The sequence below is a fragment of the Glandiceps talaboti genome, chromosome 10 (assembly GCF_964340395.1).
Source record: "Glandiceps talaboti chromosome 10, keGlaTala1.1, whole genome shotgun sequence".
Taxonomy (NCBI): domain Eukaryota; kingdom Metazoa; phylum Hemichordata; class Enteropneusta; family Spengelidae; genus Glandiceps; species Glandiceps talaboti.
In genome coordinates, this window is record NC_135558.1 from 4435903 (window position 1) to 4580081 (window position 144179).

The following is a 144179-nucleotide window of genomic DNA, read 5'->3' on the forward strand; positions in this document are numbered from 1 at the left end:
TTCATACATGAATCATGAAACTTATTATTTTTATATAATCAAATACCAGTTCAAATATTAAAGATTATTTGAACGTAAATTCTTTGTGTTGATGTCAGAAGTGAATTCCTGTGCGATTCTGATTCATTTATTCAAATATTGTAAAGTACTTCCTTTAATTAAGGCCGAAACACATATTTTTATAAAACTTAAACCGGTGCATTAAATCTGGGAGTCAGTTCGAGAGTAGTGGAAAATTCATATAAGCATACAAATAACCGCAAATCAAATGTTGAGCACATACAGTCCACTGATGTCGAAACTCTCTATTTGAAATTGCTGGAAGCGGTTTCAATCTCTGAGTTATGAACGGTTCACATTCTAATCGTTGATGATTGATGGGACAGACAATAATTCATGAAAGCATGTTTGGTTCTTGACATTGTACTTCCATGCATATACTTTCAGTAAATGTGAATATGAAATATGTTTGTTGAGGGTGAAACGGTAGTGTACATTTAAGGTAAATTAGTGATTTTTTGACTGGCATGAGTGATTTGTCAGTTTTATAACGGATATGAGGAGTGTTTCAATTTGTCCCAAAAGGGTTACGTCGTGCTACCTGGAAACGATGCCCTCTGGCTTGCAGACCTCTGATGTACCTTTAATTTAAAACAGTCGCATCTCATAATATGAAGTGTGTTTAGCCAACTAAATTTAAATGGATTGGAGAAACCTTATAAAAACGCTGACATAAAATTAAAATAGATGTTCATTGTATCAACCTTCGGCAAAATGTGAAAGTTAGGGGCTAGAATGAATAGTTATAGTTTTGTTGTAATAATGGCGTTGTATATGACTATGAATGCCGACAATCAGATTGAAGTCGCCGAAAAGCTACAATTGCAAAATTTCTTAGATTGTCAAAACAACAACGAATTCAATATGCGATCCGAATAATCAAGTTATTTCCGTTAACGGTTCAAGCCAATCAAACGTGAATCCAATACAATCAACTTAATTACATGAAAATGATACATCGACAGACAGGAAACTAAATATTAGTCTGTCAGCTAATCTGTCTGTCTACATGTCCGTCCGCCTGTGTGTCTGTTTGTTTGTCTCTCTTAAGTTATATTCACGTGTAAGTTGAGACTCTGCCGTCTCAGTGTGCTAACAAAGTTAATAAATATATGAAGGTCGGGTTAATAATGATGTCATTTATTACCAAAGTTGAATCTATAAACGCTATACGACAGCATTCCTTTATCATTTTTACAACAGTCTCGAATTACAACGAGCATCTCTGTGGTGAAATTGTCAAAATCGATCGGAACAATTAGTCAATTTTACATCAAAATATGAATATTTGTTTACTCTCATGCTCACTTACATTGCATCACTAATTAGATCTTATCACAGTGTTACTAGTTGCCAATCACCAGGGTTAACAGTAGCTTTAGCCGCTATCGTAACCATAGCATTTCTGGTTCATATATGCAACGAATGAATGCTGAACGATTGCGTTTATTTAATTTACCATGACTAATCAGAATGATATCGAACATCCTGAGAACAAAATATTAGATTTCTCCAGGTATCCAACCTGCCGTTTTCTACCACATAAATACTTAATGTGTCTGTACATATGTTGTCTTTGTCCCCTGGGTTCTGATTTTTCATCTTTGTATAGTCCTACAAATATATAGATATATGAATATCTCATTTACATACTTAATTACTTAGTGCCGCCTGATAGACTGGCTTTGAGTGACTTTCTAATTAATGGACTTACTCGTTTCCCACGTGGCAAGCGATGTCACACTGACATGCAGCGGTAACACAGGACAATAACCTTTGTGAAATGGACTGTAATACATATTTATCGGGCCTTAAAAGGTTACATGATAATATCTTGTAGATTGAGATTTGTATTTATTTTTAATGATGACCATGCAAACGTTTCTGAAATTAGGCTGTTTGAGCAGTTGCCTTCAAAGCTAGGGTATGTGAGCAGTTGCCTTCAAAACTTAGGGCATGTGAACAGTTGCCTTCAAAGCTTAGGGTATGTGAACAGTTGCCTTCAAAGCCTAGGGTATGTGAGCAGTTGCCTTCAAAACTTAGGGTATGTGAGCAGTTGCCTTCAAAACTTAGGGTATGTGAAGAGTTGCCTTCAAAACTTAGGGTATGTGAGCAGTTGCCTTCAAAACTTGGGGTATGTGAGTAGTTGCCTTCAAAACTTGGGCTTTGTGAGCGGGTACGGGAATATGGGTTGAATGACAAACACCTTACTGAGAACACACACACATACATACACACAGAGTATGTTGTTCGCCTATCTGAATGTGAGTCTGTCTGTCTGTCTGTCTGTCTGTCTGTCTGTCTGTCTGTCTGTCTACATGTACTTCTTTTTGGACAAAATAATTATCTTAATTAAATTTATAAATGCTAAGCTGGAAACCTATTTATTGTACATATTATACTTATTCGCAGTTCTGCAGTTAGATTTTATATCAAGCTTTCATAATTTCCATAACGAGTTCATTTTACTGAATACTTAATCCATTTTATGAGTTGAACTTAGGAAATTAACTCGGCTTAAACTATATATGTGGCAAAATGAACTATGGTAGAAACTGTAGAAACATATTTTAATAATCTTTAAACTACATTATCATGTTGAATTCTATAAAAGTCAGTAACTTACAAAAATGTAATCCTACTGTTACATTAACCTAGTAAATCCTAACACAGCGTTGGTAATTTGCATATACGAAATACTCATGGGACAAACACAGCTGGGCGACAAAATGTATTACTTATTTCTTCACTATGTATTTATTTCTTTTGTCTAACAATTGTTTCAAATGTATATAATTTAGATAGATGTAAGCTTATAGAATTTACAGCCATAATCGTAGTTACACGTCAAATGGGGAATATTAAATATTCAACAATTGTGTGTCATTTCCCACACAAGGAAAACTTATATGAATAATCGGGTAAAACAAATTTTGTCTAAATTAGTATGCACAACTACAGTATATAATATGTGGATTACCGACTATACTGGATGAGTTCAAGAAAAGGATATATTTATTGTCATGGGCATTGTTAGGATGTTAGTTTTCATGTACAAATTTTACATATAATATTTCGTATTTCTTCAAATAGTACACCATATTCAAATGTGAACACAGAACTAGAATAACAAAGAACCCTGTCATTAGAAGAAAAAAAAGCCAAGTGCACGGTGAAAATATCAAAAGACATATAATATTTCGTATTTCTTCAAATAGTACATCATATTCAAACGTGAACACAGAACTAGAATAATAAAGAACCCTGTCATTAGAAGAAAAAAAGCCAAATGTACGGTGAAAATATCAAAAGACTGTCTTGTGTTAACGATTCCACAATATCTCTGAAGAGCAATACGTGGAAAGTCCAAGTCGCAAATCCCAACAGACACACCATTGACTTGTTCAGATTGCCCAATTATTTCTCGACGACGCTCTTTACCAAGCGTCAAATCAAAGCCGGTTGATAGGGGAAAAAATTCCCACAATGATCCGAATTCAGAATATAGGCCCACGTGTCTCTCTAATCGGATCACTCTTCCTACTTCAATATACTAGACTTAAAACTTACCTTATTCATAAAAAGTGATTAGTTGATGTCATGCTGGCCACGTAAATTTCAAAAACACAAAATGCGATTATTTAATGTTTTGACCAAGTAAGTTTGGAAAACACGAAGTGCGTCATGTATTACTTGATCACCAAAATAATTCGAACCTCATCTATGATCAAAGTTGTAATCCTTGCTGTATTTCCGACACACGACGTCAATGGTAATATCAAGTTGAAATTGTGTTTTTAGAGCTCAGTAATATCATTGGGGAGGGTTCAGTGTTAGTGCAGGAGGAAACCTGCGTTGTTCGGTAGAGTCAAACTGAACGACACTCTTCTTACTTACAGCATGGTAAATTTAATCAAACCCTGAATGGGTTCGAACCCCAATCGCACTGGTAAGTTGTACATTAAACTCGGTTAACTAATGTTTCGCAAGTCTTCCACACCTTCCAACTACTAGTATTTCAATCACTCTTAAAGTGACAATTTACAAGACTATATATATGTGTACCCTGGGTATAACCATTCTTGATAAAGGTTTGATATTTTGGAGATTGTTACTTACTCACTGTCTGTATACATACACTTAAATGTTTGCACATTGTTCCCATAGCAACACATGCTTACTTTTTAAACATCACCAATACATTATATAGAAGAGGGGGTGTTTGCATTAGCATATTCTTATCTGGATCAACCAATGGCATCGCCGTACGTATTGGTATGGGACTGCTGGTTCGATTATGATTGACAGCAGAACAAATATAGTGGCAGAGATTGATCCCAAATCACATCTATAATTGGTTCAACATTGACTGCTTCTTTCTTTTCCTGCAAATACGTAAATCACTGATTTGATAGTTTTACCGTGTCTACGCGAGCGACTACTCCTACGCATCCCCCTCTTTCCGTTAGAGCATTCCTCTAAAGCTTAATAAGCGGATACCGCGCTACCAGTCTCACTTTGGAAATCGTCGTCATCGTAGGATTTTTCGAGTCAGTGACGGAATCTATCTTATTGCCGTGTGAACACAATTTCAAACAGGTAAGTGTCAAATTAAGTTTACTCATGCTGCGGTGAAAGTTGGATTTACTGCAGAGATCAGAAAATGTGTCGACTTTCTGAATTCTCTCAACGAAATGCGTACCATGTATTTGAAGCGAGTGTACATTTTGATGTAATCGTTAGTAAATCAACATCTAAGAAAATCCCAAGGAAATGAAAAAAAGAAAGTGTGTTTCCTGATTTTGCATTGAAAAACTTCACATATGCTGTAACATACAGGAGATTCCGGCTTCATTGGAAAACATTTGAATAGATCATAAGGTACATTTCCCACTGGTCTTGGAAATTCTACCAGACTTGTTTGCGGGAAAATGTAAAAGTTGTTCATATAGTAAAATTAATCAGGGTTTTAGTCTCGATGTGAAGGACAGCCACAAATCAAATTTTCTAACTAGCTACTCTTACAAAACAATTACAATTTCTTCATACGGGAGAGCGCCTCTTAACATTCGCAAGTCATTGCCCATAAAATGGAAGTGAAATGCGATGTTGATATTTACATACAAAGTATAGCAGTTATGTCTTGATATGATAGGATTAGGAAATACGATATTTCCATGATAGCTAAAGAAAATTGGAAATAGTAATTGAACTGATTTGGCTATAGCTTAAACAAAGAAAAGGTCGATGAATTTTTAGAGACATTACATATATAACGAATAAAGTGGATCTTGTATACTGTACAAATGTTTAATTTGAATAATTGAGTTCATTTTATAATTATATAAACATTACCGTTGTGAATGTTACCTTTCTTCCTTCCACCCAGAACGGTGATGTGGAAGTAAAATGGGGTATTATTCTATTACCAGCCGATCTTATGTCTTCTTATCCAAATGACATTTTCGAATATTTCAATGAATTTTTACGTGGAATTTCCATATATATTGCGGTAGATTTTTTCTACATTTAAAATTTATCAATACTTCTAGCATTACAGTTAAATATCTCTCCAATGTAAGATAAAATGTTTGCGATTTCAATTGTTTGTGTTTTCTCTTTGTAAACTCTGAAAATGACTGGCTTTTCCTCCAGACATGATTCTCAGTTTTACATTGTCGGTTTTTCAAAGATACAAGTATATGTTCATGAATCGTAAGTTAATGTAAGGTTTGGAAATTATTCAGTTGAACTACTTTGGAATTAAAATCGTGTAAAAAAACCCACCTAAAAACACTCTTTGTATACTCATTGCACATACGAATTCTTGACTACTTCAATGATATACGATGTAAAATCGCTAAATCGAAACGTGTGGAGCCCTTTCTGCGCAGTGCATAGTCGTACACAGAACTTCAACCGACTTGAATCATGATAGCGCCACCCATCTATCGAATGCTTATTTCAACGCTCTTAGACTGCATAGGAGTACACAACATCATTTGATCAACTTTTAAGAAAAGACTGTAGTCAAGGTAACAAGAAGTGCAAAAACACGGAAAGGGAACCTGTGCTGGAAATCTGACTTTTAATATCACATACGAAATGTAAAGAAAGCGCGACTAACCTCATATTAAAATCGTCATTTTGCCTGTTTTCTTTATTAAAGCTATAAAAATAGGAACTGGCTCAATAGTTGTATTTTTACTGTGTATTATTCACAAATTCCAATAGAACGCAACTCGAATCCTTCATCCTAACCACAAATGCACAAATTGATGATATTTTCTCGACTCTCTTTTGGACGCTATTAATCAGTATTATGCAAAGTCATAATTTCTATGGCAAGTGGTGCAATTTACAAATGAATCCATCAGTAATAATCGTTTTACCACTTTGATAAGTCTACTACAACCGTCATGATATATTGCTTTTGTAGATATTCAAAATGTCTTCATCCGTAGGGTCACATTATATTGTTACAACACGTATTCTGTAGTGGGCAATGGACAAAAATGCTTACAAAAACTACTTATGGGTAGCTGTTCATTCTAATATTGATTAGCTAATATATTTATAAGGACATTCTAAACAATTTAAGTGGCTTGGTTGTCTTTATTCTCGCCAATAAACTCCACAATTCATTCCGTTAACACTTCTACTGTTCAATGTTAAGTAATTGTTTGAAGCAAATTCGTGATGTTTTATGTACTTGTAAATGGAAGGATGCTTGTACGCAGACGTGAGAAATTTTTGAACAAGTCAAGATTAAACCAGCTTTCAAATCAGAAACTTGAATGATGCGAACATGTTGAGTTGCTATGTTTTTTAATAGACCTAAACAAAGCACACTTCGTTATGTGATAGTTTTGCGTATTTACAGCCCAAATCACGAAAAGTCAAGCTGTATTCTTTAAAGTTCTGTATAATATGAAAAAGATTATTGTCTGCTTGAAGCGTGACAAACGTTCGTACAATAAACCGGAGTTTAACAGATTAGGGAGAAAAGAAACTGTATACATTATTTCTTCGTATGTTAAATTTAGTGCATTACGTTTGGTGTACTTGCGAATGGACGGATGGTCACTACGTGACACAGTTTTGAACTAGTGAAGAATAAACCAACTTTCAAATCAGAGTCTTAAATGATGTGACATGTTAAATATTATGCTTTTTAATGGACCTAAACAAAGCTTGCTTGGTTTGTTAGTTTTGTGTATTTCCAGTCAAATCACGAAAAAGCAAGTTGTATTCTTTATCAGTACCATGAGATTAACGTCCGTTTCAACCTTGAAGAAAGTTTGTATAAATTTAACCGAGGTTTTAAATATTGACTCGAAAAGAAACCTTATACCTTACTTCGTATGTTGAAAATTAATTTTATTGAAAACATTGCTTACTAAATTATGCAATAACATCAATATAATATTGGCCAGTAAGTCTTGCTAGAGCCCAGTGTAGAATTAGAAGCAACACAATTGAACAATATTTTAGAACCTCAATCTAGAGGGAATTCAAATACTGCTTGCAAAAGTCAGTAAGAAAATCAGTTGCGCTCAGTGATAAAACGATAAAGTCTTCTGAGCTGAATTAGTAAATCGTGAAATGGTCGTACCCAAATATAACATTTTCATCAATCAAGAGCATAATCGGTAATATAACCTGGAATTTGATCACAAAACACAAATATCCGTTGGGGAACTATACTTTTGGGATAGAATCAACACTTCAGTAGATATGAGCCAATTATTTGGAACGATGGTTCAATTTTACTGCCATGACCTAGAATATCTCAGATTTCGTATTTCATGATCGGTCTAACCAAACATTTGCAAATCTCGTTCTGCGTTTCTTTGCCATCGGTCGAGTTGCTCGGTTTATTAGACAGAAAAAATACAGTCCTGGACGCCATTCTTAAACCATGTGGCTTTAGCGATTTTCTATTTGATGAAGTCGTTTCGAACCTTATGCTATATAAATTTATCAGTAACCTTTCCCATGTCACATTTAGGTAAAATACTCCAAGGGGACAAATTTTCCTGAAAATTAAAGTTATTCAATTCTCTCCAAATCCAAATTTTGCCACATGAAAGCTTGTGCCTGGTCCTTTTTGAAGTAATAAAGAAATTTGCGGTTCGTCGTTTTGTTTTCTTAGATAATCGCCATTTTCCCCCATAGAATGAACACGGTATTCAGCGGCCATATTGGATTCAGCAGCCATATTGGTTTCTACAATGACCACATTTGGATATCATTTTGAACTTTATCTGAAAACTTTGTACGGTGACCCCAGATGTTTTTGATTGATTTTAACTGAGAATGGGTTGGAGGTTTCGTGAACTAAAGGAACAGCAAAAGTGTAAAGAGTTTGTATCCGAGGCACAGGCTACTTTAAAATCACTCCATACGTAATTTGTAATGTTCAGAAAGTAATGGTGATCTATCAAACGCGTCATTGCGAAATGTTCACTGAGTTTTTATTAACTTTTAGCGAATTGGAATAAGTTTGGACGAGGTGTATTTGGGAAATATTTCGAATTAACAAATAACGATTTATCACAACCCCTTGAAATCAAATGGAATAATACAATGAATATTTCATTTATAATAATTACACAAATACAGATATATATTGAATTCAGCTTAAATACGTTATTAATAACATGATATTCACATCGTGAACATTTACACATGTTAAATATAAAGACGCCAAATGACACAGGAAAGTTCGTACGCTTACAGCACTCATAGAATACGTTGTTACTTTTCATTATAAAGGACACGTCTGCCGTTTTATCATAGGTCTTTGCATGGGTATGGGACTGTTGTTGGCCCTTCCAAAATCTCTTACAATGTTAAGATCCAAATGAACTCACCGTACTTGTAACGATGCTACTTAGTTTTTCAAAATGAAATGAGTTTGAATATACCATATCCAGATTTTATGGTTGCATGCCTTTGATAATTGTTGGCGCAATGAAGTCGAAAATAGGTATGAGCTGTCGTGCACACTATTACGAATTCCAATCACTGTTGTCTAATCAATCAATCATTTCAATTTGACTTCTATAATCATTTGTTATAGATAATGTCGTCATCATATTTTATATCGTGTGATTTGCTATCAGTGTGGATCGATTGGTGCGTCACGTTCCTTGCAAATTACTTTAATATCAAGTAAATGTGCCAACTGTCACTTGTACTATTTATAGCTCAAGGACAGCTGAGCGGAGCTTAAGAGTTAGATGGATTGTGCGTCGTCGTCCGTGTTCTGTTTTCAGTCAACTTTTTCTATTTCTTCCCGAAACTGGGTACTTTTGGTCAAAAATATCATTGTAGATGATAGGATTGGTTTGATTATTTGGTGTACATGTGCACGGAGACAGTCTATTCTGATTTGTTCATGCCAAGTTGGTATATATTTTTGACTTCTTCTCCGAAGCCAGTGGTTGGATTGCTTTGATGTTTGGTGTGGATGTGCCTTAGGGAAAGGTTATTCGGATTTGATAATGACAAGTCGAGACGAGTCACTTCTATATTTTAACAGATTGTTTGCAGATTTTGGAGATATTATTTTGGTCAGAATGATATTTATACCTATTCTCCGAAATGGATGGTCGGATTGTTTTGATATTTGGATGGGCCTAAGAGGAGGGGGAGGAGATCTGATGTTTACTTTGTCCACCCCTTTACCATTTATGTAACAAAAGTAAAAGAATGGCGAAACAAATAAGACCAATATGTTGTTTGGTTTGAAAATAGAACTGCTGTTTCAGAGACTAGCTCTAATGTCATACTTAATGATGTGTGCAATTTTTAACCATTTCATAGATAGGCATTACTGTAAAGAATAGTGTGTCAAACCGTTAGTCTCTAGAAGTAAATCCGCGAAAGATTCATTGAAGTGCCATTGCACATTTGACCTATCATTTGGTTCGGTTTAGCTTGTTTAATTGTTTCTTTGTCTGTTTTTTTCTTTCCAATATACGTTATGTTAAAGGTTGCCATAACAACAGATTTGGCACTCAATCCAGAGTATTGAAAGTACTAGTAAATCGACAAATTGCTAAGTTATTATTTTTGCATCTATCATGAGTCATAACTTGAAAAAAATTGTTCGGATTTCCTCGATCCCATTAAAGTACATCTCTTCAAATTCTTTCCCGATAAATAGATTTATTCTGATCATTAAGCTTTATTTGAACAACGTAACTCCTTAATTCTTCAGCCAAAATGCTGCATATGAAGAAGGGTTATTGACGAGTCTTTCAGGGAAGGTATGTCTTTGTGAAACGTACGTTTTTAATATTTGATATCGATAAATTAAATGAAACGTTTTGTGTGATCATTGCATTTCATTAATGTGTCATCGACTGTTAATTTCAATTTTGATTACACTCTTTGATATTGCTAGTTTTGAATTAAGTAGTAATTTCAATTTCAATAATTTAAGGAAGTGAATTTTGAAAGTACGTTTATTGATCTGTAAAGGTATTAAGACCCACTTATAGATAAAGGTAGTTTAACGTCTTGCATGACGTCACGATGTGAGTATATTGAATGGGTGCGTAGGAAGTATTCAATAACATTCGTTTATTAAGGACATAATAACTTTAATGACAGCGCTCAATGTCGGTTTTATAGATTGCATATGCTTAAATCGAAGCGTTGAGTACTTTCTTTTGACTTTTATGGCAGTTTATACAAGCTAAAGTGTTCATCATGCTGCATTCGTGTTCACATGCAACGCCGTTTAAAAGAACATTCTGTATCACAAGTATGGAATATGAGGTAACACTTCTTAAATGTCACTCAACTTTACGAAATTTTTCATATTGTTCATATATTTGAATTTTGAATACAGTCTGTAATATATTGCTAGTGTTTAATCACTAAAGTAGTGCATGTTCGTAATTTCATATTTGACTTGTGACGTTTGACACCATTTGTGGATCTCGGTCGTACAGACAACAGTTCTTCTTGAGGTGGGAAATCCCACAGTAAACTCCTGATTCGCAAAATTGATATTCATGTATTCAGCTTGGCAGTAACATTTGATATTCATTCATTCATTCATTCATTCATTCATTCATTCATTCATATTATTTATTTTCACCAGACACAAAGGTAAAATGATACACAACTGAGGAGGAAAAAAAAGAAAAACTGTACCTGGTGAGGGCCATAGAAATAGTTCAAGCAGAACTAATCTAGTCTATGGCCCTGATACTATAAAAATAATAAAATAGGTCAATAAATGAACATAAGACTACATTTCCTTTGGTCCCTTGTTTCGATATACTCAGTCAGTAGAGTCACTTTTGATCGTTCAGGAAATGTACTTTTTTATCTTATTTATACTTTCTATTGCTAAATATGTAGTCGATCTCCAAAGTAAGGAGATGATATTTTTAGCTCCCATAAGGTAGTGTTATGTTATGCTTTTGTCCGCATGTGTGTCCGCGCGCGCGTGTGTATGTGTGTGTGTGTGTGTGTGTGTGTGTGTGTGTGTGTGTGTGTGTGTGTATGTATGTATGTATGTATGTATGTATGTATGTATGTATGTATGTATGTATGTATGTATGTCTTTTTGTCTGTCTGTGGACATATCTCAACAACTAAACTTCGATTGTGATGAAACTTGCTACACATCTGATGGCACGAACTGATTAGACATCCAACAAACAGTAATGAGTCATTTGCAAAATAAATGTGTTTTTTTAGTAATTATGCTTTATCTTTAGAACGTATAGTTCAAATTCAATATAATTTGATATATACGTTAACCATGACAAGGCTCATATGTCCTATAAAGTTTGGTAATTAACATCATGTATAATAGCTGTAGTTTAGACTTTTGCATTCCAGCAAAGTGTGTTGGCCCAACAATCAGTTTAAATCTGGTATAAAATTGCGTTGTCAATATACAATCTCGAGTTGAAATGTTTTCCTGAGTTACACATAATGTTGGCAAAATAGCATAATCTTACGAAATTCATTCTCTGAATAATTAATGATTCGCCTGATGTAAAACAGGATGCCTGAAAACATCATAATGTAAAAATCATATTCTTGGTTTTATTGGTCTCTGTGGATTGGATTATTCCATCCTTTATGTATTACAAGAATTCTTCATAAGCTTATATGTTTATCATTTGTTTTGAAATCAAGAAAGGCGATTTTTCGTCCTCACTTGAAAGTGTTTACTGCTTTACAATCATGCACAATAACTCACACTTTTACTTCCGAACGAGGGTTTTTCGACAATATGTCATGAATTCTATTTGAAAATTAAAGGGCCTATCCCTCTGTACAATGGTGTGCTTTTTACGCCACTTTATTAATTTCTTATATTTTGCAATTGCATGAAAACCCATACAATGGATGCAATGCCGTTTATAAATAAATAAATAAATTTATTTATAAGCTTATATTAAAATATGACAGGTCTCAATTAAGCCAAATTTTTTAAATGTATTTTCTGAGAAGGTTTATGCACTCGAGATTAGAGTAAAGTATCTCTATAAGCCTTATCAACACAAGGGTATGCTTTAATTGTGGGATATGTCTCCTTTGTGACCCAGCATTTTCAGTACGGCTAATGTCACTGTGATGAAGCTAGATATTATGGACTAATTCCTCTCTGAATAATTCACTAGGATATTTATGAACGTCAACATACCGTGATTATCTGTATAACACCTTTCTTAATACTCATTTCACATGTAGCCATTGTTAATATTACTTAATTTGTGTTTATAAGCTGCTTTTTTTACTTGGGTGAAAATACTAACACATACTTTGATTAACCATGGATTAACTAACTAACACTGGGGTTTTATTTTCCTGTCGATGTGATAACGTTTACATCATAATCTTCAAAACTGTTGCATTTTTATCAGCAAATGTTGCATTTTTATCAGCAAAATATAAAATAAAAGTAAGAAAATGTAGGTCAGAATGTGTCAAATTTACAATATCGAAACAGTCCTTCAAAGGCATTAGAAATCCTCCTTTTTGGCGTTGTTAACACGGCCGATGGCATAGTACCGGTACCACTATTTAGCATGCGTACTTAACGAGTATTTGTACATATCTTGCCTAATTTCAATATCGAATATGTTAATATATATATATATATATATATATATATATATATATATATATATATATATATATATATATATATATCACATGATAATTAAATATCACATGAGGGAATGGGGGGGGGGGGGGGGTTAGCCAATAGCCAAGCGTGAAGTGTGTGTCTACCAAAATATCTCTATGTAGGTTAAAATGTAGACAATATAGCCATATCATAGTCAAGTTTTCTATGGTTTTTATAATGTGTGTGGTTTGAAATTTAACGCTCTCACTCGAACGCCTCTAAATGGCCTACATGTTATTATTTTCAAAAATGCGTTCATCGTGGGAGGAGAACACCAACTCCCACACCCTCCCCACCAGTGATCACGATGATGCTGTCCCCCTCCCCGTTATTTTCATGTCGTGTACCATAAAATTGTACATCACCAGAATGTGGTGGGGTGGGGTGAAAGAGGGGGGGATATCGTATAATTGCTCATATAAAAATCTGTGTAGCCTTGGGGGAGGGGCTACGAAAATTGTGATGTTCATTTAGGGTTGGACCAAGAAAGTTTGTGAGGGTGCGAAGGGAGCTGGACAATGTTTGACCAAAATATTTTCTCCTCGCTCCCCCCCCCCCCAGTGAAAATTCTGTTTGTCACTTAAGTTTCACCTATCTGGCATGGTATCATGTATTTTACCCCTACAACTACTTTCACTTCTTGAGTAGCTTCATCAAATATATACCGAAACTAAGTTTCCTTAGATCCATAGCTGTAATTTAATCCCCAGATAAAGACAGAGAAATGACCTTTAACCATCGTTACCATGGTTATCCATACATATCAGTTGTTAATGTTAAAAACGAAACATTTCTTTCATCATACTATGTATATTTCGTCATGTTAAAAGTAGCTGCATGAATTTAGAAGCATTAAAAAGCGTAAATAAGCAAACATATGTGGAAGCACTTAGCTACCTCAAGGCATTCTCGCAAACCAGAGTTATTATTTCTACCACTACATTTCGAAACATTTCCCAGTGGGAGGCTCGCTAAGAACGTTGCCGTAAAACAGGCCGTGGTTTGCTACGATGCCTCAAGGAGAAACATTACGAAATGAAGATGCTTTCCTATATCTTGTCTGGTTGAAACCCTATCTGTACAGACACTATGTTGTTGCTGTTTAGACGTTATCAATGACTTCTCGATACCTAAATGTTTGTAGTTTCCGTGTGTTTTCTACGAAACATGTTCGCTCATTCCTCCGAGTCTCATTTGCATTTCATTGTCGAATCAATTCATCGTGTTGCTTTTTTCTACCTTTTTTTGATTGAAAGTGTTAAAGTAGGAATTTTTTTGACTTTATATTCAATCAGTTTCCTAAATGGTTTAGCCACTTGTTGGTTGACGAATCAAAGAAATTGAAGAGTAACCCTTTGAGATCGTATTTATCTTGTCGATAGTATACATTGCCACGAAAATAGCTCTTGGAAAATTAATTTACTAGTCGTTGAATTGTATGCCTGGATTTATTTGAAAAATCACAAACTAATCATAAGATCGTGTCCTCTGTACTGTTTAATATATCACGATTACATCAAATGACAAGTGGTGCGTGATTCCATTGACTCATAGTGATCCGATCATTGACTTTATATAAATCTACAAGCGCTGTACTTTGTACTTTCTGCAAATCTAGCATTGTCAAAAGTTTCCTGAATAAGCCTATCGACTTTTCAATCTAAAAAAAAAACTTTTAAAAGATTCGAAAAGAACTTAGTGCAGATACTAACAGAGAATAATGTAGATTCTGGTATGCAAAGAATATTGTACATGACTTAGGATTTAAACTCTAGGTTAAAATGAAGTTCGGCTGGGAAATACAGATCATAGATTATATTATGTCTAAGCGGAGTTACAAAATACTATTATAACATCTCGATTGCTTTATCACAATATTCACAATTCTATAAAACATTCTTATTTGCTCAGACTTCAGAAAAAATCAAACATTGGACCTTGAATGAGGCCAAACAAGAAAGAATAGTATTTCCGATAACCCGACTAACCCTAGAGTAAGCCCCCGGCCCTGAACATTTTTTGAAGGTAAAATGGTAACAATTTACTTCTATTTCCGTGCAAACCTCCATGCCTTTGCCTCATCTGTGTCACTTTTTTAGAAATTGTATTCCAGAGAGAAACCAGGTCGTTTTAGACTATAAGAGTACAGTCTGCATAACGTGTTCGTCTACTATTAACTTAAAGTTGTCTTCGATTCATTTACTTCTTTCCCCTCATCAAGGTCTCACGGAAGTATTGAGACCGATGAGTATCTTTTCTTGGGGTCGAAGGAATGTTTCAAAATTTAAAGTAAAATAAAATAAAATAAAATTCCGACCTATCTACCCTGTTTTTTGAAGTCATGTTATCGGAAGCAAACATTTTTGTTATTGGTCTGAGTAATCACAAATCCCGAAATTGAATATTTTTTTAATGCACTTCATTGAAGTTCACAGGAGACCAAATTATGTAAAACTCGCTAAATAAATATATACAGCAATAGACATTATCGTTCGCAATCTGTCAATCTCACAACTCAAAGTGTATATAGTCAAAGAAGTGTAATAATGGAAGAGTGTAATAATGAAAATCACTTTGAAAAGAACATGTGACCCCTGCAAACGCTACATAATGATTTAAACTGCCTGTCACTAAAATCTAGCCAAATTGATTTTTAGTCTCCAATGATGTGGAAAGGGTAAGGATATAAAAATACAAAGACACGTGTCGTTTAGATGTGTGTCCCGTGTAATTTGGCATGCAGTAAGTGTTTTTCAATTACTTAACAATGTATCACCTAGGTGTGATCTCAATTCACGTTTGAAAGCTTTCTCAGTTGCCATGAAAGTTTAATCAGAATCCAATCACAATGTTATCCTCCCCCTCGAAGACTGGAAACGGAGACATACGTAGAAACACGAGTTCTGTAGCAATGATTTTGTTATAACATTATATCAATTGTTCAAAAACGGAGATCGGCATAATGTTCATATCCCGTCGTTTTATAAGTTCGTGTCTAACACTAAGCTTACATATGTTGATTATCTATGTATATGTTCTCAATGCATCCGATAATGCTTTACAAAGTGTATGTATACCCTGTGTTGCGTTTCCAAATATTGAAATCACATCGATGATCAATTCAAACTACTGTAAAAGTACTTCCGAAAAGAAATTCAGCGGTGTTAATATAATACACTACGGGTAAATGGTAGAGATTGTATGTTAGCGTTCAAAATAAATGAACATTACATAAACATGAAAAACGTTCTTTCGAAGGGGTATAAAAAATAAGACTACATCCTTTTCACGGTTGGAAAACTTCCGGGCTTTCACTTGTGTAAGTCCTTTATGTATATGACAAGTTTTCATTCAAATAAATTTAAAACACTATCAATATGATTTCGTCCTGTTTTCATAAAATTGGAAGGATTGACAATGATGGAATTACGTCAGAATCAGAGCTAGAGGCAAGGTTATATTGTGTTCAATCGATAACGTTAGGCTTTCACGGAAGGAAGTGAGAAGGAAGACACACAACCAGCCTTATATGACAATAGTTCATACCTTGGTAACAGGATACATATATAGAAATATATTTATTCCTGTTGAATACTCTGCCAAAGCATTCATTTTGCTTCCATCGATCACCCTCATACAATAGACGTTTATACAATATTCACATCATTTCAGTATATATTTTAGTTATCTTTGGCCTATGTTTTAAATATGTATGTATGTATGTATGTATGTATGTATGTATGTATGTATGTATGTATGTATGTATGTATGTATGTATGTATGTATGTAGGTAGGTAGGTATGTTTCTTCTCTTGCGTCTTACCACAAAAGTGATTTGTAAGTTAATCCTTTGCATCATGCAATCGTGATCCTATTTGCTGTATAAACAATTCCTAGGTTGGCAACCCTTAGGCAGGGACACTGTGAATGAGTGGAACCAATTGATTTGAGAGGGAAAACTGAAACGTTTAGTAGTATTCGGGAAAAGCAGGATGGGAAGGGAAAGACATTAAAACAAGTTGATTATATCGAAGGTGTCTTTAATAGTACATCTTAGTACATCTTACTGATAGAATTGTTTGAATAGGATAATCAAAAATATATACAAAATATATCACATATCTGATCCATCGGATTACGTACCAACTGTCATAAATTAAGTATTTAATGGGTCATATTAAGAGTTGTAACCATAGCAACCACATAGATCTATATAAAAAAGATTATATGACATGGACAACGTAATATTATATGGATTGATAGCGCTGGAACCCCGCCTAAACTTCTCGGCACTTTGTCGGCTACTGCAGACAATGATTTCATCTATAAATGTCGACGTGTTCGAACTCGTAACATTTATACTGTTCTGTACTTCCATTGGATCGTATACATCAACGGACGTCTATTTCTTAAAACTATTTTTTTTCTTCGCGTCAAAAGGAAAAACGAAGAGATTGTTAGCACCATAAAAATGACTAAATGTATTCAGGGCAATTGACGAAAGGTACATTAGCGAAACAAAAGATTCAACCTTGCGTGACTTGCTAATCGGTCTACCAACCCACCACATGGAATGTGTAACCATAATTCGAATTTCAATCATATCAAAAATGACAGACATGGGAATAATGAATGGTGTTAGTCAAAAAGTCAATAGGAGATGTTTTCTTGTGAACTGGAAAAATCAAGTAATATGTTTCGAAATATCGATTATTGCTAACTTTAGCGGCAGGTGTTCATTTCAACCTATTTACTCTCCTGTTAATATATCGAAAAACTTTCCAGTTTCTCTGGGTATTTAAGATTGGAGTTTGCAGAAATGGACAACTTTGCAGTGTAGTGCATTACATTTCATCGCACATTGTCAAGTGTGACAACGTGAATATCTTTCAATTTACTTTTATTGCGCTACATTTCTTTGTTCACTTTTTCACACTCTGCACTTAAAATTTAAAGAGTATATATTCGTCCAAACTGTCATAACATCCGTTAAAGACGTGCAACATTTTTCCAGGTGCTACAGACAAATTGGGCTGTCAACAAATAAGGCTGCAGATATTAAAACAGATTCTATAGTTTATTAGTATATATTGTAATTGGGTGTATATCTAATTAGCTAAAAGAGTGAATGTCAGACTGATTCTTTTACAGTTGTATATTTCAAGTAACACTTCCTAGTCCAATATCAAGTACACTATTCATTGTCAACTTAATGATATGAGTTGTGCACCAGTTATGCTTGGTTAGACTTTTCCTCTGATATATTCACTCACACACGTGTGTTCGGTACAAATCAGTCCATTAAGTTCTTATTTAGTATTTTACAAATTAGGAGATTGGCTTATTGTGACTTTTTTTACTGCAGGTAATAGTCTCTTAGGGGGTCATGAATATCCATTGTTCAACCATTGCATAAACATTTCTGCTGACACTCATGCATGCGGCAATGTGGCCCACATCAAAGATCACCAAATGGGGAACAACTAAAATTGCACATGAAATTACGGGGTGTATCTTAGTATCAAATGAAGTTTATCTACTTCATGATTAGTCCAGACAGATCCATTTAACACTCTCCTAGCATATAATAGCTATCTTAAGCTCTCTAGGAGATTCGTTTCAGTGATCAAGATTGAACAGGTGAAGGTATAGAAATTGAATAGTATGTTGCCCAATAGAGGTTTATATTAGAGTGAATTCCCCTCTTGCATACCTAAATTGTCTTCTCTACACTGTCTGTTTTTTTTATAGCATGTAGTTCTGTCCATAATGTTATGTATCTGGGCATGAATCTACCTGTACGCTAAGTGCATATTATCACGTATGCTACTACTTACATATGTTCACCTCATGATATCCATTTAGTACAATAAAATGCTTTATTGCTAGAAACTTTATCGCAGCGATAGTATCCGAAAATGCTTACGCATGCCTTGGGGAGAGATTAAAGTTGTAGGCGGGACAGGCGAGAATGATACAGAAAAGGCGACAAGGAATCATTCAAAAAAGTGAACCAACTCGCTCATTACATATACAGTATACATTTGGGTTTGTGCATTTGGGTGTATTTTTTTCCTTAAATTGCCCTGTATGTACATTTCCGTTTTGCAGCTCGAATAGAAACTCCAGTGTGACTTCAAGCCTAAGTAATTAATGGAAAAATGAACCTAATTTTCATTATATTTACCTCTTTTGTTACCATTTTTTTTATTACAGACCAAAATTGTATTTCAATATGCATTGGCAAATTTCCAATTAAGAGCTTATAACTAAAGTACATGTGTTATTTCAAAATCTATTTTTTCTATACTTTTTATTCAAATTGAAAAACGTCACTCATTAAAGTGCATGTAAGATTGCAGTGATAGAAATAGCCATAAATGACAACCAGAGACGACATCTGCTTTCTATATTTACGACCTTTACTTATAATATGTACGGATCCTTAACACCCGGAAAGCGGATGTTATTAAATCACACGTTTGTACGCGAGTAATCGGAATTTATAGGAACGTCCTCGGCAATTTCCACTTTCGTTTAAGGGTATTCACTTCCAGTCACTTCGAGCAAATGATTCGACAAATGGCGATGTGAGTTGAATCGTAAATCGACGATGACTTTCCAATCACATAGTAGTGCTACCTTATATTTTATCGTTCCTGACAATATTGGCGCAGAATACGGAACGACTAAACAGCATGCAGCACTCGGTACAGTAAAAGGACTATTTTCATGATACATCAAAAGGACACCTGGTACCGTAAAAGGGTACGTGGTAGAGTACATAGCTCATCCAAAGCTGAGGGTGCTATCAAGGATTAAACTAGATAGATGTTTCTACCAATGCAATGTCTTCACTATTCAGGATCTTCACAAAAATCGTATCAGTTGCTCCTTGTGTTATCGACAACTGTTCGATAAAAGTTTCATCTAAATGCATCCACATTCTTTTTATAGTCAACCAACCAACAATTAAAACAAACAGACAGGGTGGACGGGCGGGCGGACGGAGAGCCAGACAGACAGACGGGGATGAAAAGTATAAACCTCCATCTTTCTCTCGTTGACTGGCCTAACAATCGTTTCCGATGTCAGTTTAACAGAGTAAACTATTTTCAAGGTTTTCGTCGACAGTGAATTGTGTTACCTTATCGGGTGTATATTACTTCCAATACTATTGGCGATAGCAATTCATATGTGACACTTTACAGTACGCCATAAAGATGGTACTTAAAGAAGTGGATACCACGAATTCAAAGTATATGTAATCTTGTGTTGGTAATTGCTAGTATTACTCATGCTAACAAATGACACTTTGTCAAATTGTATGATTATATCAGACTAGAATTTCAAAAGAATAGTTCTCAGACTGTCTAGTTTTTACATCGACATGAAAGTGATAAACTTGGGTGACAACAACATATATCTCAATATCGCGACCATTTGGAGAAACCTGATGCTGAACAAGACGGCATAACTTATAATCTCGTCCTTATCTTGTGTTTCGTAATTGTCATCACACAAATGTGTATCTTTCTTTAGATAGAAATGTATATATCATTTCAAATAACGAATTTGAGAAATGTTCAAAGACTTGAACGTAGATATACCACTCACTTGTACAGCTATCTAGTTGCTTTATAGTGTCATTTCTGAACCATTTTAAGATTCAACTTGAACGTACGGTAATGAAAGTCAAATCCCCCCCCCCCCGCAGCTATACATACGTCACACCATAGTAGAAAATAGTGTTCTGAGTATATACGTATACACCCGCTAAATCAATCTTGAATAACTGAAAACTGTTTCTCTTTTTATTCCAGTTTTCTCTATGGCCGGCCTAGAAATAAGAGTGCTTTTGGTGTTGTCGATAAGTCTATATTTATTAGCATGCACTGTACAACTAGTATCAGCAGCTGATGAAGATTGGACAGAGGATGAAAATGATGACACCATTGATAAGAAGAATGCTCATTTATTTACCAACCGACTTCTTTCGCATTTTCAAAATGCTGGATTTAAGGAGAGACGAAATGCCAACTTATTCACACAACGGTTGTTGAGCAGTATCAGACACGAACTGGGACGTCGTGACAGGAGGAACGCTGCACTTTTTACTCAACGCCTATTGTCAAACTTAAAAGGATATAAACGAATGAGGGATTCCAGGGAATACGAACCTGCTGGAACCGTAGACTTACAATAAGTAAGGGGCCTGGGTTATTTAAAAAATATACCATATATTCATGAACTGTATCTGTTTAGCATGTTTTGGGTAATTTTTACACTTGTTCGATACACAAAATAGTTCGATAACTACCAAACATGCACTGTACAATATATGTATATGTAAATGCCGCACACTTATGTACAGTGTGTCATCGCAATATCTGATTTTTGTGTTAGCAGCACTCTATTAATATTGATAGACGGAGCAAGGGGCACGTCAACAAATGGGGCCGCATAGACAGTTCGAGATATTTACTTCTTAAAATAGTAATTGCTAAAATAGTAATTGCTTTTAAAGCATATGATATTGAACGACTGAGAAAAATAGCAAATTGAAAGCATGAAGAGAAAAAACATGCAGCAAAATCGAAACATGGGGTCACAGGTGTGGTATTTTCACAACAAAGGTTATTACTGACTCCCTATTCTTCTTTTTTTCTATACTTGCAGACACGACAATCCATTATAGACATTGAGAAGTGATATTTCATTGGTATCCGCTGTGAATATAGCCTCGGATAATCGCTACCTGTTACAACTTACGCATCCCACCTTTTTTGCTTAATAGAAGCTTGACTTTTAGTTTGTAGCTATTTGTGACATGTAAGGAGTAACAAGTAAACCTTTCGAGTACAACATGATAACATTTTGAAGACAACCGTGTCTATACGACTGCCCTCTGTCTTTCAGTAGTGTTAGGAATCGCGCCCTCAACATAGCTAGGCGAATTCTTTCTTCTTTAACTTTTCCAAGTAAAATGTTTCACTATACAACAGTCAGCTAATAATGCCGTGCCTACTTTTATCTAAGAAATGTTCAATATAGGTTATTTGTACATAAATTATATCAATACCAACTCGGTGTAATCTTTCATTCAAATTATTTATAGGACATTCTGTAGTGCATTCTGCAGTGTTCCAAATGATGAAATTGTCTGGCATTACTCTGGACAACGCATGTATCACAACGCATGTATCATTATATTCTGAGTAAACTATATACTAAAAATGCCAACTGTGTTTCTTCAGCAACGAGAGGGTGATGTTTAATCATAGTGTATGCCTGATTTGGACTTCAAGCTAACAATTTGAAATAAAATGACGTGATTTACATATCGAGTGTAATTTCATAGAAATATTAGATAGTAATATCATGATAATTATTTTAATCTTAGTACACTTGCCTTGTGTTGTATGTACAGTTTATTTTTCTTTCTGCAATTGAGGAAATAACACCAAAATGTTGACGTTTACCATCAACGAACTTCATTCAAGATGACCAATAAATCGAACTGATCTCCATGTGAATGACAAGACTCCGTATCCCGTCACTTCTGTCTTAGAGAACAAAACAAATCAGATGGCACCAAATAGAAAAGATTCTACAAATGACCTTATGTGTAACCATTTCGAGAAATTAGGAGTTTCAAAATTACCCATTGCACGGATTAAGTAAGGGGTGAATAAAGCAACGTTTGAATATTCTGTTTGTGAAATTGAAGAGACCATGGTACGAATTTCCTAATTTTCACGTAAAATAAATGGATTAGAACATTTATCAGAATCAATCTCAAAAGAATCTGGGTTGTATTTTCAAAATGGTTATATACGAGTATATATTTGACGTCTCTTGGTTCATTAACGCTGGATCCAGACTTTACCTCCTCTAATAGCACATTGTTTACGTGTAGGGAAACGTTGACTTGAATTATTCAATATTTTACAAATCACCCATATCTAGACTTGGCATTTGGTACATCAAATTATAACCAATAGTAATTTTCAAGCTTACGGACCAGAGTAAGACCTTCACGCCTTCGCCAAACTTCATTAACGTTTATCTATTTAGTAATAGATGTAACTGTGCATACTTTCAACTGTAGTGTAAAGACTGTGTGTGACTTTGAAATTTCATTAAAATGCAAAACGGTGTATTTTTAGAACTGAAATCATCTTTTATTGTGTGAGGGGGTGACTGTGTGAGATTGTATGCTTGTTATCAAATGGATGGTAGTAAACATTGATAACAGTTTGTTTGTAGATATAAAATGTAGACATACTAATAGTTATAAATACCTCGAGTTTCTATGAGCTAAAGCATCTGCTAGGAAATCTACGGATATAGCTCTTAGAAGGGGTACTCCGGAAACGTCAGTTATTTATAACTTTATTGTACTGTGTACAATTTAGCTCAACAAGTGTTTTATCTCATTCTGGTCCTAGCAGTGTTTACGTATATTTTCGTAAAAATTGGTTTTATATTTTCGGTTTTGTTTCTCACGTACACACGATACGACGTATGGAAATACCACGACGATGACAAACCATTGATCTTACTCTAACCAATGAGCATATACAATTATGAACTTTACTCAGACTCAGTAACAGCATAGACATGTTTGCCTCGTTTCGTACTAAGGACCAAGTTATTATTATTACCCCTAGGCTGACTCTGACCTAAACTTATACCGAGTTCCCATTAGGGATCCGAGCCTTCAATAATTACAAGGGGAGGAGCGGGGGAAATCAAGCCCGGTCTGTGGCATAAAATGTGACCCACCCCAGTCCGTTGTGTTAAAAAAAATGACCATCACTCAATTTCCTTTCTCTAAAATATGACCCTCCCCATGAAAATTGGAACGAAACATCATTTCAAGAAATTAAAGCCAAGGGTAGTATTACTATACCACATCTAAATCCCCCCCCCCCCCGCCACCCAGAAAATTGGAACGGAAATGCACTGGAGATATGTCTCGATCGAGACATCGACTTATTTGCACTACGGTAACCTTTCGGTTGAACTGTATAAATTGATAAAGTGACAGTCAATGTTCATTTCTGAATGTTCAATGCAGTTTTGATTAAATTGTGGACGTAAAATTGGTTTAGATATTGACAACATTGATAGTCTTTTCTAAAAATAGATTCTCAATTTAACTACTATGTGTAAAAGTGATTTCATCGGTCCACGATATCAATATGAAAGTACAATTCGATGTGTCTACTGTGTAGGCAACACACAATTACAAGAATAAAAATAATTGTAATTAAAATCGTGTTAAAAAATGTTTCGCGGAAAAATCTTGTACCATGATTCAAATTGTATATAAAACCTTTGAAATAAATCACATACTGTGTTACTTCATAGTGTAAATTAAATGCAGTTTGTCTCTTCAATGATGCTAAAGTCCATAATGTAGAACCTGAAACATCATAATATAAAGCAACGATGAGATTCAAGTACACCCCAGTAACTCATCTGTAATCGAACAATACAGCATGTATTACATGTAACAATTATATGGAGGAATTGGTCGTTATATACAAACCAAAACCATGGGAAATTAGTAGTCAGTTTTCAGATTTGTATCATGACTTCAAGGTCTATTTATTGACGCCCCCAACACAATGAAATATATAAACATGTTCATTGTCTCTGTCTCTGCACAACATTAAGGATTTTTGTCAGGCACTGAATAAATGTAGGTCATGTTGTCGATCAGTTCGTATCATTCCTAAGTTAGAGTTTGTCTTTACCTCCTAAGATATCATTTAATTCATATACAGAAGCAACGTATGTATGGCAAAAAAAATCTAAAATTGTTAAAGTTAGGCCAAACAATATATATATATCTGGTTCTGGTCAGCGCGCGCGTGCCCTATACCCTCGCGTCGATCCTTTTTTTTCCGATAATATTTGCTTTCCCGTTCCTTATTTATTCCTGATATCAGGAGAACAAGCTGCTGAAATCTACCCTACATGCCAAAGACTGCTTAAATACAAAACCTAAACTGCTTTGAAGAAAAAGGAAGTTTTTCAAGAGATAAATATGATAGAACAGAGTATGTAAAGTGTCAAAAAAATGTGTATTTACTAATTTGCAAAAAAAAAAAAAAAAAAAAAAAAAAAATTAGGAAAAAAAAATTAGCGTCGTCGCACCACTTTAGAAAGTTTACCCTGACCAGAACCAGATATTTTGTTTGGGGGGGGGGGGGGCCTTATGTACCGTCCACTACGTGCCATTGTAAAGAAAAGATGTTTGCACAGAGCAAATATTGTAAAAATGATGAACTCGATCGGATGATGGAAGCTAATTGTACTTCAGGATATGTCCAATAGTCCAGGGTATGGTTGTGTTTAGAACAGTTGTAAAGTGCAGAGGCCTTTGGTCAGGAGAGTGTCTAGTCAAAGGGTAGACGAACTTCGGTGAAAGTTTATTTTACACACACACACACACACACACACACACACACACACACACACACACACACACACACACACACACACACACACACACACACGCACACACGCACACACACACACACACACATACGCACACACACACACATGCGCAGAGAATAGGGACAGATATATTATACAAACAGGCAGATAAGGACAGAAAGATCGAGAAACAATGAAAAAGAAAGAGAAAGTGGGGGTTATATATCCTATCAGCGAAAATCAAACCAAGAAATTCGATCAAATTCGTTCTAATAATCTAACGGAAATCGAGAAATGTTACACGTGACCGAAACTAAGATATATCCTTGACTCGTATGATACGATGCGTGTAGCCACGGTTACTAGTCACACGAGTGGTGTCCTACTGTTACAACGGTAGTAATGCAACACTGTATAATCATATTAGAGGTTGTAAAACATGTAATGAAATAAAACATGTCAACACGTATCCTAAATGATGAAATTTGATAAATCAGCCCGAGGCAATTTTCAGCACAGCCGATAATATGACACGAAGGAAACGTACGGCTTCCGTACATAGTTAGCAGTAAACAAACTGATTTGACAAACGCTAGCCGACTAGTTACATGTCTGTGCACACATACTCTCTCTCCATAGCCAGATTCGGAAGACTGCTCAGAATGGCGCTTATTCTTGTCTTGTATGTTACAGCTATCTTCATCTCGGAAGCTTATGGTAAATAGCCTTTAGATATGTATACCTCATAGTAATATCACGGAGAATGATATGTATATGGCCATATGGATTTCCGTGTAAACTGGTCATATTTGAGTTCATACTACTTTGTAGATTAATAACCTTCGATTTATTTAAACTTGAGTCTATCTCTTGGTTTTTCAAAAGTTTTAATTTGAAAACCACAGTAACAAAACAGTAAACATCTTTCCATAATTTAAATACCCCAACACTTTAAAATGTTACATGTGTATTATGCCTTTCCTAGTCTGCTAGGTTACATAGCCCAGAGAATTACTACTCCATAGATGTTGAAGTCGATTCTATGTGTGAACAGCCACCAGGCTATGTGTAATTTCACTGTAAATCTATTTCCATTTTATTTCCAAATTATCTCCTTAAAATAGGTCATGGGAATAACGAATGCAGGGACAATTATTGTTCAAATGGCGGAACGTGTATTTCTAGAAGTTCCCGTAGATTATGTCGTTGTCCAACGCAATTTTATGGAGACCGTTGCCAGTTTATGAGTACGTGTCCATAAACTTCCACATTTTTGGATTTTTCTTAGTCAAATATTGCACCCATGTCATCTAACTTTGTTTGGTTATGTTTATATGATATGATCAATGTGATTTTATGCCATACAATTTGTTTGGTTACAATATATTTTTTGATACGATATGATTTGTAGTCTTGTCTTGTCTTCTGTCGTGTCGTGTCGTCTTGTCTTGTCGTGTGCTTGTGTTGTGTTGTGTTGTGTTGTGTTGTGTTGTGTTGTGTTGTGTTGTGTTGTGTTGTGTTGTGTTGTGTTGTGTTATGTTGTGTTGTGTTGTGTTGTGTTGTGTTGTGTTGTGTTGTGTTGTGTTGTGTTGTGTTGTGTTGTGTTGTGCTGTGCTGTGCTGTGCTGTGTTGTGCTGTATTGTGCTGTACTGTGTTGTGTTGTGTTGTGTTGTGTTGTGTTGTGTTGTGTTGTGCTGTGTTGTGTTGTGTTGTGTTGTGTTGTGTTGTGCTGTGTTGTGCTGTGCTGTGCTGTGTTGTGCTGTATTGTGCTGTGCTGTGTTGTGTTGTGTTGTGTTGTGTTGTCTTGTGTTGTGTTGTGTTGTGTTGTGCTGTGCTGTGCTGTGTTGTGCTGTGTTGTGTTGTGTTGTGTTGTGTTGTGTTGTGTTGTGTTGTGCTGTGCTGTGCTGTGCTGTGTTGTGGTGTGTTGTGTTGTGCTGTGCTGTGCTGTCCTATGTTGTGCTGTATTGTTCTGTGTAATTTTGTTGTGTTATGCTGTCCTGTTTGTATTTTCTATGCCGTATAGTAGTGTACGTATGTGTATCACGTAATGAAAACCATGGCTATCGTAAAAACAGAGGCAATGTGTGTGTGTGTGTGTGTGTGTGTGTGTGTGTGTGTGTGTGTGTGTGTGTGTGTGCGTGTGTGTGTGTACGTACGTACTGAGAGTACATATATAATATAGTCGGCAACTATGTGTAGACAGATATTCATACATATAAGTCTCCATCGATAATCTAGCACGTACACCAGGTGATGGCACGTATTCCAATATAATTCCAAATATTCAATCTGATAACAACAAAAATTACCCACTGAACAATATTTTAAATTGAAAAAAAAAACCACCTATATCCAGACTGTGAAACTCTACAGTCAAATGGATTTCCTGAGTAATTTGGATTGTAAAACCACCTTTTAAACAACAACATTTTCGTCCTAAAAATTATTGATGTTAAAACGTAGGTCTCACGTCATCTGTTAGATTTTACTCTGTCATAAGATATGCAGAATTTATGTCTTGTAACCATGGTAACACGGTAATCATTTAGCCTGCTGTGTGCCTACACGGATCGGCCATAGCGGGTGGCCAAATTTCAAGGAAAACCGCTGAAACTAAAGTACATGTATTAAATTAAATATTGTCTTCGCAGCTTACGATGCAAACATATGTGACACCAAGCCTTGCCAGAATCATGGTACATGTATTCCTGGTTTCCATAGTTACGACTGTGTCTGTAAATTCGGCTATTATGGACAGGATTGCGAAATAGGTAATTTTAATGTAACATATTATATAACTAAGGCTGAAATGATAATTTCGTCAGATTGGACCTTGTTTAGTCCTATACGCGCTACGATCATTTCCACTGTATAGTCCATGGATGTCTCGAGAACAGCATTCCGTTCTTAATAGAGAGAGAGAGAGAGAGAGAGAGAGAGAGAGAGAGAGAGAGAGAGAGAGAGAGAGAGAGAGAGAGAGAGAGAGAGAGAGAGAGAGAGAGAGAGAGAGAGAGAGAGAGAGATTTCATCCGCCACTATTAAGAAAACGTTAACTGTTATCTTTGTATCGTCCCCTTAGAACTATACAGAAGCGGCTCCTAACTTTATCTAACTGAGATGTCAGTTGAATTTCCACCTTCACATCACAATAGTTGATAATGGCTGGAACAATTATTTTCTGACGTCCTCTATTTCAGCATGTTGTCATAATTCTATACCAAACAACTTGAAACACTTTCTAATCATAAAGAATTGTGTCTTTAACTTTACCTTATATTTACTTCTATTCTATGGTAAAATGTCAGATTTGAACTGTACTTGTATGATAGAGATATGGAACGATTTACACAATACACAAACATCAAGTTACAGTTCGGTGGCTCTGTTTGATACAACTATACGCAGAGACCATATACATTAAGAAACTGCACATGCCACTACACTTTAAGACAGCAAAATTGACTGAATACATTGTCTTGCGACATTTTGTGTAATGAATTAAGTGCCATCAAGCAGACATCAAATGCAGGCGTCAAAACATTGGCGCCCGCGTGTCTGCTTCCAGTTTCAGTGCGTGTAAATGGTTTATTTTCAGTGTATCAAGAAGTAGCGCTCTTGTTTAGAATAATCATGTAGTTTGTTATTTATTGGTTTCTGCTGAACGGTAACTTGCAACGAGCTGTACATTCATCTTATATATATATATATATATATATATATATATATATATATATATATATATATATATATATGTATATATATATATATATATATATATATATATATATATATATATATTCAAGTTGTATTCTTTTATTATGATGCTACAACATGTTTTATAACACTAATAAAATGGGTTTATTTAACAATAAATCATACTTTTTATTGTCAAAGAAAATACTCCTAGAGTTGACTGTTATTGGTAAAGTTTGGCTTCTCCATGATTTCGGGAACAGACTGGTGAGTAAAATATAATCTTCGCGTTCTCTAAGTGTTTACGTCACCTTCTTAACATTTTGTTTTTGTCGTTCACAAGACTTGAAACCGGCTATGCGTGTCTCAAAATCTTACGTGATTTCACTGACCACTGGGTTATCATTATCGCCCCTCTGTGAGTCTGACTGTTAGCTACAGTCTTTACTAATTAGACATTTTAACCTAACTGTGGTGTTATAGTTCTATTTTCGACCTGTAGAAAGACCTAGAATTTGATCAGCATAAATTCTTTGTGGCTCTGATGTAAACAAGGCGTGGGTATTGGAATATATTTTTGAGGTGACAGTTGTACAGTGTGAGACAGGTTACAATAACTGTTGCACTGGGTTTTGTTTTTGAGCTCGAACTCTTTATTGTACGTTCATGGGTTTTAAAATTGTGCACTAAAGAATCCAGCATTCTGTTAACTAGTGGCATAATATATACATTTATATTTAGTCTAGTAGTCACATTACTATATGCCTATTTCTAATTAATAGTCAATGATTCATGATAAGATTTATACCTAATCGTTGAATTATATACAAATAGAACTGTCAAGTGTCAACACAAAAACTTGGCAATTTTCAATAAAATTACTCAAGGAGGTAATTAATTTTTTGATTAATTTTTTTTAGATTTATACAGAATTTAAAAATTACCTGGATATTTTTAGCCTCCCATCATCAAATTGTCTACAACATGTTAATCGAGAAGAAACACACAGTGACCTTTCCGTATTTTTATGTTTCTGATCGTAATGTGGGTCATAAGTCGCTAGGTTAAAAAAAACAATGAAAAGTGCATGTTTGTGTTTATATTGTTCATGAGGCTTTCAATTCATAATCATGATTTTGACAGTCTTGATGTCTTACAAATAACAAAGTCACAAGGAAACTGTAAAGTATTATTGTATTAACGGATTTCAACGATTAATGATAATTTTTGTCCAACTTTCAACTTGTGGTTTCTACATCATATCATCAGTGACATGATGCTTTTTCTGATTTTAACGTAGAGGGCGTAGTTTAAGGTCACAAAGAAAATGTAAACTATTATTTTATTAACGGATTTCAATGATTAATGATAATTTTTGTCCAACTTTCAACTTGTGGTTTCTCCATCATATCATCAGTGACATAATACTCTTTCTGATGATAAAATTGTTTTATAAATTTAAAATTCAAAATAAATACCCCAATCCTCATCTGTACAGCCACTTCAAAGAATTATAAGTTACAGCTAGAGTCTGTGTGTACAGCTACATAACATACTGTGAACAAATTTGATATCACACCATGAGAACACTTTCACAGTACATAATGCACCTTACCTCTGATCTCACAAGAAAACGTATGTACATACACACACACACACACACACACACACACACATGTGCTTTACAATTCCTATAGCACTACTGAACCTTATACTAGTTTAGTTGTGATGATAAAAATGACAGCAACATATTTCTGAGGATAAAATACTAAATTCTTTATTTTTCCTTCCAATGCTAGAATGGGCTTGGCATTAGTTTCCATACACTAGTATTCTCCATGTACAAGTAACTATTCATATAGAATTATTCATATAGAGCTATTGTGAGTAGGAGTCCTAAAACAAGCACTGTCAGTTGTTTTGTTAGGTTGTAGTTCAATAAAAATCTATTATACCATGCACAAGCCAAACTGAACACAGAAATACAGAATTTATACCCTGGTAATTCTACATCATGACAGCGTGCATGTCTATGTCACAGCAATGCGTGTCTACATCACTGGTTCTGCTCTGTGTTGAAAATATGAGTCAAAATGTTCAAAATTGCCATTAATTTCCACTGATTTTCTTTGATATTACTGGCACTGGAATAGTTATATTATTCCTCATCTAGCGACTCATAGTGACAAAGCCCCCTGAGGTCACTCATATTTTCTTTGGCTGAATGAAGAAAAATATTGGGGAATAACATCTAACTCGACTTCCAACAGCATTACCACCAAATATACAGTACAAGCCATGGAAATATCTGCAAGCTTGAACTGATTGTATTAAATCTCTATGTAGACATTGTTGCCTTCATTAGCAAATGCACTGATTGTAAAAACAACAAACTTCAGAGTGTGAACACAGCCTTCTTTGCTGATGACAAGCGATTGAAGTAGAGTTTTAGTTGTCTTCAAACTGTTTGGTGAACATATCTAGTGAAATCACTCTCAAAACTGTACAAAAAATAACATTTCTGAACTTTTACACAGAATGTGATAAAATTAATATGCCAATTCTTAAATGTTACTTATGTTGGTTCCATTGGAATAAAAGTTCATCAAATGACACAGACATGACAAATTTCTGGATCATTTATCGCTTTTTAAAGTTCTTTTTCTTTTTGGATTGAACTTTGGGTTTTCCTTGGAATTTTCCCGACTTTTTCTTATCTTGGGTGGTTTTCATTTTTCTCTTCTCCACTTTTGCAGCTTTTTCTTGTTTTACTTTCATCTTCTTCTTGGGTACAGTACTTTTATCAAATCGTACTTTTCTCTTCATTGAAGGCTTGCCTGTCTTTGCAGGAAAAAATTCTGAAATCAAAAAGGAGAACATAAAATACATTTAAGAATACTGACATATCTGGGCAGCTCCATTTATATCTATGTTCTTCACTGTAACACCTTTAAGATGTTGGGTCTGTCAGTCGGTCGGTCGGTCGGTCAGTCGGTTAAAAATAAAAAAATGTATATGTTGGTGATACTTTCAACTGATAACGTCTGAATGACTTAGAAATGCCAATTAAAGTCAGAAGTAAGCTATGAATAATTTGTTTCTTAAAATTAACAAATTACAGCAATAATTTCACCCCTGATAGACATTTGTTGGCTCTGCAACATTATCCTTTTTGTTCAATATGACTTCCCCCCCCCCCCCCCAAAAAAAAAAAAAAAAAAATTCTGACCTGGATCGGGCTCAACTCCTACTTCTTTGCGATACCAATCAACATCATCCTCCATGTCATCATCACTACCATCATTATACTTCGTGTCTAAAACAGAAAATAAAACTACATCAAATGATGAAGCTGAACTTACTATCCTGAAAGAATTTCACCTAAATTTAAACTTTGTACTGCACAAAATCCTAGATTTCAACCTGAATCCTCAAAGCTTCTTCAGGGTTATTAAGTCAGGTGTTGTTTAGTCATGTGTGACTTCAACATACTGTCCCCGACAGGTGGTCAAATGCATCAGCCAACATCTTTGTTGCGATGGTTGTACTTGTCTGGGAAAGTATTTTGAAGTCATGTACGCCCAAACAACACATAACTTCATATCCCTGAACAAAACATGAGGACTCAGATTGAAAACTATGAATTATAAACAGTGCAAACAGAGGAACAATAAAGTTGACATGAGAAAAAGAGTCTATATCACTGCCCTTGCCATCATGCATGTATCCAGACCACAATACATTATAAATTATGTATCCAGAGTATGGCAATTTGGCACAGATGTATACAAAGTAAGGTACATTAACATATGCAGGTACCCTGGGTATGTCAATATGACACACATGTATGCAGAATATAGTACATTCATATGCAGGTACCCTGGGTAAGGCACATTGACATTCATCCAACCTTCATGGTTGGCTTTGAATGTGCTAGTTGCAGATTCAAACCTAGCTGCAGACATTTGTCTCAAGTCCTTAGGCAAGATTTGAACCATGACTGTGCCTCAGTCAACCCAGCTGTATATTTGGGGACCTGTTTGGACAGAGATTGCAATGTGAAGGCTTTAATCCTATGTGCTTATAAAGGCTGCAATGGATTGTATGCTCCCCAGGGAGTTGAGGAAGTATAAAAGGGCAGTTGTGTCGCCATAGATCCATGCCAGGGATAATAATTGTAAAGCGCTTTAAGCACAGAGTAGAAAAGCATTACATATAAACCAACATTATAACCAACATGTATTCTTTTACAGTACAATTCATACCTTGTGCAGGCTCCTCTGTTTCATCATCTTGTCCTTCTTCTTTGCTTTTCCTTTTCATACCAGCTAACGATTTTTCCCTGAAATGAAAATATGAATTTAATGGCCAAAATCTATAACATACTTTCATCCAACTAAATTATCAAAAAGAAGCCAAACATACTCTTTGTGTAGGCACGCTGGAACAGTTGTCCATGTTATGTGGGATAGGTGGATTACATAATTATATGAAAAGTGAAAATCACACCATTAATTGTGAGTCTTCACTTACTTATTTTTTTCTTTTGCAGCTATTTTCTTTTGAACATTACTTTCTTGGTCTTTCCTCCTTTTATCTTTAATCTTCCTGTTTTGAAATAATTAATAAAAGGAAAAAGAATTAATGAAATACATAAAAAAAACAATCACAATGTTATAATTCCAATGGACAATCTAGCAAAAATGCAAACTGTATCCTCTTGCATGGATTTGAAGTGTCACTGATGTACAGGCATTTCTTACAAACACACACAAATTTAGTGTTTCCTTATCCTGTATAGTTTGACATCTGATTTTAAAGGTCAAAGTAAACTCAAATAGCACCATTTATTCATATGAAGTTGTGACTCTCTTTTTATATATCATACACCTGGTATTAAAGCTCTTAACCAATCATTTTATTTTGTACACCTGGTATTAAAGCTCTTAACCAATCACTTCTAACCATTTTATTTTGTATACCTGGTATTAAAGCTCATTTCTTACCTCTTTGATTCTTTTCTTTTCTTTATTTCTGCTAGTTCTTGGTCACTTTTCTGGACTAAGAACAGAAGAAGAAAAACAGAAAGTAATACACACACACTTGGAAAATCTGGCAAATACCCCCTTTACAGTTAATGCACGTTTAAGATACCCAGCTAACACATTATACTACTCCCCAACTTGTCCCCATTGTTTCAATCGTGTTCTCAATTTCATTTAATGGACATTTTTCAGTAAACGGGACAATTTTTACACAAAGAAAGTGTCGTCAAATGCTTTAACCATGAATGAAACTGTCCTCATTATCTTTAACCATTTCTTCTGGAAGTCACAACAAACTATTCCTCTGTCTTTTCGTGTTCATTATTTCTCAAGTGTAGGACATAGTTGTGTCTACGGTTGTCATAGAAACACAAATTAGGGATCGTGCATCAAAATTGTATGTTCATATGGTTTCATTTTGACTTTGAATTTGTGTTCAAATGTACAGCATACACACTTACTGAATTCATGGAAGATAACTTCTCCATCCCAAAGACCCTCCTCTATCTTGAGTAACTGTAGTTTCATTCTGGGTCCAATCTAAAAGAATTTACAATGATTTTACAATAAGCTGACTGTACGACAGGATAGGATCAAGACATTCAACCTCCACAACATATTAAGCAATGTGTGAGGAAAAGGGTAAAAATATTCAACCTCTCTGGTGAGCTTTTATATCAATATGTCAACTCCTACCAGGTGTGCAGAAAACATGCAGGTAGTGTTAAGAGAATGTACACTTGTAATCTACACAATCTGAAGTTTTATAAAACTGTAACATTCAAGTAAAGAAACTCTACTTTGTGCCAAACTTATTTATAGTCATGGTGTTCATATCAGTCACAAAAGTATGCTATTTCAAATGCTTTAAAACATAAGCCTAAAGCTTCCAGCTGAGGTACTGATTAAATAGTCTGTGTCTGCATCTATCTCAGTGTCTACCATTGTCAGTCTCCTTCTCTCTACAAGTGTGTCTCCCTGTACGTCTGTCTGCATCTATCTCAGTGTCTACCCTTGTCAGTCTCTTTCTCTCTACAACTTACAAGTGTGCCTCCTTGTACGTCTGTCTGCATCTATCTCAGTGTCAACCCTTGTCAGTCTACTTGTCTACAAGTGTGTCTCCCTGTAAGTCTCTGTCTGTATCTATCTCAGTGTCAACCCTTGTCAGTCTCTTTCTCTCTACAAGTGTGTCTCCCTGTACGTCTGTCTGCATGTATCTCAGTGTCAACCCTTGTCAGTCTCTTTCTGTCTACAAGTGTGTCTCCCTGTACGTCTGTCTGCATTTATCCCAGTGTCAACCCTTGTCAGTCTGCTTCTGTCTACAAGTGTGTCTCCCTGTACGTCTCTGTCTGCATGTATCTCAGTGTCAACACTCGTCCGTCTGTCTTTGACTGTACGTGTGTTTCCCTGTTTGTTTCTTACCTCAACCAATCTGACAGCACTTTGTTGTGATGCTATATTTCCTCTGCTGGTGACTGTCTGTGGTAATGTCACTTCGTTATGTGGCCCATCTTGCTCTGCTTCACTTTCTGATAAATAACCCGGACTGAAACAAAGCAATCAACATGCTGACGTAAAATCTCTTCCAATTGGACAACATTCAAACATTTGAAACATGGCTATATATTCAACAAATCATCTTTGCTGTTCCTGTTCGTATAAATATTTAAATGTGCATGCAAATCCAAATGGGAATGGATTCTTCTGATTGGTCAGCTGCATTATATAACATGCATATCAAAACAATATTTTTTGTTCAGTATTTTCATAAATATGAATCATATTTATATGATTAATTTGAATAAATCATCCATCCCATGATATACTTACTTCATTAAAAATTCACTGACATCATGGTACCTTGCCATATTTGGAATCTTGGCTTGGATCAGTTTCTTGACTCCCCGACTCATGCCAACAGGTACAACTTTGATTGAACTGCAATGGAGAGTCACAAAACAGACATGTAATAGGATACACTGTTGAGCTTAGAAAATACACTGAATGTCATAATTTTGTGCTGCTGGTGGCTTGAAACATTTAAGGAATTTCCAAACAAATGTAGAATTTGAATTCTAATGTTACATTTCAAATTCGAGGACGGACACTCCATGGAATGAATACCTCTGCCAATCCTGTGCAGTTCTCCATATATAAAAGCCTGCTATCCATTCATCATAGGATGCCATCAAAAGTTGGAGCTCAATGGCTGATGCTACCAGTAGTAATGTCATGCAATATTTAACTTAAATTTCCACTAAAATACAGATCTGAAATCAGATCTCTAACCAAATTAAAATGGGCCTTGTCTCTCAGTGATGATCTTTAAACAAAGGTTTGTCTAAATTCATCAATACTGTTTTTCAGATATCCAGCTAACAGATGGACAGACAGACAGCCAGACAGACAGACAGATGGATGGATGGACAGACAGACAGCCAGACAGACAGACAGATGGACAGATGGACAGACAGACGGACGAATGGAGAGTGTTAAACCTTGTTGGCATATATCATGAAGGATAAATTCTGTAGTGTATGTTATTAGGATTCAGTTTAACACTAACTTTCTTTGACTAAGAAATAAATCTTCACACACTTTACAATGAAAGGAACTTTACACCCCTTTCCTTTGATAAGTGGAGTAGTCTTATCCCAGAAACCAATTGGAATATTCTATTATAGCACAACAATGGGGTTGACGGTACTTACTAATGCCTCAATTCTACCAGTTTTGTTTCTGGATCGTAGTTGAAAAGAACACATCTTCTGATATCATTTAGATGAACCTATGAAGAATACAATATACAAGAACTGTTAGTTTATTGTTACAAGCAATGGTTTTGTTAAGGGCAGTAAGCAGGTAAAATCTACCCGAGTTCCATATGCTGGGAATCACCACCAAAGTTATGATACATGGTATGGAAAGCTTTGCAAATTATACCAGATTTTCCCCCTCTCTGTTACCGTGGTACCCAGATCTTAACTAACACGCAAGAATTCATAAAAGATAGAAAATGACAGATCAAACCGGGCATGAACAAACCTGACTAGATTCAACCCTAGATATATACATATGTCAAACATCAAAGCATACTGGTGACGGGTTTCAAAGAATATGCAAATAGACAATATTGATAAAAGGATGACGTTGCAAAATCTCTTATGTTTTGCTGTAATTGACAACGGATCTAAAATTTTTCTTCCTTGGCTGCCTAAGAAATAAAGATCCTTGCTATCTGTATAAGCACATAGGGAATAAATCCCTCATTCACATAATCACAGACTTATCTTAGTTTTAGATAAAAACATTGTATCAATTCTCACCTTATTAACATTAATAGATGGAAACATATTCTGCAACATTGTAGACATTAGTTTAAAATGAAGACCTTCCCGTGCAAAGTTGTTGAGAACTAACAATGGATGATGTTGAAACTGTTCTGCATACATACTATGTCTCTTCAATGATGATATTATGTCTTTACTCAAACAGTACTGGAAAACAACAATATGAGAAAGTAATTTACTCTTTGTTTTTTAACACATATATTTTGATGTACAATGTAGATGTTTTGTTTCTACGGTAACATTTCACTGTCTATTTACATTCATGTGCAAAAATTCATGTGTTAATGATTGTATCTGTGTATTGTAACTTGTAACTACATGTTTTGAAACACTTTGAAATGCCCAGATTTTGTATGTTGTCTACATTTGATGTGTTTACAGGGGTTGGACTCAGTGAGTTGCTAGTCAACTACCTCCCTTTAAAATTACTTTATTTTTAACATTTCGGCTACACATGTACACAGATGGCCTTCTTCAAGGAACAGAACTGGAGCAATGAAAGGATGCTTGTACCTGTGATGACTAGACACTAGTGAAAGCCATCATTCCAGGGTTACAACCTAGCCATCACTCCAGGCACAAACATTCTTTGATAGCCAATTTTGTTGTTGTGGGTCAAAATGATAACTGTCATTTCTTGTTAGTCTCCATGTAGAAAGAGATAGGGGAACATCAAATTTTGGTGTGTCACTAGAAATTGTGTGCATCAGTGGCACATCAAATTGACTTAGAGGGCAAACTGACTACTACAGTATAAGGTAACAACTACAATTGTTGTTTATTACTAAAAGAATCCCGATCATTATGCAAGACAGAAAAACACAAATATACTTACTGAATTTACTCTAAATGTCAATGTTGGTCCTCTTGGCAATCTGCTAATTTTCTAAAAATGAAAAATTTGAAAGTATATGAGACAATTTCTTATTTAAATTCATTTTGAGATATTCATAATGTAATATTTCAGTAGGTGACTGGTTATGTGTATCACAGTCCTCTTTTTTTTTCAAAAGATTGATTCTTGATACACTTCCTGTCATTTTTACAATTCAGTTCTGACAGGCCAAAAAAATAAAGATATTTACTTGCACCATCATGTTCTATGATTTTCATAGAGTGTGAATTCAGTCTTTTTATGATTTTTAGGTCCTAAATATCAACGAGAACAAATATTCTTGGACTCTGGGTTCATAGTATCAAATGAAAATTAAAAAGAAATTTTGTTGAAAATTTGGGATTTATTTTGAAGTATTTTTATAACTCTCAAATTAAAATGTCCAAAACTACCAACATTTTTGGTATGATATGATACATTTTTATAGGGATTAAGTTAGACTGTGTCACAATGGAATGCTTCAACAAACCAAATATTGCCAAATATATGTATACCTGTATCATTTCTATCACACATGTCCAGAGAACAAGAAAATGAAATTGGTAATTTTGCTCATCAACCTTGGTGTTCACGTCAGTGTCTTTGTTTTGGAACAACAAAATAGATGAAAGTTAATTAAGTATTGTTCATTGAAGACGCTTAGATTACAGTGCAAAAAAATAATGATATGACGGCTGCAATATATGTGGAATTAATTTATGAAGGTAAGAGGGCAAGAATGTAGAACAGTGGACTGACTTTACAATAGAATACATATTTGTATTCAAGTTAGGGAGTTCAGCTTAGATTTAGATGAGGGATAGGAACAGGATTAGACTCCCTAGCCTAAACCTGATTTGTACCGACTCAAATGAATGAGACACTGTTGTACATGTGTCCTGGTAACACTATAATGAGATGATAAACTTATCCTGAAAGATATTTTCTGTCAATCTCTTTGTAAATTAATGTTTTGAAGTCCTTATTTACTGTAACTTTTGAACTCACCAAATTAATTCCTACTTCTGTTCTTGTGAATGCTATAATATGACTAACTCCTAAAGGTCCAGCTACACTTACAAAGTCCTTCAATACATTCTTCCTGTGTACCTGAAAGAAACAAAATTACATGTACCTATGGTTAAGTATTTGTCACTGCAGTTGTCATGGTAACACATTCTTAATAATAACAGCACAACTCTACAGATGACATACACATACATGTATGCTCACAGCTAGCTATATCTCCAGTTTAAAATTATGCACATTCCCCTGCCGCCACCACCACCACCACCACCACCACCACCACCACCACCACCACCAAACAACAACATTGAGTGGATCAGCTATTAGCATTACTACCACATCACTATAGTTGTCACCACCACCACCACCACCACCACCACTAGTCATCATCATTACTGCCACCACCACCACCACCATCATTGTCGTCGTTGTCATCATCATCATATGGAAAGCCGGTTGGGACCATCGTCGTCAACACTACATTGCATAGAAAAAGCCTATCAAAGTCGTCGCCGTCATCGGCTGTTGTCGACGATAAAACTAGCTACACACGCCAATGTGGACCTTCATCGTCGTCGTCATCACCATCACCATGCATGCAAATTTGTCGTCATCGTTGGCCAAGTATGTGACATCATCGTTGATGCCTTTTAACAAGTCGTCATCGTCGATGGCCTAATATACTAAAAATAGCCTATATGCGACACCATCGATGTTGAAAAATGCACATGCGCAGAAGATGTCTTTTAACAAGTCGTCTTCGTCGACGGCCTAAATACTAAAAATAGCCTATATGCGACACCATCGATGTCGAAAAACGCACATGTGTAGAAGATGCCTTTTAAAAAAGTTGTTGTCGTTGGCAACTTTGCAACATGCATCGTCGTTGGCCGAGGGCGACGATGACAACAAGAAGTGCATGCACCAATGGCACTCGGACAAAACAGCGTCAACAGCTAGCGCTGAGGACGTAAATGCAACACCGGTATCCAACACCGGTACTCGGTGATACTTACCATGAAAAACAAACCCATAAAAAACGTAACGCCTTACGTGTAAATAAACGTGTAGTAAATAAACGATTTTTTCTTGATCTCTAATTAATGTGTGTCTGATATTACGTTTTATTTGTAGCCCTGTTTGAGAAAAACACAAGTAGGAAAACCAAATCTACACCCAAGGGATCATCAAAATATCATAATGATTATGATGACTACGGCTCAAAATGACATGCTAAATTTATTTCCCTACACACTATGACAACTTGACATGATAAGTACTGAACACTGCCGAGTTCCAGGCATGGGGTTAGAAATGTCAGTCATTAATACAACCCAGATTCTTTGAAAATACAAGCTATGAGTATAAACAGCCGGAAATAAACAAGATAAAAGTGTTGCATTTACGTCCTCAACGCTAGCTGTTGACGCTGTTTTGTCCGAGTGCCATTGGTGCATGCACTTCTTGTTGTCATCGTCGCCCTCGGCCAACGACTTTTTTAAAAGGCATCTTCTACGCATGTGCATTTTTCGACATCGATGGTGTCGCATATAGGCTATTTTTAGTATTTAGGCCGTCGACGAAGACGACTTGTTAAAAGGCATCTTCTGCGCATGTGCGTTTTTCAACATCGATGGTGTCGCATATAGGCTATTTTTAGTATATTAGGCCATCGACGATGACGACTTGTTAAAAGGCATCAACGATGATGTCGCATACTTGGCCAACGATGACGACAAATTTGCATGCATGGTGATGGTGATGACGACGACGATGAAGGTCCACATTGGCGTGTGTAGCTAGTTTTATCGTCGACAACAGCCGATGACGATGACGACTTTGATAGGCTTTTTCTATGCAATGTAGCGTTGACGACGATGGTCCCAACCGGCTTTCCATATCATCACTACCACCACCACCAACAACAACACCATCATCATCATCTATCGTCATTGACACCACACAACTATCCCTGTTGTTGTCATCATCACCACCACCACCACCACCACCACCACTGTGTACCACCATCACCATCAATATTGTGAATTAACATGTGACGAACTGTCTGGAAATTGTAATTGATATGAAATGAACAGAGCAAAAAATACATACCCTAAGATTCGATGCTGTATATGGTTCCATCATTCTCCTTGTGTCTAGTACGAGTTGCCTGATGTTTCTACCAACCAGACCACGGTGAAATACAAATGAATGAGGTGCTTTGTTGATGTCACTAAACTGTAATACTCTACTAGTTGCTGCGCGTATTTTTCGCGTTTCTTTGCTCTGGATATATAAAAAAATATATAGTTATTTCAAAAAGATGTTCCAGTACATCCTGAAGCTTCAGTGTAACATAAGCTTCGTTATGCCGCCTATGCGGGTTGCGAAGTTGCAAGGAATCGGTTACGTTACAGTCACTGCACTGAAGTTTACGGTCAAAATTCACTTACCTTTCCCTTCCGTTTGCGTGCCATGGTCCTATGTACGATCACTTCTTTTCACAGACACCTATCTATCTCCACTGTTTGATTTAAACAGTCCGTAGTGTGTAATTCAGATCGCTTTTGCTCGCAACAATATTTACACACGTGTACTACAACACATGTATCCGGAAGCCATTTTGTATGTTGCAAGAGTATAACGCCCTCAAACCTGTTGATCAACAATCTTTTGTTTTTGGAAAAATCAGCTTGCTCACACATATCATTATTAGGAGTGCAAAAGTAATGAGTAAAACAGTCGTGATAAATAAATTCATACTCGCACATATACGTACGTACGTCTGTAGTTGCTCTGCCACTATTTACCGAAAGAGATTTGTCGATGTTTGTGTCCCTGTAACCACTCACTAAACTCGAGTTTATACAGGACCGCCAACGATACCCCCGGGACGATACCCCAAGTATAAATTGTGGCAGCTATGAATCGAGTTGAAAAATTATGGAGTATGGATTATAATAGTGATACATCTATGCATGAAGTATGAAGTAAAATCATGGGTGTATTATTTTAGTGAGACTCTCGTGGTAAAGTGCAGTGTTGCCACTGCTTCAAGTTGACGTGGGTTTATTTTCAAAAACAGTTTTACTGCCATCGTTGTTAGACTGGGGTCAGAACTTATGACGGGGGGGGGGGGGGCTGGGGAGAAATTATTTTGGTCAAAACAATTCCCCCCCCCCCGCTCTCTAAACATTTCATGCCCCCCCCCCCTGAAATGCTAACTTTTCAACTTGTTTGTGTATATTTCACGTTATCATCAAACAAATGATCAAATGTTACTCTCCAAGAATTATCGTAGCCCCCTCTCCCCCTCCCCGGCTTCACATATTTTAATGTGTAACTATAAAGTCCCCATCCACTTCAGAGTTGTATAGTATATCTGGTACACTACATTAAACTAACTGTGACATCAACTTCAGCGTCCATACATAACAATGAGAGGTTTTTTTTTTTTACAAATACATGTGGGCTTTGTGAAAAAGGTCTCACATTGGGCTATAACTAGTCTAGTTCCAGACAGGGAAAATATTACGTATTAAATACTTCATCTTAAAAGGTGAAATGTCACAGCATGGTACAAATTACTTTTCACTCTTAGATACAGCCACACAGAAACCAGTAAAAAACTACATAAGCTGCACAGGGTGCTGCACTTCAAGATGGAGAGATTGAATGAATTGAAGTTTCTTGCTACAATTTATCAAACTGAAATGTACTAACGTGCTACCATGCAGACATGAAAACACTGTCACCCTTACGTCAGCATCTAGTTAAATTGCAGTACCTTTAAATGGTTTAATTCCATGATTCAGACTAAATGTAGACTGTAGATACGTCATGACGTTCCGCCCTCACCGGCCTCCTGTGAAGGGGTTGGCCGATGTGTGAGGGCGCCCATCACAGCGTACCATACAGACTTAGAATAAATTTAGCAAGAAATTGTGATCTTGCAATCTTAAAGTGGTCTCTTTTGGTTTGTACACAACTGTATCAAACCAAGTAAACAGTAATCTGCAATGCGCTGTATTTCAACATGGTTGTAGTAGTTTTACCGGGTCCAATTGTGGGATAAACACATGCAGAATTGGACATCAATTCAAAGTAAAGTGGCATCAGTTAGTACTAGTGAACTATGTATTCAAAAATGCGTCACACTCTCAACAATCACACATCACTAACGCAGCCATAAAACAAACATCAACACAACAATTATGGATATTTGGAAAATTTATTTCCAAGTTTTTTTGTTTTTTTTTAATTACAAATAGTTTTTTTTCTTTTCTTGGAAAAAAAAAGAAATAAAGGAACAAATTCTGTAGTGTACCTTGAGAACAATGAATGAAATGTAACTAACCAGCATTACCTAATTTCCATAAAGTGTAGATTACAACTCTCTCCAAATTATACATTTACAGTATTTTTTTTTTGGAATCATAGAATAAATAGCCAATTTACATGTACAGTTCTATGTATTCGGAAGTCCAGAAGAGAAACAACAAAATGCTGAATTTCAGGCAGTAAATTCAGACAACAAATAAACATGAAAATCACATTGAAATAGAGGTAAAATACAGACTACAAAACAAAGGCTACATGATGACATGATGAACAGATTGTGCCAACTGAACACAACAAAAATTTTCCATCAAAGAAATTTACAATGACCTGACAAAATTAGACCAGTTGAAGTTTTTTTAAAACTGTTACAAGATAATTTATGCACTCAGCCCCATTTCCTATCTTTTGCATTACTGTAGTACATTTAACAATGTTGCATGCATGTATGTACATTTTTGACAAAATCATACATTTAAGTCAAACATTTTCTTTGACAAAATCACACTTGTGTACAATTTTTAACAATATCGCACTTGTGTGCGTTTTATTCAAAATGTCGGCCAGGAAAGGATTATGGTTTTGACGATGGTACAAGCTTACTCATTTACATTCACACCATTTTTTTTCTTCAAATTTTGGGGTTTAAACATAAATAAGCAGTCCTTCAAAGTTTTTTTAATTTCATAAAAGTTTTTTTTAAATGTTTTGTTTGAAAGGTCTAAAGCTCATCTCTGTCCCAGTCATCTTCATCCTCTCCTTCTTCCCCTGATGGAGGTGGTGGACCACCAGCTCCTTCATACAATTTACTAACAATTGGCTGAACAACATCTTCTAATTCTTTTTTGTGTGCTTTTAAATCTTCTGTATCTGCTTCTGGGTTTTCTTCTAGCCATTCAATTTGTTCATCGCAGGCTTTTGTAATCTCTTCTTTTTGATCTTCTGTGAGTTTACCTCCTAATTTTTCCTCATCACCAACTTGATTTTTAATTGAATAAGCATAGCCTTCAAGTTCATTTTTGGCTTCTACTCTTTCTTTAATTTTTTTGTCCTCATCTGCGAATTTTTCAGCGTCATTTATCATTCTTTCGATATCTTCCGGTGTTAGCCTATTTTGGTCGTTTGTGATTGTGATCTTTTCTTTGTTACCGGTGCCCTTGTCTTCGGCAGATACTCGCAAGATACCATTTACGTCAATTTCGAATGTGACTTCAATCTGTGGGACGCCACGAGGAGCTGGTGGGATGCCATTCAAGTCAAATTTTCCGAGCAAGTGGTTGTCTTTTGTCATAGGACGCTCTCCTTCAAAGACTTGGATAGTGACAGTTGGCTGGTTGTCGGCAGCTGTTGAGAAAATTTGTGCCTTTTTGGTTGGAATGACAGTGTTCCTGGAAATAAGCTTGGTCATGACACCGCCAACAGTTTCAATGCCCATGGTGAGTGGGTTGACATCAAGCAATACCAAGTCACCTGTTTGACAAAGAAAAGGTACAAATTAGTCACAGACAATACAAGTTTCCCTACTTTCATACATTCACAAATGTATTCTATTCAAATTGCAAATAGCTTTTTACATCAGTTGAGTTTAAAACTACATTTTGCACCTTGATTTTCCTTGTACTAAATTCCAATCTGAAATACAACATCACTAATTTTTTTGATGACAACAATAGTTACATCTTTGGAAGCTATGTAAACATCCATTTCTCTATCAGTAGCCTGTAATGTTGCATCTCACAAAGTGGTTGGGAATTGTTGCCTACCTGTTTCTTCCTCTCCACTAAGTACACCGGCCTGTACAGCAGCACCATATGCTACAGCTTCGTCTGGGTTGATACCTCTAGATGGTTCTTTGCCATTGAAGAATTCCTTCACCAACTGTTGAACTTTGGGGATACGAGTTGATCCACCAACAAGTACAATCTCATGAATTTCATTTTTCTTCATGCCAGCATCATCTACAACTTTTTTGACTGGTGACATTGTTGATTTGAATAAATCCTATACAAGGATGAGAAAAGTAAAATGATTTTTAACACTTGAACTTGTCCTATCTTTCAACTCTGTATTTCCAATTCCCTGAATGTGGTCACCATACAAGATCTTTATTGTGAAGTACACCTATGAAGTCTTCAAAGCAAACTTGAAGGGCCATGAGGAATATAAAAAGGCATTTCTGGTGACCACTATCATTAAGTTGCAAAATGTATTCTCCAATGTGTAGAAATAAAAGGTTTTAAATTCAACCTCATTGGGAGCAAGTTTATGTCATTTCATATTAAACTTGTATCTATCTCTTCAAGTTCGAGTCTCCCTACGAAGTGTGTATTCTCTGTAGTTGGACTGATCTGGACTGAAACATGTTTGGCATCAGTTTATTTCTATATCGTAGTCATTGCATGACTGCGACAAACTCTGTATAATTACTTCAATATAAATTCTTTTCAACTGTATATGGTAAATTATTCTATAGACATGCAACGATAATATACACATCTTCACATTGCTATCAAAACCACGTTTTTCTTAGGTAACAAGTTTCACTCCACTTACCATGTTCAGTTCTTCAAATTTGGCTCTGGTCAGAGTTTCTGAGAAGTCTTCTCCATCATAGAAAGATTCAATTTCAACACGGGCTTGATGTTGAGCACTGAGTGCACGCTTGGCTTTCTCTACTTCACGACGGAGTTTCTGTACAGCACGGTTGTCTTTTCTGACATCTTTGCCCTTCTTTTTCTTGTAAAGTTTGATGAAATGTTCCATGACACGCTGATCAAAATCTTCACCACCTGAGAACAGATAAGTAGCAGCAGAAATTTAGAATCATGAACTATCATTCTAAAAATGAAAGTATATAGGCTTTACTATCCTTATTTCAAAAATGTCTAGAGGTACCCTGATTGTAGAGATATGTGTTTAGTTTCATAACAGCAGCCATAATATGCAAGGCCAGCTTTCACTTTGAATTCTAAAAAGTCATGACAACTGAATAACAGAGGACTTCTTGATTAAGTTAAACAAATCAGATTTATGTTCAGGGCTTTAATCTAGTACATAACATAGCTGATTCCCTAGTCTGATAATTAATTTCTGTCTTGAATAACCATTAACTCAGCCACAAGTTCATCTGCCACAATACTTACCTAAGTGAGTATCACCATTGGTAGAAATGACTTCAAATACACCATTATCAATGGTTAATAGAGACACATCGAAGGTACCACCACCGAGATCAAAGACAAGGATATTTTTCTCTCCTTCTCTCTTATCAAGACCATAGGCAATGGCAGCTGCAGTTCTGTAAATGTACAAGAAAATATATTATTTAACCATTAATGGTGTAGTCACAAAAGAAATCATAATTCCCTAGTGATTAATGTTTTCAATTATTTATGCATTCCATTTGTTGTTGAAATAATGTCAATTATATATCTGAATTTGAACTTGTTGACAAACATAGTGTACATGACAAGTACAAATACAAAATGTAAGTTTTACCATCGATATTCAACAAGGTAATATTTATACTTACGGTTCATTGATGATTCTCATGACATTAAGACCAGCAATCACACCAGCATCTTTGGTGGCTTGACGTTGAGCATCGTTGAAATAAGCTGGGACAGTGACCACAGCATTCTGTATACTTTTACCAAGGTATTCTTCAGCTGTTTCCTTCATTTTGCCAAGTACCATGGCACTGATTTCTTCAGCTGCAAACAGTTTTTGGGTACCACCAACCTCAACTTGAATGTGTGGTTTGTTGTTCTTGTTCTTAACCTGTATTATTAGTGAAAAATAAAAAAATAATTTGAAATCTTTTGAAACAAAGAGCTGCATGCTTTTATTCATTTTATAACACAAATCAATAATTATATACATCAATCATCATCATCACCACCACCACCACCACCACCACCACCATCACATCACATCACATCATCATCATAAAATCAAATGAGTATCTTTTTTAATGTACATGTAACTTATGATTTTACTTTGATTTGCAAATTCTTTTTTTGCTGATAGAGAGAAAATCACTTTCTTTGTTACATCATTAGAACAGTGCATAAGCAGAACAAGAAAGCTGGTCAATCATACATTTCACATAAAACTCACCTTGAATGGGAAATATTTGACATCATGTTGTACTGAGGAGTCATCCCAATTACGTCCAATTAATCTTTTGGCATCAAAGACAGTGTTTGTTGGGTTAGATGTCAGCTGATTCTTGGCGGCATCACCAATAAGACGTTCGTTGTCTTCTGTGAAGGCTACATATGATGGAGTGATACGATTACCCTGGTCATTGGCAATGATTTCAACACGACCATTCTTGTATACACCAACACTGCAAAAAAAAAAGACGACAATAAATTTTCACCTGTTCAGATCGACAGACTTCGTCTTCTAGTATGGTTTTATTAACAGACATGTTTCAAACAAATTACTTGTCTTTCTTCAATAGTTTAGTGGACCAATAGCTTGTGTTACCACCTAGCAGTAAAACCAGCAAACGGACAGTTTGACAAAGTCTGTTGACCTGAACAGGTGACAATTTATTCATAAGTAATAATAACCCTTAGTCATGGTACAAGGATTTATTATTGCAATTTACAGTTTTATCTTCATTCACTGACATACTAGAGAACACTTATTTAGCTTACCATGAGTACGTTGTTCCCAAATCAATACCAATTACAGTTCCAATACCATCTTTTTTACTGTCTTCTTCTTCCTCTTCTGCCCTTACTTGTGTGAAGACGGCATTCATAAACAATGCCACTAAAAACACTATCAAATATTTCTTCATCTTTTTTATCTACAACAGAATGAGGGAAGGACATATGTTAGAGCTGATATCTGCTGGATAGATTTGTATCAGCAATATGGAGGAAGCGGTACATATTTGGTAAATTATGAATTACAAGATGTTTAATATTAGGCAGTTCATATTGATACTGTCATATTTGATCTCATGGATTTCCTTTCATTTTCAATACACGTATTAGATAACACATTACACAAGCTGGGAGCGGGCTCAGCATCTGTGTCTTTGTCATCTTTGTGCCAGTAAGCATTCTGTTGACAGTGTATCATTCAATTTTGTAATTGCATACCTCATTTTATGGCCTTTGCCCATTGAAAACAATGACCAATATGTTCTTATAAAACTTCATCATATTTTATCTAAAAATTCTAAGGGGCGAGAAATTGGTATACTTGACACGAGATAATGTCACACCCACTCATCCATATGGCATTGTTAAAGGTAGGCCATTGATTAAAGTTTGCCACGTGTGTACAAAAGCAACCAATCGAATGCCGCTACGACTACCGACAATGGCATAAATGAGGTTACAGTTTACACACACGGTCAGCTTGAATGAAACCTCAATTTCAATTTTCAAGGACACCGTTACTTGAGTCATTTGTACCCTAGCAAGAACGACGCCTAATAAATGTGTCCTAGAAGAATCCAAGGTGATATCATGCAGTGCAGTTGCTTAGAATCTTTGGGGGCTCATCCCTAACTATGCGATCAGTTAGATTCCAATTTGCAAAGAACATAAGTTCACCCGGAAATACGGTAGATTTAATACTGAACTCCCATAGTCGATGACCAACACTTCACTATTCTTGATTCTAACTACTGTGACACAGCAATCAGACTGTCTCTGGGCAATATTTATAAGCATATGCGAGCAGAGGCGAACATAGTATTAAAGTCGACATGGTGATGGCCGATCCTCAGTCACACACCTAGGTATGGAAGTACATTATTGTGTATTACCACAGTAGGTGATACTTCCATAGTATGTGGGACTCGGATACGCCAAGAATTATAATAAATAAACACAACAATTACAAACGTTGACTGTATAACAAATACCATACTATGTGTCTATACGCAAAAGGCAAGAAGTTTGCAGTGCGAAAACTTAAAACCCATCACTTCCGCAGAAAATCAGTCACATAATTATGATGGAGACAAAATCCAGAAGAATTACCTGTTTGTTAATGGATGAGTGCTCTTCTGTCTTCTGATCACAGAATCTGTCCTATTTGACAATGTAACGTTGAAGTTATGTCTACGTAAACTAGACACCTTCGTTTTACTTGTTCAATATGTCAGCTGTGTAGCGTTCACGTTAGTTTTAGCTCAAGCGAGCCCATCGTGGCTCTCTCTGATTGGCCGATAACCGGCTTGCTGGCCGTTGTTGATTGGTTCCATCAAGTCACGTGGTACCAAGGTGGCTCGCCATCGTTTTTACACGTCACTTTAGCGAAATTCCGGAAATACACGACTATTTCACGATAACATGACGAAATAAATAAGGAAATGGTGATATTTTGTTTACGTCGCAGGAAAATATCACAATTTTCCGTAATAAATGACCCTGCAATTTTTACATCATCTTGACCTCAATTGTTGGGAAAAAATTGGCAGGTCTGTAGATTTCGACGATTTATTTATTTGTTCAAATGCGTTCGTCTGTAGCCGATCACCATTCGGTAAACCTCGGTAGGGGGCTTTTCCCTATCTTCCTGAGAAGAATCTATACACGTGCAACCGCTGTCTCAGCCAGGTTGGCCTCTCATTCGATCCAGCGTTTCGGAGAAGGCAAGTGTATGTATACTGCCGTTTTAGTCAGGTTAACCCTCAAAAAGCTCGTCCAGTGTGACTGTAGGTTTTCATAGATCTGTCTCATTGCCAGGTTTGTATGAAAAAAATGATACAGCTCAGACGACTTAAATTTGCGTTTGATTTTCAAGGGAACGTGCAAGTCTGCAACGCCTTTGGTAAGCTGAGCACGTGTTCGCATAGTGAGCTTGCTGGCAGGCCGGACTTTGCCAGGGTATTGAGTATTTAAGTCACAGCAATTCTGTTTGGAATTCCATTTTTCAGTGAACGGGGAGTTTAAACAAATTCAAAATAAGTTTAATTGTCTTAATTTCCGTTCATTCTATTGCGAAAATTGCGTTCTTCCTATGATGGAATGCGATAACTTTCGTCTTGAAAACATGAAATTTAAATCAGTAAACTTGTCAAGTCAATAGTGTACAAAAATGGGGTGAGGACATTTATAGTATCAGCGTCTGATACAATGAACTTGCAATGTAGCTGAAAATAGATTGACAAGGACAGTATACATGTGCTAGAGACTTGGCAAGATTTACTTAAAGTGTAGTGTATGCACGTGGTATCACATTATGAATAACGACTACAGTAGTACCAAAAATGTTCCTACTGTTGGAATGTCCGATCTTGCCATTCAGATAAGAGAACCATTATATCATACTTATACTGTCGTGTAGTTGTATTACTAAATTATATATTTAAATATCTTGGTGAATGAAATGACAGCAAGCATTTGTAAATTGTAATTGGTTCATGACACCATGTGGCAAGATGAATACTTAATGAATGAATAATACTTAGATTGCAAGCTGTCCTGCCAGTGTGAAATACTAGCAAGAGGTAAATTTTGATATCCAAAACTTCTATTCCTCATTGGAAATCTAAAGTTTCACTTTAGTTCCACTGTTGGACTAGTAATCATGTATCTGTGATGAAAACAAGATAGGGACAAATGAGAAAGCCATGATTATTTATCAATGGATCGATAGGACTGAGATACATGATGGAATGACTTCTGTAGAATTTAATCTCGAAATTGAGAATTAGTTTTATCACGACATTTTTTTTATTCATCAGCAGAGAGAAATTGTAATCTGGTGGATGATGGCAAGCCAAGATTTGAATGACAAGCTGTTACCAATGTTGCAGAATACATTCTGTAGGCAAGTATTTATGATTTGTTACACTCTGTCAACTGTTCATTCCATCATCGAGTCACGATATGCACAAATGATGACACCTAGATAGGGACAAATGACAAAACCATGGTTAGTTCCTTAAATGGGGACATAGGACGGTCTGATGTGCATCTTTCATGTGTGTTAACTTACTCTTGGTACCTTTTTCCGATATTTCAATGTACAGGTACACAAACAAACCACTTGGTAAACCATGATTATGAATATGAAAATGCAGCTGGAATGGTGCTGACTTAGCCACAGATTCAAAGCATTATTGTTATTGAAGGAATTCCTTTAACTGTTATTTCTGATTATTGTTTTCAGCATAAAACTACTAGTACAAGTAGTCTTTGGCAGTGTAGACCAATGGGACAAGCTGTGACAAGTGTTGACCAATGGGACAAGCTGTGACAAGTGTTGACCAATGGAACAAGCTGTGACAGAAGTGTAGACCAATGGGGACAAGCCATGACATTACAATGGATGCCAATGTGAAAGGCTGTGACATTATGTACAAAAGGTAATTAGTCATGATGACACTCTTCTATGTTAATTAAGTTGCATCACTCCCACAAATGATATGCACAAATGATGACACCTAGATAGGGACAAATGACAAAACCATGGTTAGTTCCTTAAATGGGGACATAGGACGGTCTGATGTGCAATAATCCATTCCAGCTTCTTTCATTGATTTTGCAAACAGGAGCCTGAACTACAGCAATAAGTTAAGCTTACAATGATTAAAAAGTGGGAAACGGCTTTTAAACTTGCTAGCATAGATATTGAATTGTTCCAATGTTTTGTGGTTATAAAAATTGGCGATAAAAGCACAGTAGCTTTCAGATCAGAATACTGTAAGAGGTGAAGAATTGACAAGCAACTGTTTCTTACTAGGGAATCGGGTAGTCAGAGAGTATGAATTTCTGACATTTCCAGAAAAAAAAATAACTGGAAATGGTAAAAGACCGACGAAGTTATCAGATGCCTGTATATCTCTTGATCTAATTTTTTTGGTTTGGCCCATGTGGAGGGAAAAGTAATTGGAAAAATGATATCTACATGTATATGAAGCTTAGTGCCATATGCCCAGTAATAAAATCTTATTGTGTTGTCATAGTAAACAAGCTTTGTCATTTCAGTATGGTGTGTATTGACTAATATGTATTTCAAAACATTGTTTTTTGGGGACAGTCATGGTTATGATTTTGACTTGACGAGAGCCAATTAGAAAGCGACAAGTCATTACTGTCAGTGATGATGCATCATAAATGGTGGCTATTTATAAATGATGGGTTTGTCACCTATAATTGTATGCTAATCCTCATATACATATAGGTTATTTATAAATGCGTAGCATTTACAAGGGTCAGTTGAATGATATCTATGAGGTGATCTTTTCAGCAGTGTGTTTTTGCTAAAAGTTTAGGGTAAACACCTAATAAAAATTGCATAGATTCCATATCTCCAAACCATACTTTTGATGGGAATTTTAGTAAAAAATCTTGAAGTCTGGTAGATCTTGCTTAACTGCGCCAAAAAAAAACACTTCTGGCAACAACTACCTCTGGAAATAACTTCTTTTATTCCTTTTCAAATTTTGCAAAATTACTATTTTTCATTTTATATTCATCCCATATGTCACCATGTATTCATTCAGGATCCTGAGATGAGTAATATTGTCTCCCTGATAGATGGTGTTCTTTGAAAATATAGAGATTCATTCTTGTGCACTGTCCTGTAAAAATACTGTGTAAAGCTAATGGTTAGAAAGTCTCATCATTCAGTTTACTGCAAATGTAGACTGCAAGATATGTCGTGCGTTGTTCAGCCCTATCAAGATTCTAAACCCAAGTACTGGCTTATAGCATCGCATGAATGGTTGTATCTTATAGACTACTGTGGTGATATACAACATTTTAGGTGGAAGAACTTACCTCTAATGTTCACAGTCCTAGGGTATGAACCCCCACCCCACCCCTGCTCAGTGTATATTAGTCTTGAAAAAAACCCTATGAAATCAACCTACTATTTCATGTACTTTTGAGAATTGTATGTTGTAGATTAGAACAGATTTGAATGACATTGAAAATATGAGAACGGCGGTCATAAACAAATGCCTTTTGCTTTGTTGTGTATTCTCTTTTTGAAATGCGAGTTTTGTCAAACTGATAGTTATCTCTTTTAATCAGGTAAAAAGAAATTAAAGGAATCCAAAGTTATTTGGTTGAAATGTATTGGGAACCACAAGATGTCTGGAATCAGGCTAAAACAGTAAGTGCATGTTTTGAATGTAAGCCATGTCATTGTCTGAAATATTGAATACAAAAAAGTGCCAGTTTACAATGTACATTGAACCTTAATTCCTAACAACGTATGAAGTAAAACTACAAAAAATGAAAAGTCTGTTCCTTGCTGATGATGCTACTTATTTGCTACTCTTGACCGCTTGCATGACGACATTCCACCAAGATCTCTGAAGCAAGGTAGTCCAACAAAATTAATTTGCTTGATTTCTAAGTCCAAGTAACATTATTTATGAAAAATACTGTATACTTTTTCACTTTCAGGTGAAAATGGTGATCTTCAACCAAAGTTTGCAAGGTAAGTACAGAGCAATGCAGGCTTATAATTTATGAATTCACTATAAGAAAATGCTACCTCCCCTCCATGCGGCAGTTGTTTGCCTCCTCCCCACCCCCATCTAGAATGTTTTGACATGGTGGTTATTGTGATGATACAAATCTGAGTGATCCATCTGATTGTTTATTCAAATTGATGACAACTCTTGGTCCTATCTGATATCACCACTAACAACAGATCAATAAGATCATTTATGAATGAAGAATACCTGTATTCTGTTAATCTGACGATTTTGCTGTCTTTATTTTCCTAGGGTTATTGAGGATCACATTGGGAATATTCAGCGACTGTCAGAAGATGGATTAGTGAAGGTAAATAATGAAACTTTTTGTAAAAAGTCTGGACATCATAAACCCTGTAGAGGGGGTTTATGATAAATTACATTACTGCAAACTATTGAAATATGACAATTTATTCTTTCTCTAGTACGAAAATAATAACCTTTTTACTCTTTACATGGTAAGGAGTGGAACAAGTGCGTTTTTTTGAACTTCCTGGAGTTTAAATGAAAATAACGTAAAACAAAGACAAATGTCCATGAGTATTGCGAATCAGTATTTTATATCAGTATTTAGTATTAGAGTATTTACTATAGTTTGGCTGTAAAATAACTTTGTTCTTTAACCCTGTATATACAAGCTAGCAAGACTATAATGCCAATGATGTTTTTACCAGCCTTCAAGGTACTTAGAAAGCCATGCTGAGACATTATTTCAGGTATACTGAGGCATTGTAGTCATATCTATTTATAGTTGGCCATACAATCTATTCCAGAGGCAACTCAGGCTGGATTATTTTTAGCTGTGATATTGACTGGTAGTCATTTCAGAAGTAACATGTTTATAAAATGTTAGAATAATCTTTCACAATCTGTACACATCTATAAACAATACAGTTATGTTTCTGGTTTCCCCATTTATAAAAACACCATTCTGAAAGATTATGTATTACAGCACAAATCTAAGAAAGCTCACAGTGTAAAATGTTTTGTTTTCTTATCTTTGATCAGTGTTAAAAATATCTGACTACATAGCCTAATGATCTATGATGCACACAGAAGACAAATAGTTCCTTGATAATGGAAGGTCAAATCTTGCAAAGGTAAGGATGTGAAAGATTCTTTATCTGCAGTATTCCTAGAACAATGATTTAATCAAATATTCATACTAAAAAATAACTTGCACTGACAAAGAGTTTGTACAGAATGAAAATAATTGCCATAGTTACCATAACCAATGATGTTTACTTCAAGGTTCACTGAAATCAAATGTGTTGAAAAATCACTAGTGAAATCCTGAGGTTTATGGCAACTAGTTTGTAGAATTCATGATTACAATGTATGATACACAATATACTGATTGTCTGTCTCATTTCATTTGTCAATAGGTATGTTTTAGTCCCATAAATGGAGAAAATGACAAATTTTATCTTCAAAAATGTACAGGTAAGTTTCAAATATATTGAATGTGAAGGATTTTCGAATTTTTGTCCTACAGTATGATGAGGTGAAGGTTACAAGTTTGATTATATTTGGTATTTTAGTCATGAGACAAAAAACAACTGTGTACAAATACAGACCATGTCAAGCTTTGCATGATGATCGCATAGTTCAGCCGATGTTACTATGACGAAGAACTAGCAATTTAGTCTTTTGCCCCTATCTGAGTCTAGCTTGACGTGATGACTAACCAGAAAATCCAATATGTGATGTTTTACACAGACATTTGAACCTTGCACTATATTTCATCTTGTAGGCAAAAGAAAACGCGTATTTGAAGAAATATCTTCATGTACTCTGAAGTAAGTTTTCACAGTATTTCTATCTAACGTACCAGTTTATACAAATGTGTTTATTGAGTACCATTGACACATGGGTAGTTTATATTAATGTTGGAGAAGGGACTTGAATTGAGGAGGCAAGGGTACAATATTTTGTTGACCAGACCAGTAAACTTCAAAGACAATTTGAATGTATTTTAGTGTTGGTCGATTCTGATTTGAAATTTGCACTTGTAAATCAAGCTTACTATGATGATCGCATAGTTCAGCCGATGTTACTATGACGAAGAACTAGCAATTTTAGTCTTTTGCCCCTATCTGAGTCTAGCTTGACGTGATGAAACCAATGTGTAGTCTACATATTTGAATTTTATACCTTGTACTGAATTTTATGTTTTTCTTTACAGATGAAATTTCCCTCGGGTCTTTCTGCATATACTGAACCAGGTATGTAAAAAAAAACCAATAAGCCAAGGACCAAAAATTTTCATCAGCTTGCTACTAGATCATATGATTTACTAACGTTATAACACACAAACAGTTACAAGTATTTAGCATAGCTACAATCATACAATATTATCTTTTCATCAAACTTGTTTTTTGATGTATTTCAACACCTGCCAATATTTGTAAGGTAAGGGACGATCGCACAATGTCACACATACTCAATAAACAATATCCATTCATTTAGGGGGAAAGGGGGAGGTCTGGTGTCACTGTCAATGCGATTGCTGAACTTCATTTTCACACTTCTCACCAAATTTTAAAAACTTTCAAGTGTTCAATGATAAAAGGTTCTATACTGAACTACCAAGATGTTATTGTTAAAGTTGATTAAAATATACTACTTGTGTGATATGTATTGCTGGTTATCAGGTTAGCATTAATATGTTTATCATGTGTTGAAATTGCATCGATCATAGTGGTTTGACTGCTACAGTTTTACAGGTTATATACTGTATATAAGCGTGTCATTGTCGCACTTGGGAATATTTGTTTAGGGGGAGGGGATTTTGGCCTAAGCGAACTAAGTTTGTTTATTAAGCATGTGTGACATAGTGCACGATCATCCTTAAGTAGGGCAACCATTTCAAGGGCTTACAACAATGACAATGTCACACATCCAATGCCAAATGAATGATGGTAGCAAACACAACCTTGCCGAGCCATACAGTAGTTGTTCAAATTGTCTTGTGATGATCATGATCTGTACTGATCTAAATGATGGCTGGAAGTCGTATGACTTCAGTAAATCTATTAGCTCTAACTGAAGACAATGATCTGAAAGTAAGAGTTTGTAAGAATGTGTAGAGATACATTTATCATATCACACTTATCTTCCTTCAGCAGAGGTAGATGTAAAGCTTAGTGGGACAGATTTATATGGAAGAATGAAGATGAAGAACCTACCTCTACAGATTACTCTAACAGGTATGTGTACACATTTGTTGAAATATTATAAATGAAATACTGTCAAATTCTATTCTTTTAAAGGATTTAAATTTCTCTATAAAGAGAATTTGGTTGTTTTTCCAAGATCACTGATGTAGGAAGGTATGCATGGTATATATGAAAAATATTTTTAAAACAGTGAAAATCAAGTATTTCGCAGTAAAAGTAAACTTTCAAGTCATATCTGTATTGTGCTAGGAGTAAATCTGTACAACTATGATGAGTATTATAGGATGCCCCCATATGACACCAAAGTGATTATTATCCTCAGTCATATATACATCTGATGTTGTACAGACTAGAAGGAAATAATTCCTGAACTTCAAGATACAATGAAAGAATAGATTGCTGTAAAAATGACAATCATTAGCTTGACTAATTAACATGATTGCTTTGTTTGTAGGTCTTATAAAAGTTCAATGGTGATAGTGGTACCTGCTTTGGCATGGTAAGTTGACCCATAGCTGTATTGTCATGTGAGTGTGTGGGACGAGAATTTGTCAATTGCCGGTGTCGTTATCGCCTGAATATTCAGACGTACAACGTTGGTGTCAGATACAGAATCAGATTAACAGTGAAACTAGTTTCTTATTGAGACTCAGATTCAGCCTGTAGAAGTGAAATTTTATGGTGGGTGGAATGTGGGATCATATAGATGTGGGGGGGGGGGGGGGGGGGACTACATGAGGCTGAATTTGAGGCTCAAAGTGAGACCATTTTAAGTATGATTTTAATACCTGTATAAAGCAAGGTTTGTAAAAACACATCATATTATCAATACTAAAATGCAACACAAAGTCGTCAAATTTCCAGTGATTTTGATTTTGAGCATTTGTCTGCTGTTGCAGCCAACAATAGTGTGTGTGTGTGTGTGTGTAGCAAAATTATGCTGAAATGTTACAGAAACATCAGATAAATTATCGTGTCAACCTGTGGACACCAATGATGAAAATTCTTGATTCTGCCATATGATAACATATGAAATAAAAACACCGTTCACTCCTGAGGTGTCCACCTAAGTTAGATGCATTGCATAGAAGGTTGTAAAATAATAAAACTCTGCATCATTTTAATTAATCACCCATTTCTCTATAGGTGTGCTGCAGGATCTGATGCATTGATAGATACTGGTAACGAGACCACTGTAGTACACTAACATATCAGGTAATTTAACCATCGTTTTCATGGATTTCACCAGAGTATGATTTGCCACCATATTGCCGTATGTCAAGTGCTCAAGTGAGTAGATCTGTTTAGTCACGCTACAAAAAAATTCACAACCAAAATGAGTCTTTGCTTTGATGTATAATTATGGTGAATGATGTTACCTTTTTTGTGGGAATCTCTCTGAAAAATACTGAAGAGAAATTAATACAAAATCTCTGACACCATACCAAATAAATGCTTGTGAAGTAAATGCTCTTTATTTCGTTACTTATGTTGTATCATCATTTCAGGTATCTATGCATCGTATCTATGGTGATTATCAAAAAAAAGCAGGTTGGTAAATTTTTCTACAAATATATACATATATATAGTATTTATGAATACATTCTTGTTTAAATACATTGATTTTAGACAAATCTTACAAAGCTTTCATTGAGTGTGAAGGAGCAGAACTTATTTTGAAAAACTATTCTGATTTGTTTCTTGAAACTAAAACATTCACAGTCCAGTGAAATTTGTAGTTACAGTGATGTGTCTGACATTATTTTCACTAGGAAACCCTTACTATTCAGTTTCCTAAAATTCCAAAGCCTCAAGTATGGCAACATTATTTGAAAAATGCATCCTGGTAACTATGTTCAACTTGATACTGTTTGTCTAATAAGTCAAATGTAACAGTATTTTCCAAATATGGTCAAATGTGGTCATATGTAATGATTACCTAATATGGTCATGTGTGACCATGATGTTTACCAAATATGGTCATGTATGCATATTACATTACTTCTAATGTAACAGTACTTGCTAAATATGGTTATATAGGAGAACAACTCTGCAGACATGTGATGAAAACCTTGAACTCTCTCTCTGAAAATAATGAAGCCAAATATATCAAACTCTGATGTCTGATGCTCTACATATTCATAGTACTTGTATTCATGATTTGCCAGCAGTGTCCTCTTAACACGATTCTATTTTCTTCTCCCAGATCTGTGTTTCTGCTGCATTGTGAAATTGTTCATCTTCCATTTTGCCAAACACTTGTATCAAGAAACTTTGGTGTATAATTTTGGACTGGATTGTGTTTGACAATCCAACATTATCATATCTTTGATATTTACTGTATTGTACCATTTTTATTGTTCTCCAGTTGTGTAAGTTTTTAGCCAATAAACTTATGTTAAATTTTAAAATGTTGTTTATTGAATTATTGAATGGGTAGAAGTGTTGGTAATGGTAAATGAATCATCTATTTTGGGAACTGCATATTACTATAAAATCTATTAAAATACAGAATTTTAAAATTTTGTTTTAAAAAATTTGTACATTTAACAAAGTACAGCTCAAAATATATGAAAATTGGATTTTCTAAAATGTTATTTGTACCAGGAAGCAAGATTATGGGTTGTCGGCATTCAAAGCCGTGAATTCAAATTGAACACCTTGGTTTCAAGTTCTACCTGTATAAGCCCCAAAGTAACTCCACTGTGGCACACACATTAGTGCAAGTGTCAAGTGAGATACAACTGGTAACACTGAAGTAAAATATTTGTAAGATTTGCCAGTCATTTATAGCATATCATAAATGTATAGTTTCAACTGCTTTGGTCATCTATCTGCCCAGTATATGGTGTCTCTTGAAATGTAATCGATCTGTAAACACTGTTTTTGAGTATTCTTTGCTCCAATGTAAGCAGATGCCATAAAACATTGTCAAGATCTCATTGAGAGCCATTTGTGACAAATGAATGTTATAAATGAGTGACATGTAAAAAGTGCTTTACTTCAGCGTTACCTGTTGTAAGGTTGTATATCCCCTGTAATGTAATCAATTTGTAAACAATCTTGCTGGCTAATGACTGACCAGTGTCACAACTGTGATTATATGCTACTCAATATTACATTTCCATATAACACATCTATAAAGCACCTTCAACAAATGTTGTAATCATTGCACTGTACAATTATTACTCTGGCAGAGACTTGCAATTTGAGTTGCAGAGGCCCTAACCTCTGGGCAGGCACTGACAGCACACGGACATGAAATGTTGCATTTTATCTCACTGTGAACACAAATAAACTTGTGTTTGAATCTTCCTTGCCTCATCCAACAGTGATGTTGATTTGTCTTCACAGTTAGATAACATGCATCATTTTACATGGTTGTGCACTACCACTATTTTGTTATTTGTAATTTAAAACACGTGAGATGTAAAACTCTATAGTCACTCTGGTTGATAGTAATTTCTCATAGATCCTCAAATCATTTACCTGGTAAAACAATCGAGTTCTTGAAAATAAAGCAATGCACTCATTAAATTGTATTTAAAAGCATCCTAGCTTACCAAGTTTACATCAAATGCTATATAAAAAAAACACTGAAAACTTAACTATGGCAAGAGAGGACTGCAACCTTGTCTTCTCAGAGAATAACTTCTGGGAAATTATAAATCTTAATATGGCATTAGATAAATAGCAGCTCGAGTTGGGAGTCACTTAAAGTGTAACCTCAAATGAAGAAGAGTACAATGTATTTCCATGGTATAAGGTAATTGGTATCATTTGATGAAAATATTTACACCAGGGATTAGTTGCAAGTCAAATTTGCAAATTGAAGCAATGTTTAGAATAATATAGCAATTTAGATCATGGTTTCCAAGGAATATACGGATTTCACAGGTCTTACTATATGGTGGTAGCATGTGAATATTAAATGAGCCAGTAATATTTGTTTCTTGTGTCATGACTAAGGATTCTATTTATGTATGAGTAAATGCTTCACCTGTTTGACAGGTTTTGTCAAACAGTCTGCTTGCTAGCTTTGCTGCTAGGCTAAACAGTTTGACAAATCTTGTCAACCTGAACTGTGAAATTTTACACGCAAGTAATAAGAACTCTTAGTTGTGTGATACAAGAACTAATTGTTGCTATGTTTTACTGACCTGATGAATGTATTTAAAGGGATAGGAAACGAACTCTGACAAATATGACTGGTCCCCACATAAATCTGGGAATGCTGGCAAGCCATTAGTCTATAACATACAATGTTACAAACTATGCCATCAGCAGTTCACAGTCTACCAGGCCACCTCTCATTCTGCTTGATAAGTATGATCAAAACTGAATAAAAAAGCTGTCAAAAACTTCAGCAGCAGTGGTAAGAAGTACAGTGGAAAATTATTTGTCTAAAAATCCCTGTCCTTTTCCTTCTCCAGCTGCATATTCCTTGTTCAATTCCTCTATTTCCTGCATCATATTCCGAACTGCCTGCACCCTCAATTCCTCTTGGCACTGAGTTAACAAGCCTTCTAAATCCTTTGTTAGTGGATGGGATGGTCCATGGGTAATATTGAGGGTTTCAAAAGCCTGAAATACATAAAAAGGCAGTATTGGTTGTTTTCTGTGAACTTGAGTGATATTTTTTTGATGATTTTATTTCATGTGTTTACTGTATTGTCAAAAGCCTAATAGTTTGTGATTACGTGATGTAGCAAGGCTAAAATGTCTGAATTGTATACTGTGATCTTAAAGTACTTCTTGTCTATCAAGTTTTTGAAGAATAAAACCCTCCTATTATTGCACATCAAATGTATCATGTAACCATACTAAAAACTACAAAAAAAAATTCTTAATTAAAGTTGGCTTTAAATAAATTTTGGAAGCAGTTACATCTGGCATTTCAATCCCAGGTTCTCAAATTAGCGTTGTATTATCAGTGTTGCCATGACAATTACATTGGATTATTGTTTTGTTCTGGGCCAAATCTTTAATCCTAATCCTAATCCTAATCCAAACTTGGCCTTTAATAGCTCAGATGTTTTACCAAGATAACTACTCAAGAAAAGTATAAATTTACATGTATTTGTTCTTTTGTCATGTTACCAATGATGATCGGTGCTATCAGAATGACATTAAGAATCATACTTGTGATTCCCAATGTGTACACTATAAATATCTATACCTTTCATTTTACAATGACCATCAATGATCTTTCTTATGTAAATCTTTCTGTAAGAGACTTCACTCATTGTTTTAGTACAATGTAGGAATATACCTGTTGCAATGACTTCTCTCCAAGTTTGACGTCGGTTAAAAACACTTGTAGTTTACCAATCTTCATCAAAATAATCCCAAGATGAGGATGATGTGTTGGATGATGTAATCTGCAAACAAACAAACAAAGTGGAGCTGTGTTTATTTCAATGTCATGTGATACTGGTCTCCCAAAGAAAGCAGGGCTGAGTTTATTTCAATGTGATACTGGTCACCCAAAGAAAGCAGGGCTGTGTTTATTTCAATGCGATATTGGTCTCCCAAAGAAAGCAGGGCTGTGTTTATTTCAATGTCATGTGATACCGGTCACCCAAAGAAAGCAGGGCTGTGTTTATTTCAATGCGATATTGGTCTCCCAAAGAAAGCAGGGCTGTGTTTATTTCAATGTGATACTGGTCTCCCAAAGAAAGCAGGGCTGTGTTTATTTCAATGTGATACTGGTCTCCCAAAGAAAGCAGGGCTGTGTTTATTTCAATGTCATGTGATACCGGTCACCCAAAGAAAGCAGGGCTGAGTTTATTTCAATGTCATGTGATACCGGTCTCCCAAAGAAAGCAGGGCTGTGTTTATTTCAATGTGATACTGGTCTCCCAAAGAAAGCAGGGCTGTGTTTATTTCAATGTGATACTGGTCTCCCAAAGAAAGCAGGGCTGTGTTTATTTCAATGTGATACTGGTCTCCCAAAGAAAGCAGGGCTGTGTTTATTTCAATGCGATATTGGTCTCCCAAAGAAAGCAGGGCTGTGTTTATTTCAATGCGATATTGGTCTCCCAAAGAAAGCAGGGCTGTGTTTATTTCAATGCGATATTGGTCACCCAAAGAAAGCAGGGCTGTGTTTATTTCAATGTCATGTGATACTGGTCTCCCAAAGAAAGCAGGGCTGTGTTTATTTCAATGTGATACTGGTCTCCCAAAGAAAGCAGGGCTGTGTTTATTTCAATGTGATACTGGTCTCCCAAAAAAAGCAGGGCTGTGTTTATTCCAATGTCATGTGATACCGGTCACCCAAAGAAAGCAGGGCTGTGTTTATTTCAATGTGATACCGGTCTCCCAAAGAAAGCAGGGCTGTGTTTATTTCAATGTGATACCTGTCTCCCAAAGAAAGCAGGGCTGGGTTTATTTCAATGTGATACCGGTCTCCCAAAGAAAGCAGGGCTGTGTTTATTTCAATGTGATACCTGTCTCCCAAAGAAAGCAGGGCTGTGTTTATTTCAACATGATACCAGTAAGTGTGCAATATACAGGGAAAGTATACCATTGTCTTCATAGGCTTGTATGGAATTCAAACTAAATTAACACCTTGTGATAGTCCATGGTACTATTAATCAACAATTTTGATCATCTCAAATAATTAAGAAATACCCAACTATGATATCGCACCATGTCTTCCCTTACAAAGCCTTATTGGAATGGTTGTGAATGTTAGTATGTCCATAAACGGTTAACCTGATTGGCAGCCATTGACTAACACAATAACCAATGGGTGCCATTGTAATTGCTAATTATAAAGGTACACATCAGTTCTAATGGTGTAGGCTTATTTTTGTGAATACCTTTCCGGAAAGCAGTGTAAACTTTATGGTTATTTTGTTGGTGAAAAGTCAAAGCATCTTTAACTTTTTCATTCAGAGTTAATTTTGGTGTCAGAAGCAGCCATATTGGGGAAAAAAACATTACATAGGTAGTAGAAAAGAACTCTTATGATTGGTCAATTTGTTGTTGGATAATTACAATATGCAACTGTTCGGGGTGTCCTAACATAACTGTCCAAGTGTATTTTTATATGATACAAACTTTATCACTAACATTTTGACTTTATGATACTACATGCATGATTACCTGCAAGGTTCAATTGCCATCAATCCAAACTTCAAGGCACCTTCCCATTTCTTCATAGCAACACATGCATCCATAGCTCTGTCCATCATCTGAACCATGTGGATATTGTAGTTGTGTAAAAACTCTCCTTCTACTTTCAAACACTTCTCACACAATTCTAGGATCCATTTATCATGTACCAAATAGTCAAGGATTCAATTTGTCTGCAAATTACAGACTAACACTACTGAAAACTAATTAATTGAGCTATCGTAACTATTACAGCTGCTTGTTACATATAATGACTTACTTGTAACATTGTACACCCTGAACAGTATTTAACCACCTGTAGCAATCTGATTAAAATCCGATGTAGATGTCAGCTAACTGTTCATTGTTATTTTACCTCGGTATTTTTGCTACAATTGACCTTCGTGATGCATGTTAACGTTTTCGTCTTGATGGCCGCCTACTGGAAATTAATTGTAATATATTATAATGTAGTCATTTGCATATCACATGTTTACATGTTAGTACTGAACACCTGCTTTTTTTTCATGTAATCAAAAGGATATTGACTGGAATTTGTTTCTTGGCATCTTGTATTTTTGTCATATTTTCCAGGATGCTTTTCATGGCCTCACAGTATTTCGTAGCATGTGTTTTGCTTGACTGTTTTTCACAGCTTTTACATGGTAAAAGTCCACCTGAAATACAAAAATATATAGTATTGGAAATTAACATTATAATCTTGAATTCTTGCTTGGCAAGATGACTTTCGACAATCTAACAGAAAGAACCCCAAACTATCTCTATTATTGTGACATGCTGACATTAAGTTAATCAATAAATCAATCAATTAATTAATTTGAGTTATTTAATTAGTTTGAATGCCCTACCCTATGACTGATACCGTCTGATAATAGGTTTTATAGTGATTGACTAATCAAATGAATACATTAACTTACCAAAAAAATGGATATTGATATGATCACACTCACAGTAGACTGGTTCAGTCTTTGGGAAAACCCTTTCAGTGTTTTAATTTGAATCAGATTCTGATACTTTATTGCCATACATATAAAAACACTAGAATTTGTGTAGACTTTGAGAGTACATTTTTAGGGACTTCAAGTGTTTACACTAGTGTAATTACAGGCCACATCACCAACACAAAGCTATCATCCATTTTTGTAACCTACTGTGTGCCACATTTATTGTTTTCATATATGTTTATCTCTGGTTGTTGAAACTTAATGGTACCACAATTATATTGTACTAAGCATTTTTATTTCTAACTTCTATGATTTTCATGTATGTAGCACCCACCCCCCACCACCACCTCGACCATAAGTTGCAATTTAATATCTTGCACCTAGTACTCGGAAAGCAAGTTTTACATAAGATATCGTAACATCATTTTTGTTGTGTTTTCTTTATAGAAAAATCAAAGAATCTACATTTAAAAGTCACATTGATATTTCAGTTCTTTTATTATTTTTAACAAAGTATCAAAACTGTTTCTGTTATAAGCATACCTTCATCATCTGGTAAAACTGGTTCACTACAATTTGGTGTACTACACCTAGCACTACGTTTTAACCTGTCCTGTAAAGTTAAAATGAAATAGAACATGTCACTAATTACCACTGTGAAAAATTGTTAAACTTTGCATTAGATTAGTCATGGCAGCAAATATCATGTGACTACCAAACAAAATGTGGCTACCCTACAAAATACCATGGGATTCCCAAACACATACCATGTGACCGCCATACAAATAACATGTGATTCCCTAACACATATCATGTGACAACCCTAGTAATACCATGTGATTCCCAAACACATATCATGTGACTGTCATACAAATACCATGTGACCACATAAAGTGAAATCATGAGATTGACAAGATAATGTACATTTTAACTGACTGTATTAGTAAGTCTCAAACCTTCTGATCAAAAATAGTTTCCTTGTATATCTAAATCTTACTCACCTTTTCCAGATTTTCACAAACTTCACATGTACAATCAAAATAGTACATCTCTTTCAGTTCCCTTCTCCTCCTTGCAGTTGTAGTGAAAACTTCAATATAGCAGATAGTGATCTGAAGATCAAAACCAGAATGTTAATATAAAATGGTCGAATTGTGGATATCAAGAAGCAAAATTCAGGTGTCAAAAACAATTGTTAGCTGGTACAGCTATAGAAAAAGATGGTCCTGGCAAAAGAATTCCTATGTAATACTATTAGTCTCCACTAACAAGATAATACTAAATGCAATGACTCAAGATTGAAACACAGCCCTTTAATCCATCTTGCTAAATTGTCCTTTCTCCTCACCCTAATAGCTTGATACCCCAAATTGCAGTGGATAACCACACCATTTTAGTGTCACTCAGCTTAGAAACACAACTTATATCTTGACCAATTTGGCAAAATCGATGCTATATGGAGAACCAATCAGCAAATGGACCCTTCGTCAGTTTTAATATACACAGTTTTAATATACACTGTTGTCTCCCCAAAACAAGTATGGCGTGTTTTGTATGCCTATTGGGCAGTTCACATACTATCTAGATCAGAATGACATTTGGCTGCATTTTGGGGATTCACATATTTTTTATTTATTAATTTTAAATGTGCTGATTCATCTATAACAACTTGCACAGATAGCACTGTTTCAATATTTTACAACTAAATTCTATTAATTTCATATTTCTTAAAATTAAGCTCTATAAGTTATAGTGTACCTCTTCTCCAGGGTTGATTTTCTTGATAGATCTGATGTAGATATCTGTACCTCTGAAGACTGCCACACAGTTAGGATCACAACTATGATTAAGGAGTGCTACACTGCAATTAAGAAAGAATTATTGGATTTTTATAAGATTGACCACTTTTGTTAGCATGTTAAAATTAAAGGGCATGAGATGAGTTGAGAGGGTTTTGGGGTGATGACTTTTGCTGCATTTGGAAAGGTCCCAGGTCCTGCAGTAATCTACATATTGAAGCATACGTTGCCATCACTTGCTATTAGCAGAACTCACACCCATTATTCAGGTGTAATAAATAAACAATTTGATGAAAAATTCTTTTTAGGTTTCCAAAATGTCAGAAATCATATTATGCCATAAACTTTCCAAACAATATAAGAAGATGAATTTGATTGCCATTGATAGCCAGCTTATGTCAAATTAGTATGTAGAGTAGTATGTAGAGATGTTATGTGCATGCTCTGCATATTAGTAAAATCTACCTGAGTTCCACAGAGATTTTATCAAGGTTCCCAACCAAAACTGTTGGACAAGGTATGAAAATCACTAAATTTTTTTACAAGATTTCATTCGTCCCACCCCAACCCCTGATGTTACTTAGGTTCCAAAACCTTAGCAAATACATGGTTATTTAACATAGATTAATTTATTTGGCCTGAAAAAATATAGAGATTTCTTATTGGACTATCTTACCCATTATAGATGCCAACACCACTACCCCTCATATCACCATCACAAATGGAAAAACAGTTGGACACCATTCGTCCAAAGATGGCAAATAATTCTGGTGTTATTTCTGCAAGAACATCCTCGTCCATGCATTTCTTTAAAATAAACATCATTTGTGTAAATTGTTGTTTTCTATCATCCCTTTTCTCCATTTCTTCAAGATCTACAAAACAAAAGCAGAAAAAAGTGTAAAATGTGTGATTTTTAATGTTTGTTCTTAGACTATAAATTACAGCGTGACTGTAGATTATCAACCAACATTATAGTCTAAATTTTCTAAGTGAAACCATGATCGTTTTTTTTTTTTTTTTTTAAGAAAACAATTCTTGGACAGAGGCTGATGATGAAACCAGACTTAGTGACTATAGCTGATGTCATAAAATCAATGTGGTGGACATCTTGTTTTTTAAATGCTAATCTGTGAATTCATCTATAATACTCTACATTATGATTCATGATTGAGTCAGTATTGCGCCCTCTATGGCAAAGTATGTAAGGAATGATATGGGTAGATTACATGTTAGAATATGTATGTGTGTACTAGTTCTTGGCCTCATCAAAGTGACATACCAAGATATTTTCTGTTCTTGCTGACATATTTCCAAGTTTCTTAGTTCTTCATAAGTACATATTAAAACTTTATCATATTTTGTCATTTTATTTATATTCAAAGTATATATCTTACGTGACTGAAGAGACAGGAAGTCTTCCACTTCCTTCTTTGTGTCTTCATCTCTTGTTCGATCTCTAAGCTGAAATTCATAAAAAGAAATATGAACATGTAGTAACATTTTCATTTATTGGGGTATTTTTTATAAAAATGGTGTCTCAATTCGGACAAAGGTGAAAGGTCCCTTGAAGTGGAACAAACTGTATCTGAGCGCCATTTTCAATTTATCCAAGTCAGTGTACAAAATGTTAAATATACAATAGTGAATACTCATCAAAACTTATTTAGAAGTAAATCTGATTTAACATACTAAGTACATGTACCAAATAATCCAAGTGTTAGAGGTTTACTAGTACAGTACTCTGAGATCCCAGCTATATTTCTAAATTGTTTTCTGTGTTTGTTTCCAGTGAGACATGTGACATCAATGTCTGCCAAAATTTAAAGTTTACTTTTTGTTGTTTTTAAGTGTTTTGGTAGAAACTACACTTAATGTCCAATTTTATGTGAGGAGCACTTATTTCTTGTACTGAAATTTGCTGACAGGAAAAAAGCAGCTATTACATCTACTCAAGTTTTAAAAAGTTGATTTTTCCTTTAGATATTAGTTACCTTGTATATAATCCTGGCTACCAGTCTAGTACTGTCAGTAGGAACTTTAGGAGCTGTGATTTTTAATGATGCACACTCTGCTTTGTGGTCAAGCCATGCTGACCTCTGAAAGAACAACAGTCTTACATTTAAACCTTAATGCAGGTTGAGTTTTTCATCTTTTTAACTTAAAGTTGTTATACATGTGAAAGTACAGCCATACAGAACAATGCATATAGTAGTGTAAATACCCAGAGTGTGTTGCACTTGCAATTATGTGTCATGGCATTCTGTCATGGTATGCTTAGCAAGTAGAATATACAAGTACGTTTATATAAATTAAGTGCAGCAAAAATAATAGATAAAACCATCTTAAAATGTAACTTTAACAAATAAAACATGCATCCCTCTAAAAACCAACAAAGACCTACCCATAGTATGGTTAACTTGAGAATAATATAGTTTCACATATTCCAAAGTAATGTATCAGTTTTTTCAGTAACAGACTAAGTGTATGACTGTATATGGAAAATTTGAATGGTTTCCCTACCTGACATTTTACATTGCAGTATCTTGCAAATTTACAACCAGAACATCTGAGGAGAGTAGTTCGACTATATGAAAAAAAAGAGGAAAAGAAAAAGTGTCAAACTCAAAATATCTAAATGTTATGTTCTCTTATGGAAATGAAAAGTGTCATTGGTTGTTGTTGTTGTTACATCATTATATCATCATCTCTCATAACAATGAACAATTTCAATTACATATACTACATTTTGTACAAGCATTGATTTTTCTCAAATAATATCTGAGGGACTCATTTTACATTTATTTATGAACTCAAACACAACACACACACATACCCACATGGGGTAGTCATACACAGTATATGGTTTATATATGCATTTATCTGTGAGTGTGTTTGCTTGTTTGTACGTTTGGGATGGGGTGTGTGAGGCAAATTATGTACAATCCCAGAAACGAAGATTAGTGCAGAAAGATTTGTATGCTAACTTTTGTGTGAAACTTATCACCAGAATCCTGCTACACATTTACTACAAATGCATCAATATATTTCTATACTAGAAGATGTGTTCTTTTCATAAAGGTCGGGGAAATGTATTCAAGTAAAAACGTTGCCATATGTAGCCTGTGTAGACAAGGAAAACAACATTGTAAGAAATATTACGCGCACCGATGTTACAGACAGCTGTAATGGTGTAGGGGAATCCCCAATCCCAGATGCATTTGAAGTTTGATTGTTGTCATTATATAATACCTGTATTCACCAAAACAAAGTTTAACACAACTTACTAAGGCGTGCGTACATACACAAGATACATACACTGAGTATTAAAATCAATAAAATGCACTTTAAATTTCTCGTTTGTAGCTAGAAGTCTGAGTCATGACTCATACATGACTAGTCCAAACATGCTATACCGTCACAGGTATTTGATCAAGGGCTGATCACGGGGTACATTATGTATTGTTTACCTGTGAAAGCAGAAGTCACACCTCTCCCCTCGCTCAGTATTACACAGAACATATGCAAAGGGTTTTTCCTTCAGTACCAGCTCCCCCGTTCCAATCTGCACAACGGCCCTATAGCCACGACCTCGTTCCTCCGCGGTAAATAGCTCAACTTTCGTCGCCATGTTTCTGTGGAAAGGTATCCCTAACTTACCGGAAATGTGAAAGATTAGTTCATTATTTACTATTTCCTGTAGACTGGGTATCACGTGGTTACTTCACAAACGTGAGTTGTATGATTGATGCGATCTTAGAATAGTTTTTGAACAGAACACTTTTGGTGATGACAGTGTAATATTGACTAGTTGACTGCAATTTTCAAGTAATTAATTTTTAAATATAATTTAATTTTTAACTAATTAATTTTTTTTATTTTTAACGAAATTTACTGCAGACTTTTGCCAGGCTTGTCATTTCCAAAGTTCAATCCTATTTGAATATAAAATTTGCTAAGCAGACGTTTCTCTTACTAGTAAATACATGTCTATAACAGGTTTAGTTCTTCCACGGTCTGGTGTCTGCAGTTATACAAGTACATTGAATGTACTTGTATAACTGCAGACACCAGACCGTGGAAGAACTTGTATTGATATACATTATGTAGATAGTTTATGTATTTGTGTAAATTTCATTACTCATGCATGTTTGGTGTTTGTTTTTGTTTATTTATTTTCCTTGGTTATTTGTTTATTTGGAACACAGTTCCTGGGTTCCATGAGGTTTAATTTTAGTAAAATTTGAATCAAAGACATGAAATCAGTGCCAGACAGATTCAGCTTTAGTGTAATTGCAATAACAGCAACTGTAACTGTACTTTAATACCAGCATTCAGTGTATCTGCCAAATGAGAATTATTTATTGCCAGACAGTATCTTGTAATTGTATGTAGTTTCAAAGTCTAAACTTCATAATACAGATAAAACTGCTAGTGGTCATATGAAGTTTGGCCTCAACTGACCTAGTGGGGTCAAAGGTTATAGTTGTATACACGTAGCATTACTGTGTCAGCTTGTAAACAGATTTGAGGTTTGTTCAATTTCATCCTGAGTGTACCTGTTTAAAGATCTTACCCCGAAATTTGAAAACATGTTTATGGTATATTTGTTGGAAATATGGTAGCAATCACATATTGAGATCACTGTTATATCCATCATGTCCATGCCGAGTTCATGCTACTTGCCATCATTAGAAATCTCCATTACAGATTTCATATACTTCCAGGCAAATAAAATTCCAGAACTTTCTAGGAGTTTTTCATCACTTTTCAGGGAGTATTGAGATCAACTTTTATCACTTTCCTGGAGTATTGACAAGTGAATTAGTTATTTGTAACCACACATGCTTTGTAATACATATTTCTCACCTTTCCAATCATTGCTTTATCAAAGTAACATTGATTGTTCAGTCAAAACATTTTCTGGGAGTTTTCAGGAGTCAATTACATTTTTCTGGGCATTTTCAGGAGTCCATTCTTGGACTTTCCAGGAGTGTATGAACCATGTATTATCCAATGTCATTTACATAATATGCATACATGTAGGGTCAGACCTCTGTCAGTATCCAATGACCATTGAGTATATTTCAACAAATATCATGACTTACAAAGCTTTTCATTCTGATAGAAAGTAACAAAGAAAGACAAAAAATCTGGACTATTTTTTCTTAGTTTTATTATAATCAGACATAACAAAACACTACAAGATTTTACAAAAAAGTCTGTAAAATGAAGATTTTCTCTTTCTTATTGATGTCCTGGGGGAAAATACAAGTGACCTAGGGGGCCTTGTCACTTCAAGTCCCTAGATGAATAGTGATTAACCCTTTGGTCATGAGTATTTTCTGACTGAATGAGGAAATATTGAAATATTGGGGAATAATATACATGTAATTACATCCCCTTACAGTCAGAATTTAAGAAAAATCGGAGCATTGGAGCGTTTTGACTCATATCTCAAATAATGCAGAACCAGTTATGTAGACATGGGCTGTTGTGACATATAAGGACCAGGGTATAAATCCATACTTTCTGCTCAAAGGAAATAACTTGGAGTGTACATAGTATGATATAGTATATTCCACTCTTGGTATCCTTGGAACCTTAGTACCAGTCACCATATAAGGATGTAACACAGTTTGTGGGCAGTGTAGGGACAGTACAGAGACATACATGTCATTTGTTTTCATTTTATGAATCATCATCCTCCTAATTATAAAAACATTCAGTTGATGTTATTTGCAGTTGTATAACCCCTTCCTTGAATTTTCAGCACACAAGTAGTATTTTCCAGTATGGCAGTGCTCATGAGTATACATTGACTGTACAGTTCTATTGTATCACATATGATCAGAACATTTAAAGAAAGGCAATGTGTGGTGGGGGTTTATACACAGAAATCATTCCCTGATTTTGACATTCAGCTGATGTTGTTTATCCAAAAAACTCCTGTCTTGAGTTTTCAACACATTTTCCAGACAATTAGTTTTCAGTATGGCTGTGGTGGAAACACGATGTCTAACATCATGTATGGTCCATCTATGACATCATATATCATGCATCGACATCATGTATGTATGTGACATCCATTGAAATCATGTATCAGGTATCAACGTTAGGCATGTATGATCAATCCATCGACATACATTATCATTTCATTTCACCCTCAAACCTGACAGTCATTCCTGTAGTCTAGTCTCTTCTGTACTGTCCTACTTCATCATTTGTATCGTGATGTATAGTATTCCTCTTCTACATCATACAAGTCTACAGCTACCTCGTCTCTTAAACGCATTAATTTATGATCATATTCTGTCTGGGCTTTCTTTAAGAACTGAGTTCTCTGAGCAATAGATTCATTCACAGATGGAAAGTCATTGAGAATAAGAAATTGTTTCAAATCAGCTGTCAGTTTCATTAATGATTCACCAGCTCTAACCTGTAAAAAGAAAAGAAAGAATTGTGGTTCATGTATTGACATAATATTTTCTTCCAGGGTTTGTATTATAAACAGCTCTATATATAACTATGAAGTATAGTCAACATACTGGTAAATTCAAAGAAAACTTATGTATTGAGTGATACTAGTAAATGTAATATAACCTGAACCTGTTATAAATTTACAAAAAAGGATTTTTACTCTTACAATTGACTGATTACACCTTATATTAGTTGTAAGTGTTGTAGGAAGACCCAGAGCTAGGCCTGAAAACTTGCCACACAATAGCCTTTGTGCTATGTGACCTGTGGTCACTTGTTCTAGAGTTAGCTGAATTGCCTGAGTGTCTAGTAGCTAGACTAACCTTACACAAGTTAAAAGTCTGAATACAATGATTATCATCTTACTTTTTGAATGAATAGTTAATTATGATTCAAATTTTTGACTCCTTGGGTAATTGTTTAACTAATAAAACCCAGTTAATACTGATAAAGGAATAGAGTTCTTACAATATTAGCAGCTCTGACATGTATTTCATTCTGGTCTTGTTCAGCCTGTGTGTACCTGGATACCTGGGTCTCTTCTTCCACCTACATGGCCAAAATACAATCAGAAAGTGTTTAACTTATGTGTACACAGAAAGAACTGAAATAGGGTGAAATAGCTATTAGAGCATACAAAGGCCATCTGAAGTATATGTAACACACAGGTTTATAATTCAAGATTGGAAGTCTACCATAGAAAAGGCTTTATGGTATGACTATGCATGCATGTGTGTGTGTGTGTGTGTGTGTGTGCATGTGTGGTGTGTCTGTCTGTCTGTCTGACAAATAAAATAGTTATCCTCTAACCAATGTATTTAGGAATTTACTAGTATTCAGTACTTAAATACTGTTCATACATATTTATCATTTTTTTAATGAAATTACTTCTCTACCTTGAATATTACATTACCTTAGAAAGTTTGACAATTTCTGTAAAGTTGTCCAACATTGACTTTACATCATCTTTCAGCCTCTTGTTATAGGACTTAAGCAATGTATCTTTGCTTTGAGGGATGCTTCGCTGTGGTCCCGCCATCGATCTTCCAGGTTCAAGATACACTGCTTTACTCAAAGCCTGAGTTCACAACTGGGATGACTGTCAATATGCATGTGCCAATCCTTCGACTGGAATGGGAAAAAACAATAACACAGTTCACAAAGACTCCATGGAGTTTGATATTTGATTAATTCGATAGCTTCACTTACTTTCTATGCACAGTGCTAACTGATACGACATTAATTGTAACAATGACTTACCTAGCACTTTACAGTTACAACCGTTATTATCTTCACACCTGCTTGAAGTTTTCAAAACATTAACCCAGCCCAGACAACCTGCCTTCACGGATCAACTTGAATCATAAAAACCGGAAGAGCCACCATGATGTTACCCACAATGCACCGTGCACTCAAATCTCGCGATACTTTATGTGGACGGCCTTTTTCCGGCTGCCTCCAAGATGGTGCGTAAATATTGAACCAGTCAATGAAATTACATCCAGTAAAATCGACTACATCTATCTGTTTTCTAGTCTCAGACTTCTGATTACAATAAAGTATTATATACTTGTTCATTTGATGTACCTATTTGTTCATTTTGAAATTTGTAAAGATGAAAATTCGCTCTATTTACGTGATGTCATTGAGGTCGTTTTGCACATGATTCGCTTCGTGCAACGTGAACGTACTGGGATCTACGTACGGTACATGTGTATTCATAAGTTTAGACGATGCATGTGTAAATGTCGGTGCGCAGACCAATATCGTTTATCCCTGAATGTATGATATCTTTAGATTTATTTTGTGTCTCTTTTCAATCTCACAGCCTAAAGCAAAGAAACCCGCCAGGGGGAAGAAGGTGGCCCCAGCCCCCTATGCTGCTAAAACAACAGCACCAAAAAAGGTGGTCAATCCTCTTTTTGAGAAGAGGCCAAAAAATTTTGGAATTGGTAAGTGTAGAATTTATACATTGTGTTCAAATGTTTAAATATATAAGATACAGTATCCAGTGCAGCAAACTAATGTACAACTGTTGGCAGTGATAACATTGATCTAAACTTCTAATAATGCAAGATTTCCCAAATCCCATGTTATATTTTGTTGTGTCTTTCATTCAGCTTTTAATGTTTTGTAGTTTTCTGTATGTGCTGCTAACACGTGAAGATTTTGACAAGTAGAGGAAAGAAGCAAAGCATCATTACTAATGACATGATGTGTTCACTGTAATAATTGTTGTACTGACATGATCAACAAAACTACAAGTCAATTGCATGTGTGCCAAACCAGACTGCATGCTTACTGAGTTTTAATTAATGTCTGATGAATGGAAGGCTAGAATCACAACTGTATCACAACTCTAGATCTTCCATTTGTTGGGAAGGCTAAATTGTGCCAAGTCTGTTGATCACATATATAGTACACACATTTAATATTAAGGGATGTCATAAACAAATGTGGCAGCCACTGAGTTGCAAACCTGGCAAGTTGTACTCTTAAGCCATGGAAAGTCATTTTATTCGTTGTACCCCCATGGCTTGCTACAGAGAAAGGCTTCTCCCAGTTTTATCAGATGTAGGGGTAAATTACTATCAAACAGTGGATGAAGCAGATCTGCTTTGCTGGTCTGATCTGAAATCAGCATTGGACTTGTAGCATTGGTTTGGTCATATGTCACTGTACAAAATAGACAAACAAATTTTGAGCTACACATGTGTACGAGTAATCACTTGTCAAAAATGTATTTTACAAAAAGCAAGCTAATGCTTGGAATTTTTGCTCTGTATACCCATAGGTCAAGACATCCAACCCAAGAGAGATCTAACAAGATTTATCAAGTGGCCAAAATATGTACGTCTTCAACGTCAAAGGGCTGTTCTTTATCAGAGATTGAAAGTACCACCAGCAATCAACCAGTTTACCCAGACTTTAGACAGACAAACAGGTAAGAGCAACAACAAATTACTCAGATTTTAGACAGGGAAGAACAAACAACAATATACCTCTGTCCAACCTCATTAGCAGCAATGGTTATTCATATTCTTTGTTTACATATACTGTCATTCTGATAAAGTGGACAAGTATGCAAGTCTTGATCATCAATATGTGTATTGGTCTTGTCACTGCCTTCAAACAAAAGATGTAAGCCGTCTTGTAAAAAGATTTGTATTGTTAGTGCTTCATCTATGTCATGCATTTGTTGTAGAGTCGTGAATTATCTCTTGGAATGAATAAAAACATCAGGGTATTATACTGTACTATTTTATTCATTCTGTTAAGAAAAATGCAAGGTACAGAAAGAGCCTTGTCAGTATCATGAGTCGAAAACAAAATGAAATCCTTTTCACAAATGTTTTCCTGCTCAATGAAGGAAAACATTTGGGAATAAAAAAAATCTGCCTGTGCAACCTTAATTTAAGGAAAATTAGAAAAATAGTGGTGATATTTAATGAATTGTCTCATATTTTGAGCATCACAGAACCAATGATATAGACCTATATTAATGTGATGTAGGAGTAGTAAAGACATCCCATATTTTCTGTTCAAACGTGTTGATTTGGTTTGTTCTTGGATGACACTCACCAAAGTAAAAAAAAATTATGTCTGTGATTTTATATGAAAGAATTCTCCCAATATTTAGGATGTATATATCTTTTAATCCCCAGCTACTCAACTTTTGAAGTTAATGAACAAATACAGGCCAGAAACCAAACAAGAGAAAAATGCTCGTCTGAAAGCTAGAGCTGAAGAGAGGACTAAGGGTAAAGATGATGTCCCTACAAAGAGACCACCAGTCATCAGATCTGGTATCAACACAGTAACTTGTCTGGTAGAATCCAAAAAAGCACAACTGGTTGTTATTGCACATGATGTTGATCCTCTTGAGGTGTGTAACTCAGTCTTTTCTTTTCTAAGACTTTACATTTGCCCATTTCTAGGCCAATAGCAATGATTTGAAAATTGAAAGACAACCTTTGCAACAATAGCCTAGAAATGCTGCTGTTCAGAACTTGTTTACTCAGTTGTAGACAATTAAAAACTGGCTTTGCAGGTGCCGAAATCTTCTCCTTATCAAACTGACCATGTTGATACAAAATAACATCAAGTGCCTCTGATGCAGGTTCATGCCATGTTCTTATCAGTTTGTTTATGTCTGTGAAAGTTAGTCATTTTGCCATATACAATATGTTTGACTTTCACAGACATAAACAAACTGATAAAACATCACCTGAATCTATATCTGAGGCATTGTATGCTATTTTGTATCAGTGTCTGTTAGTTTGATGAGGAGACTTCAGCACCTTCAAAGCTTGTTTTAATTGACCACTACTGATAAAGCAACATTCGGATCAGAAGCATGTCTAGACATCTATTGCAAGGGTTGTAATATGTTGCTAAAGATGTAGGCACTCTTGGTGTATTCATGGTTCTCTGCCATGCTAGTTTGCTAATAAGGTAGCAAGCATACATTAAATTGAAAAGATACCTTGATAAATAATAATTATGTCACCTCCCTGTGTACATACTTCTAGTTCTACATAAACTTTACGTAAATTATTTTTTCAACTTGTTGGACATCTTTTGGTGTGTGTAGTATATTTATTGTTAGCAGAAAGATTGCTTGTACAATATAGGACATAAATATTTATGTTGTGTAGATGTCACATGACATGAGCACTTCAATATTACATGCCCTGCTGCAATGATGCTTGAATTTCTTCACCTGAAGACACTGTGTTGATCAAATAACGAGCTTTTTAATACTGAGCAGTAACAAGGGTAATCACAAAGATGAGTTTAAATATTTGGTTATTGAGCTAGTTTGGTTTGAATCTAACTCTTAACATCGCCATTTTCAGATTGTCATCTGGTTGCCTGCTCTTTGTCGTAAAATGGGTGTACCATACTGCATTGTGAAGGGCAAAGCCAGACTCGGAAAACTTGTCCACAGGAAGACATGTACAAGCTTAGCGATAACAACTGTCAACCCTGAAGATAAACCAGCCCTCAACAAAGTGGTAGAAGCAGTGAAAACCAACTACAATGAAAGGTTTGAGGAGGTAAGTGATGCCAACATAAGTGTTCATGTAGTTGATGGTTGTAGAGAAACTGGAAGAGACTTTAACTTATCGTTGTGGGATACTTATTATATAATCACTTAGCTGTAATTACTGGTTGTACAGAAACTGGATTATGGATATTCAGCATTTGAATAAATTCTAACTAAATGTGGAGACACACATCATTATAATGATATAATACGGATAAGTACGTTTATGGTTTTCATGAAACTTTCAGAAAGTATACAGTCAAGTTATTTGCAAGATGTTCAGAAATTATTGACTTGCAGCAAATACCACTACTTGTATATCTTGCAGTGACACTGCATAGAAACCAAAATTCATTGGAAAAAGTCGTTACTTGCAGGAGAATTATGAATGTGGTAGCATTATACTTGTCCACCTAAGTAGAGTCTTATTATAATTCTGGTACATGCAATCAGCTCTTGCCCTTTTGCGATGATGCTTGAATTTCTTCACCTGATGAAATCATGAAGAACTAAGAAACGAGCTTTTTAATACTGAGCTATAACAAGGGCATAACAATAATGTGTAAAAGTACTTGTGGCAGTTATTGGTAGACGTGAGTGATATTTGACATTGTCTCTTTGTCTCTCCACATTAGATCCGTCGTCACTGGGGTGGTGGTATTATGGGTGCCAAGTCCCAGGCAAGAATCAACAAACTTGAAAAGTTAAAGGCTGCAGAATTGGCCAGCAAGATGCAGTAATCTTATGGCTTCTGACATCACTGTATTTTGACGAGAAAGTGAAGTCTGTAATTTACTGTGAAAATAAACCAAGTATTCTGAAGAGAACTTGTGTATGTGGTGTGCGTCCATTACTATTAGTGTGAATGCGACACTCAAAGCAGGACAGGCCATATGCTGTAGACACATATGCACAGCTTACAGTCCAGGCATACATAGGGGATTAGCCTCTACGATTGATGTTATGGTCTTCCATCTTGTGGAGGCTTAGAAATGGGACATGGCACACACCATTGAACATGTTGTGTTATATCACAGAACACCAGGTCACTGAATCAGTTGTCTGGTGTTCTTCAGTCTTGCCAGGGAGTCCCAGATAAACACATTACCAGAATTTATCTACTGCACCTGCCTTACATTTGACTTAAATTGTGTCACACTCAAAATAAATTAGCAGACCTATCTGAACTGAGGTTAGGTAGTACTATGGCAATGTGTCCATCTGTGTGTGTGAGGAAGAGAATGAGGGCTGAATTTTTTTAGTATTTGATATGGATGGAAGGAGAAATTGAATGGTAATCCCCTACAAGAGAATAAAGTTGAAATATTAAAGTTTACCATATTCTCTTTATTCGGTGTAATGTAAACCAATGTACAAAGCATAATGATATAAAGTGATATCAGTTTTCACCTTGATATTGATGTCCTGATATTTGTGGACAGGATAGGAAAATTAACTCATCTCATGTTGTATTTTGATTTCCACATGATCAACACATCAAATAAATAGTCACAATTCCTGCAGTATTAAAAGCAGGTCTTCAAACTCCATACATAATCACCTTTTGTTTGTCACCCATATAAAGGATTGGAAGTCCATGTACAAAACTAAAGCACTACTAGTTGTATCAACCCTATACTGGTATGAGGTGTCAAATTCTTGCAAACCAGAGCTGACATTTCTTCCGCAGCACTGCAAAATATCAATATCACCTCTTGTGGTGTGGCTTTGAAGGTGCTGTTACAGAGGCTATGGTTTACGACAATGGAGGTACCAGGGTGGTATTATTTTGTTGGGCAGGAGATCCAATATTATTTTCATCTGACCACCACATATAAGTTTTACTGTTTGTGTAACAAAAAAACATGACATAGTTCTATATCAGATATTTTGTGTCCATAGACTGGTCTTTCAGTTTCTTGTTTGGTTCTTGTAATTTTAACCACAAAAGTGAATTCTCAAACGTTCATATTTCCGAACAGCTATAGCATACTAGAGAACACACATATTGTGATCATACTTGGTAACATGTAATTAAAATTTGTGTAGATTTGGATCTATAGTGGTGGTTTAATAAGCTTCCTCTTCTTAAAAACTGCCAAGTACCACATCAATGTTGTTGCTGCACATAGACTGTACCTACAAATAAACATATAAAATAATTGAGTTGAAATTTCACAGCTGATTGAAATATGTGATCAATGAACTCTTCTCCTCAGATATCACATTTTGGTATAACTTCTTAATCATGTATACACTTACCATGTAATAATATACTGCCAGTGTTCATTTCTCAAATTCACCCTTGTTTGGCCTCCAAATGGTCCACCTGGTATGGTGCTTTCTGAAAGGACAGTATAAAAACTTACTCAACTTCTATTCCTCATTTATACCTTAGAAAAGGGTCAAAAGAAGATTTTCTGTGCGAGTACTATTATATAATAGATTGATACCTTGGCAGTATTCCTCACCCACCCTGCCTACCAGCCATCTTGAAGTGTAGAATGTGCAGTTTTATATTGGTTTGTGTGTAATTGTATGAAACAGAGCCAGTGAACACTACCCTGCAATGGGCTGTAACTCACATCTATACATATACTTACCTAGATTAGCATCTACATATATTGGTTCAGTGCCAGCATACTTTGACATGGCATACACATCCCTATATAACCATCTATTGCGAGCAATGTCATTCTCTGGAGAAAAAGTAGGTCTCTGTAATATGAAATAAAGATATAATTTGACTACATGATGATAAAAATCCTCTCAAATGTAAAGAATGTTACTGAATGCCCTATAAAAAAAAAAAAAAGCAGATATGACATTGTGATGATGACAGTTTTTTTGCTAGAGGCAAGAAGAACAGACTGGCATTCTTGGCCAGCTCTGAAATCTCTTTGCTATTCTATTGCTAGTACTTACATTTTATGATTTCCTAAACACCTACCCTAGTACTCATAGCATGATTAGAACGATTCATTGTATAGATGAAGGATTTTCATGGACAGCCATGATGCTTGTTTATTTGTCAAATACAGTTGAACAATTTCATGATTCTACATAGTAATCAAGGTTATTACCTTTTCATGGCATCTTATGATTGCAACAATCTCAACTTCATCTTTAATCTGCAAGAAAAACAACAGAGGATTTGTTTTCACAGTGAGCAAAAGGATTTCCCTGCGAGATTGCATTGTACACTATTGGAAATAACATTGTAATTTGCCAGAAAAAAAACCCAGGTCTGATTTCACGGTGAGCACAATGATTTTCATAATGATAATCACTGAAGAATGCCTTGTTTTGTCAAAGTGGGGATTTGGAAGGACCAGTGGCAAAAGTGCACTGGTATGAGTACATTTCTGAAGGACACTTTGGGTAAAAATTATCACTACAACGTAAACAAGTTGCTCAAAAATGAAACTTTACACAGATGTAACACAACTAGTGAACAAGTCTAATCTAATTAATCTAATCTATTTTTAATCAAAAATAATTTGCCAGACTCCAGAGCAATAATTCTGCTCAATAGCACCAATAACGGTCAATCCACACCCTTGAAATAAACCTTTTAGGGAATGCTCCAATTTTGATTGGCTTGTACATAGACCCTCCACCAACTATGGAGAGTCTATGATTCAACTTATGAGTGGCTTGAGTTTGTCATTACAGCCATTATATGTATTGCACACAATTTTTGTTAAATTTGATAACAAGTGTATTTATTGCCTACCTGTCCCTGAGGTCTGCTTTCTGGATTAATCCTATCTCTAGGAACCCAGCCTCTGTTTACCAAAATATTTATCCTACAAAAGAAACAATTAAAAGATATTATAAGGACAATAAAATAGAATTGAAATTGTTTACCTTGATGAATATAGAGTTTATAGGAAAAATATCCTATCATAATGGAAATTGTTGATATTTCACATAATACAGGCAGCTAAAGGCTCTGTGATCTGCTGTGCCAGTTTGATTCTTGATTTATATTACTGGTACTATAAGAAGCATAGACACAAGTGAATTTACTACAGGGTCTATGTAAGAAGCCATAATGTATATGCATATTGGCTGCGGATTTATTTGGTAACTAAACTATGTTAATCAGGGGAGTATCACGAAAGTTGGGTCCCAGTGAGTGGCAGTCATGTAGATATGTAGATGTGTGTGTGTGTGTGTGTGTCTGTCTGTGTGTGTGTGTGTGTGTGTGTGTGTCTGTCTGTGTGTGTGTGTGTCTGTCTGTCTGTCTGTCTGTCTGTCTGTCTGTCTGTCTCTGAGTCTGTCTGGTCTGTACAAGTATGTATTCAAAACCAAAGTTACTGTAACAGTAAGTATACTTTTTAACCAGCATTTTTTTCAAAGTAGACCTTTACATATTTGGGACAATTACTTCAGATCTCTGCAGTGAAAAGGATGATGCTAATAGACCCCTGCCTGATGTACATAATGAAATTTATATCATATGATCAAATCTGATATAATTATGTCTTTCGCAACTGAAGAAGCCAACAGATCAAACCCTTACAAAAGTTCCATTTAGGACAAGATGAGAGATTGTGAGGAATACTTACCCTAAATCTGTGCAACGAAAAGGAGTGACAACCCAAGCCCCTGACTGACCACCAGAAGATATCAGTCCTCCACCTTCCTTTTCTCCTCCTGGTTTATTAAGTGTACGAGGTGAGACATAAATTTCCTTGGAATGATCAAATACTCCCTTTATCTTGACTCTTCTGTATTCCAGAGCTTTAAGTTCATCTGGACTATGGAATAAAAAAATGGAAATGATGAAAAGATGATGTCGTCAAAGAATGGAAATATTTACAATATCTAACTAATTACTAAGTGAATATTTTAGATAAATGATAACCTGTGTAAAGTTAGAAAGCAAAGGATATTACAGATTACTTTAATGTTTTACACCACCCAAAATTTGGAGAATTTTTTTTTTCACCTAAAGAATATTTAGTATCAATGCAAAACTTTTAGGGAAATTTGCAAAGTGTGCAAGTTTTAGTACTATTGGGGTGAAGTATTCAAATATCTAGAACTTCTTTATACAGGGTTCACTTTGGATTAGAATTACAATAATTTATGAGAGAAAAAGTTATCTGGCAGAGCTACAAAAAAGTTGGTCCAGAGCAAAAGAATGACCTTACATGTATCCTTGTATAGTAGTTCTATAGGATCTGTTGTTGATCTCTGATAAATCTTACTCTGTGGGTAGTTCTATAGGATCTGTTGTTGATCCCTCATAACACTTACTCTGTGGGTAGTTCTATAGGATCTATTGTTGATCCCTGATAAATCTTACTCTGTGGGTAGTTCTATAAAATCTATTGTTGATCCCTCATAACACTTACTCTGTGGGTAGTTCTATAGGATCTATTGTTGATCTCTGATAAATCTTACTCTGTGGGTAGTTCTATAGGATCTATTGTTGATCTCTGATAAATCTTACTCTGTGGGTAGTTCTATAGGATCTGTTGTTGATCCCTCATAACACTTACTCTGTGGGTAGTTCTATAGGGTCTGCTGTTGTCCTCATATGTAAATCTCTGAGCAATCCCAATTTCCACTTCCTCCTTTTTACTTGCCATGTGCCAAGACAGAATGTTGTAATAGGTATAATCAATAATGCATTGCCAAAGGTTGCTCCACCACTCTGTTCTGTACCTTCTACCTTGGTTGCTGATTGGCTATAATTCCTACCACCTTTGACCTTTGTTGCTGATTGGCTGAAATTCCTGCCACTCTTGGCAGACAAGCTTTGCCATTGGTTACATGCCTAAGACAAACAGATGTCAATTTCTGTTTTAATACCACAACAAAATCAAGAACTTCTGCCAGTATTTGTCACATATCACTGACGACTTGTGTACAGATGTTATAGAGTTAATCACTGAACTTGCATCTATTAAATTGACTATGTTTAGAAAATGCAGGCACATATAATAGCAGTTTTTCATTTATATATAATATATATAAATTATTTTAAAATCGTTTTTTGACAGTTGTCAGAAAACCGATCACTTCTATTGGAAGACCTTTTAGATTTGAAATATATATATAACTGTACTTGCACTCGTCACTATGCATTAGAGGTGGGTAACAAAAGTTTCACACAGAGAGCCGGAGATAGAGCAAAATAAGGCATAACAACTTACATTTACATGTACATTCCTAAGCCACACAAAAACCTTTCCGTTACGAAATGCCATTGCAATTGGAGTGTACTTATAACTTAACGATACTCTTGCACACACATGTACTTGACAGAAAAGAGTCGGCTTTCACTAAATTACATAGGTATGCAGCAGCCGAAAAATAGACATGTTTCATAAACCTAAACCTTTGACCAGGAAGTACTAAATGAATTATGGGTAACTGAGTTCCAATCATGGCGCCCGGTCAGCGTGAGTTGGAAACATTGCAAAAACAGCTCCAGGAAGAACTTGACAAGCTGAAAAATGTTCAAAAAGGTACTGTGGTCACGTAGCAGTTTACAGGGTTGTAATTCTATCAAGATTGTTACATGATTGGTGTATCCTTGGTAACCTAGCGAATTGATCAAGGCTAACAGTATCACGATGATGTCTGCATTTCATTGCATGCCGTTAGTGCATGCAGTGAATGGCAAAGGGTCTACTCCCGTGTAGAACAGCAATGAACAGTGCATCGACGACTATACAAAATACACGATTACATTCAAGTTACAGAGAGACGGTTAGATTGGGGATTGTTTTAGATTGTATTCATTAATCAGGAAATACATGTATTTGACCTGGGATTGAGATGTCAAACATTGAAACAAACACTGTTCTGTATTACGTTCCTTCCTTTCTACAAAATTCTAGAGAGAGTAGCAACCATACCCAATAATAATTACAACAATTTATGATAAGTAGACCGAAATAAGATATCCGTAGTTTATGACAAATTATAAATTATGTTTATTAGTCACTGTAATGCATCTGTAGTGTCATTCTCTACTCATTTCAAGCACTTCATTATGGCTAGTATTCACACATTATGTCAAACATGTAATGATGTATATATTAAATTTCCCGTCGTTGGGGTTGTCGCTTTTGAAATTTGGTTGTGTAATTTTAAGGTAAATCAACTGTACCCTCTTCCAGAAGCACAAAAATATAGTTCAAAACATTCTAAAATGTTAAGTTTCAATTTTAATGAGTTCGAAATTATTCTCCATGTTATTCTTGGATAATGTCCAAATATTAATAAATATAGCCATGTGATAAGGCTAGTCACTAACCACATCCAAACAAATGCAGGGTGACTCGATACTTAACAAGAGCATATATTCCTAGTATATAAGTTTTTTTTATACATGTTTTATCAGTATATTTCCTATAGTGAAAGGACTATTCTCTTTGCAAGGTCAAAAGTTTAGCAAGATAGAATCGTGTTCAAGAATGAATATCAATAATTACTTACATTGTTAGTCAATCATGGCATGGGCAATGTGAGGTTTTATCATTTACAATGACAGCAATGTACACTTAACACTTGACTTGCATTTAATAAAAGAGATGGAATGATTGTTAGTTTTTGATTAAGCACAGTGACATCTTAAAAGTGATGAAGGTGGTTGGTTATGGCAGAAGGAGGTACATATTACACAATGTTTAGCCCTGTAAAGCCTGATACCTTATCAGGTGTAATTACAGAGTTACCAGAAACTGAAGTCATCCATCTATAGCAATGATAGTGATAGCATTCTGAAAGTGGACTGCCATCAGTTCGTGATCTTCTACACAAATCTATAACCTGGTAGTAATGATTATGTGATTATTTCTTTTCAGATTATCAAAAAGCACTTGCTAATAGACAGCAATTAGAAGCACAAGTGAATGAAAACAAAATGGTTAAAGAAGTAAGTAGACTCTTAACATTTTCAATAACTCTCAGTCTGTAGTGAAATTGACTCCTCTCATCAAGAAGTTAGTGATGAGCCTTTGAACTAGATTGTAAGATGTGTCATGTTGTTCAGCCATAATCAGTCTTCTCTTTATGTGGATGCTGGCTGATAGGCGTGGCAGAACTGATCATATCTTACAGACTAGTCTAAGTGAGTGCTGGCTGGTAGGCATATCTCAACACATGGTATTTCACAGACTACCTGTGATGATAATTCTTTCAGTTTTGGAGAATCATGAGTTTCCGTGATCCCATATCACATACATGTTTGGAGTACACATTCACAAAAAAAGTCACAAACATCTATAGCCAATTCAATATGACTGTAAGTTACAATCTGTATGTTTGCCATACAGTTTGGTACATGTTTTGACGTACATGCTGCTGACGGATGTCAGTTAGTTGTAAGTTATATGACATTACCGGTGATGTGAAATATTGTGATTTCTAATCAATGTATTCTCTGTATTTTCTTTTTCTTTTTCCCCCTAGGAATTAGACAGACTAGATGATGATAGTAATGTGTACAAATTGATAGGTCCAGTGTTGGTGAAACAAGACAGAGAGGAAGCAAAGCAGAATGTTGCAAAAAGAATAGAGTATATCAGTGGTGAATTGTAAGTACAAGTCAGCTGTAACAATCACATTCTTCATATTGATCAAACTTTGAAACATTTAAAGTTTTACTATAATTATGTTCTACATAAAAATCTTCAGCAAGAATAAAATGCATGTGTGGTGGTGGTGGTGGTGGTGGTAGTGGGGCTAAAACAGTGTCATCAACTAAGGAAAGCCTCGTTTTTGCTAAGATTTTGGAACCCTGTGGTAATATAGGGGAAATCTTGTAATAGTTGCACTTTGAACCACAAATTTAGTGCTAACCCAGGTAAAATGACTGTGCAACTTAGATAGATTTTATCTGGTTAGTGCCCTTAACAAAAACATTGAAAATTATACAAAGGAAACACCCATGTCATACTTTAGGTCATGTATAGTTGATGGACTCAGAGAGAAAATTTGGTAATTGTGGTAAGTTTCCTGCAAGATATAGTATACCACAGTCATGATTAGGAACCGTGTTCCCTAAACTTAGTTAGGTTTTACCGCCTTTCTTCATCACAATAGAAACCCCAGCAAGAAATGTATACCCAGTTTCACTGCTAACGAAACATCTCTTTTTCTTAACAGGAAACGAACAGAAACTGCAATTAAAGATTTAGAATCTAAACAAGACACACACAGAGATTCATTAGGAAAAATTCAGCAAAAGTTCCAGCAAGCTCAAATTAAGCAAATGACAAAAGCATAGTCATGTAACAGCATCAATTGAGAAGTTTATCACACTGTATATTTGACACTTCTACTGTTGTCAACATACATGTTTGTTTTTTTTTATGTTTACCTACCCTGTGTTGTATAACTTTTCCTTCACAAACTCTCTATCAGTAGGTAGTGCTCAGTAGGTGGTGTAGTGTTCCTATGGACAGAATATTTTGACAAGCTACTTTCCATATCTGTAATTTAATTTTTTATTATTCTTGTATATTGCACATTCATTAGCAAGTGCTGACTTACCCACTCTGCCAAATTTTGTGTAAATGTGTAGCATCAGCTAGCCTGTGAAAAAAATACATGAAAGTGAAAATACACAACTTTACATAAGGAAGATCAGCATATTTTGCCTCCTCCAGAGAATAGGGTGTCCTTCGACCCAATAGAAGTATTGAAATAAGGCATTCTGTGTTTTTAGAGACAGCTAGCATTAACATGATAGATTTTGTTACTGGATATATTTCCAAGTGCATGGTCTGGGTTATATAAAAGTGGATTTAAAATGTCTCAACACTGATTTTTGAATCTAACAGTGTATGTTTATTAGCCAGCTTCCATGCCAGAAATAGATACATTGATTCCCAGGTACAGGCATTTTTGAAGCTACTTAAATGTACTTTGTTTTTTAAATGCTGATGTTGTACATGTTTCAAAACTTTGAATAAGCCATTTCAAATAAACCATGCCCTCAGCTGACTGCAGTGATGCTCATAAAGCAAAAGAAATAAACTTATCACAAATAGAAATGAAGTCTTCTGTTGTTGTTGTTGTTGTTGTTGTTGTTGTTGCTGTTGCTGTTGTTGTTGTTGTTGTTGTTGTTGTTGTTGTTGTGAAATTATAATCAAATGACTAGTAAAGTATTAATGACAGCATGGACAGCTGAAGTCAATGATGTCATATGAGTATTTGTAATATACCAAAGTATAAATTACTGTTGTACTGTCACAAGAGGGCACTCTTTCTTGGGTGAGTGTGTGTGTATGCATGCATGTGTGTGTGTGTGTGATTACATAGTAGTTATCTCTTCTACATCATTTTTAAGAAAGGTGTACTTCAGACAAAATACACCCAAACTATTGAAATGATTTCATTTGGATCATTTTTTCAGGCCTAGAGTCGACTGAAGGAAAGGTTGATATGCAAGATAAGTTTTATTTGAATTGTTTGTTTCTAAATAGTGGAAGAAGAGAATTTGTGTCATAAAGCTTCTACCAGACTATAGGGCTATATTTGTGCATTAATGTTATACAGTTGATTATGAAAATGTAAGTGATATGATGGAGAAAATATGTTTAAACAAATATTAAGTAGATGTAAGTGTAACAATCAATGGCACTATACATTCATGATTGATGGTAAATGTGGCTATCTGAAAGTGGTCAACTGGTTCATTAAACGAATTAATGGAGGAATGATTCATTAAAACAATATCCCTTCATATATGCTCACACACCTACTCTCTGCACACCATTCAGAATAAACTAATCTCACAAATATGTCCAAGATGAGGTGTTTAATACTTGTGAGTTAAAACTTGCCATGAACAGGAAACAAAGATTTGTATCCTACAATCTTGGCCAAAACTGAATGTGATCACATGATGTGTCCTGAATATCGAATACATGGTGTAAGTCGGCAATATTGATTGGTCAAAACTAAAATAGTCCCTTATCACAACTGTCAAAGTTGTAGCAAAAGTGTGGCAAAGTTTACAAATTTTGAAAGGTGTAATTTACTCTAACAAATCAATAAGCATAGTATTACAATTTACATATTACAAGTGTAGAGATTCACAAAAGGGATAACATTTAAATTACAGTCATAAGTGATTAAATCAAGTTTTTATGGTTAAAAATCCACAAAATATGCAGTTAGGCACATACTGCTTTAAGTTATCCTACCCTTTACTATAAGTGAGCATTACAACAAAAGGATTTTGACAAATATTTAGCATTTTTAGTGATCAGCTAGAGACTCACTGAGCTTCACATACACATGAAACAATCAGTGCACTGTGTAATTTTAACCATTGCACACTGACAATATGATAAAAGATCTGTGGGTACCACTATGCCCCTCTAAGCCAATTTGACATGGCACCGACTCGTAGCATTTTCTTGAAACATACTGAAATTTGATATTCCCTTATACTTTATGGTGACTTGCACAAAAATCCAGTTTTTATCATTTCGACACACAACAAAACAAAAATTGTCTTTTACTTGAGGATACTGTACTAGGCTAAAATACAGTTCATGTTGGTGTTATTTTAATCCATTCTCTACACACCAGTAGCTCCGCCAACTTACTAGTATTGTATCTTACAACCTGGGCCTGTACTGATATTTTTATATATCATAATAAAAAAAGTGTTCTCAAGCACCCATTGCTGAAATAACACATTTTTTAAAAACACTGTAAGCTACTATTAATTGATCGAAAAGCAAACACAACTGCCATATTTCCAACAAATGTATGGCTATCAAAGTGCAATATATTTTACACTGGCTGGGACACTTTCAAGTTTAAAAGTAATTCTAATCTTCACTGATTATTTGTTGCAATTCTTTCTCTACACTCCCAACAAATGCAGGAAAGTTAGCATCTGTCAAACACACCCTGATGAATTCCTGCATCTTTTCCTTTGGTAGTTCTCCCATGTTATTGTACTGGTATGCAATCGGTAGTACATTTGATGATTGGTCACACATAGATCTCGCCATATCTTGCAAGGATACTTGTCCATGCATTTGTTTGGCTTCGTTATCACCAGAACTTGATGAAGGGTCAACTTGACTCTCTCCAGTTCCAACACTCGAAGTACTACTGGTGTTTTTGATGCTGAAGAACTTTGTAAGAACACCACCACAATCTTCACACACTTCTTGTGCTGCTTTCTGTATCGTCTTCTTGAACTGAACACGAAAACGGCGGATTTCATTCTGAACTTTACAGGCAAACATGATACTGTCACCTTTACTAACACCTCTCATACAAGCGGATGCGTTGTGCAAAGAATAATTTTCATAAATTGTATTTCCACTGCTGATAATCATATTTTTGGACTCCAATAGAACTAACACTAGACTACGATTGTCATAGTGTTTCCATTGTCCGCCTCTTCCCCCACTCTCAGTAGCATTTGCTGTCGTAGACGATGACGAAGCGTTGAAATATCTGGCGTAGCGAGCGATTGGCCATGATTGGGTTGGAGAAACGTACATATTTGAGGCTGACAACGACGCCATGCTTCTCTGTCATTTCCTTCAGATCAAAAGAACCATTACAAATTCTCACTATGCATGTAAAACTTGATTATACTGCGTCCATGAACACACTCTAAAATACGACCAAATTAAAGGCTGGCGACAATCGAAAAAGCTTTAGATCTTTACGTTGATGAGTCTCCAATATACAATGTCCCGCTTGCAGACGACAGGGAGGATTGCGCCCTCAAGTGTCAACATGTAGGTAAGTACCTAGACGTACATGTGGACATGTATGGTAGACGTATTAAAAGACTTTATCATCAAAGTTTATGATTGAGCTAGCTAGATACGTACTGATGATGATACACATTTATTATATGCGTGTGTATTTTACAAATGTAATTCAACTTTGGTTAGACATGTGTGATAGCGACGTGTGTGGATTTATTGCTAAATCAAAACTGCCCATTGGTGTCAAAACTATGAATAGTATGATGCAAAATGATGTAAGAAGTGTACATCATATACCATAATGGTATATGATGTACACTTCTTACACATTTTTAAAGTATCAAAAAAGAAAGGAAAACTCATTAACATGACTAGTGCTAGTCTATAGCATAAACAAATACGCTTTATTCCTTTTCTTTTATATTTGTCCTTCAGACTATATCTTATTTCGGGAACAGTCCCATATAAATAACAAACAGTACAAAAAAATAATACACACACACACACAAACACACACACACACACACACACAAATATATATATATATATATATATATATATATATATATATATATATATATATATATATATATATATATATATATATATATATATATATATATATATATATATATATATATATATAGTTTTGATAGTACTGGAACTCTTTCTTGGTTGTAACTCGGAGTTTCACGCATAGTGCGATCATCAGACAACTGGTTTCTACTCTCTATAATTATATATATACCGTTCAAAGACAAGAAGACTGAAGTTCCTACATATTAAAATTTATAACCATGATTGGAGAAATGCTTCAGACGTTTGATATCGAAAAAATATTATTATGTCATGATGCTGGACACATAGTGATGGAGATTGTGTACTTTAAATTAACATGTAATTCTGTCCTCAACTGCGTTCAAATGAATAGACGCTTTACGTCTATATACACAGGTACTCGAATCAATCTGTATGATTTAAAAAAAATATGTATAGTAAAAAACTTATCTACATACATATTTTTTTTTTAAATCACAAGGCTTACACATTGATTCGAGTGCCTGTGTCTGTAAGCTTATATATATATCTGTAGACATACTTACAGTCGGATTTCCTAAATAGTGTGACAGTGTCATTCTTGGGTTTTCTAGCAGGTGGTGGTTCATGAAATTTTCTGACTTTAACATTTGTTTTAATTTCATTGACGATTACCTGACCGAGACACACCCCTCACGAATATTCTGATATATTTAGTTTCGGCGGCGATTTCAAACAGGGGACCTTTACAAATGTGTCATCTGCGCATGCGTTGCGTAATGTTGTCAGGCGTTGCTAGCGGACGGCAGTATGGAGAACTACAAGGTGAGTGTCAGTCAATTTTACCGTGAATTCGTATTTAACATGGTTAATTTAAACATTGAGCCTCTACTGGTATATACATGAGTTCATTTACTATCCGTCTGTTTTATTTTCAGATAAAACAGCGACTAGGGAAAGGTGCTCAAGGTGAGTAAACTGGTGTATCGTTCACGAAATCCCACCTGCGTACACGTTGAATGAGAATCCCTTCACCGTGTAATTATTCCATGAAATGGTTATTGTTATCGCGTATAATTATTTCCGTATTCCTTCGTTAAAGGGGCCGTATTTCTCGTCGAAGACAGAAGTGATGGTAAGCTGTATGTTCTCAAAAAGGTGAGTATCTCCGTTTCAAGGTTTATATCTGAGGCTGTAATATTGGTCAATTGACCACCAGACCATAACATGCAAATACTATAGTATTATCGAACCAGTCCAGGTGAGGTATTATAAACGTTACAATTTGTTTGTGTGTTGTGTTACAACATTGAAGACTTTTCAGGAACCGCTATAACTTGTACCAGGGGTGTCAAATTTATGTAATTGTTTGGTTTGCAATGTAATACTAATACAAACTAATATGTGGCGTGCAAGGTTGTAAGTTTATGTGTTCGTGCCTACTGAATCCGAACCATCGACGTGCACCTGGCAAGTGTGACTACGTTAAGATTAACCTTATTACATGTAATAATTTTTTTACAGGTCGAATGCAATGATGAAGGTGAAGCAAACAAGGCTTTTAAAGAGGTCAGTTGAAAAAAAATATTGCAATATATTTGCCATCATCTAACTTTGCAGCCCCTTTCCATAAAATTATACCTGTATAACTAGCCATGAAGTAAACTTGTATACTTCCATGTCTGGTAAAACTGTATGTGGTTAGGGATACTTTAATATATTTAAAACTGGACACCATTGCAAATAGGACAAGATGGAATCTAAGTGAGAATTTTAGAGGCCTTCATGAAAATGTCTTGCCTGTGGCCAAAATGAATTAATCATTAACTTCAGAAGAGTAGACATGAGTAGGTGTTTGATGTTATGTAACTATTTCTTGTTTACTGTACAGTTGGTGTACATGTAATGATGTAGTTGACAAACTTACTACCATCTTTAAATAAGACAGTATATCTCAAAGTAAATGTCAACATTCCATTCTAAGTAGCATTTGCACTTTTAGACTTTCTATGAATTAAATTTTTCAACCATTGAAAATAAACAAAATATTCCAAAACAAAATTACTACTTAGTCTTGGACCATATTTTCATACCACACATTCCCTGTCAAACTACAGTATGGTGTATTTGTTCTAAATGAACAAAACTGATTATTTTCATGATTTTTCGTCCAAATTTTTCTGATTTTTGTTTTCTACAAAGATCACATATAGTTCTGATTTTAGTAGAATTAATATATAGTACAGTTGAATCATAAAAAATTGAATGAATAACAGCATTAAGTAGATGTATACAGAAGTAATTGGAAACCAACCCAGTGATTTTCAAGTCCCCTCTTACCTACTACTTATTTTCATGTGTAACATAAAATAATCCTTTTGATAACACCATAGACTAGAAAAATTAAAATACATTCGTAGCACACAAATATGATATAATATTTTATGTTCAATGGGAGCAGGTATTCTATTAGGACTCTCATGGTTCTTAAATGATGTTACATTTGCTTCAATGAGAAATATTTTTATGTTTAAATATTTTATTTATTTGGTACACATATTTATTTGGGGAGGGGAGATATTATTAAAGATACAATAACTTGAAAAGTAAAAACATAAACAAACTTAAACTAAATTCCCGGTCAAAAACCAAACAAGAAAAAATGCAGGATTGTTTTATTTACCAATGCTTCCCATTCAGTGTAGTAGGAAAATTGTTAGTCGAGATACCAATGTAGTATCAAATCATCTCTGACCTAAGATCTTGAGATGTAATGAAGGATAGCACTAGACTAGTAAATTGTCTTCAATCTGTATATTTTATCTCTAATTTGTTTATTCATGTTATGTTGTATCTTATGATAAGATAATGTTTGACTCGGAGTGATAGTACTTGTTTTTGTGTTCAGACCCATATTGAAACTACAAACTGTAGAGTAATTCTAGAACCTTTAATAAGAAGTGAGACCAGACATTTTTGTGAGTAATTGCTGCTTAGAAAAATGAGAAAGATTATCCCACATAGTAGATACATAACACTAATACAGTATGGTAATGATGGTGCATTTTTTTGAGTAATTGCTGCTTAGAAAACTGAGAAAGATTATCCCACATAGTTATATAGATACATAACACTAATACAGTATGGTGATAATGATGCTTGGATAGCAAATCTTCACATTGTGGTATTTCTGCTAGCATGCATAGTCACCAAGTGATCCAACAATATTTCAATTTGTATGTAGCAGAAATTATTTGGATACATACCTTTAATTTTTAATGACAAAATTGAAACATCAATTAAACCATATCATCAATAATAGAACAAGAATATGAACAGTTATTAACATCCACTAATTGTATTAGTAATTAGTAAAGTGGTTGACACAGAATCTAAATAGAAGTTTTCCATGAAGTTTTCCACTACTGCATAAAGTAACTTATAGTAACAGTTGAAGTACCTTTCTTTAACTTCATCCACCTGTAACAATGTTTGCATAGTGATACTCTACTTGTAAATTCAACAATTACTAGCATAGCTTTCAGTGCTTTCATTATCAAGTTACCTTCCTTGTATGTAATAGTATCACCTGTTACTAGTACACTGTTGAATTAGTTACCTTTCACATTCATGACATGCAACTGTATAAAATAGTCATTGAATTGCAAATGACTTGGCATGCACATTTCATGTTTATGTTTCACTTTTTATTTTGACTTACACATGTTCTGTAGTAACTAAAAAAAGTAATAATTATAACACATGACAGAAAAAAAAGAAAGAAAAAAGAACAAGATATAAATTACTAGTTTTATTTGTCAATCGTGAAAGAAATGAACAATATTGTCACGATCACAAAATATATATATATATAAAATAGAGAATTGAATGGTAATGAAAGAAGACTAGAGGCTTTTCGAAAACTTATAAATCTTTTGCAAACATTTTGAGGTATGTGTATTTTATGTAAGACATTGTATTGTTTTATATAATCATTTTGCAGGTGTATAATCGTAATAAAAGCCCCCAGAAAACCACAGACAATATTGTCACATAGCTTACAATATTGTTGTGAACACAATTTAAACTTTAGAGTACACTAACATTAAAGTGTTGCAATTTGTTGTCTGGTCAAAGAAAGTTAGTTTTTTATGATCAAAGACCAAAATAGTATATTGATTCAACCTGTTTCTGAAATATATTGAATGTGAATGTTACATTTAAGGCTACATTTCATCAATACCATGAAATGTTTGTAGAATGAAATGGAAATACTTAGATATTTGCCATCATCACATTAGTCTAGAAGTTATCTGTTGATTTTGAATCTGAAGTTCTTGTGAGTTTTTTTTTTTTAGATGTAACCAACAGATAGCTTCTAGATTACCATCATATATATGGTACTTTCCATGTTTCATCATAAAACTGCTGTGAACAGTAAATGTTTTTAATTTTCCAGCATCTTCAGATTGCTTGCAAAATGTCAACTAACTTGACCTTTGAACTCTGTGTATTTAGAGAGTTTCTTTTAGATAATTTTATTGCCTCTATACTTTTGGTTTACTTTTGAACAGTTCTGATTCCGGCAACCAAAAAAATCAAATTATTTTTACTGAATAACATAAAGGTCAAAGCAGGAGGCTTGAAAAGAACACTGACTAGACTGGAATGCAGTTGTAATTATCTTAGAGTAGATCTAAGACTTAGAATAGTGATGAACCTCTTTTGAATGGTATCTATTGTTAATTTATTGACCTGTTGACAATAGTAGACTTTAGTTTTAATTGAAAGTGTCAAGGAGTATGTGGCATCTAAACTGACTTTAAACACACAGACACTGGCATCAGAAGTAATGATATGACATCAAAACACACACACACACACACACACACAGACATCAGAAATAATGATACATGTATGACAACACACTGGCATCAGAAGTAATGATATGACATCAACACACACACTGACATCAGAAATAACGATACATGTATGACGTCAACACACAAACACTGACATCAGAAGTAATGATATGACATCAACACACACACTGACATCAGAAGTAATGATATGACATCAGAAGTAACAATGTGCTCTTTTCTTGAGTCACAATCTTATCAGCACCTTCCTGTTTTAATCAATAGAGAGATATATAGAACCATTGTTACCATGTAGGGGCTAAGCTTTCCTCTGGTAAAGACCATTGTTTGTTCTCATTTGCAATAACAAACAATGAGATTTCAACATGAGCCACTGTGGTCTACTAATACGCCATGAGTCATAGGTTTAGAAAACGAAAACAAGATTCAGACATGTAACCAGAAAATATGAGTTATTAGCCTGTCTATGTTATAGATTGTTTGCTAGTGTGCTTTGGTAACTGACTTTTACAGTGTTTGTGAGTTCACATTTTAGTGTCAGTAATTTCTCTTATTTGTCGACGCATGTAAACAGGAATAAACACATGGCCTGTGCTATTAATACATATTTTTTATTGTAGTCATATTCACTAAATTTAATTTTTTAGTAAGTACACAAGTAGAAAGTAATTACTATAACACTACAAATTAGTATGCAACAATTATAATGCATAGATACGCATTTTGGTCACCACATACATACATGTGTTACAGCATAGACAATCTCTTGCCCAGTGTCTATAACAGTACTGTGAAATAATCACATCAACTCTGTAATTCTTAAATCACTCCTTGTGCATCACCATATTCTAAAGTCTTGGTTGCCGTGGTACCAGAAAAGGAGGGGGTGTAATTCTTCATATGACACAAAACAAACACCGAAAACACATTCAGATCTGGCTCATATCATTTTATTGTCCTTTCAATGCTAGGTTTGTGCTTGCCTGAAGCATATGCTTTGCTAAAGTACAGTACATACATGTAATATCCTTTCAAGGCTAGCATTGTATTGGTAATATGCAATAAGGTTATTATCACTCAGAATATCAAGTGTAGATCAAATTTGTGTGTACCATTAATAATTTTTATCATTTGAGATATGACGTAATTAAAATATACACAATATTGTGTTTGGATCAATATTTCAAGTGAAGGACTCTCCTAAGAGTGTCTGTATCTGTATCTGTTTGAATACTGGCGACTGTCTCACAAATTGAGCAAAAATCCTCCAGGGGGATGTGCGCACATTGTTAGTGGATCACAGAGTGATGACAATGCAGACTTTAAATTGTTCTGGTGATTTCCACATTAGAGTGGACTCTGATAGTGCATTCCAATCTTTTATAGTCTTTGATATGAATGAATTTTTGTAGATTTTGGTATTACAACTTGGTAAGATGAGATCTTTATTGTGTCTATTTCACTAAAAATTGAAGAAGAAGAAAATTACAATTGTCATCCAGAGTGCCTCTTGAACTTGATTTATATTGTGGCAGTGTTTACCAAAGATAGCTTTGGAACCAGTAACAAGTACTACTGGTACCTAAAACACTGTCAGAATTGATGTTGAGTTATTTGTAAATGTTTCAAGGCCATGGACCCATTCAGCATACAGAACATATCATTAAAATGAATATACAAAACAAAACTGGTGAAGATGATGACAAATACAATTTTAAAAAATTAAACAACTCCTTACATTTCATTACATATGTATGAATACAGATAGTTTATTTAAGTGTGTTCTTGTACAAAGAACAGGTTGTTTGTATTAGCACCTCTTTGAATGGTATCTCATTAGGCATGGTAAAGCATTGGTAATATATTACAATATACATATAATGGCTAGGTTTTCTCAATCATAATTGTGGATGTTTTTATAGAAAATATTAAAGTCTATATTTTGAAGATACCACACATAATCAGCTTTGAAATATACATAAGGATTATCGATTAGATAAAAATTACTGATTGATAGAATATGAATATATGTCATGTTCTAAAACTCCATTTTGATGAATTTCACAGTCAGTCCATCATCAGAGTAAATATCATATTATTTGATTAACCTCCTCAGAGACATGATTGATCAAATAGTGTTCATTGATTTATGAAATAATTAATTATCAATCTCTATGTTGGATACTGTCAGCATTATTACAGTGTGTACAGTGAGAGTGTAGTGTTTGCTCTGTAGATGTAGACACATTTCAACTCGACAAAGCAACCAGTGTTACAACTCAGAGTTGTGGTACAAAATAGCCTAGCTGTAGACTTGAATGACTTATGCTACTACACTATTTCAACTATTCTATTATAACTGCCATTTTAATTTCTCTTTTTAAATTTTCACTTGTCCTTGAGCAAAACTTCAAAAAAATCAAAATGTCAGTTAGGATAGCTGAAATAGTGTAGTAGCATTTTTTCTTCAAGTCTACAGCTAGGCTGAATTGGGGCTTTGGGGCTTTGTACCTTTGTATGTCTTTGAACTGTTGTGCCTTACACTGGGCAATAACATTAACCTCTCAGATAATCACTTTGAGATTACAAACTTGACAGTGATATGACATTGTATTAAATTGGCACTATTGATGAGAATGGACATTTATGTTAGATTTTGGATTAAAACAACCTAGCTATGTATTCCTACTTGAAAAAATGATATGAAATAGAATACACCAAGTCTGTAGGCCCACCTAGTTTTTCACTGCTGACCTTAAACTTTTTTTTTTACATATTCGAGAAAAAATAATAAAATCGCAAAAATTGTGAAGTCTCATGAGAACTAGTGGATGCAGAAACTGACATCAACTTAAAAAGACAATAAAAAAACTGTTCTTCCAATCTGTAATAGCTGTACATCTGATAGGAAGAAATAAATAATGCAGAGACCATTTGGAAAACAATGGAAACCTGAACTAGACACTCACACATTGATTTTTCAAGTAGGAAGCCATGATAAAGTTGTTTTGTAAATTAAAAATCCGAAATAGATATCAAATCCTCATCCATATGACCACTTTGAAAAGGGTTACAATTACACATACTTGTGTTTACCCATTGTAAACTTTTAAAAGCATTCTCCTGTGCAAGGGCAGTACAGCCAGGGGATAAAACCCTTTGATAGCTCTTTTTTGAATATTTCCACAGTATGAGTCATTTTCAGTGCAACATATTCACTTGCCCATGTTTGTGTTATTTCTTCAGGCCATGGCTTTACAAGAGCTTCAACATCCATATGTGTGTGGTTACAAGGAGTTCTTTGTTACTTGGGATAAAGAGGTAAGTACATGCACAGACAGTTGGAGCTACATGTACATGTAAGATGTAACAGTCAGACATGATGTAGCATGTTTTATGTGTTGTCATTTACATCAAGATGTTCTCAAGTTCTGAAGGTTCATGTGCCTATATGTGATGTCTATTTAAATGTAGGAAGCAATATGATGAACATTTTAATGCATAGTACCAGTAGTGACTGTGAGGACTGAAATGCCAAATCATTGTTCAGATTTAAACTACACAGCTTTCCTTACGAATATTGGTACATCAAGCTAATGCCATCACAATGTCCAGCAATTCTGATAGTAATACTTCTTTTTTTTAAATGAACGTCTTAAAATATTCCAGTGCAAATTTTGGACACCTGTTGATTGTAGGAAAAAACCCAAGGATTTATCAATATCCTTGTGAGTGCATCATTATTGGAGATATTACATCATTTCTATCAGTATCATATATATATATATATTATGTTTATTTACTCATGCATGGTGGTTACAAACTTATTCTTAGGAAGCTAGAGATGGAAATACAGTATCATGATAGGGAGACTATAGTGTATAACAGAGTATGTCAGTTTACTGAATTTGATGTTTCTATCTTCCAACTCTAGGAATCAGCTATGTATGTCTGTATTGTGATGAACTATTATAAATTTGGTGATCTGGATAAAGTACTTAAACAGAAAAGACAACACAAAGAGAACATAGAAGAACTGGTGAGTATTTCACTGGTATCCATGGTGACCACATCAACATTTTATTTCAATTGGTTTGTTTTCTGCCTTATCAAAGGACTATGGGATTATCTTAGGTTATCATATTACCTGGAGCTACCGATAAAATAAACCTCCCACAATGGTCAGGGTGACTATGAATTGATCATTTGTGGTTACAAACAATGTAACAATATTGTTCATAATACTTATTGATTAGCATTTATTATCACATTTCCCATGATGCAACATTCAACATGGCGGGTTTGCAAGTTCTCTATTCTTGCACAATTAACTGAGTTTTGGATAACATAACTGACTTTATATGTAATGGATTACCATCAATCTCTAAATAGGTTTTGAAGGTAGAGTGCACCTCAGGAACCAAAATCAAATTTCTTCACTTCTCTTCAAACTTTGTCATATAAAAGCTTGTTCCTGGTCCTTTTGAAATGATGAAAGAAATTTAGGGTTCATTGTCTTATTTTCAGGGAAATTGACAATCTTTTATTTTCCTGAGAGTACAGTATTTGGTGGCCATATTGGATTCTAAAATGACTTAATTTTGATGTCATTTTGACCTTTAGTTTAAATATTTGTATGGTGACCCCGAATTTTGTTCTTGATTTGAGCTGAGAATCGTCAGGGTTGGTATTTCCTTGAGAATGGTCTGGCTTGGCATTTCCTTGAGAATGGCCTGGCTTGGCATTTCCTTGAGAATGGCCTGGCTTGGCATTTCCTTGAGAATGGCCTGGGCATAGACCCTCCACCAAGGGTCTATACCCAGGGTCTATGGCCTGGGTTGGCATTTTCTTGAGCCAAGTAAGAGAAAAGTTTAAACAATTTATTTCCAAGGTGCATACTATGCTAAAGTGAATTTCATACATTGTATAGTAGTTCTGCTATTTATAAGGATTTCATATTTTGACATCACTAACATTTTGATTTTTGTTGAATATTATCTTAGGTTTTAAAGAAATGGTTGGGACAAGTAATAGAGGCATTAGCATTTGTACACAAGAAGAAAGTTATACACAGGTAAGGTATTTGAGTCTGTTGTCATTCAATCACATCTCAGAAATACTGCATATGAAATACTGCCCCAAAAGGCTACACTTGGAGAAGACTTCTGTATTTGATTCTGCCTGTTTTCATCTGTTAGACTATAAGATCTATTGTTGATATGCTTATGTAACCACTTTCTTGGAACTTATGAATGGTTACATATTAAGTGGTTACCATGACAAATCTTTCAGTTTATTTATCTGTCTGCCTATGCATAGCTGTAACGCTTAACAAGTCAGTTTCATTCAAATTTAGCACAATACATGTTTATACAATAACTCAGGAACACGTTCCTTTTGTTTCACACACCAGTGAAGTTATAAAATAACTGAAAAAATATGTTTCCATTATTGCTATCGTTACTCTTGTCATGTTTATTTGTTTGTTCATTTTAACTTTTTTTAGCTGAAAAGTTTGTAGGCACATGTCTTTATATAGCTTTGGCTGAGTATGTTGTTATCACTATTTTTGTAGAGATTTGAAACCCAGTAACATATTCATGACAGAAGACCTTAGTGTTTGTATTGGTGACTTTGGTGTTGCTACTATTATGGGAGATGCTAGAACTAAAACCAGAACAACAGTAGGTGAGTGAGGTGATCTATCCAAATTGATATAATTTTTTCTCAAGTTTTGTTAATATTTGTGACTAATTTACGCTATTGTACTTCCTGAAATATGGATGATCACCAAGTGATCAAATGATATCAGCATCATCTGACTATGATCTATCTTGAATCGTAATTGTTAGTGGCTGAGTGCTTACTGCAACATGATTCAAGTAGAGCACTATGGTTCATGTTGTAAAGGTGTAAGTCAACTATTGTGGATTTCCTGACTGACATCAAAGCTTGATAAAAAAAATCTTAATGAATGTGTACCTTCAATAGCTTTACTTTACTCTGTGTGTGTGTGTGTGTGTGTGTGTGTGTGTGTGTGTGTGTATTTGTGTCTGTCTGTCTGTCTGTCTGTCTGTCTGTCTGTCTGTGTTTGTGTGTCTGAGTGCGTGTGTCTGTGTCTGTCTGTCTGTCTGTCTGTGTGTGTGAGTGTGTGTGTGTGTGTGTGTGTGTGTGTGTGTGTGTGTGTGTGTGTGTGTGTGTACTGTGCACATATTCTCATTTCTGTCAAACTGTGGAATCTATTCTTACCTGCTTCTTGCTATTTTTTTGTAGTTCTTAGAATTTGTTTTTGTACTGTTTATTATGTATCACTGAAATTTCTTTGCATAATTTTGACTGTTTCTCTTTGTATGTTGTGTGATAGGTTCCATGAGCTGGATGGCACCTGAAGTAATGGAGAAAGCTTATGATGAGAGAAGTGACTTATGGTCTCTAGGTTGTATTACACTGGAAATGGCAACATGTGGTATTATGGATGTAAGTACCGTACTGTCAGAAGTTGTCAGCAGGACAAAATCACACCTTTCCAAGAATGGAAAGATATCAACTTATATATCTGTACAAAATGTACAAAAATTAACAGATAGTTTTACTGTCTTCTATGCTTGTATCATGACCACAATGGGTTGTACAGACCAGTTATGAAGTTAGACTAATTTGAATGTTATATGATTCAAAATAAATACACACAGATTATTTGCCTTGATAAAACATTTTTGATGCTTCTGGTTTTTAAAGGGGTGAAATAAACTTCAATCTTGATATTGTTAATTACATTTTTTTACTTCAAAAGAGTAATGATATATCTTGAAAACAGAGTACGCACAAAATTGACTCATGTGACAAATAGATTCAGGTACACACAGACACACTCTAATAACCCTCTTCAGTCAAGTTCATGTAAAAGATAATGTTGGTGACAGAGCACACATCGAAGTGTACACAATGGCAGCTCACTGCGTAATGAGCTTTCACAGTTGTTTTTACCCATCATGCTCTGCACCCCTTCCAGCCTCCTCTGGTTGGTGAAAGGATTAGGGTTATATATGTATACATGTACACACTTCTACCAAGTTTATTTTTCAAAAATAATTCCCCTATTGTGATCAGCAAGGATGATACTTGAAAGGCTGAATTCAGACAATGAAGAATGTGTTATTGATATAAATAGTATATATTGTTTTTACAGACAAGTGAGATCCAGGCTGTTCTCTTCCAAATCAAATCATCATCACAGGTTTTAGAAGAAGTCTTAGAAGATGTGGCCAAAGTAAGTCTACTAGTGTCAGTCTGGTGAAGTACATTGTTGGACACTTATACTGTTGGTATAAACTTAGTAACAAGCTGCTTAAAACTCTTTAATTAAATCTACACTTGAGCAAAAAGTACCTTGATGTCAAATTTCACAAAATAAGTTAATGTTGGTCTTGCTTAAAACAATGTCATTAATTGAGTGTTGTCTGTCATTACATTACTTTCCATCAGTCATATTCAGCAGACCTGTGTCAGATGATTAGATTAATGTCATTGATTGAGTGTTGTCTGTCATTACATTACTTTCCATCAGTCATATTCAGCAGACCTGTGTCAGATGATTAGAACAATGTCATTGATTGAGTGTTGTCTGTCATTACATTACTTTCCATCAGTCATATTCGGCAGACCTGTGTCAGATGATTAGAACAATGCTGAGGAAGAATTTCAAGCAGAGACCATCAGTTTTGTAAGTAGAATATGTTGTTCTCACTATTATTTTTGTACAGAAAAGTACATTTAAAAAGATTTCTTCTCATAGGAAAGTATCAATCTGTACATTCAACTTCATAACAGAATCAGCACTCACTAATTACTCACCAGAGGACAAGTTTTGTAGAAATGTAAATTCTGATAGAACACAACTTCTTTAGCTCTGCAATACAAATGTTTTTCACACCTTCATTTTAATTCTAATCCAAAGTGGAACTTTGTCTAGGGTATTATTTTTTTGATCAGACAACTAACAGTACTTTCATCCAAATTGTTAAAATACCAATAACTAAACATTGTATATGTTGATTAGAGGTTGGCTTTATCCCTTAGTGGTATAGTAACTATTTGAAGTCACGGCCCCATTTTGATGCGTACCCATTGGTCCAAAAATCATTTTGATTGGATTTATTACACTATACTATGTATACAGCTACACAAATATGTTTACCCACAGATGATTCAATACTGTTCAAGGTGTAGGATATTACAAAGTTAAAAAAAAAAACATCCCCATTGTAGCTATTGCAGGTTAAACTTTTTTATATTTGACATTTTATAGTGACCCACATGTACAGATGAAAAAGTACCCCCATCATAGGTATAACATATGATTCTCTCAGAAGCCAGGATTTCATAAAAGCATGCAAGTTTTATACTTTAAATTCAAATGATATAATATGTTTTTTTAAAAAACATCCCCATTGTAGCTATTGCAGGTTTAACTTGGTGACTAGTATGACATTTTATAGTGACCCATCATAGGTATAACATATGATTCTCTCAGAAGCCAGGATTTCATATAAGCATGCAAGTTTTATACTTTAAATTCAAATGATATAATATGTTTTTTAAAAAAACATCCCCATTGTAGCTATTGCAGGTTTAACTTGGTGACTAGTATGACATTTTATAGTGACCCATCATAGGTATAACATATGATTCTCTCAGAAGCCAGGATTTCATATAAGCATGCAAGTTTTATACTTTAAATTCAAATGATATGTGTACATGTATGACATATTGAAAACCATTGAATCCTTTAATGTCTTCCCTGTACAGAGAAATGCTTGAAATCCCATACATCAAAGATTCTCTTGCTCTCAGTCACTCGGCACTGGCAGAAAGAAAAAAGAAAGAAAAAGCTGGTGAAAAAATAAGTGAGTACAAACCATACATTTGATACACCTGACATGAACCAATATGATTTGATATGGTCATTTTTTTATCTTCTGCTTTGTCAATCTATATGGGTTCATTAGAAAGAACTTCTTGATATTGTACAAAAAACCCCATACATTATTGCATATGTACTGGTGATTACTTGCGCTGATGTACACACATAATATACTATAATAGTATTTTCACTGGGAGTGAAGTTTTTGTAATTGATGTTGAAAACAAGTTCCAATGATTACCTCTCAGATTACTTTATAAAATAATAAACATTGTTAGTTGTTGCATTGGTTTTAATGTTTACTTTCATAATTTCACCTCTTCTTTTTTCCACCCATATTATGTAGAACCTGTACCAAAGGGTAAAGGAGTTAAACCAGTTCTTGGTAAGTGTACAATCATGGAAACGAATAAGTCATGTCATATCATTTGAAGCTAGTGAAGCAACCTTCGAGTATCAAAGTTCATCACTCAAAGTCATTGTAATATACCGTCCACTTCGATCAAAAGACAAAAGTTACAGTCAGTCAGTTCTTACAGTAGTTTTGTTCTATGCTGGAAAGTTATGCTGCATTCACTGGTCATCTGTAATTGCTGGTGACATCAATTTACATCTTGGAAACATCAATGACTCAAATACTCGTAAGTTCAAAGATCTTATGGATGGAATTGGCCTGAAACAGTGGATAGACTATCCGACCCATGTCAAAGGTCATACATTGGATGTCATCCTGTCAAACTCTACTGCAAACGTCAAGTCTACAATAGTTGATAGTGTACAGATATCAGATCACTTTCCTGTACATGCGAGAATGGTTTTCCAAAAACCACCTTTACTTCGACGTCAAATAGTTTATCGTCACTTGAAGTCCCTCCCTGTAAATGAGTTCATAGAAGATCTGAAATCAATGCCTGACTTATCCATACAACAAACAGATGTAGAAACAGTGGTCACGACCTTTAACTCCTATCTGTCCAATCTCCTGGATAAATATGCTCCCCTAAAGAGTCGCACTATTGTCATTCGTCCGAACACAAAATGGTACACCACGGACATCAATGATGCAAAAAAGCGAAGAAGACATGCTGAACAGAAATGGCGTAAAACAAAACTTGAAGTCCATCACCAGATCTACATTGAAGAAAGTCGCAAAGTAGGACAACTCATTCGTCAATCCAAAAAATTATACTATACTTCCCTAGTGGAAGACAACAGCAATGACCAAAAAGCTCTGTTCAAAATCTTTTCCACACTTTCAGGATCTTCAAAGCATAACAGTAGTCTACCGAGTCATGACTCACCACAAGAACTCGCTGAACAATTTAGTGCTTACTTTATCGACAAAATTGCAGATATACGCCGTAACTTGAATTCATTTGATTTTGGTGAAACCCAGGCTACATTTAACATCACGACCAATGCAACCTCCACATTCAACGAATTCCAACTTTTCAGCCCAGATCATGTACACAAGATCATAACCAAATCGCCGTCTAAGTCCTGCAGTATTGATCCTATCCCAACATCTTTGTTCAAGAAATGTATCACAGAACTGGTACCGATTCTTACAGAAATCATAAATTCTTCTCTCCAGCAAGGATATCTTACTATCACGATTATCTGACATCGGCATCAAAGGTACCCCCCTGAACTGGTTTGCATCATACCTTTCCAATCGTCAGCAATCTGTTCTCGTTAAGGATACTGTCTCTACCCCAACTCTTCTTCGATCAGGTGTTCCACAGGGATCGGTACTTGGTCCTCTACTCCTTTGCATTTACATCTCCCCACTTTGTCAGTTAATTCGGCAGCATAATCTTAACTTCCACCTATACGCAGATGACAGTCAACTCTACAATGCTCTTACTCCATCAGACATCTCTCTATCGGTTAGAAACTGGAAGCTGCTGCTAATGACATCAAGACGTGGATGACCAAGAATAAGCTCAAACTCAACGACGACAAAACTGAAGTCTTACTCATTACATCGAAATTCAGTCGACCTCAAAGTCCAACTATTGATAACATCCATATTGGCGAAAGTACAATTCAACCAGCCGAAACAGCTCGTAATATTGGTGTAACTTTCGATTCTCATCACACGTTAAAAAAGCACATATCCACAACATGTCAATCAATCTACCATTATCTCAGGAAAATTGGCTATATCCGTCCCTACCTCTCCAAATCTACTTGTCAGAAACTCGTCCAGGCATTAATATCAAGCAAACTTGACAATGGTAATGCCCTACTCTATGGCTTACCCAACGATCATATCAAACCACTCCAACATGTTCAAAACGCTGCAGCAAAAATCATCATGCGAGCCAGGAAATGTGATCATGTAACACCACTCCTAAAGGAACTACACTGGCTACCAGTTCAGGACAGAATAAAGTTCAAAATTTTGCTCATGACATACAAGTCCCTCAATGGACTCGCTCCAAGATACTTATCAGACCTTCTTCACTGGAAAACAGCTACGAGAACACTGCGATCAACAAATAAACATCTCCTATATGTACCTAAGTACAAGCTGGAATCTTATGGAGGAACTTCTGCTGCGCCTCGTCTGTGGAATGAACTACCAATTGAAATTCGCAAACAAGTTACAATTAGCACATTTAAAAAACACTTAAAGACTTACCTGTTTTCTAAAACATTTTGACTGTACAGTGCCTTTGAACTCTTGTCATAGTGGAATTGGCACTATATAAATTGCATCGATTGATTGATTGATTGATGTACCTTATACTTGAGAGATGTGTTATTTTAAATTAAATAATTTGTCAAATTAAATAATTTGCCATTTGTCATCCATTGTCACAGTGACATAGGTTGAGTTTATAAGCGTTTTGACTCTAAGTCATGACTGAACTACAATATTATTCGTCGTAGTGTTGAATTTTGACCATTTTGGGTGTACACTCTGCTAGTATAATGTTACAAATGTATACCTAATAGTACAGATACTGTGCATTGGCATGTTAGCATGGTTGATGGCATAATAGTGGTTTCCTCAACATTTTATTATACTTTCTACCCACATATTGGGTGCCTGTTACTGTCTCTGTGTGAATGTAGAATGAAGTAGTGAAGGCAAGTATGTCTAGAAAAAACTTGAGCTTTAATGTCCTGGTAACAAACTAACTGTTTAATCAATAAACAAAAACACAAAACACAAACTTTGGCTATCTTGGGAGCTACTCAGCACCACTTGCAGCTGGGAAGATCACCGGCAGGTGTAAGGAGTATAGGCTACCTGGGTATTATGTATAAACTAAAATTAAATAAATTTTTAAATATGATAAATTATGTAATTGAAAGGTACCTTCAATAGCATTTTACCTCATGCTAGCGGGTCAAAATAGAAAAAGAAGGTTGACTTATTCTCACATTTACCTAGTATTACACGTGAGTGTGTGGAGCAGAAGTTATGATGTAAACCTGGAAATCAACTTTTTGTCATTTTTATGATGCACCTAGGCAGTAATAATATTCTATTTTGGTTACCGAGAATTGTTTATGTACTATTTCTAAATACATGAGTTTTGTCAGTAGCTAACTATGATTCAGTAATTAAAATATAACAGGTAGTTTTGTAATCTACAGCAAAAATGATACAAACACTGTTTTATGTTTCTGATATTTTCAGCATTTCTCAAACAAAATGCTAGCAGTGAAACCTGTGTACGTGATGCGTTGATCTACCTGGCAGAAATAACTAAAGACCAAGGTAAGACTGTATGCATGGTACTTTGCATGTTGGTGAAAATAACAAAATCTTCACAGCATGGGGAAACAGTAAGGATTACAGATAAGCCAAATGTAACCTGCTTGTCCCTAAATTATCCTGCATTTTGGTATAACTGCATTGTTAGATGTGGAAAGGTCGATCCACTTCATCAGAATAGGGAGGTTAATGGTAAACAGGCAAGTTGCCTTATAAAGGAAGGAAGCAATAGTGGTAGTGATTTTTTTTGGAAATCTAAACACTTTAAATTTAATTTTAGAAATCGTTATCCTAATTAGATTTCTTGCATAATATAAAATAAAATAAATGTAGAATAAAAGCTGCATCATTATATAGAAAAGGTGAAAGGTGAATCTTGTAACTAACTACTTAACTATCTGTCTAGTGTAATGTCAACATAGTAAACTACAGGCCTCTTTATGGCGCTATCTGAAATGTACTCCCTAGAGGTACCCTGGTAGGTAGTTTATTGCTTAAGCAGGAATAATTGCTCTGGCTTGCAAGAATCGTGTAATGCATGAACTTATTTGATAAGACATAAATTATATAAAGCATTACAAATCAAAGATGTTATGTAGTGAAGTTGTTATCATAGAAAGCCATATGTCATATTAAGTAATAAGGGGTAAACCATTTTAATTGGGGGGGGGGGGGCTGGAGAATTTGGTAAGTAATAATATGCAACATTTCTTGATGAAGGGTTATCATGTACTAAGGTCCCTATATACAGTCAATTCTAATGGTACCCAGTGTGTGGATAGATTGATTACAGATTTGTTGACTTGTATTGATTTTATAGTGTCTATGTATTTGATGCATTGATACCCTCTTGTGTATCACATTCTCCCGTCATTACCATGATATACCACTAGAGGGCAGTATTCACATGAGTCGTCATAGACCGCTGGTGTATGCATTTAGAGGATTGACTGACAGCCAGGTAGTCTGATGAAATAGAAACTTTAGGACTTCATGTTTACTGCAAAGTAATAACAGTATATGGCATGTTACAATGGACTGCTTTTATGATAGTTTAGGATAGAGATGGCCTGATGCATGCCATATTATCTGTAGTAATTATTTACTGACTAAAAAAGTTTTGTTACTATTTCTCATTTATGTTCATACTTTTGTTCATCTATTTTTTTGTCCTTTATATTACTCTCAACAACAGATGATCAGTGTAAGTGCCTAGAGTCCGCTGTCAACATTACCCCTCCCCCATTTCAGGATATTGAATTCATGAGATACAATTGATGTTATGTACAACAAAATCTTTATATTTCATGCAGTACTAATATGATACAGAAATATACTGACAGAGTTAAATATCTTGGTTTTTTCCTGAAAACAGTATAAAAAGAGTATAAATGAAAAAATGCCAACATTAGTCTGACTGAACCTAGTACTAGTAAATATTTGAAGTCAATGAACATGTAAGAATTGTTGGTATTTTTCATATATTAATACACAGTCACTCTTGAGAATGAAATAAATAGTAAAAGATTTTGTTAAGGGTTTCCAGACTCAAATGCATGTTATACAGAATGGGAAAGTTATTTGCCAGTTTTACCTTATTTCTTCCATTCTGTTGCCATGGATTCCAAACCTTAGCAAAAACACTGGTTAAGTTCATGGTTATGTTGAAATGATCTATAGTAAAGGTAAGTACATTTCCCTTTAACCCCAAACCCTAGACCTATCCTCAGAATCTCAACCTACCTAAATGGTAACCTTGGCTTGTCAATGTAAGACAGCCACCCTAGATATAATAGCCTCACTCACCTTGCATAGCCCCTGTGATGGTTATAGCACCCTCACACCATCTCCAAAGGAATCATGCTGTTTTTACTGTCCCTGTGTGTATAACATCATGATTTATTCTATCATCCCTCTATAGATGCTGTCATTGATGACGATGGTAAGAAACTTATTATGACAGGCATGAAGAGTCACCTAAGCAATGCTGATCTTCAAACAGCTGGTTGTAATGTCTTGGCTAATCTTGTCATAGCATGTAAGTGTAAAAACCATATACAGTTATTATTCCTATTTGAGTGAGAACATTTCCACAAAATATGAAACGTAATCCTTTTCAATATGATATCATAATTATAATGCAGCTATACCAATAAATATTTGGTGTCATTTCTGAGTCATTTCTGAATCGTGTAGAATTGTTTCAATGCTCCTTTCTTTGTCTTTCAGCTGATACAGATGATATATTATACACACAGGAAGTCATTGAAGTTGTTCCATTAGCAATGATAGTAAGTGTTAAAGAATTATGATGTTATTCATCTCCTCCATTTGATCTTTCATAATATTCTATAGTATTGCTTATATGTATATATAAACTACTAACTAGCAGCAAGGAGAGGAGTTTTTTAATTCTATACTCTCTGCTTTCAATTGCAATACTACGAGTATTGGTACTCAAGGTTTCTGCAGTATATGTAATTATACCAGAAAAAATAATTTTATCCACTGGGATTTCGTAGGCACCACCCAAAAAGGGGGGGGGGGGGACTATTACAATGGACCCATTCGTGTGTACATCCATCCCATCCATCCAATCTCCATATCTTTGGCATTCTGCATCTGATTTCTTTTCAGCCTGATTTTTGACATCATTAAATTTGACCAGTTTTGTTTGCAAAGTCTATGTAATTATACTCAACAAATAAAGGGTATTAAGCTGATATGGTTGAACTTATTCACCAGGAGATTTTTTTAAGTTTCAATATCATGTCAAACTGTGGTTAGAATACAAACTATATTATACCAACAGTTTTCCATCATCAGTCGTCAACAGAAAATATATATATAAAAAGAACAAGAAGTTAGCTTGATTTATTCACATACTTAGAATAGAATAGTCTCAGTTATCCATTAATGTCAAAATCTAATTTTTGCAATGTAAGGTAATTTTGAAATTTAACTAACTGCTAATTTTTTTTTTAATTGTCTTTGAATAGTCACATGCTGGTTCTAAAGCCTTACAAGCCAGTGCTTCAGCCCTGCTCATGGCTTTATCTGCTGAAGGTAAGAATCTACCATACTACTCTGATACAAGTCAAAAAATCTGTTCAAAATTCATCATCATGCTAAAAGTGTTGTACCACAACTGACTGCATACTGAAATTAGTTAACTAATATGTTATTTCTGTAGAATGCACTTCTGAGACAAAATTTCCACCTTAAAAGTCTGTCCAAACTTTGCCATATGAAAGCTTGTTGTTGGTCCTTTTGAAATAATGAAAGCAATTGGGGTTCAGTGTATAAATTTTTTAACACAGTAGTTGGTGGCCATAATGGATTCTAAAATTGCTAACTTTTGATAATATCTTGAGAGCTTCATTTCAAACCTTTGTATGGGTGACCACAGATTTTTTTTATTGCTTTACACTGAGAATAGATTGGGGTTTTCAAAGTAACTGATCAAAGTTTAAAGTTTATTTCTGAGGCACACTCATATGTTGAGAGAAGCAATTCATTCAGTTTGCAGTTGTGCGAAAGAGAAAAAAGAATTGAGTCGGTGGTTTGGTGTGCAGGTAACAGAGATAATGAAAGTCTTCTTTGGAGCAGTGAATACAAGATTTAGTGTTTGGTCATTACATCATGATATTGTATGCTTTACACCATTGGATCTGCAGTGCAGGAAAATGAATCAAATGTTTCTCATTAAAAATTAAAAAAATTAGAATTAAATTACTTTGCAAAAGCATAATTATAATCTTTATTTATACTGGATAGTTCACTAAGTATTAAATGCTTGTCTCCAGTGAGGACCACCCCTTATGGGTTCAGTGTTAGTGTGGGTGGAACTAGAGTGCCCTGGAAAAAATTATGATATTATATTGCCTGTCTTTGATTTTCAGAATCAGCTGCTGAGTTGATAGGTCAGAGAGGAGGTGTACAGGATGTCTTAGCTGCATTACGTTCCTTTCCCAATGATGCAGAGATAGCAGCTAATTGTTGTAGTGCTATCTGGAGTCTGGCTGTCAATGGTAAGTTTACTGTGTGTGTGTTAGCTGCATTACGTTCCTTTCCCAGTGATGCAGAGATAGCAGCTAACTGTTGTAGTGCTATCTGGAGTCTGGCTGTCAATGGTAAGTTTACTGTGTGTGTTAGCTGCATTACGTTCCTTTCCCAATGATGCAGAGATAGCAGCTAACTGTTGTAGTGCTATCTGGAGTCTGGCTGTCAATGGTAAGTTTACAAATTACTTTGTGTGTTAGCTACATTACGTGCCTTTCCCAATGATGCAGAGATAGTAGCTAACTGTTGTAGTGCTATCTGGAGTCTGGCTGTCAATGGTAAGTTTACTGTGTTAGCTGCATTATGTTCCTTTCCCAGTGATGCAGAGATAGTAGTGCTGTCTGTCTGTCAATGGTAACTGTGCAAATTTACTTAATACCATACCATAGCATACATCATCCAAAAAGTGACATTACTAATCAAGTTTTGTTAAAAATAATCTTTTTATTTGTCATTTATTTTATTGCTAGAAAACAATGCATTGATAGTAACAGAGGAACAAGGAGCTGTAGACATTTGTGGAGCTTTAAACAAACATGCCAATATACCAGATGTAGTAGAAGGTGCATGTGCTGCTCTCTGGTCACTCTCAATGGAAGGTGAGTTTACTGAAACGTCTCTCTTATCTAGAAAGAATTACTACTTCCCCTACAAAAGTAGTCTGTTGGTGTAGAGAGATAATTAGATCATGTGTACAATGATTTAACCCTCAGAATGCCATATACTGTGTGACTATGCCAACCCAAGTAATATTCCCCAATACCGTAGGGACAACCGCACAAGCTCAATAAGTGAACATCGTTCATTTAGGACAAAACCCCCTCACATGTTTATATATGATGTAAACCATGAAGTCCCATGTCCGATCATCCCTTAAATTGTAACTGTGAAATAATCAAGTCCAGCTTGAAAGGAATCAAGTGTGAAATTGTCCATTTGCTGCTTTTACTGCTAGGTATTATTGATTGATTTATGTTTCTTATTACAGATGACAATGTGACATTGATGCAAGAGAATAAAGCTATACCTTTGATGGTGAAAGCAATAGATAATCACATCAAGGTGAGATTTATACAAATTAAATTATTATTGTATGGAAACACATGGTTAATCAGATTTGTTTAGGATTGTGGCCATATGTATGAGGAGTTGATATTATTGTGGATTTTTATAAACCAATTTAATCATGGCTTCGTACTTGAAAAATCATTCAATATGAAACAACATTGATCAAGTCTGTGTTTGTAACTCAATACATTGCAAAAAGATTTTTTTTAAATGTCAAAATTTTGATATTGTACATAGAATAACAAAAATTTCACATATATGTTCCACATTGATTTTTTCGAGTAGCAAGCCATGATAAACTTGTTAGAGATTGTTGTAATGTTCTGATGTAGTTACAATGAAATTCACAGTGCCAAGTGTGGTATCTGATAACATGAGGTCGTAAAATAGATGTCTTGTGTTCAGTCTCAATCTAAGGTTCAATCCATTGTATTGCAAGATTGTCTATAAAAATAGGTGTTTCTAGTAAGGTCAACTTCACTCAGTCTACATATTGGCGTTGCTTGTTTGAATTGGACTTTCCAAAGAGAATAACTGTTTATATACAGGGATCTTATCAATTGGAAAAAAGTTTCCAGAATTTCATTGTAACCTCTTACATTCTCCATGTCCAGGACAGTCTTTGTGCATGTGTTTGAAACTTTTCACCAGCACAGATTCATCATGATAGAAAAATGCAATAACAAGACATTTCTGTCTTTGTTCTGTACAGCAACCAAAAGTGGTGAAGAATGCTTGTATGGCATTAGCTAGTATAATAGAAACAGATGAATTGAGTGCACTTGAACTGGTGAAAGAGAGTGGTCTTGAAGCAGTCAAGAAGGCATACAAGGAACACCATGATAATCCAGAAGTTGTAGAAAACATCTGTGTTCTTCTGATGGAAATGGCAGAGTATGGTAAGTTGTAGAAAATACTGGTGTTCTTGTAATGGTAGTAGATCATCTGCAACTTATAAGAATACATGTAAGTGTTATAAGCACAACATGACACAACAGATGTTGAATAATGGGTAGACCTGTCACCAGCTATTCATATGTAAACAGAGATATTTTCACAACTAGAAAATTTTGCAATTATATAGTTTTCAGCTAGTTCTCAAACTGATACATTGTATTCATGTACTTGAAGGCATTTTTTTAGTCATTGTGTATTTTTCCAGGTTTAGAGTATTCAACTACATGTATCATGGTATAGTCTAACTCTAGTTATATCATATTGTCTGTTTCTGTTTTTCAGATGAGATCGTTCATGATTTGAAGTCACTTAGAATAGAGGAAATATTGAAAGAAGCCCAAGTCATGTATGCTAGTAATGATGTAAGTTAGCCTTATCAATTACTAAACTTGTGTGCTATGTAAAGAACTCATGCTTTAGTGAATGCACCAATTTCTAACTGTTTCATGGAAGTTTAACAAAGAGACAATTATTTTACTGTAAGAGCTCCTGTGACTGATGTAATTGAACTATTCCATGTCAAATTAAGATTACAATTTTGATCAAAAAACGGTTTTTTAGCAGAGATACAGAAAAAAGTTGGTCCTAAACAAAGACATGATTTCACCTAATCCTTATTGCTCTACTGTAAATAGTTACTCACAGGTATTACTAGAATGTTTTGGTCGTGCGAAAAGAACCGTTATAGTTCTGTGTAAACATTGTACTATTCAAAGACCATGGGATTCACCTTTTGGCATATCTTTGTCTCTCTCTCTCTCTCTCTCTCTCTCTTCCTGTAGGACATTATGGGACCAGTATTAAGTGCACTGTCCAAGATGAATGCTGGAGTGAAAGCACCAGGTAACAGACCAACATCAGCAAGAAACAGATCTAAAGCATCAACAAAATAAATATGATAATGTTATCACCAAATCATTTAATATTCAAAACAAACCTTGATAAGACAAAATACTTTATTGTACATTGAAAAAGAAAGTGTGAATTTAAAAGTGTGTTGGGCTGGGGGATTAGGTTTTTTTTCAATACAAAACTTGGTTGGACAGGAAGAGAATTTTTTCAGTTTTTTGGCTTTTCCTAAAACAGAGTATAAATTGACCAAATTTTGATAAATCAGAATGTAGCCTTGTAGAATACTGAATGCAGCAAGGTCTTCATGTCTTTTTTACATCACAAAGTACATTTTATCATTTGAAATCTGTCCAAATTTTTTCTAGCAGAGTGAATATTATATGTATTTATGTTAGGCTTTTCCACTATGATACCAAAGTCTGTTCTGTACTTCCATAGTTGTCTTCAATGCAGAAATTTACACATGCCTGAATTAATGTAGATTCTGCAGATTTTTGTTGTTGTTTATAATTCATTTTGTAAATGCCATAATCTGGTTCCCCACTGTGTCATACCCTAGATTAGGGAAAATGTTGCCACAGATACAAATCACATGGTGGTACATGAATTAATCAACAAAATTTGTCTAAAACTATTCCATGAGTTCATAAAAATCATGTTCCTAAAATAGCAGATCTATTTAGACTTTCTGAGAATACCACCGAGTATTTTTCATGAAACACAGGAAAATGATAATTGAGAAAAAATATAGCTACACTACTCAACTATTCTAGCCCTCAGTATTTGTCTCAAGGTTGAATCATGCTCCAAGAGGCCGAATTATACAATATTTATTTATCTGATAATCAGAATTTGGCATATTACATCTTTCAAACTATATAAGTGTATAAGATTCTCCATGACATATTCTGCATAGAAAAATGTTGTGTAGTAATACATTGATTTATTTAAATACTTACATTAGAATTTAACTAAACTGTCCAAATACAGATAAAACAATTGTCATGTATTTACACTTCCTCTGAGCTTCAAATGATGATTTTCTCATTTAATGCTATTTATTTATATGTATTTTTGTGAAAAAATCAAAGAAATCTAGGAATATAACCATGTACAGAATATGTCTTGAAATTATATTAATGATCAGATATGTCAATGTTACATTACAGGAGATTTCATCTCAGCTTGCAAATGTTATTAAATGTTGTATCAAGATCAGTGAGACTGATCATAAGGTTACATGTTGAGATAGACACCACAAAGATAATAAGCACCCCTTAGTGTTTACTCTGGATTTTGTTATCATTAACAAAATACAGATCAGACACTATAAGTGATTCATATGCAAGTTCCCTTCTTCCACTATCAAAAGTGAAAGAAGAGAACTTGTGTATGAATCATAGTGCTCCATGATGAACATACATAGTTTTATGTGATGTTTGCATGTAAACAATATTGTCATTGCAAAACAAGTAAATAGTCAATGACTAGAGTGTAAACACAGATGCCATAAATTATCTCACTGAAAAGTAGATATAATAACAGTGGTGGCATTATTATCACTGTGTTCAATCAGTTGTTTTTTTAATAGTTGACAACATTGTTTGCATTAGAAAGATCACATACTAGTCTTAAAATCAAAGCAAGTACAACATTTATTTTACATGTGGTATGAATACTATAAACAATCATGACACAACAGGTGAAATGATGGACTTTAGTGTTATGGGTTGTAATAGTTGCAACAGTTATCACACGATACTTTTCATTTGACAAGTTTCACCTTCTAGAAATAACTTTGAAATGTAATCATTTATGATCAATTAGTGACAAGTACAAACTTAATTTTGTGTGATTTATGTATATTTGATATGACAGGTAGATGTAGAATGAGACGAAGACAGGACAAGTCTAGATAAAGTTGCATTGTGTGTTGTCAAAGAAGGAGCTGCCATGGATTTATATATTTTTCATGAAATCATCATTTCTGTGATCAATTGATTATTGATTTCTGTAACATATTTTGAAATATCTGAGATCAGAAATGTAATAAATTTAATGTACATAAAACCTAGTATTGTGTGTGTGTGTGTGTGTGTGTGTGTGTGTGTGTGTGTGTGTGTGTGTGTGTGTGGTTAGTTTACTTTAATGGATGGATGAACACTACAGTGTGATAGTTTACACAAGTCCAAATAAAAAAAATAGTGTTTCTGATAACCTTACCAACCCTAGTTTAAGGCCCCAATCCTCAACATTTTTTTTTTTGCATGCAAGCAATTTACGTCTTCATGCCTTAGTCTCATCTATTGTGTTGGTTTTTTTTAAATTGTATTCCGAGAGAAACCAGGTCTTTTTAGACTATAACAATACTGTCTGCAGAATATGTTCATCTACTTAACTTATAATTGTCTTCATTTTCTTCTTTTACACCTCCTTAAACTATCACGAATGTATAGTGACCGAATTGATTCTTACAAATTGAAAAGTAAAATAAAATGAAAATCCGACCTACCTACCCAATATCTTGTAGTCATGTAATCAGAAACAACCAGGTTTTTTTTTTTTTTTTTTTTTTTTTTTTTTTTTTTTTTTTTTTTTTTAATTTTCCCTATACACTAATATCGTTGCAGATAATTGTTGCTTAAACATGCAGTTGTATATCATTATTGGTATATGTTCAAGCAACAAATATTCTCTATTATTTGAGACGATTTCCCCAGCCTAAGAAAGACGAAGATAAACATAAGGTCAACTGTAGATGGCAGTATACATCAAAGTCAATTTCTTCACAAAGGTAAAAAACTGGTCTCAAAACTACTTATTACGTAAGAGTTGAAAAATGTAAGTTTACTTTTGTTGACAGTATTAAAACGTATCCATGGCCGAGGCAAATCATATTTTAGAAGAAAACATGAACTTTTGAGTAGATCCTAGATTATTTAGGATAAGTGATATAAAGAATTCATAGAAAATATAAATATAGAAGACGGAAAATCCCATAGTGAAGCTCTTACTTCCATTATACTTTCAAACTTTCTTTCGAATCCTAACGCGTTTACAATACTCTTTCATAGTCTGGTTAATTTTGAATACATACATTGATCATATCCTACACACACACAAACCTACCCACGTAGAGTTGATATTGATCGTAACACCCTAGTAGTAGTGGCAAACCTACCCATGTAGGGCCAATATTGATCATAATACCCTAAACACGAACCTACCCACGTAGAGTTAATATTGATCGTAACACCCTAGTGGCAAACCTACCCATGTAGGGTCAATATTGATCATAATACCCTAAACACGAACCTACCCATGTAGAGTTAATATTGATCGTAACATCCTAGTGGCAAACCTAACCATGTAGGGTCAATATTGACTATAACACTCTACATGCAAACATACCCCATGTAGATGCCATACTCTGATATCTGAAAAGGAGGCAATCTAATTATATATTTTTTCTTCATGAGAATTCACTCTGATGATATCGACAGTACGTACAATCATATGTGAAAGGTATGTACAATGTCACTACAAGTGTCTTCGGTAGAAAGCATGGAATGTTAAGAAACCAACCATGGAAATGTCAAATGTATAATGTGCCAAAGATTTAATAGTTCTGTATTATGATAATGATTACATGGAAAGTTATGGAATTCGTAGTTTTGTTTTATTCTGTGAAGGAGTGACAAAATACTATTAACTATGCGGACTGTTGCTCTTTTTATGTGAACGTAAAATGTCTTGTTTATGAAATACTTTCTACATGTATTTATTCATTTCTATCTATTTTTGTTATATCAGATTTTAAATTCAGATTGTTCATTATATTCCAAGGGTACACGCGTACCTACGTCTTGTTGGTATCTGTTTGGCAAGGTGTCGACTTTTCCTTTCAAGGCGTGGCTGCAATACGGTGACAAATTGTCAATGTGGTGTTCTAGGTAAATGTACTCTAAGACTTGTATTACTCTCAGAAATTTAGAAAGAGAAGTTCGATTAATTAATACACACATTTTCACTTTATAGTAATTTTTAGTCAAAGCAAATTCCTGTTTGACAAATACCATTTTAGATTGATTCCAAATATCAATTTAGTCAAATTACATTTATAAGCGTATCCCTCAAGGGAAAAAAATCCGTGAATTAAGTATTACTATTAATGTAAAATACACATGTCTACAAGAAGTGGACGAAAAGCTACAACATAACATAAACTAGTAGTTAGGTATTCATTTACAAATAGAGTCACTCGGTATCCAGACTAGTTTTGTTCTATTTGGTCAAAATTCTCCAAGATCGACGTCTAGTGAAATTTTCAGATGTGTTTTAAAAGCAATATAAGCTTATATTCCCGGTTGGACATCCAAAATTTGGTTAAAAAACGAACAAATTTGCATGAAAATCTACTTCATTATTTCAGACCAGATTTCGTTCTACACATTACACGTGTACAGCGATAGCGTATTGTAAGGAAATATATATTACACAGTTAGAAATTGCACTCTTCTGCCACTGTCATGGCAACACTGTAAATGGGCTTTATGCCTGTTGGTTTACCTGAATAAATAAATAAATAAATAAATAAATAAATAAATAAATAAATAAATAAATAAACACTGTTCAGTACAACAAATTACAAGACTATTTTTGTCGTAAAATTTCCCGAATGCGTATTTATCTTTGGCAGCAGGTATAGTCTTTATATTAGTTTGGGATCGTATAGAATTAGAAATGTTCTGGTTACAAAAATTTGGTTAAAATGAACAAATTTGAATGGATTTATAATATTACTCCCATATTTGTTCGTCTGCTAGTGAAGGTTTAAAATAGAAATTTGAGAAATAAGCCCTCTGGTTGTTCATCACATCTGTTAATCTGCATTTAATTTTCAGATTTCCAATGTGCACTCGTCGGAGATTCGTCGTTCAGGTCGTTCCAGCGAGTGTTGCTGTGATTTTTGGCATACTAAGTATTCTACTTTACATATCAGGATACGCACCAACTTTGATATCATTATGGAAGCTAAATTCTAACCCAGGCGTTGTTCGTTACTCGCAAACTGACCATGAAATGCGTTGCTATGGTGATATGGATATGTTGGTATTGATAAATAGCGCTGTTTCTCACATTGAGACTAGAAAACTGATCAGAGAAACGTGGTTGAAGAAACAACATTTTGGAGTTTTGAATATTGGACATGTCTTTATCGTTGGATATCCTGAAGGTGTTGACCTGAGAGAGAAGATCGAGCAAGAGCATGCCAAATATGGCGATTTGATGGTGGGAAATTTGAAGGAAAGTTACCGCAACAACACCGCACGGATGATGCTGTCGTTCAAATGGATAGCAAAATATTGTACTAATGTTCGATATTTATTGAAAGTTGAAGACCATGTTGTTATTTTCCCTCGACGGCTTTTGAGACAGATTCGTTTACTGGCTATGAGTAATTATAACACCACGGCGTTCGTTCTCGGTAAAGTTCGTAAAGCTGGAGCTAGAGCGATTCGAATGAATACTCATAGGAATTATGTCTCGAAGAAGGAGTATTCGGAGCCATCATACCCGATGTATTGCTACGGATTTGCGTTTGTCATGTCAAACAACCTAATACCTAAGATACTAGCTAAAGCAACTAGGACACCCCCAATACCGCTTGAAGACATCTACCTAGGTAAGACTACAGTAGTTGTAATATGTAGTGTTCATCTCTTATGTTAAGCATGTACATGTATACCATCTCTCATTTAAATGTAATTTTACTAGCACCTGTGACTTGCCATGTGTAAACGTCTCCAAATATCGTCTGCGCTTTTATGGCTAAAGATTGGATTAAAAATGTTATTTTCATTTCGAATTATATTTAGTACAGGACAAAATTTCGAAAGTTGTTATAAAAAAGAAACAGAAATTTTACGCTTTTCCTTCTAAATTTTGACGAAAACTGCTGATAAAGCTTAGAATATTACAGCTTGTAAGCTTATTAAGTCACTACTGGGTTCTTCCTGCTAATTTGTGGCGTTTAATATGTATACACTTCGGGTTTATTGAAAGCCAGGAATCCTATATAGTATCTCAGACCACTGCTTTATTACAAAGAAGTCTCAAAAACAAGTTTAAAATAATTGTCACCAGGTCTGTTCAGTAGGTTCACAAAATTGTATTTTATAATACATTAAGTTTTTATGAATAAACATATGTATACGATGTATATGACGTCTGACCCCTTCATTTATCTTTACTTTGACAGGTGTGCTCCTGCATAAAATTGGCGTGAAGCCAATCGACAGTAGCTCCTTCTGTAAGAGACCAGCCGAGTATGAAACAAGCGAGTTAAAACACTGTGCAGCAGTCCACGACAGCACTGCTACTGTACAAAGTATATCAAAATTATGGTACAGAGGAATCACTGACTGAGAAATCCAACATGGCTAATAGTAGACAAAATGGGGTGCAATTTTCGTTAAAAGTCAACAGCTTTAGTTGAGCTTACATAGTAAAGCGCGTACCGTCCCTATAAGCAATACAGTAAGCGATACATTCTTACGTAAGGGGCTAAGGTTGCGATAGCTGCAATGATTGTAGCGTTCATTACGATTTGAGGGTATTTTCTTCTGTTTTGTGTTTTTTTCCGTTTCGATGTTTAACCGGAAGTAAACGTTACAATTCCTGTAACGTTAACGCAATTAATCAATATTAAGCTTACAATAAGTTATTTCTAGTAGACTGCCGATAATCATATTACAATATATTGATTCTAAGTTGATTTCTTGACCCTTATAAAGCATAGATAGTGTATTTCGCTTAAATTAGACTAAATATATACAACTTATGACTCGTTCACAGAAATAAGCATGTTTTATAATAAAGTATAAACTATATGTTAAGGTAATGAATATAACCTATAAATTTTGCGTCAACAAGGTGGCTGCCACTAATCTAGAATGAAACCAGATGTAGGGAATTTAGCGCGATTTCTTTTATTGTACCGAGGTACAGCTCACAGAATAAAAAAAAATGAACAAACAAATTCTCTGTTCAGTCAATAATCTTATGTTATGGAAAGTAAGGAAACGACATAACCAATCTGTCTTATTTTTAAAAAGATCATCTGTTACACACATCACATCGTCCCAACGCTGCTATGCTAGCTAGCCGAGTTGTTATTTAGCATTCATATGTTGACACTCTTTACTCTGCATCATTCAAAGTTTGCCAACAAATCAGATGGCCAAAATAGTCATTAACATATAACCTTTTTCTCACACCATAAATTTTAGATTTAAGAGTCGAAATGCTATAGAGTACTATTGTAACATTTTGTGTCTATTGTTTACTTATAAAAGAAGTGTTAATAAGTTGAACTGTTTTTATGGTTGTTGTCAATAGCATATTGAGGTAAATAAAGATGTCGAGCCGTATTCATCACATTAGATTTTATATCAGCTATGATATATATGTCAGATTCGAATTATCGTATTTCCTTATTTGGAGTCTATTAATATTCATTAATTTACATAATCATTTCACTGGAGACCGGAATTGTCCTTTCACTAATACTAACACGAATTCAATGGTTTGATCACATGACCAACATGACACGTTCATAGAGACATAAAAGTTGGAGTTTCTTCAGCAATCGTTGAATTTTACAACAAAATTGTTGTTTCTGCTTAGTTTATTTCTTTGGTTGTTGTGTTAATAATTCGGAAACAAGTTGTCCCATGATTCCTACACCGGTCATTGGCATTTGGTGAAATGTTATAATAATCCTGGAGTGGAAAAAGAGACACGAAGATGCATTCTATAATTATAAACTTTACTGTAAGTAATGATTCAGGTCAAATTCCTTGATTGGCATATCCTGTCAGGTTTAGTATAGGAGGGGGTTGGCGATGGGATCAGCAAATCCACGTGGTTTCTCTAAAATATGAGTTTTATCCACATGAGTCAGGCTTACGCGTAATTGGTGTCTTTATAATTTCAAAAAAAACGTCAACAAAAGAGATACACAGGAAAATCTAAAATAACTGTTTTTACAAAGAAGTATCTATCATCACCCATAAACATCATGCATACATCAGCATATGGTACATGTATAACATTTCTTCATCTACACACCCCCAGGTGCATCCCCATTACATTTCAGCCCAATCTGCTCAGTAGTTTTGGAATTAAAGATTTTTGACCAAAAGACACATTTGTATCCCTAATTTGCTTATCACTGATGGAATCATCATGCCATGAACAATGCTTTATCTAAACACCCCTAAGAATGTTCCCATCAAATTTCAGACTGATCAGCCCACACACACACACACACACACACATAGACATCCATCCACAGACAGACAGACACTTTGCCATGCCTATAGCACTACTGAACCTTATCAGTTCAGTTGTGCTAATGATCCAAGTCAACCATGAACACTGTATGTGGTCTGAGTTAATTCCCTAAAGTCCAAGTGATTCTCTGTACAAGTGGAAATATGAGAGTGATTAAGACTGTGATTCTAGTATAGTTACATGATCTACCAGCTAGGTGCAGAGATCAAAACGTAACAATAGTACATAGAACTGATTGTGATGAGATTTATGTGGCCAGCAATGACTTCATTCATTCCAGGCACTGACACAAGTATGACACTTAAGTTCTTGTAGCAGTAACAGTACATATTTATTTTAACAGAAGCAGTAATTGCATTAACATTCATGAATGACAATCAAGTACAATTGATGATGTCAAATAAAGGCGTTGAAGCCATGGTGTAAAATCATTCAACTCGATGACAACATCTGATTACATACTCAGAGAAGGGCTAGATTTGATGTGTACGCACTCTACATAAACTTTCATTTGTTTTCACATGAGTTGTCTCTACCCAGCGAAAATAATGAAAGATTCTACCGTGTGAGAAAGGGATGGCAATCATATAAGATTTGGAAAATATATCCAATATGACGTTGTGGGCAGGACTAAAGTGGTGCAAATTTGAATTCCTTCTATCCCAGTCTGCCATTGGTTGCAGCTGCATCATGTGATTCACTTGTGGGCAGGACTAAACTGATGAAAATTTGAATACTTGCATTCTGGTCTGTCATTGGTCACAACTGCATCATGTGATGTACACATGGCATCATTATAAATGTAAATGTTGATAGCAGTCACTACATTAATGTTGCTAAGTGAACCAGGTAATTATTGTCCGAGTTTCTCTTCATGTGTCATATACATGGCAAGACTATAGAATGTGCGATTAAAAACAAAGTTATACATTACAATTTGTAGCTGTAGGTGAATACAGACATCATCAACTAAATACACTGACTGTCATCCAATATGACATACTTGTACAAGTCTTGTCAGACTGAGTGTTCATTAGCAAAAGAAAAACAATATATTTGTGATTGAAACACTACATACATATTGTTGTCCAATAGCTGGAGATTTAAAAAAATGTTTTATATGTCAACTAGACTAGAGTGATAATCATTTTTAGCACTAAAATATGAAATTAAAAATAGTGACAATCTACAAAGAAATGCAGATAGAGATATGACATTGTAAATGTCAGATGTGCAGTACTCAAAAACCTCTTTTGTACGGAAAAAATGTTGCATGTTTCCTTTATCTTGTGAAGATATTGTCTACAAGGGTAAATACAATAACAGTGTCATTTTTTTTCAGCAATTCAGAAGGGCTGTCATATTTTTTCATATATTCAGAAGGGTCATCATTTTCCCCCACGATACCTCCATTACATTTTGACTATAACCCAAACCATACTCAATACTTATTAAACCAAATTGCTTACTCTTTGATAAAATGTTGTCTATAATTTCGATATTACATTAATAGGGTGAAGATTTGTTCAAAATTAATTTTGGGTCAGTGAATGATTCTTCTGAGACACAGAATCAATATTATATGTTTAGTTTAGCCTAGATTATTATTCAATTGATAGAATGACAAACTTAATTAAGTCTCCAAAAATGTTAAAGGAATTTGTACCCGTTAAATATAAAAAGATACAATGGATGATATACCAAATGACGAAATTGGGGAAAAGCACGCTATATAATATATTATATAATGCCAAGCTTATCATTCATTTCTTATCCATATTTGGTTACTTTAATATTTACGTTACTGGAACACTGATATTATTACTATACTGGTAATCACATTTGAAAACATGCAACACTTTTTTTTATAAGCTTCTCATCTTTGTATTGACTGATATGATTAGTCACAGGGTAAATTCTTTCAAATGAGAAAACAAATCTCATGGGTGTAGATCTTCCAGTTGTCTTAGAGTTGATTCAAGGAATAAATCATTTGATTTTCATATTCTGGTTTCAGTAATTCTACTGTGAATCAACTCAATGTGCAGGGTTATCATTCTTGGTTATACAGGAGATTTATGGAAGGGAGTTGAGAAGATCACTGATGAAGTCGTCTGGTTTTTCAATGTCTCCAAGCAATCCTGTACAAAAGAAAGTATATATATGAGGATTACAAATGAATTATCCATGTTTTTTTTTTTTATATACCCATACAGGAATTAACTTGTACCATGAGGTTATTCTTTCACAATCTATACCTGTACACATCTGTGTATCATCATGACATTCATGCTCATAAAGTAATTCTCGGTACCTGCAATAACATATTACATCATGCTAGAGGGGGAAACTATGATATAAAAGTCAACATATTCTCAAATAGATATATAGAAATAGATAACACATTACAATAGGTTATGTGGTAATTGAAATGATAGCTCACATATTATTTGAGACACTCCTACTTTGTAAATTATTATTAGAATATCGATGAACTTACCTACAATATCACAGAATTCTGTGAATGTATCAGCAGGTAAAAAGTCACTTTCATACTGAGATAACAACTGTTGAAGAAGAGAAAGAATTCATATTAGAATTGGTGGGATAATAGTGGGTAGAGAAAACCATTTGTCACCTTAGATTGTCTATTCTGTCAACTCACAGTGACATATAGACCTTTTACAGATTCCAAGATGCATTGTGCATTTCTCCATGCAATGCCATGTATTGTGTACGTGCTGAGGGATTTGCACAAGCTACTCAGGGGGATGGTTGTCACCTGATCATACCCTGGGTTCACTTGTAAAATCCCACTCTGTCATCATTGATGGCGTTTAGTTGTTGTTCAATAAAATCACTCATGATCAAAGAAGTCAACATGTCTTTCCATCATTTCCTGATGAAAATGTTATTTCAAACGTAATAAAGACAAAATGAGACTAAATGTAACAACATAAGTGATGTCCTCTCAAGCAATACATTTTGGAACTGGAAAATCAACTACTGCCTTGACTTGGACGGTTTCAAATAAAACTGTTGCATTGAATGAGAAGAGGTAATTCTGAAGTGGAATCAGTCTTTAAAACTGTTATTAGTCCACTGCAATATATTCATAATATAACATTTTGACTGACAATTTTTTTTAATTTCAACTTTCTAATATTAATGCAAACAACATTTTGTCTTGCTCTTTAGATCTCTTCTTACCTTGTCTATTCCTTTTCACATCACTTCATTAATACAGATACAAATCTCTACCTACCTTGTCTGTTCCTTTTAATAACACTTCATCGTTATTACGAATGAAATCAGCCACAGCTGATGCCCAGTTATCGCTACTAGTTACACTGACTGTTTTCAAGACCACTGTGTAAAATCCATCTAGCAAGGCATAGTAAATCAATGCAGGCTTGTAAACTGAGTAGTCTTTCACTGACTTGTCTGCAATCCTGTGTTAAGATAACAACATACAGATGAATAAAGTACATTTGTTGTTTGGAAACATCAATATACCATTGGACATAGAATGGACAAACAGCTTATGATTATGAAGAAAAATACTTATAATTTATATCTAAAGTGAATTATAGATTAAATATTTTGGGGGTTCTAACGTGCTTACTTAATCAAGGTAGGACGGTTTCCCTGAAAATCAAAGTCCTTAAATCTCACCAAACATTGTGGTGGTGGGTGGGGGAGATCATCAACCTTTCATTTTCCTATACAGTTAACATAGTACTCAGCGGCCATATTGGATTCTAAAATGCTCATCAATTTGATGTCTATTAAAAACATTGTACGGTGAGCTCTGCATTCTTTTTTTCTTGACTTTAACTGAGAATTGGTTTCAGATTCTTGAACAATTAAAGCAACATTTGATTTTTATTTCCAAGTGCATATAAATGGTTTAATTATCAGATTTAAATTGATGTCAAACTTAATATAAAGGTGTAGGGGTAAGCATAGGTATGATCTTATTCAGGGCTTCTGTTTGCTTCCAGGATTGTTTTCAATTTTGACCTAAACATGATTTTAGATGCAAATTATTTCATTTATATGCATGCTTCTAAGATCATTTCATATTTTATGCAAATTACCTCATTGCTGTGCATATCTATAAATTGCAGTAACATTTTGAACAATAACCTTGAAAGAGAGTATCAGCTTGTACTCTTTAGAATTAGACCTCATAATTATTCTTACTTTGTGTTTCCGTTTGGATATGTGCCAACACTTCTGGTATGTACAGTGACCAATAGCCTCTGTAGGTAGGTTAGTCTATTAGCTTGCCATTTCTCCTGTCCATGTATTAAAAGTGACATAAGTGTGTAGTAAAATGGTCCATCCACCTCATAGCTACTCTCCACCCATCTATCTTTACCAGCTTTTAGGAAATTCATCAAGTTCTTTTCTTCCCTTGGAACAGACCGAGTACTGTGTAATGAAAAACAGAAAATACCGTTTACATCCTCATGAACTTTTGCATTAATTTGTAGAATTACGCCTTTGGGGACCAATTCCTCTGAAAATCAACTTTCTTAAAATCGGTCCAAATTTTGCAATATGAAAACTTGTTGTTGGTCCTTTTCAAATAATAAAAGAACTTCAAGGAAATCTACTATCTTTATTTTCCATAGAGTTATTACAGTATTTGGCAGCCATATTGGATTCTAAAATGACGAAATTTTGACTTCTCCCATATTTGAGAAAGTTGCTTACCAACCCTTGATCTTATTTCTTGCATTTTACTGAGTATACTTTTCAGTTTTCATGAACAAAGTAACAGCAAAAGAGTAATAAAATCATTTCCGGGGTACACATTACATATTGTATGTTACACAAAAATTGAGAGGAAAACTGAACACATTACAAATACTCACGTATTGAGAACATACAATGCCATGTGTATGACATATGGAACCAAATGTATGTTACTTTGCCGGCCACCTCCTCCACTCTCATCACTGAAGGACTTTTCAAACGCAAACCTTTGGACTAGGAGTTTGAGGTCATGTACAGTGGTATAGTATGTTGGTTCCCTATGACCTGTTCGTTCTTGTATGTACGTGTTATGTCTGTAGAAACAAATAAACAAAAACATTGGTTGATCACAGTTATCTATGATTTTATACCTCTTCAATGTTGTCTGCATTGTTCATTGGAACATTTTTCTTGAAATTCACACTTGTCTCTATTGCTTTCACATTGGTCATTTGAATTTCATTGTAAAAAAACATCATGCTGCCTAATTGAAATACTAGTCTTTCTGGTTTGGTAGTATCATTTTGATATTGTTAAACAATGGTGTCTCATGTTGGTCAATGTTTTGAAAGCTTTCACAGTCAGTTCACCATCTATCCCAGAGGCAACCAGGCCTGGAAGTGTCTAGCATCTGCAGACTACCTTTTTTCTTACCTTGCTAAGCAACTTGCAAACCCTGACTCTGGAACTTGTGGTCCCCACAGAGGTAGTAAACCATTACATTTGGTGTTTGCATTCTGAAGTGCAGCACTTTCCCATTCTTCACGACCTCTAGCATGCCTAGCAATGATGAAAGGTATGGAAATTGTAAGAATGTTAATTAAAAAATCTAAACTTGCAGTCCCTACAGGGGAAATAAACCATTATATTTGGTTTTTGCATGACGATGTTTTATATCTATGTTTAAACTCTAGTCATTGATTATTTACTTGCTTTGCATGGGTAACAATAGCCATATCCTGATGTGTAAATTGGATTCTATTCAAAATTGAATCAAAATCAGCTCTGCTGTTCAGGACCTTCACTAAATCAGTTTTGAACCGATTTAGTTGAATCAGTTTGGAAACTCCAAGGGGGTGTTTTCAAATTGGTTCAAAGTAAACCAGTACAAAACTTATTTATTGGTTTGCATTCATTGCTTGGTTTCATCAGAAAGACAGAAACTGATTTTAACTGCATCAATTTAGTTTGAATTGGTTTTGAATCAATTCACGTGGGGACAAAGCTATTGTTGACAGATTCATGACATTGACAGGCACCAGAACAGGGCTCATCTTTACATAAAGCAATTACACATACAACAGCATAGTTTTACACTTGATATGAATGCTATAAATAATCAATGCACACAGTTGCTATGGATTGTATAACACTAATTTTAGTATTTTCAAAGAAAGGTACAGATATATGTAAATATGATCTTACCTAACAGCAGACATATGACAATCATAGTGTACAATATTGAAATGAGACACAGTTGCATATCCCGGTGTTTTCCTTGGCTTGTTTTCAAATTCTTCCAAGTTACATCTCTTTGTATAGGTGTATATACCAAGGACCTACCCAAAGATAGCAAAAATAAATTTACTGTTACCTTGGTTACTTGAATAAAAAAGAATGTATACTTCAGTAAACACCAAAGTCATCACATCACATTTATCACTCTCAAGGTAAAGAGTTAAAATGTGTTAAAATGTGATGTCATTTCCTGCAAGGTTTTCCCATAAACCCTTGCAGGAAGTCCCCAAGATGGCAGAACAAAATGCAAGTGCAGTAGGTTTCCCTGCATGATTTCAGAGTCAAATGAGTTACAAGACTGCTATTTTACCACCCAAAAGCATTGTGTTAGTTGATAGAAGTTATCAAAACAAGTGTCATAAAGGCAGAAATAAGTCTGGCTAGACTTTTCCTTTAAGTTGATAGCAGTAACAATATCTATACTAGAGGCAGAAATAAGTCCGACTGGACTTTATCTTTAAAGTTCTTACCTTTGTTGGTTGATATTTATAACCTTCTCTGCATATACAACATGTCAATCCAGACTCCTCTACTAAATCTTCTAGTAGTAATGCAGCACTCTTGGCTTTCACCTGACCTTTCTCATTTGTCTTTTGAACAAAGAAAAAAGGAAGACAACAATGAGTTACAAATGTATTTAATTTGGCAAGAATGGTTCTACAAAGTTACATACTTGTTAACTTTTTGAACTGGCCTAAAAAGGATCAGTTTCATAAGATCTATCACTTTATTGGACCAAGGACATTTTATCTCAACAAATTTTTGATCACTTTCTCGCATTGAAACATTTGTTGCAGATAGGAAGTACGACAGTCGAAGTTATATTGTGCGACCAAGCGCAGACAGGTAGTACGACCGGGTCGCAGGTATCATCTTTGAGTTTGTGTGTGTCACACATCCAAGTCACAGATACCCTTTGTAGGTACCATTATATAAATGTTATCTCTATTCCACTACTCACCAACATTCCAAGTGCCCCTAGTTGTTTCTGTCTCATTGCCATGGCTAGTCTTTTCTTTTCAGCTTTGGTCTGCTCTCTAACTTCTTTGATCTGAAAATACAACACATAAATTGTTGAGGGACTAATCTATGACAATCACTTCTAGTATGGATGCTGCATAAAATCTTAAAAATCCATATTTTTCATAGCATTTGTTTTATTTTATCTATCTTGAATTTTGTTGTTATGGCCAGTACATTCCCATATCAAATTGTAATCAGAGTTAAATGGTCTCTTTTATTTATATGTGCAATGCTATTTTTTTATTTTTTTAAAAATGGATTGCTTAAATTTTTTAGATTATTTATTACTTTTATATCATGTCAGAAATAAAGTCTTTAAACTTTTACTCTTACTTTTGTCAAGAAAACTCAAACCCATTTTCAGTTCAAATCATTAAAAAAAAATCTTGGGTCATCATTGATTTTTTAAAATTGATGTCACAATATTAAAATTAGGTCATTTTAAAATCCAATATGGCCACCGACTACAGTGTAATTAAACTGTATAGTGAAAATTTCCTTGAAAACAAAATGATGAATTCTAAATTTCATTAACTATTTCAAAAAGACCAGGAACAAGCTTTTATATGACTAAGTTTGGAGAGATTTTAAGAACTCTGATTTCTGGGGATATTGGACACATTCTACTTTAAACTGTTGACAATAGCATTGTTTCATCTGATATTAAAGATGCTTACCTTTTTGGAGACATTAGGGTTTTCTTTCAGTGCTTCCATCAAGTTTTCAGCCAGAGATCCTACCCCCTCATCACTGGACACTTGCTCTAATCTATGTATCGCCTGCACACATTGCTCTCCAACTAACACCTATGAAAGATCAAAAGATAAATCTATCAATACTACGATCCTCAGATCAGGAGAATGGGGGTGTTAAACTACCTAACATTTACAAGGTATAACCCAGATGATCACACTGCTACTAAGTGGTCAGCTGTAACATTGGAATTTCATGTCACGTTTGACGTAGGCACATTTCACTAATGTCAACACATGAATGAATAAAACTGATTAATGAATTTCACATAAATGATAAAGTATCAAAGTTACTTTCACTTTTGGACTTTGGAGCACTGAACACCTAAAGAGAAGGAAACTACCATTACCCATACCAACCTGTGTTTTAGCATGTCCACTGCATAGTCCTGTCAGTAACTTTAGGATGTATGGTAAAGATGGTTTGGCTATGAACTCCTTCCATGCTGTACTGTCCAAACTGTGACACAGTGCATGAAATTATGTTAGGATCAGTAAAGTTAAAACATCTGAGCAGACTACACACACACACACACACACACACACACACACACACACACACACACACACACACACACACACACACAAACACACACACACACACACACACACACACACACATGTACACACGCACGCACGCACACACACACACACACACACACACACACACATGCATGCACACACACACACACATACACATGCACACACACATTGCATAACACAATTTTGGCACATAAGTGAGGTGGAGGTGAAAATGTTCTGAATAACATATCATATGTTGCAATATGCTAGACTTTAATTTTCCTCTCAGTTTTAATCATATTTACATTATGCAAGGGTTCGTACATCTCTCCTCCATTTATACAATAAATGTAGATAAAGCTTAGTTTAGTATAGCACAATGTAAATGGATAAGTACTGTCATAGTTATAGAACAATGTAGAGTACTTTCCATATATCATAGCTACATTACCTAAGTGTGTCTCAATGTAGAATACTTTGCATATATCATAGCTACATTACCTAAGTGTGTCTCAATGTAGAGTACTTTCCATATATCATAGCTACATTACCTAAGTGTGTCTCAATGTAGAATACTTTGCATATATCATAGCTACATTACCTAAGTGTGTCTCAATGTAGAATACTTTGCATATATCATAGCTACATTACCTGAGTGTGTCTCAATGTAGAATACTTTGCATATATCATAGCTACATTACCTGAGTGTGCCTCTTGGAGTATGTTCCTTCATGTAATCTATTGCACTTTTCACCACATCATTTTCTATTATCAAATTCTTTAACTCACTACCATTAGCATTGCTCTGAAAATAACAAACCAATGGTAATAACAATATTAGCTAGATAAAATAGCTCAAAGGCTTAAGACATTTAAAAACAATTAGCAGTGGTGAGTGTACCCCTGTTAGCAAGCTCTATCCCACCAGGTCCCCAATTATATAGGTGGGTAGACTGAGGCACAAAGCATGGTTCAAATCTTTTCCAAGGTACTTTAGCCAATCAGAAACAAACAGCAGTGACAAGGCTCAAACCTGCAACCTGCAGTTTCTAAACTAGCCACTTTGACCATTTGACCACTCATGACTCCACACATACAAAGTTTAAATAGGCCATTTCAGACTGCAAATAGGAAATTGAGAATACAGTACCCTCGCTCAAATTAGGGGTATCATAAAGTCATAGTATCGTTTCTTAATATATAAGAGCCTTGTCCCTCGGTATTCTGTAGAAGTGTAAATCAGGGATGTTTTTCTTATTGTTCAGACATCGAGGAAAAAAGCAGCAGTGCTCTACGATTAACTGAGTAACCTATACCATATATACCCCCAAGGTACACACAGACAGGAACTAGAGCACCACATGGCAAATTTTGGAAAGGCCAATTATGATAACTTACTGTAATGCCAGCAGCCACAACACAAAAACAATCCAAATGTACTTCCTCATCTTGACTATGCTCTTCATCAAACCTGTAAACAACAACAATTAAAGTAAACAACAACAATAATCAACTAAGTCTAATTTTCTATCATTCTAAAATTTATTTCGATTACAATAATTGCTATGTCTTGAAATCAAAAAATCAAAATTGACACTTCCATAATTATTTGACAAGTGTTTTCTGTATATTCTAATTTGTAAAACAGCTTTGACAAAAATCATTTAAAAAAGCTAGAACCCTTAATTCATTTATAGAAGAACTATTCCTATCCATATCACTAGATCTATCTTTTTCAATAACTTTTTCTATAACACAGTTCTATGCATATTACACTCTAAATAAGTTTTGTTGTTTCAAACATACACAATACCTAGATATGGTCTTAAAGACCAATGTCAAATAAGGATTATCATTTGGGTAGAAGGATTTATCACTGTGGTAAAGCTTTTGCATGTATTCAGCTAAAATAAACACAGTATTGAAAAACATGTGATTACAATAACCTTCATTGTTTATCAGACTGTGTATCACCATTACTTACTTACTTGTATATCAGACTGTGTATCACCATTACTTACTTACTTATTTATCAGACTGTGTATTCTCATTACTTACTTGTTAAAATCAACATAGGGTTTGAAGTAATTGACCAACATTTGCATCTTGTCTCTGGATCCAAACGTTAGATAAGGTATAAGTCTCATCAAACCCTGCAGGACATTAGAGTTAGATCTGACGAAGGGACAGTTGATTCTTTCCATCAACATAACTAACTGTGGTTTATCACCAAACAGAATCATTGATGTCTGAAAAAGAACATAACTCAGTTACTTACAAAAAGTACCTACAGTTCAATTTCTGAATTTTTTTTTAGAGTGGCATAGTTCATAGTACTCTGGCAACTGAGGTCTCAGTTTACTAAGATAAATACAAATTTAAATTAGTGATGCAGCAAGTTGATACAAGCTACTGAATGACATTGGTTTCCATGATCTTGCAGTGTATATTTTTAGAGACTTCCAGTGTTTACACTATCATGATCACACGGTGATCAGATTCACATAACCATAGACCCTACACCCTGGTGTAGGGTTTGTGACATAACAGAGGCACTGCTATCACCACTCATGTAATCTACCACACTGAACAACAGTTTTATTTGGTGTCTATCTGAGGAAATTGAGACCCTGATTTCCAGAGTAGTAAGATTCTTACAAAGTATCAAGAGTGAAAGTATATTCCTTTCATGGCTCCCTATGCTATCAACAAAACTTGTCATTAGTTACTGGTTATTAACAGGAAAACCAACAGAGATGAATCTTGTCAGTCTAAATAATAAGCTACAGTGCATTGCAGGTTACTGTTCACTGGCTGCATTTGATACAACCACACAGAAACCAATAACAGACTGCACATGCTACACTTTAAGATAGAAAGATTGAATTTTTTTGCTACGTTTTTTCTAAATGAAATAAACCATTAGAATGTACTGCAACTACACAAAAACACATACAGATGCTAATGTTTTGATGTCTGCATATAATGTTTGCATTGTGGCATGTTAGTTCATTTCATTTAGACATAATGTTGCAAAAAAATGTATTCATTCAAACTTGCTATCTTAAATTGCAGCATCTTATTGGCTTCTGCATGGTCTAGTATCAACAGAGAAAGTGAACTACTAAAATGAAATGGGTGGTATAAGAATTCAAACAGTGTAATCATATACATATGAAATGACTGTGTTTGTTACTTATTTATTGATCAATAAATTTAACATTTATACATCCATAATGTTGCTGGTAGTACTTACAGACTTATCGGTGACTGGTTCCTGGTTTGCTTCTTGAAGAATAACTCCCATGATTTCCATTAGTTGTTGTGCTAACTGTGCAACCCCACTTCCACCGCCCTGCTCACTCTCAGATGCAATCAGAATCTGAAAATAGGGACAAATTCATTAAAACCACTTCCACCACCTTGCTCACTCTCAGACAGAATCAGAATCTGAAAATAATAATGTAGCATGACCAGAAAACAAATCCTGTATTTTTGGTTTGAATGTATGCTACTGGGCTTGCATATAAAAGCAATTACATGTAACCATTTTTCTTGTTGGTACTGGTATGTCTAGCACAGTAAATGCTACAGTCACATGTTCACACACAGAACAATTTCAGGACATTCCTAGGAGGGCTTCAGGAGACTTCTCATGGATATCCTTGGTCAGAATGGTTTCAAGACATGTTCATGCTTACATGGCTATGAAACTGTTCAGTGTTCTACTCTAGTTGGGAGGTCTCTTGGGCCCATGTTAGGGGTGGGGGTGGGGGTTCGTTACTGACTGAAAGCAGGTATACTGACAACAGATATTTGCAGTGCATATCTTACCATATTGAGTGTGGATAACATGATATTGATAGTATTCATATTAGGTTGTATCAGTAATTGTCTGTTGACTTTGACCTTGACACAATAACCAAACAGTTTCAGTAGTACGGTGAGAAGCTGCTTGCCACGTACTAAGTCCTTGATTACAGCAAGTCTGTAAGGAACACAAAGAGAATTTGAATAAAGTATACAGGAACAACATACGTAAGTCTGTAAATTGGTGAATCAGGCTAGGGGGCTATTATTCAGTATTTCACACTGTTAGACACTATAAATCTCTCTCTCTCCATTCACTGGCTTCAATACATTGTTATTATTTAACATTGACAGGTAACTGTATCTATGAGTTCAGTAAATGTATCTGCCATCCACTTTTATGATGTATTCTCAATGACTACACAATACTTATCAGGGATCTGCCACAGGGAGCAGTTTAAGAGTTCCTAAAATTTAAAACAAAAGAAGCAGAACTCTTTGTATTTATCCACGAATGCTGCAACATTTTGTCATGAAATGTTAGAGAAGGATGATTTTCATATAGTAACTTACAATACTGAACAATTCAAATGCACACTTTGCCCCTCTCCCCTCAAATCCACTTTTGAATAATGCTCCTCATAGAACCTTCGAAAAGTTGTTTTTTGGAAGATTTTTTTTATCCATTTGTCTAATATCTGTCTGTCTGTCTGTCTGTCTGTCTGTCTGTCTGTGTCTTCATACCTCTGTATCATGACTTCCAAGCCTCCACATTCAGCCATGACTGTAGCCATCTTGTACACTTCTTCATGGTCTAACTCCTCATCTACACAAAATAACAACCCAATCTTAAGTTAAGTACAGTGTACCTGGAGGTGTGCTACATGGTGGTGAATTTTCCTTTGAACCTGCTCATATTTTTACTTTACTTTACTTTATATTACTTTTGGAGCTCAATTAGCATATCTTGGTTTACAACAAGACCAAAGATTAAATGAGTAGAAAAGATGCTGGAACAAAAGAAATTTCACCAGGTATGAAAAATTAATCTCCACGGCAGGGCTCTACTGAACATTGTCTACTAAAGGAGCCAAATTCACTTCTTTTTCTTTGTAGTAAAAATATGCCTCACATAAACGCATAATCATGTTTCTTTGTAATGCATTTATCACAAGTGTGTAATATCAAGTGTACTTTGATAAGAGTTACTGACCATTAGTGATATCCAATGAAGCCACTATGTCCTCCGTAGCATCGCCTAGCAACCCTCTCATTCTGTACACTATACGCATTGGTTCACCCTGTCAACAAGACATACAAAAAATATGAGATTTATTCATAACACTAGCACCGAGTTATCAGTTTCTACACCCCAGTTGTAATACTAGACATTCTAACTTCACTTTAATGATAAAAGATTAATATATGATATAAATGAAAGCGTGAGATTTGGGTGATTGGCTTGTTTTGATATTGTATCACAGTCCATGCTTGGTTTGGATTACAGCATCCCCTCTTGCTACCAGGGGAATGCAAGGTGAGTGTGAATGATAATTTGGTGTTTCTGTATTTCATTACAGTTCCTACTTGGACTACCAACACCCTCTCTTGCTACAAGGGGTGTAATAGACACTTATAGGCCAATTCTCTAGGACAATATGGATGACAATCCAGGTAGTCTACCTCATTTTCTGGACACCAGATCTTCTTGTAGACTTCCTTGACTGGTAAATCTAGACTTATAATCTTGTTTTGTACCAGTAGCTGTTTAAAGATGTACAAAAAAAACACATATTAAAATATTACTAACTGACTGCTGTATGAATTCATATCCAATGAAATTGGTGCTTCTGGTACAGATATAGCCTCAGTTCTACATACAATGTAGGCTGAATATTACAAAAGTTAAAAGCCTGACAGTTTCACTACTTACGTCCATGCTGTTATAATTTTCTAGCATTGCGGATGGGCAGCATGGGGGGGGGGGGGGGGGGGGGGGGGGGGGGGGGCATTCAATACTACAAAAGTAAAGGGCTTTACAGTCCAGCTACTTACATTCATGTTGTTATCTTCTTCTAGCAGTGGGGGTAGGGGTAGGAGAGGAGGTGATTTGGTGGATGGGCTGAAACTACAAACTAAAATGCTTAAAAATCTTGCTACTTATTTTCATGCTGTTATCACCTTCTAGTAGTGGGGACGGGGATGGTGTGTATATGGGGGTGGAGGTGGGGCTGGAACTGAAAACTACAAAAGTAAAGAGCTTTCAAATCTTACTACTTACTTTCTTACTACTTACTTATTTACTTTCATGCCATTATCATCTTCTAACAGTGGGGTAAGGGGGGGGGGGGTTTAAGGCAGCACCTGAATACTACAAAAGTGTAGAGATTGAGTGTCTCACTACTTACTTCCATGCCATTATCATCTTCTAGTAGTGGGGGTAAGGGGGGGGGGGGTAGGCAGCAGCTGAATACTACATAAGTGTAGAGATAGACAGTCTCACTACTTACTTCCATTCCATTATCATCTTCTAGTAGTGCAATCAATTCACAATCCTGACATATTTTATTCTTGACATCTCTCATTAATGGTCCAATTCCAGGTTCATTAGAACTGTATGGATTACCTTGCATACGACCAGATAGGAAATCTTCTTGTTGTGGGTCTTTCTCTAATGTCATAAAAAACTCACCAACATCATTCTCCTCCTGTCAATTACACAAATAATATTGTTGATTTTGTAAACTTTGTGATTTGTTTGATAATGTAGATTATGAGCATTGTTGATAATATAATGTAGATTCTGAGATTTATTGATAATGTAAATTCTGAGATTTGTTGATAATGTAATTGCATTGCATTTCAAGCCAAATTTAATAACTAAAAGCATACGCTGAACAAACTGTTCTCACTTTCATATAACTATTATTGAATTCATGTAGGAATATTCCAACAGTACCTGGGGTTGGGGTTGGGGTGAGGTGTGGTGTTGTATCGCTTCGCATTGCATTACATTGCATTGCATTGTATTGTATTGTATTGTATTGTATTGTATTGTATTGTATTGTAATGCATTGCATTGCATTGTAATGTATTGATTGTATTGTATTGTATTGCATTGCATTGCATTGCATTGTATTGTATTGTATTGTATTGTATTGTATTGTATTGTATTGTATTGTATTGTATTGTATTGTATTGTATTAATATTTTGTCTTACACCAGCCAGCTATGTCAAGTAAAGTCAAGTTTATGATTATAATATAAACTCATGATGTACTCACAGGGTAAATAATACTACATAATCTTTCAAAGATAAAGACTGGAGTTCTAAAGTCATCTAGTCCATAGCGTTTGACTGTATCTACACATACAGACATGAAGGCACCTGTCTCTGTATCAGTACCTAGAATACAAACAATTCAAATAAACAACAAAAAGTCTTTAAAAATTGAAAATTCTCTAATTAGAGTAGACTGTATTACTAGTTTATAGTAAACCAACATGCTGTGCATGGACCCTTTAAAAAAATTAAAAAAAAACAAAACTTCTTACATGTTCCCATTACTACAACCAAAGTTATATAAAGCAGTGGTTGACTCCCCAAGCAGTTTGGACACTAACACAGAGTTTTTGTAACCATTGCATACACAAACATACTTGCACATACGCACCTACACATATCTGTACAAACACATGAAAAAACACATGTGCACACGTGCATAAACACACACACACACACACACACACACACACACACACACACACACACACACACACACACACACACACACACATTCACACACACACATTCACACACACACACAGACAGAGAGACAGACATACACACAGACAGACAGACACAGACACACACAGACACACACACACATACACAGAGAGAGAGACACACACACACACATACACAGACACACACACACACACACACACACACACACACACACACACACACAGCATTACATACCTGTAGTCATCTCTTCAAGCAATTCTAACAGCATATCCTGGGTTTCATCCACCAGTTTAGTTCTCTGTACAACTAGTTTTCTCAAAGACAGATAGCCATTCAACACAGTACCAACCAGTTTACTTTTATAGAGTTGTTTGATGGTATCAAGTTCTACAAATGATGCCAACAATTCTGTGCATAGATAGATTGAACAAAAACAAAATATATGATGTCAACAGTTCTGTGCATAGATACAAGGTACACTAACAAAATACTGGATGCCAACAATTCTGTGCATAGATAGAAGGTACAAAAACAAAATATATGATGCCAACAATTCTGTGCATAGATACAGGGTACACTAACAGAATACTGGATGCCAACAATTCTGTGCATAGATACAAGGTACAAAAACACAACTATAGCACAGTATAATTATCTACATTGCACTTTAATTCTTGACTGTTTTCCCCCCCACAAAACTTAGTGTGTTCTTTTGTGTAAAATAGTGACCTGGGTGATTGCGCACAGTTGGGTGAACACTAAGCCCTTGGGACACTACTGGTAACTGGGGAAAAAAATCTGAGGTCATTTTCAATTACAAAACTGAATAACAGAGTCAAAACATTTGACGAATTTGAGACTTAACAAAAAAAAATTCCCAAGGGAGTGGTTCCTGTTTAGTAACTATGTTAAAGTACCACACTATGTTGTTATCCCAACCCCCCCCCCCCCATATATATATGTTGTAGATAATATTCACATACCTGTTAACATTTTGAGAGCATAGCCCTGTGATAGGTCTGAACTCAATGTAGTTTCCTCCAACATTGTTAGATAATCAATCTCCTACAGTATTAGAAAAGACAAATATATAACATTTTAAAAAATATGATTTATGATTTGAAGTCAAACATACACAATGGGTAGAATAGTATTGGTTGGTTGGACATGAGTGAACTTTGAGAGTATAAAGTACATTTTTTTTATCAAACAAAAAAATGGAAAAGAAACTCAGTGACAAATGGGAATCAACAAGATACTGTACATTTAATACAGTAACAAGAACTATTGGTATACATCAACACATGAATCATTCTGTAATATGAGCTGGCAAGTTGATATATGGAAATCGTCATGCTTCTGTTGTCCTGCTTGTTCGGGTCATGTTGGTTTGGTAAGTGTACTTACCACTCAGATGAGACTGCCGATATGAAGCAACACACTCCATACTGTGAGGCAGTGTTTTAATTGTCAGCTTGATAAGTGAAAACTTACCATTGAGATGAGATTGCCAATATGAGGCAACACACCACGTGCTGCCAGGTAGAGTTTCCAGTGAGTTGGTTTGGTAAGTCGTTGATATAAAGAAAGGAATTCAGTTGCACTCTCACCAGCTGTGTGTAATTCATCTAGGTATGTTGTCAAAAGATCCAGGACTTGTTGTCGGCGACTTGGAACCTAGAAAGTAGAATAGGAAGAAAGTCATAGCTTTTGAATCCATGTGATGTGACGACCTGGATTGGTTTACCCAGATAGTAAGAGGGCACACAGTGTGATATACAATGGATAACTGACTAGTAAATAAAACAAATACAATAAATAAATCATCTCAATAAATTCAGAAATTTGTTAAATGGTAACAACAAAGCAGGGCTCTAGTGGTAGATAGCGGCATAAACTTCTCTCTATTCATATACATGTATTAACTATTGATCAATTAGTTTTAATACAATCGTTGCATAATTAAAGTTTGACATGTTATATTTTAAAATGTTGACAATTCAGACAGTATGGTTCACATGTATTGGAAATGTCAGTGTCTCACTTGTCTAACCCTGACCTCCAAATACATGTAACCAGACCATACAGATTACAACTAATTCTATAGCATGGATTGAACTCTCTCAAAACCCAATCACTTGCCATGCCTGTAAGGGTAAAATAAACTATCTGTGGAGACTAACCTGGCACAAAGCTTCAACAATATTACAAGCTACTTGTCTGGCTGATCTAGATGATGGAGTAAAGAGAACAGATCGTAGCCAGTTATCACCACATATCTTGACTGGACGACTCGTCTGTTCACGTGACATCTTAGCTTTCCAACGTTTTGCATACTTCTCCATTAGGTATTCTATTCTGGTATCTGTAGCAACTGGTTTCTTGGAACTGTCTGTCACTGGGAATAATTAAAAAGAATATCAAATTAGTGTGTACAATTATAAAAATCTTAGATAGGAGAGGGTTTTTTGAGAGAAATTATTAAATTGATACTCAGTGTGATTTCACATTGCTTAACCCCCCATCCATCCACCTCACTTAATCTCTTGACCATGCTGTACAGTGTCAGCAAAAAGCATGTTGGTGGCTAAGAAAAGTGGCAAGTCTTGACATAACAAATGGTTTTATTGAAAAGCCTTTTCTTCATTGTGTTAATTATATTGTCATTTAAGTTATATCAATCATTCTTAAGTTGATCATGCTTTAATTTTTCTACCTTTGTGTGGTACTTTCTTTTTCCATTCTTCGTAACCATTTTTCTTCTTCTGGTCTAACCATTTAGTGACATTGGTGTGTACTTCTGTACCAGGAGCTTTCACACTACTCAATGTTTCTACTGTCTTTTCCTACAACATGAAAACAAATACCATATTGACTGTATATCAAGACTAC

The 144179-nt window shown here is 35.0% G+C and overlaps 11 protein-coding genes, 2 long non-coding RNA genes and 6 other non-coding genes across 19 annotated transcripts in view; 12 read left to right on the forward strand and 7 right to left on the reverse strand.

Moving 5' to 3' along the window:
- The first annotated feature begins 4458 nt into the window (after positions 1-4458).
- On the forward strand, positions 4459-23388 carry LOC144440976 (uncharacterized). The gene is made up of 3 exons (XR_013481221.1): positions 4459-4659; positions 21052-21434; positions 21908-23388. It is a non-coding gene; the product is annotated as an uncharacterized LOC144440976 (long non-coding RNA).
- A 7771-nt stretch (positions 23389-31159) lies between these two features.
- LOC144441097 (suppressor of SWI4 1 homolog) lies at positions 31160-42274 on the reverse strand. Its single transcript, XM_078130626.1, has 14 exons — positions 42120-42274; positions 41779-41952; positions 39649-39750; positions 38602-38652; positions 37743-37913; positions 37128-37204; positions 36247-36354; positions 35839-35962; positions 34878-34956; positions 34378-34432; positions 33905-33979; positions 33637-33713; positions 32601-32687; positions 31160-32229 (listed from the first exon to the last, which is right to left on the reverse strand). The coding sequence occupies exons 1-14, from the start codon at positions 42141-42143 to the stop codon at positions 32012-32014; spliced, it is 1422 nt and encodes a 473-aa protein (XP_077986752.1). The 5' UTR covers positions 42144-42274; the 3' UTR covers positions 31160-32011.
- Positions 42275-43878: 1604 nt separating this feature from the next.
- On the reverse strand, positions 43879-50195 carry LOC144441096 (endoplasmic reticulum chaperone BiP-like). The gene is made up of 8 exons (XM_078130625.1): positions 50016-50195; positions 48672-48826; positions 48124-48355; positions 47537-47784; positions 47148-47302; positions 46558-46793; positions 45768-46005; positions 43879-45474 (listed from the first exon to the last, which is right to left on the reverse strand). Exons 2-8 carry the CDS (start codon positions 48815-48817, stop codon positions 44726-44728), a joined length of 2004 nt encoding a protein of 667 aa, XP_077986751.1. The 5' UTR covers positions 48818-48826; positions 50016-50195; the 3' UTR covers positions 43879-44725.
- A 135-nt stretch (positions 50196-50330) lies between these two features.
- On the forward strand, positions 50331-59110 carry LOC144441101 (uncharacterized). The gene is made up of 13 exons (XR_013481225.1): positions 50331-50635; positions 51728-51810; positions 52153-52348; positions 54021-54102; positions 54399-54432; positions 54725-54782; positions 55481-55572; positions 55858-55915; positions 56226-56271; positions 56658-56697; positions 57598-57681; positions 58106-58150; positions 58798-59110. It is a non-coding gene; the product is annotated as an uncharacterized LOC144441101 (long non-coding RNA).
- Positions 54242-54312, forward strand: LOC144441851 (small nucleolar RNA SNORD24). Its single transcript, XR_013481558.1, has one exon. It is a non-coding gene; the product is annotated as a small nucleolar RNA SNORD24 (small nucleolar RNA).
- Positions 56054-56147, forward strand: LOC144441859 (small nucleolar RNA snR60/Z15/Z230/Z193/J17). Its single transcript, XR_013481566.1, has one exon. It is a non-coding gene; the product is annotated as a small nucleolar RNA snR60/Z15/Z230/Z193/J17 (small nucleolar RNA).
- LOC144441858 (small nucleolar RNA snR60/Z15/Z230/Z193/J17) lies at positions 56491-56581 on the forward strand. The gene has a single exon (XR_013481565.1). It is a non-coding gene; the product is annotated as a small nucleolar RNA snR60/Z15/Z230/Z193/J17 (small nucleolar RNA).
- LOC144441857 (small nucleolar RNA SNORD79) lies at positions 59013-59095 on the forward strand. Its single transcript, XR_013481564.1, has one exon. It is a non-coding gene; the product is annotated as a small nucleolar RNA SNORD79 (small nucleolar RNA).
- Positions 59111-59127: 17 nt separating the features above from the next.
- Positions 59128-71165, reverse strand: LOC144441279 (histone-lysine N-methyltransferase SMYD3-like). Its single transcript, XM_078130838.1, has 12 exons — positions 71005-71165; positions 70058-70121; positions 69529-69633; positions 68932-68998; positions 68211-68409; positions 67494-67596; positions 66737-66847; positions 66279-66348; positions 65320-65447; positions 64762-64937; positions 62924-63032; positions 59128-62235 (listed from the first exon to the last, which is right to left on the reverse strand). The coding sequence occupies exons 1-12, from the start codon at positions 71163-71165 to the stop codon at positions 62047-62049; spliced, it is 1482 nt and encodes a 493-aa protein (XP_077986964.1). The 3' UTR covers positions 59128-62046.
- Positions 71166-72725: 1560 nt separating this feature from the next.
- LOC144441099 (mediator of RNA polymerase II transcription subunit 22-like) lies at positions 72726-75402 on the reverse strand. Its single transcript, XM_078130629.1, has 4 exons — positions 75275-75402; positions 74928-75142; positions 74483-74563; positions 72726-73973 (listed from the first exon to the last, which is right to left on the reverse strand). The coding sequence occupies exons 2-4, from the start codon at positions 75051-75053 to the stop codon at positions 73755-73757; spliced, it is 426 nt and encodes a 141-aa protein (XP_077986755.1). The 5' UTR covers positions 75054-75142; positions 75275-75402; the 3' UTR covers positions 72726-73754.
- A 33-nt stretch (positions 75403-75435) lies between these two features.
- LOC144441100 (large ribosomal subunit protein eL8-like) lies at positions 75436-79891 on the forward strand (the record flags this gene model as incomplete). The annotated part of the gene is made up of 6 exons (XM_078130630.1): positions 75436-75480; positions 75843-75966; positions 76809-76958; positions 77680-77900; positions 78874-79074; positions 79700-79891. Coding segments are annotated over 6 exons (846 nt in total), but the record flags the coding sequence as incomplete, so codon positions are not given.
- On the forward strand, positions 78712-78786 carry LOC144441848 (small nucleolar RNA SNORD36). Its single transcript, XR_013481556.1, has one exon. It is a non-coding gene; the product is annotated as a small nucleolar RNA SNORD36 (small nucleolar RNA).
- LOC144441850 (small nucleolar RNA SNORD36) lies at positions 79529-79604 on the forward strand. Its single transcript, XR_013481557.1, has one exon. It is a non-coding gene; the product is annotated as a small nucleolar RNA SNORD36 (small nucleolar RNA).
- A 596-nt stretch (positions 79892-80487) lies between the features above and the next one.
- On the reverse strand, positions 80488-85413 carry LOC144441098 (surfeit locus protein 1-like). The gene is made up of 8 exons (XM_078130627.1): positions 85235-85413; positions 84578-84855; positions 83639-83830; positions 82801-82873; positions 82148-82195; positions 81668-81782; positions 81327-81408; positions 80488-81203 (listed from the first exon to the last, which is right to left on the reverse strand). Exons 1-8 carry the CDS (start codon positions 85286-85288, stop codon positions 81122-81124), a joined length of 924 nt encoding a protein of 307 aa, XP_077986753.1. The 5' UTR covers positions 85289-85413; the 3' UTR covers positions 80488-81121.
- Positions 85414-85460: 47 nt separating this feature from the next.
- Positions 85461-89052, forward strand: LOC144441132 (prefoldin subunit 6-like). Its single transcript, XM_078130665.1, has 4 exons — positions 85461-85549; positions 86894-86964; positions 87501-87625; positions 88197-89052. The coding sequence occupies exons 1-4, from the start codon at positions 85468-85470 to the stop codon at positions 88315-88317; spliced, it is 399 nt and encodes a 132-aa protein (XP_077986791.1). The 5' UTR covers positions 85461-85467; the 3' UTR covers positions 88318-89052.
- A 1825-nt stretch (positions 89053-90877) lies between these two features.
- Positions 90878-91588, reverse strand: LOC144441280 (meiotic recombination protein REC114-like). Its single transcript, XM_078130839.1, has one exon. The coding sequence runs from the start codon at positions 91586-91588 to the stop codon at positions 90878-90880; it is 711 nt and encodes a 236-aa protein (XP_077986965.1).
- Positions 91589-93119: 1531 nt separating this feature from the next.
- Positions 93120-118841, forward strand: LOC144440938 (uncharacterized). The gene is made up of 23 exons (XM_078130408.1): positions 93120-93142; positions 93256-93286; positions 93420-93475; positions 93842-93886; positions 100444-100518; positions 101132-101236; positions 102201-102271; positions 102773-102885; positions 103562-103674; positions 104387-104467; positions 104847-104920; positions 106006-106103; positions 106467-106505; positions 109776-109856; positions 111775-111891; positions 112083-112144; positions 112853-112919; positions 113756-113884; positions 114386-114514; positions 114904-114977; positions 115696-115882; positions 116223-116302; positions 116723-118841. Exons 1-23 carry the CDS (start codon positions 93128-93130, stop codon positions 116831-116833), a joined length of 1953 nt encoding a protein of 650 aa, XP_077986534.1. The 5' UTR covers positions 93120-93127; the 3' UTR covers positions 116834-118841.
- Positions 118842-121874: 3033 nt separating this feature from the next.
- Positions 121875-123221, forward strand: LOC144441281 (UDP-GalNAc:beta-1,3-N-acetylgalactosaminyltransferase 1-like). Its single transcript, XM_078130840.1, has 2 exons — positions 121875-122478; positions 123055-123221. Exons 1-2 carry the CDS (start codon positions 121875-121877, stop codon positions 123219-123221), a joined length of 771 nt encoding a protein of 256 aa, XP_077986966.1.
- Positions 123222-125470: 2249 nt separating this feature from the next.
- Positions 125471-144179, reverse strand: part of LOC144441145 (E3 ubiquitin-protein ligase UBR4-like) — a 76812-nt gene continuing 58103 nt past the window's right edge. Inside the window, exons 85-110 of the mRNA XM_078130682.1 lie at positions 144004-144133; positions 143471-143685; positions 142782-142964; positions 142271-142352; positions 141522-141695; positions 140824-140945; positions 140050-140247; positions 139223-139303; positions 138753-138840; positions 138284-138365; positions 137564-137717; positions 136986-137111; positions 135788-135978; positions 135128-135200; positions 134431-134534; positions 133568-133667; positions 133133-133261; positions 132394-132483; positions 131903-132022; positions 131340-131473; positions 130569-130694; positions 130034-130228; positions 129357-129587; positions 128416-128602; positions 127651-127717; positions 125471-127291 (exon numbers count right to left, since the gene is read on the reverse strand). Coding sequence (XP_077986808.1) covers positions 127227-127291; positions 127651-127717; positions 128416-128602; positions 129357-129587; positions 130034-130228; positions 130569-130694; positions 131340-131473; positions 131903-132022; positions 132394-132483; positions 133133-133261; positions 133568-133667; positions 134431-134534; positions 135128-135200; positions 135788-135978; positions 136986-137111; positions 137564-137717; positions 138284-138365; positions 138753-138840; positions 139223-139303; positions 140050-140247; positions 140824-140945; positions 141522-141695; positions 142271-142352; positions 142782-142964; positions 143471-143685; positions 144004-144133 — 3447 coding nt within the window. The 3' untranslated portion in view covers positions 125471-127226. The remainder of the gene's footprint in view (positions 127292-127650; positions 127718-128415; positions 128603-129356; positions 129588-130033; positions 130229-130568; positions 130695-131339; positions 131474-131902; positions 132023-132393; positions 132484-133132; positions 133262-133567; positions 133668-134430; positions 134535-135127; positions 135201-135787; positions 135979-136985; positions 137112-137563; positions 137718-138283; positions 138366-138752; positions 138841-139222; positions 139304-140049; positions 140248-140823; positions 140946-141521; positions 141696-142270; positions 142353-142781; positions 142965-143470; positions 143686-144003; positions 144134-144179) is intronic.

Excerpts from the sequence above, each read along its gene's own strand:
- LOC144441097 (XM_078130626.1), bottom strand. The coding sequence starts at position 42,143 with ATGGCACGCAAACGGAAGGGAAAG. Across the intron at positions 34,957-35,838 it reads GTGCTGTCAGATTGGTTGAG|ATTGGACCCAGAATGAAACT; the intron begins GTAAGAAACAAA and ends AAATTCTTTTAG. Across the intron at positions 34,433-34,877 it reads AGTTATCTTCCATGAATTCA|TCCAGAAAAGTGACCAAGAA; the intron begins GTAAGTGTGTAT and ends TTCTGTTCTTAG.
- LOC144441099 (XM_078130629.1), bottom strand. The coding sequence starts at position 75,053 with ATGGCGGGACCACAGCGAAGCATCCCTCAAAGCAAAGATACATTGCTT. Across the intron at positions 74,564-74,927 it reads AAATTGTCAAACTTTCTAAG|GTGGAAGAAGAGACCCAGGT; the intron begins GTAATGTAATAT and ends TTGGCCATGTAG. Across the intron at positions 73,974-74,482 it reads ATGTCAGAGCTGCTAATATT|GTTAGAGCTGGTGAATCATT; the intron begins GTAAGAACTCTA and ends TTCTTTTTACAG.
- LOC144441132 (XM_078130665.1), top strand. The coding sequence starts at position 85,468 with ATGGCGCCCGGTCAGCGTGAGTTGGAAACATTGCAAAAACAGCTCCAG. Across the intron at positions 85,550-86,893 it reads GCTGAAAAATGTTCAAAAAG|ATTATCAAAAAGCACTTGCT; the intron begins GTACTGTGGTCA and ends ATTTCTTTTCAG. Across the intron at positions 87,626-88,196 it reads GAGTATATCAGTGGTGAATT|GAAACGAACAGAAACTGCAA; the intron begins GTAAGTACAAGT and ends TTTTCTTAACAG.
- LOC144441281 (XM_078130840.1), top strand. The coding sequence starts at position 121,875 with ATGCGTTGCTATGGTGATATGGATATGTTGGTATTGATAAATAGCGCT. Across the intron at positions 122,479-123,054 it reads GCTTGAAGACATCTACCTAG|GTGTGCTCCTGCATAAAATT; the intron begins GTAAGACTACAG and ends TTACTTTGACAG.
- LOC144440938 (XM_078130408.1), top strand. Across the intron at positions 93,476-93,841 it reads AGCTGTATGTTCTCAAAAAG|GTCGAATGCAATGATGAAGG; the intron begins GTGAGTATCTCC and ends ATTTTTTTACAG. Across the intron at positions 106,506-109,775 it reads AGGAGTTAAACCAGTTCTTG|CATTTCTCAAACAAAATGCT; the intron begins GTAAGTGTACAA and ends TGATATTTTCAG.
- LOC144441280 (XM_078130839.1), bottom strand. The coding sequence starts at position 91,588 with ATGGCGTCGTTGTCAGCCTCAAATATGTACGTTTCTCCAACCCAATCA.
- LOC144441279 (XM_078130838.1), bottom strand. The coding sequence starts at position 71,165 with ATGGCGACGAAAGTTGAGCTATTTACCGCGGAGGAACGAGGTCGTGGC. Across the intron at positions 66,349-66,736 it reads TTTGTGAAAATCTGGAAAAG|GACAGGTTAAAACGTAGTGC; the intron begins GTGAGTAAGATT and ends TTAACTTTACAG. Across the intron at positions 63,033-64,761 it reads ATGGCAATTGAACCTTGCAG|ATTACATCATCCAACACATC; the intron begins GTAATCATGCAT and ends GTTTGTTTGCAG.
- LOC144441098 (XM_078130627.1), bottom strand. The coding sequence starts at position 85,288 with ATGGCATTTCGTAACGGAAAGGTTTTTGTGTGGCTTAGGAATGTACAT. Across the intron at positions 82,874-83,638 it reads TTTCGTTGCACAGATTTAGG|GATAAATATTTTGGTAAACA; the intron begins GTAAGTATTCCT and ends TTTCTTTTGTAG. Across the intron at positions 81,409-81,667 it reads ATATGTAGATGCTAATCTAG|AAAGCACCATACCAGGTGGA; the intron begins GTAAGTATATGT and ends CTGTCCTTTCAG.
- LOC144441096 (XM_078130625.1), bottom strand. The coding sequence starts at position 48,817 with ATGAAGAAATATTTGATAGTGTTTTTAGTGGCATTGTTTATGAATGCC. Across the intron at positions 47,303-47,536 it reads ATGAGAATCATCAATGAACC|AACTGCAGCTGCCATTGCCT; the intron begins GTAAGTATAAAT and ends GTACATTTACAG. Across the intron at positions 46,794-47,147 it reads CAATGGTGATACTCACTTAG|GTGGTGAAGATTTTGATCAG; the intron begins GTAAGTATTGTG and ends ATCTGTTCTCAG.